Source organism: Protomyctophum bolini (genome assembly GCF_963924005.1).
Source record: "Protomyctophum bolini genome assembly, chromosome: 23".
Lineage (NCBI taxonomy): Eukaryota > Metazoa > Chordata > Actinopteri > Myctophiformes > Myctophidae > Protomyctophum > Protomyctophum bolini.
Window position 1 is genome coordinate 18,104,545 of NC_137884.1, and position 144,179 is coordinate 18,248,723.

At 42.1% G+C, this 144,179-nt stretch overlaps 3 protein-coding genes across 6 annotated transcripts in view; all 3 read right to left on the reverse strand.

Annotated features, from left to right (window-relative positions):
- Window positions 1–16,039: 16,039 nt before the first annotated feature.
- kcnc2 (potassium voltage-gated channel, Shaw-related subfamily, member 2) lies at window positions 16,040–82,256 on the reverse strand. Of its 2 annotated transcripts, none has more exons than XM_080757348.1 (5): window positions 81,324–82,256; window positions 26,507–27,461; window positions 24,702–24,881; window positions 17,831–17,927; window positions 16,040–16,818 (listed from the first exon to the last, which is right to left on the reverse strand). In XM_080757348.1, the coding sequence occupies exons 1-4, from the start codon at window positions 81,891–81,893 to the stop codon at window positions 17,866–17,868; spliced, it is 1,767 nt and encodes a 588-aa protein (XP_080613474.1). In that variant the 5' UTR covers window positions 81,894–82,256; the 3' UTR covers window positions 16,040–16,818; window positions 17,831–17,865. The 2 variants fall into 2 exon arrangements, with proteins under 2 accessions (XP_080613474.1, XP_080613473.1); XM_080757347.1 differs by having other exon boundaries at window positions 17,831–17,956.
- A 38,144-nt stretch (window positions 82,257–120,400) lies between these two features.
- Window positions 120,401–126,937, reverse strand: echdc3 (enoyl CoA hydratase domain containing 3). Its single transcript, XM_080757385.1, has 6 exons — window positions 126,677–126,937; window positions 126,126–126,247; window positions 125,340–125,437; window positions 124,205–124,405; window positions 121,914–122,092; window positions 120,401–121,425 (listed from the first exon to the last, which is right to left on the reverse strand). The coding sequence occupies exons 1-6, from the start codon at window positions 126,814–126,816 to the stop codon at window positions 121,272–121,274; spliced, it is 894 nt and encodes a 297-aa protein (XP_080613511.1). The 5' UTR covers window positions 126,817–126,937; the 3' UTR covers window positions 120,401–121,271.
- Window positions 126,938–128,512: 1,575 nt separating this feature from the next.
- Window positions 128,513–144,179, reverse strand: part of usp6nl (USP6 N-terminal like) — an 86,911-nt gene continuing 71,244 nt past the window's right edge. For all 3 annotated transcript variants that reach the window (XM_080756895.1, XM_080756893.1, XM_080756894.1), the window contains 7 exons: window positions 140,284–140,332; window positions 139,465–139,585; window positions 137,922–138,016; window positions 137,049–137,114; window positions 135,752–135,851; window positions 134,747–134,899; window positions 128,513–132,675 (listed from right to left, as the gene is read on the reverse strand). In XM_080756895.1, coding sequence (XP_080613021.1) covers window positions 131,003–132,675; window positions 134,747–134,899; window positions 135,752–135,851; window positions 137,049–137,114; window positions 137,922–138,016; window positions 139,465–139,585; window positions 140,284–140,332 — 2,257 coding nt within the window. In that variant the 3' untranslated portion in view covers window positions 128,513–131,002. The remainder of the gene's footprint in view (window positions 132,676–134,746; window positions 134,900–135,751; window positions 135,852–137,048; window positions 137,115–137,921; window positions 138,017–139,464; window positions 139,586–140,283; window positions 140,333–144,179) is intronic.

The window sequence follows — 144,179 nt, forward strand, 5'->3', positions numbered from 1 at the left end:
TAGATGTTTGCCAGAAAACATTGTGCCAGATGGCTTCCTCCTGAAGCAGAACATGCCCATATGGCAATCCATGGTAATGATTCCCATTAGGCTTTGCAGGGAGAGAAAAAAGGTTACACACTTGATCATGAGCGTTGCCCACAACATATTATCTCCACAGAGAATCAATGCAGGAGACATTCAGACATAAGTGATGCTCATGAGGTTTATGGCACGGCTGGAATGGGTGATGACAAGATGGCCTTTAGTCATTAAAGGGCACTTGGGTGGCCAGGCCCAGGGGTAAACTGTCCACTACCGCAAAGTCTAGGGGTTTGACTGAATCCACTCCGGTTTGGTTTGTCTAAGCATCTATACGAACACAATTGGCCCGTGTTCAAGGGAGGGAAGCTGGCAACAAGGAGGGTGCTGTTATTCGCGGTGTGAGTGACTTCTACAGGCTGGTGTGGCGCCAGGGAATGTTGTGTTGTTGATCTGGAGGAGTAGAGCGGTGGTGCTACATCCTCCCGGTGGGGGCTCCTCACTGGCAGGTGACAGAGAGAGAGAGAGAGAGACTACTACTACAGTGGCATTATAACTTAAGACATGACAAATGACATTTCCCTCTATGATGCTTTCAAGTGACAAAGAACAGAAGAAGGATGCTGTGTTCCTTCGGCTTTGACCTGACGGATCAGTTCTTTGAACATCAGATCCATCATTTGAGGACAGTAGTAAATGCTGCATTCTCTGCAGTCTATGTGTGCATATCCCTGGAGCGAGGTTTGAATTGAACCGTGTATGGCCATGTATGACTCCAAATTACATTTGTCCCCAATGTAATTTGATTGGTTCGGGCTACGTCTGTTCCATTAGACCGAGATTATCCCATTCTGGGCAGGAACTCCTTTTGGTGTTTTTTATACTTTAGCTTTGGAAAAATAGCAGATCTACAAGCTCATAGTGCGGCACCGAGTGCCCCGCTACGAGCTTGTAGGTCTGCTATTTTTGAAATATCGTGAAAATGCGGCACAAATCTTTGAATATATATTCTTTCAGAACATTTTTAATTCAAATCTTTGCTTGAGGGGTTCCTGGAATAACATATTTTCAGATGGGGGTCGGCGGCCAATTACATGATGATTACATCATTTTTAGGGGGTCCTTGACATGAAATATTGACCACCACTGATACAGATTTTTTTTTTTTTATTTCGACGTCAGGCCGAAATGGGTTATGCAAGCAGAGAAGCATCGTGAAGTGAGCCTGTCTTCTTCTCCTGTTGTTCCAGGTTGTTCCTTCCTTCTTCAAATAGCCGATGGCCGTCGTCATTCCAAATGCACTTTTGTCTTGTTGTATGTTCGCCATTAAATGTAAATGTGAATTCCTCTTACAAGGTTCTGCCTGGGTTTTAGTGCTCCCTGCCTTCCAGAAATAGCTCCTCGTACCCAGTGGTGCACATGGAGGACAGTGCTGCGCTTCAGTTGAGACATCATTTTTACTTTAATTGAAATTGAATGTTTCAATTTCTTTGTGCTTTATACTTCTGCTCCTTTACATCTCACAGGGGGTACGGACTTTAGTTCCCGGCATGCTATCGTTCCGACAGTCATTAGACCGACAACGTGACCCCAAACCCCTAACCCCCTAACCCCTAACCTAACCGCAAGCAGCACGGTGCAACGCATGTCGGACCATTGCATGTTTGGGAGGGTGATTTCCTCACGTCTGACCTTTTGGTGTGTTCAAGGTTCAAGGTTGTAGGCTACTTTATTGTTCCATCTTGTGTACATAAGAGTAAAACTTATTTTAGTTTTGGCTTCCCTTACAGACAATGCAGCAGCATAGATAGCATATAACATTCAAAATCAACAAAAACACAGCAAGCTCAGCAGACAAGAATAAAGAGTGCAAGAAAGATCAATCAGAGTGTAACAATAATAGTAATTAGTAACTGTATGTACAGTACATGTGCATGTTTTCCTGTAGTAGCAAAGTTAGGTAAACTTTATGTGAACAGCTTCACAGTAGGTTATGTTCCGTATATACAACACAATTTAGTTTAAGAAAGTGCAATTTGAGGTTATGTTCCGTATATACAGCACATTTAGTTTAGAAGGGTGCAAAAAAGGTTAATGATGGTGCAAGAGGAGGGCAAGGGGTGGGGGCTAGCGTTATCCTCTGCCCGGTTTGGCTCTGGTTCTTATCAGTCCGTTCATGTATCTGATTGTTCGGGGGGGGGGGGAAGATGCATGCTTTTTTTGCAGTCGGTTTCCAGTGGCTTTGAGACGGCAAAAACGTTTTCCATGTAGCAGCATCTCAAACAGCCTGCGGTTGGGATCTGCGTGTGTACATCCCCCTCACGGGGAAAATATGGTGCATGCATGCAGGGTGGAGAGGTGTGTGGGGTACTTTCAGGACAGAAGGGGGGTGTGAAGGGGGGGGGGGGGGGGGGGGTGGTATCTCTCATCTACTACTACACCATTCCTTTGTGGCGTGGCGTGTGGGCAGTGGGCACATTCATCCATTCCGGCTGAATTCTGGAACAGACGTTGAAGTATTTACACGGGACGGGGCCTGTCAGAATGACAGAGATGCTAAATACACCAGCTAAGCTACAGCAGTGGTTCCCAAAGAGGGGTCCTTAATGAGGGAGTTCCCCAGGGGGTCCCCAGCCAAATGTTAATTAGGAACCAAATCGACCCTTATGGGTCTGTAACTCAGAGAGTGTACAGGTCCATTTGGTTCCATTTTTAACACTCAGAGTTACGTGAAGTTTGTTTTTACAATATAAATTGGGATAGGAATGCAATTAAATGGGGGGGCGGGGGGGGGGCTGTAGGCTAATTCAGGTAAAACTGGGGGTCCATGAAATGAAATGGGTTGAGACTCACTGCTAGAGCCGTATAAATCTTCTCTTATGGAGGTCCCTGGCATGTATTTTCAAACGGGGGGTCTACAGGCTAATGAGTATCATTATGGGGGTCCTTGACTTGAACCACTGTGCTCCAGTACTGCTTGCATTTTAAAACTCAATCTTTATCTTACTTACTGGCCATTCGGTTATTTTATTTAAGCAGTATTTGGGGGAGATCACCAAGATCACCTAAGGTGTGAAGATAATACCAAAATGTGCGATACTTTATTAAGGCCAGGGTCGTGCAGAGAGTGTTAGAGGGGCAGGGGCTGAAATCCTGTAAGAGGGCACTTTTGGACAAAAATAGCTGATCTACAAGCTCTCAACGCTAGTGGAGATGCAGGTGTAACGACATGGATTTCTAAGCAAATTTGTTCAACGCAAAATACTGTGTTCAAGTTCAGGAGACTTCAGGGGGGGAAAAAAAGCAATTATCCTGAATGCTGCCTTGCCGGCATGGCATGGAAAGGAAAGGAGTGGTATTTGCATTTCTTTCACCATGTAGTAAATGCTGCATTCATGGTCTGGAGAGGGCAGTTGTTTTACAGACGGGTAAAAGGGCAGGGGCTGAAGCCCCCTTTGATGTCTATGTGTGCACGTCCCTGATTACGGCGCCTGCACTGTCGAGGGTTGCCGGGCAACAGATGGACACGGAGGCCAATTGCAAGGCAAAAAAAGTGGTGGCTCAAAGAAAGAGCAAAGCATGTGTTTATGAAGACTTTGGTATAAATGTGTCAACAATAAAAACACAAACCTTTGCTGCTATCAGTAATTTAATTTGGCTTTAAATATATGTATATATCGTGTTTGTGGTAGAACACCAGTAGACGTGGGTTCAAGAGCTTCTTACAAATATATAGCCTATTATACAAACAGAAACGTGTCCTTGGAGAAGAAGCTGTGCTTCAGCAGAAGACCGTGTGCTGACATGTGCCTTCTTTTCATTCTTTAGGAGAAAGGAGTGAAGTGAAAGTCCTTTCACTCTTTTTTTGTTTTTGCTGCTATAGCTGTTAGCATAATTGTAGTTAACTTTGAGCAACATTCAATGTCATTTCCGGTTAGGCGGTAATCCAAAGTGTTCCCCCTCCATTTTAATGGATGGGATCAAAAATCTTAAAACGTGAATAACTCTTAATCTAAATCAATGAAGATTGTGTTTTTGACGTCTCATCGCGGTCCCGTCGCTCGTCGCATTAGAAGTAATCATTGCCGATCATCCAAAGGGTCTTTTGGCTACATGGTATTTATATCTAGCACTATCCAAGATGGTTCCAAATGACGCTGGGCTCCCCCCCTGCAGCTCCATAGTAACACGCATTAGCACACACTGTTTGCCTGTCGCCAGAGACGTTTACGTGTCGGGAGCGACGCGGTACCACGTCACAAATGACATCCGAACTTTGGATCCACTCACAACGCGTAGTGTTGCGACGCCCTGTGAGCCTAACGTAGGCAGCTATTAACGGCCAAGACATTTGGTGCATGTAGACGAGAGGGAAAGAATACATTATCGCATTATCAGATTCAGATCACAAGATGTCATCCAACGCTTCATAGTTTGGTGAAATGTATAGTATAGGCTACAAGCTGTCACTGCTTTGTCCACAGCGAATAGGCCACTTTCCTCATTGAAGGGTGTTTTCACTGAAGTGACAAAGTCATTCTCCAAAGAAAAGGTTTTCCACGACTGTCCTCATAGAGAGGTGTTTTCACTGAAGCCATTCTCCAAAGAAAAGGTTTTCCACGACTGTCCTCATAGAGGGGTGTTTTCACTGAAGCCATTCTCCAAAGAAAAGGTTTTCCACGACTGTCCTCATAGAGAGGTGTTTTCACTGAAGCCATTCTCCAAAGAAAAGGTTTTCCACGACTGTCCTCATAGAGAGGTGTTTTCACTGAAGCCATTCTCCAAAGAAAAGGTTTTCCACGACTGTCCTCATAGAGAGGTGTTTTCACTGAAGCCATTCTCCAAAGAAAAGGTTTTCCACGACTGTCCTCATAGAGAGGTGTTTTCACTGAAGCCATTCTCCAAAGAAAAGGTTTTCCACGACTGTCCTCATAGAGGGGTGTTTTCACTGAAGCCATTCTCCAAAGAAAAGGTTTTCCACGACTGTCCTCATAGAGGGGTGTTTTCACTGAAGCCATTCTCCAAAGAAAAGGTTTTCCACGACTGTCCTCATAGAGGGGTGTTTTCACTGAAGCCATTCTCCAAAGAAAAGGTTTTCCACGACTGTCCTCATAGAGGGGTGTTTTCACTGAAGCCATTCTCCAAAGAAAAGGTTTTCCACGACTGTCCTCATAGAGGGGTGTTTTCACTGAAGCCATTCTCCAAAGAAAAGGTTTTCCACGTCTCGAGGCCATTTCTGTTGAACTAGACCCCGGCGGTCTCTGCCACTTAATTACACATTAATCAACTGATAAGCCTAATGAATCCTGGCTCTCAGAGCAGGTGAAAGGGGCATAATGAAGGTAATTGCCTTTTCCAGATCTGTCCCTTTGAGTTCACACTGACTGACTGGAGTCACTGGACCTAATTCAGATGCTCGAAGAACAAGGGCTAAAAGCCACTCTGCACGGTCGAAAATGAAATTCTCATATTTACACGGCGGAATATGTGGTTCACGAGGCACGGAACGAGGACAAGTGATTTGACTTTAAATATTAAAGAGCCTTAGTTTTCCCCCCTTCCGTGAATCCTGGCCTCAACTTTTACACATGCAGCCCCAAAACACCAAGACAACCGGTGTAAAAGGCCGGTGTAAAAACAAATCTGCCAATTCTGTCAACAATATTTGACCTATACTACCGTGACACTGCTGTTCGTTTCATCAATACTATATGGATGTTGAAGCTGATTAACTCAATGTTAAATTCAGAGTATGTGGGGGGGGGGGGGGTCATTTTGTCCACATCAAATTTCTACTCGTTCGATTAGATTTTTCAAGTTGTGATGATTCCTGGCTCTGTGGGGGGTATTTATATGCAAATATCCTGGCCAATGGCATTGTAAGACTAAACAATAGGACCCAATGAGGATTTAGAGGTGAAAAAATAACATAAAAACTAATTATTTAAACTCTTTTCTTTATAAAAATCTAATTGTTGCTAAAAAAAGCATCGCTGGGTCTTACAGGGTTAACTCCTTCAGGCACATTGCCCGATCAGTTCCACTCAGTCAGGTCATAATTGAAACGCATGGATCAATGCCTTTTTGATGTACGGAATTGAGAGCAAAATGGATAGGCATGTGCAATGAGCACCTACACGGCAGGCGTAACAACAGTCAGTGATTGTATGTATAATATGCACCAAATTAATAGGACTGGCATTTTTTATATGGTAATCTCTGCATTTAATATTGTAAAAACAAGAATGAAAGGAATATCATTAACTGTCGGGTGAAGCAAAGCGCTGTCTCCGTTAGGCATCTCTCTCCCTTTCTTTCCCATCTTTTGTAACGTGTATGTTTCTCTGTCACAACCTCGCGGCCGTTGTTTTTGTTAGTTTTCCAAACCAACGTTCCTTTGTTGGTTAAATCGCTGTGTTTTGTTGTGGCTTTCCTGCTCTCCAGTTAGCTCAGAACATTAGCTGCGGTTGTCTGCCGCTCAGGCTGCAGAGTGTGCTCTGGGTGCAGAGGGTTCTGCGGTGCGCGTCCCATAGGAGGCAGCCAATCATGACTATGTCGCTACAACGCGAGTGGCGCAGACTCTTATTGGCTTAGGGGGGCAGCCAAATGAGCCAATCATGACTAGGTTGCTAATAAAAACGGGCCTTAGCATTAAAGCATTAAGATCCAAAAGATAAATGGCTGGAAAGAACATATTTAAATAGAAATTATAGTATTTTTGCACAAAGGATCCTCCTCCTCCTCCTCCTCCATTGGTTTTCCTTTTTAAAACTTTACTTTACTTTTCTATTGCAGTAATATTGTATCTAAATAATGAATTGACAATATGGACTTTTACAGGTATTTTTTCTGTACACTACAGATGCCTATACAATACCATTTACAGTACAATCTCTCAGGCTTCTCGTGTTTTTGTGCCCGCGACCAAAATGCTTTACATTTCACTAATCACTAAGCCGTTGTTGATTTCTGAACATGTCACATCATTGCGGAGGCCTAGATTAGCAGCAATTATGAATCTAACGACTGTCATTAGCCACGCAAAGCGCACACACCCCCCCCCCCCCCGTTATAACACATTAGCTGATTGAGTGTCACTGTCGCTGGTGGGTGAATGTCGTGGAAGACCACCCAGATGTAACTGTAGCCTCCAGGGAAATGGTCACAGAGCAGGGCTATTTAACCTTGACGTGGGAAAGATTCTACAAATGTCTTTTCTGTTTTCTGAAAAACCCTATGTTTCTATGTCAGTCGTTCTCAAACATTTTCATGTCAAGAACCCCCAAGATTATTATGTATTTGGCCGCCGACCCCCATCTGAAAATATGTTGTTCCAGGGACCCCCCCCCCAGAAGCAAAGATTTGAGTTAAAAACTTCTACACTCTGAAAGAATACATATTCAAAGATTTGCGCCACATTTTCACGGTTTTTCAATGAATAGCAGACCTACAAGCTCGTAGTATAACAATGCTTGAAAGACCAAAAGGGGTTCCCGCCCAAAATGGGTTAAAAGAGGGAATTGCTAACCCTTTAAATCTTTACATGGCTGCATTAACAACCCATTTGGACATGCGAGAGTGGACTGGGGAGAAGTGAACTTACGAGAGAGAGAGAGAGAGAACGTTGTTGTGGATTATGGCTTGGTAATTCAAAGCTATACTGTGCGTGAAATCACAGGTACTTCGCTGTCGGTAAGACATACTAGAAATCATTAATAAAAAACATTCCGATTTCACTTGAGATAATCTACAGTAGGATAGTACAGTATGTATGTACGTACTGTAGGTGTCATGTCATGAAGGTTCATTACGGTCACTTAGGGCAGTGGTTCCCAAAGTGGGGTCCGGGGTCCTTGAGGGAGTTCCAGGGGGTCCCCAGCTAAATGATAGTTTGGTTCCATTTGTACACTCTCAGAGTTAAATTAACATTGATTTTACGATATAAATTGCGGGTCTCAGAGATAGAAATTCCATCAAATGGGGGTCCGTAGTAGCCCGACTCCAGCCCTGAATCGCTATGCGATCGCAAAATAATATGTTCTGGCGATTCAGAATAATGAGTGTCAGGCTATGTCCGTAGTCTAATGCATGTCAAACTGGGGGTCCTTGAAAGTAAACGGGTTGAGAATCACTGCTTTCTATGCAGTGTCAGTATCTATTACTTATTTTGTTCTCTCTCTCTCTCTCTCTCTCTCTCTCTCTCTCTCGCTCTGTTATTACACATTATGGTACAATATCTGTGACTCAGTGCTTGGTGTTGGAAGAGACCCAAAGAGCTGCCTGTCTATGAGGGAGCAGCAGAGTTGACACCCTCTATAAGCGATGATGTTTGACTACAGTGGAAACTGGAGTGCAGTGTTGCCTGGCACGTGAAGATCAATACCACCACAGTTGGTTTACATTCATGCCTTCAAGCCCTCCTTTTAGTGGAACTGCCAGTCGTGTAACTGGTCCAATAGGTTGAATTAAACGTGCTGCTCTGATGGACAGACTTTCCATAATGAAGAGATAGATTACACATGACTTTGAGTCATGGACCGGTACAGCTATACCTTAATAAAGCTGACACGTGCACGTTGAGGCTCAGCAGCCACAGTAGAAGTGCTAATCCTTGTGATTGTCTGAAAGAATATACTGTATATTCAAAGATTTGTGCCGCATTTTCACGATTTTTCAAAAATAGCAGACCTACAAGCTCGTGGTGCGCTATGAGCTTGTAGAAAAGTATAACATAATGCTTAGTTAAAACACCAAAAGGGGTTCCCGCCCGCGCCCAGAATGGGTTTTTAAATAGTGGCTATACAAGCTCACAATGCGGCAAATGGCATATTGTGAGCTTTTAGATCTGCTTTTTCCCCCCTTGCTATATTTAAAAAATATATAGAAATAAAAATAGAATTGAACATTTTTGAAAATCGACAGTCTCCCAAGGGTTCATACTTAGCATTATTAGCCACGTCCTTTTTTCCCCCTCCACACCAAATCTCTTCCCCCGAAAGTTCCCCGATACAAGCTCACGTCACGTCGTGTTTTGCGAGACGTTGTGAGATTGCGGTTGTTTAATGTTAAGTTAAATATACAGTATGATAGTCTGTAAATGTGGTGCCCTGGGGTGGGATTTGTGGCAATGTTGTTTTTGGCAGCAAATTTTGATTTTAGTTTTAGTCATAGTCTCTTCAATAGCTTTCATTTAGTTTCAGTCACATTTTAGTCACCTGGAATGTTGTAGTGTTAGTTTAGTTTTTGTCGTCTAAATATCATAAGCTTTTAGTCGACTAAAATGTATTTTGGTGGGCCTTGATGCCTTCGTAATGACTGTTTTTACACGTGCTGAAAATAGCCTATTCAAGCTCACAACGCGTCGCACTGCTTGTAGATCTGCTATTTTCAGCATGCAACCAATTAAGTGTAAAATGACTTATACTGGATCTCTTGTCCACTAGTCCCTTCCCAACATTTTAGTCTAGTTTTTATTTGTTGACGAAATTGTCAGTATTATTTAGTCTTAGTTTTAGTCATCAAAGCTTAGTTTTAGTTTAGTTTCCATTTAGTTTTCGTCAGTGAAAAAAGGCAGTCGACGAACATTTTTCGTTTTAGTTGACAAAAACAACACTGATTTGTGGTAGTGCCCAGGGCCCTCCTCACCCCTAAGTCAATGTTTACAACACGACACTGATAATGAGAAAAACAGACTTTAATGACGCTTTGGATTAAACAATGGGACTTCATTGAATGCCCATGACCCAGGCAGGCACCAGGAGTATTTCACCTCATTTCGCTGAGTCGTGCTGCGTGTCTTTGGCACAGGGACATGCAGAGAGTTTTAGAGAAGCAGGGGCTGAAATCCCGTAAGAGGGCACTTCGGACAAAAAAATAGCTGATCTACAAGCTCACAACGCGTTGCGCTGCGACGTGTTGAGAGCTTGTAGATCATCTATTTTCGGGGCACAACCCAGCACTCTTTAGCTAGTGGAGATGCAGGGTATACGTGAGAGAGAGATGGGTGGGGGTCCTGGGGTATACGTGAGAGAGAGAGAGGGGTGGGGGTCCTGGGGTATACGTGAGAGAGAGAGGGGTGGGGGTCCTGGGGTATACGTGCTGGATGCAGAGTCAGATTAAGATTGATGTGTAGCTTCACAGAAACGCCATTATAGGAGCCACCATGAAGGATGGCAGCTTAATTGCCTGTTACATCATTGAGCTATCACGCAGGGGCGGGAAAGGTATTCAAATGTCTTTACGCAAGTAAGTACTCTGTCACAAATAAAAGTCCATAATTAAAAATGTGCTTGAGCAAAAGCACAAAAAGTATTGCTATCAAAATGTACTTAGTGTACCAGAAGTAGAAAGTACTCATTGTGCAGAATGCAACGTTTGAAATACTCTTGAAATACTAGTAAATGTACTTTTAGTTACTTTGCACCACTGTTATTATGAATAGCCTTTAGCCCGTCTCGGAGGGCGAAGGCTGAAATTAATGTTACAAATATATTATTCCATCTTCCAAGTGTGCACCCATTTGAGCCATTTTTAATAAATAGCTAAAAAAATCAAGAAAGAAAGAAAAGAAAAAGTATCATTTCTGCGATTACAGGCTTTAGTTTATTAGACATACTATTGGTCCGACTGTCATGATCAAAGATGGCAAAAGCAAACATATTTTTTTTTACTCCTACTCCCTACAGTACAGACTCCCAATCACACAGACAAGATCGTCAATTATGTGGCGCTCTGTCTGCAGACATAATGGCCGTGTTTTGTTTACCTCTGCTGTGACCTTCAAAAAGACACATCACATATTACTCCTGGACGGTGGAAAACATCCACGGTAACAAGCTGTTTAGGGCAGCCATTCTCACACACAACTAATCCTGCTGCGCATTTTCAGAAAGTGCACTTCGTTTGGCAGGTGTGAAGGCTCATTCGAATCCTAATGCGCATCAAAGAACCGCATTCTACTCCGAGCAAAAACGGGGGTTTCGCTTCGCTTCCATTGCATACTGGCGTGTGCTCCCCCACTTTTGACTCTAACAAGAAATATACCTACATTTTGTTTCAAAAGGAAACTCACTCAAGGCAGCAATAGTCAGAAAGGAAATTATAGGCCTATTCATTTTTTGTATTTTCGGACTGACAAATCAGTTTTTTTTTACTTTATAAATTATACATTTTGTTCACATGGGGGTCCACGGCCACATACAGATAATTCTTAGGGTTCCTTGACGTGAAAAAAGGTTGACCACCACTGACACAGAAACATGTTTTTTTTTTCAGAGAACTGTCATGATTTTGAAGACATTTCGTAGAATCGTCCTCACGTCTAAATGGGCTAATATAATACAGCTTGTCTTTTTTATACAGCACTTATTGTGTGCTCACCGCTCACTCGGCACACGCTGCTATGGTGCTGTTGGCCTTGTGCATTTCAATGGGGGGCTCCGTGTCAAACAAATGAGCGTGAGTCAGAGTGGCGCGTTTGCGTGGCTCTCTGGAGAGTGTGTGTGTGTGTGTACAGTGTGTGTGTGTACAGTTTGTGTGTGTGTACAGTTACAGTACCTGAAACAAAGCCGGGAAACTGCAGGCTCGGTTTCCTGACTCACTCACTCTCTCTGCCCTCGCCAACTGTATCCGCCGATCTCATTACACGGCACTTATGGGGAATTAAATGCCACGCTGTTGTCGACGGCTTCGGGGGTCCATGATGGACCTGCTTTCATTCATCCTGTACACAGACAGTACATGATGATACTGCACTTCATGGCAGCAGCAGTGTTGTTTTTGGCATTTAGATTTTTAGTTTTAGTCATAGTCTCGTCTTGAATAGTTTTCATTTAGTTTTAGTCACATTTTAGTCACCTGAAATGTCTTAGTGTTAGTCTAGTCTAACGCTCATTGCCTTTATTACTATTTTGGAAAACAAAGAAAAAACATTTTTGAATTTCTTCAATTTAAAAATGTTTTTAAAATTAGTACAGTGTACAGTAACAGGTCACATGGTTCCCAGAGGCTCCTCCCACTTTGAAAGTGTCACTTTGCGGCCCCACCCACCATCTGACCTACAAGCTCATAGCGCGTCACTTCGTGCTATTTTTGGAAAAAAAAACTAAAACCTGTACATTTGTGCAAATCTTCAATTTATTTAGATCTCTCTTGTTAAAGCACACATTTTTTTTTAACGCAAATCTTTCCTTCTGGCGGTCCCTGGAACAACATATTTTGAGTTGGTGGAATGGCAGCCCAAATACAATCCTTTTGGGAGGTCCTTGACATGAGAAGTTTGAGCACCACTGACATATTTATTATTTATTGCATTTTTGAACAGGGACAAACGCTTCGGCTATCTGAAACGTTTGTCCCTGTTCAAAAATGCAATAAATATTTTGAACTGAAGTCTTGGTGTGTGCGACCCACTACCGTTATTTTGACATGTTTTGAACGGGTAGTGCCACCTACAGTCAGAGCACAGTGGTCACATGAAGAGCACCACTGACATAGCAGCATGTTTTTCACAAAAATAATGTGTAGAATCGGCCTTGGGTCTTATGGTGGATCAGGTGATGCACACGGCCGCGCGTGCACACACACACACACACACACACACACACACACACACACACACACACTTACCATGCTTATGCACACACGCCAGTGTTAACGATGGAGTTGATTCCGATGCGATGTAACTCAACATCGTGGTGAGTTTGGGATTCAGATGCTGGCACCATGTATACAGCATCTGGAGGGGGGGCTACTGGAAGGGGGGGGGGGTGGAGCTACTCTCTCTCTCTCTCTCTATAGCACACCTCCAGCTGTTTACCATCTCCTTGGCACGTCTGCGCGGCTTGTTTCCATGGCGACGGGAGTAAAGATAGTTGGGACGTCTGGGAGATATACAGTGCATAGCAGAGCAGAGCGCGCGCCACGCTGATTATTACCCAACGTGAGCTGAAGAATGAACAGGCAGCACATAGATGTGGGGGGGGGGGGGGGGGGGGGGGGGTGCAGCACATACGTGTGTGTGTGTGTGGGGGGGGTTACGTCGGAGCAGTGTTGTTTTTGTCGACTAAAACTAAGACTAATAATGTTTTTTGTCGACTACCCTTTTTTCACTGATAAACTAAATGGAAACTAAGCTATGATGACTAAAACTTAAGCCTGCTCGACTCGCCTGACCTGGATTCTGTTTAGCTTTTTCTTTTTTACGCTTGCGTTGTTGCGCCCCTCTCGAGAAGACCTGTAGCAGACCTGTCGTTGATCCAGACCTGTAGCAGACCTGTCGTTGATCCAGACCTGTAGCAGACCTGTCGTTGATCCAGACCTGTAGCAGACCTGTCGTTGATCCAGACCTGTAGCAGACCTGTCGTTGATCCAGACCTGTAGCAGACCTGTCGTTGATCCAGACCTGTAGCAGACCTGTCGTTGATCCAGACCTGTAGCAGACCTGTCGTTGATCCAGACCTGTAGCAGACCTGTCATTGATCCAGGCAACAACGCCTGCGTTCCACGCTTCCCGTTTTAAAGGCCCTTTAGGCAGAGTGACGTCAGAGGCCCACCGGGCCCGCCAGCGCCACGTGCTGTGAGATCTGCTTGTAGATCTGCTTTTTTCAGCATGCAACCAATTATAAAATGACTTATACTGTCCACTAGTCCCTTCCTAACATTTTAGTTTGTTGACGAAATTGTCAGTATATTTAGTCTTAGTTTTAGTCGTCATAGCTTAGTTTTCATGTAGTTTCCATTTAGTTTTCGTCAGTGGAAAAAGTTAGTCGATAATGTAATAATTATGTGGCAGATCTTTGATAATTGTTCTTTGTTCGGAGAGAAATACGTCACACACCATCACTGTCACAGAAAGTAAAGAAAGCATCAGAGTTTTTAAAGATAAATAGTTTATGTGATTCTGTCACATAGCATTTACTGTAACTCTATACACATTTGTGTTATACAGCCTCTTTCTTTTCATTATTTTCTTTACAATTTGACATGTTTTTTTTTTTCTTTGTTTTTTTTTCTTCATGCATGCACTTTTAAGAAAGCCAACAAAAAGCCTCCACGAACACAGACTTCAAACTAGAATCTTCCTCACAGTAATAAAACATAGAAAACATGGAGTTTTGGATGAAAAAGGCTGACAGAATGAGCACAGGATGGATGAGCACAGCATTGGACTACTAACGAGACCGTGACTTGTACAAAGGACCCAAGCGCTATTACTCTACAATAAGACACAGAAATATGTGTTCCGGATCCCCCCCCCACATTGACATTTTTTAGCCAGCATAAAGATATGCCTTGGGGACCCCCATAAGAGAAGATTTGCACGGTTCTAGCAATGATTCTCGACCCGTTTAATTTCAAGGACCCCCAGTTAGTCTACAGAACCCTATTTAATGGCATTTCTATCTCTGGGACCCCCAATTTATATTGTAAAATCAATGTTAATTTAACTCTGAGAGTGTGCAAATGGAACCAAATGGACCCGTTATAGGGTCCCATTTGGTTCCATTTGTACGCAGGTCGATACTTAGCAGACAGCCAACCACAGGTCATGGGTGCAGATCGCAACCTAACATAATAGTCCTGTGCCAATGATCCCCGACCATCTCGCCTTGCCATCGGGCTCAGAGGTGGCGTTATATTTATTTACAGCTATATATCTCGACTTGTGCCGGTTTCTTTTAATCGTTGAAATCACAGTGTGGATCGGTGCGTTTCGTTTTCTTGTGGCGCTTTATTGCAGATCTGAACTGTTGGGTGTTATGAGGATGACCCAACACTGTCTCACCCCCAAAAGTCATATTGTGACCTGCAGTCTCGAGTGGCCAGACTCTGTTGCCTCTCGCAGTTTTCAAACACTCCCGTCATACAGTCTGGAGCAACGGAAGCTCTGATCACGAGTAAAATATAAATGCTTCCGTCATACAGTCTGGAGCAACGGAAGCTCTGATCATGAGTAAAATATAAATGCTTCCGTCATACAGTCTGGAGCAACGGAAGCTCTGATCATGAGTAAAATATAAATGCTTCCGTCATACAGTCTAGAGCAACGGAAGCTCTGATCATGAGTAAAATATAAAGTGGAAGTGGAGCCTCCTCCCCTCTTCCGTTTCGTCTTTACAGTCGCGCAAATTTATCCTAATATAAATTGAAATCATCTAAGCATTATGGCTTGTTGCTTAGCAGAAATGGAAATATATATTTTTTAATGTAAATACATTTCAAAATATATTTCCGTGAACGGAATTGGCAGCTTCCTTACTCGGATTAGTAGTTCCAGACTCTATATACACTTTAGCATTCGGAGATTGTGGGATAATTGTCTGGCTACGCGAGACTAATTGTGACCTATTGACCAAACGTATTGACTATTGAAGGGTCAGAAACTCACAAATCTCACAATATGCCTTTTCGGGACTGCCGCACTCAAGGACTGTTAGAATGTCAGAGCCGCGCGTCTCAAGCAGACTCGAACCAATGAGCTTTAGGAGATTGAGTCACCATGCCGAACGTCACAAAGTCCGCTTGAGCTGACTCAATCATATTTGCCCCCATATTTGCCCCCAAAATCATATTTTGACTTCTTTTTGTGACTATTGTTGACGTTTGGTCAAAATTGTACCAAAATGTGATGCGACTGCGTTGTTATGTCAGTGGTTCGTGGTTCTCACACTTTTAAATCCCCTGGAACCCATATATATATATATATATATAACCCTGAGTAGTGTACAAATGCATACATTTTTACACCCTTGGAGTTACAGACCTGTAAGTGGGCCATTGATCCCCTCAAAGAACCCTGAGGGTGCCTGGATGGACCCCACTTTGAGAACCACTGGTGCATGTGATTGCTAGCGCGTCGTGCCCAGGATAAAACGGGGTGGGGGGCAGCTAGTGGGGAGGGGGGGATGGAAGTGTCTCGAAGAGAGACGGTATACATTATGCTTGTCCCTGGCCTTCCCCCCCCGCTGCATGTGGCAGGTTTTACTCTGGAGGTTGAAGTATACAAACATTTAGACACACACACTACGGAGTGATTAATCCACTGAAGGTTCCTACAGGGGACACAACGAAAGCAAAGACCGTGATGATGTCACATTTATTCAGCTTTAACTCACATTAGTCTCTCTATACTGTATATTATATACTGTACTGTATGTAGATTTTCATATAGGAAATTTACACTCCTTTTTATTTTTTTTAGAACACAAAGTGCCTCAACTGATACATCTTAATACACTTATTGCGAGGAGGGATACCATAGCGAGAAGAAAGTGATTGACATGTTGGGTGTCACGGCACGGGGGCGTGCACGTTAGCAAACCCCACAGCCTTGTTATAGCGCCTCCGGACTCCCCAGGACAGATGAGTGCACGGCGAGCCTCTCGGGCTCCACGTACCGTTTTTGATCTGCTTATTTACACGTACAGCATCTATTCAGAAGCCTCTTTTGAAGGACTTCGTCTGTTTTTCCATTCTCTTTTTTTTCTTCTTCTTTCCTTTCGCCCCCAACGGGTGGCAGTTTCAAGTTCATCTCAAGTCCAATTATAGGAAGAAAAACAAAGGCAAATGCTTATCAAAGTCCAACCGATTCTCCCGAATCTCCTTTGATCAGTGAGTTTGTCTTGTGCACTCGCCGAGTCGCGGAGTGGGAGGCTTGTCGGTCTGCTTGATCGGTGTGTCCGTCCCGGCTGTCGTTGCAATGTCCTGAGGGTCGCGAACCCAGGGTGGCGTTGGATCTCTCCACACACGTTTCAGTAACTCCTCCTCGCGCTGTCAACACGTCTTATTCCATCATCACTATAAAAACATGAAAATGAATTGTCAGGACAGAAGATGTTTAAACAGGTGTCACATCTCTAGATATCTCTAGATATACTGAGTGTCATTCTGCAAGAAGCTGATGAATATGCACAGGAGCTGTATTCTCATATGCATCTGCAACATTGATGTAATGTAAACAGGAATTAAGTACAAATGTATGACATTCTTTGAATGCATATACAGTATGTGACCGTTTCTGACCGAGGCTAAGTCATTGATATTTTTTGTGAAAGCAGGGAATCATAGCTTCAACTTGACATACCGGTATATTGTTTGTTCAGTTTGACCCACCAGTTTTGGCTTATAGAGTAATGTCTTGCAGAAAACAGCGAGTTGAGAAAACAGGCTTGAAAGGTTCACTTCTGTGGACAACTAGACAACTCACCCTTTAAAATGAGATATGGCATGGGTATGTACGCCCAGCAGAAAAAAAAGTCATTTGGAAAATAAAACATCAAACGGGCATAACTTTTTTTGTTGTCCTAGAAACACTACACAGTGTAAATGCAGGCTCTTTTAAATGGCCTCCAACACAAACACTAAACATTTTATCAACTCAGTTAATTTTTTTCCTGGAAGCAGACAAGTCAAGCTTTCTCTGAAGGTCTTTCGTTGTCGCACAGTCACAACATAGAATTTCAAAAGGGCCGCATCAGTTTTTAATGGGGATTGGACTTGAGGGGTATTCTCAACGATCAGAGAGTATCCACTGAGAATGAATGAAGGGGGGAGGGGGGTGTAGGATTATTAGATTCGTATTGGATTTGTGCAACGGCATAGAGAAATATCTGCCTTATATTGTGTCATTAGACTGATATTTTTTATTTGCCTCATAAAAAGTATTGAATTACTCCCTTTGCATGCACGCAAGCACGCGTATATACACACACGTATACACACACACACACACACACACACACACACACACACACACACACACACACACACACACACACACAATCGGACCAACATGGTGTGGAGGAATTACCTTTTTTCACCATGGCGGTGCTGTCCCTCAATCCATTATGTCAGAACGCTGCTCTCTGCTTGTGTGAAACCAGTAAAGACAACCTCTTTGCAGTTATCTGTGAAACAACCAGCAGAGACAACCTCTCTGCAGTTATCTGTGAGTGAACGACCAGAGACACTTAAAGCACTCCGCAACATGGCAACAGGGGGGGGGGGGGGGGGGATATAGGTTTATTTGAAAACGGCATTAGACAAACATGCGGAGAGAAAGCATCAAAGCAAAACCCTGTTTGTGTTCCGTGCTTAATCATGTTAATGTGTAGTTGTCTCTGTGGATGTTGGGCAAAGCCGACGGAACGATGCAGACACAACACACAAGAGCAAATACATGCAACAACTAATGTCCCTGATTATCATAAGATAATATTTTTTGCATTATAACAACAAAATCTGCATTGGTCCATTTCCACACCATTTGCCCTACTGTATGTATGTATATATGTACGTGTCGTGCACCGCCAGCGAGCCAAAAGCAGCGCCGGTCATTAGCAGAGCGTGCCAATCAAGCCGCGCGGCGTGCCGTAAACACAGATGAGAGCTATAATGGAAAACGTGACCTCATTAGCATGCTAGGACGCGGCGCCATTTGTTGTGCCGAGAGGAAAGGGTGTAAATGAAGCAGGCAGGCGGGCGGAAACAAAGGCCAGCCATGGGCCTGTGCCAACAGGTAAGCAGGCAGTCGATAAGGACCCCATCATGTTAAATGCATGAGCCAATGGGCGCAGCGGGCGCCTGGCCCTGCCTGATGCCGCCACCGACCATAGAGAGATAGTGGAGACAGAGAGGAGGCTGGATGGCTGCCCACGCCCCAAATAGACACTGCCGCTGGCTCGGAGCCCTCGCTGCCTTGAAAGAGGGCCTCCATGCTTTGTTTTAGAAACGCCTTTAGAATCTGAGAACGGCGCATTGTCATCATAGTCCACTTGCCAGAATGTGAACCCAGACCCAAATTTTTACTACCCTGAAGTTTTATGTTAGAAATGTCGAGTATGTACCCCCTACACGGTACAGTTGCACCGCTCACTTCACACAGGTGTGATTTCACTTTATTTTAGCGCTGGCTCACATTGTACCGCGATGCAAGCTTGTACATCTGCTATTTTTGAAAAACCTTGAGACAACAGAATGGGACAACTACTGATTTAGAAGGCCTTTGTAGAATCAATCGGACTCAGGTCTTCATGCGTTAACCCATTTAGACCTGAGACCCCCCCCCCCCAGTAGATTTGAGTTAAAAACGTTCCCTTTGAAATAATCTATATTCAAAGATTTGCATCACATTTTCACGATTTTTTAAAAATAGCTAAAGGATAACATATAATGCTTAAAACACCACAAGGGGTTTCGGTCGTGGATGGGTTAAGTAATTTGGCTGGGTATCCCCCCCCCCCCCCCCCCCTGTCCTGATGGTTGTCAGATGAAGCCCAGGAGAGCAGCACGCGGCGTGCTCATCATATCGCTATAATAACCTTGTATCTGTGGAATTGATCATGAATGAATAAATTGCCTTCAGTGTCACGGTCACCACGCAAAAATGTCTGCTTTAATTCGTTTAGACCTGAGGACGCTTCTACAAATGCCTTCCAAATCCTGACAGTTTTCTGAAAAACCCCATGTTTCTGCAGTATGTCAGTCGTTCTCAAACATTTTCATGTCAAGGACCCCCAAAATATATCTCTATTTGGCCACGGACCCCCATCTGAAAATATGTTGTTCCAGGGAGGGAGGGACCCCCCCAGAAGCTCAAGATTTGAGAGAATATATATTCAAAGATTTGTGCCACATTTTCACGATAAAAAAAAAAAAAAGCAGATCTACAAGCTCGTAGCGCGCCACCGAGTGCCGAGCTATGAGTTTGTAGATCTGCTATTTTTCAACACCTAAAGCATAACATAACACTTAAAACACCAAAAGGGGATCCCGTCCAGGTTGGATTAATTCAGTGATTAGATTGCTTCCCCGCATTGCAGAATGGCACTTGCGGTGCAACTAACTGTGATCATTTCCCCTGCTGTATAGCTTGGATAGAGGAGCCACTCTGAGGCCTGGGGTAAAGCCATTAAAGAAGCAGGGCATTCAGGTTTCTTTCTGGAGAGGTGGTTCACTTCTGACATGAAGGCAATTAACCAGGGTTTGGTTTGTGATTCCCACGACATCCATGTCTGGAGAGACGGCAGAGATGAAGCGGAGTTATAGTTAAGCCTCCATTACTCTGCTTTAGAGCATCTACATTCTATTATTTCAGAAAAAAGGACTTTAATACAAAATAAGTTCCGAGTTTCTGATGAGAAATGTTAAAGGTAAAGTCAGTGATTTCACTTAATTCAAATATCACTTATTTTTTTTGTTTTGTTGTGATAATCCTCCCTACTATAGAGTGTGCTGACCATCTATTTAGGGTTAAGCCACTTGTTCCCCGTCTTTGTTGCGCACATCCTACAAACAAACAAACAATGAAACTTATTTAATAATTTTGTTAAAGGTGATATAGGCAAGTTTTCAGCCAAAAATCAACATATTTATCTATCTATATTTGTGGCCTTATTCCCTCTATCTTCCCCTATATTTTGATGCTGAGCTGCTGCCCTGTAGACATACACTCTCCCTTTGTCTCCCTCTATGTGTTTGTATCTGTTTATATCCACTGTTGTTTATGTCGCGGGACGGAAGCGTCGTGTTGGGAGGAGGGTCTGTGTGGGGGGTGACGCGGAGTCTTAGCCAATTGCAGCGCGAGGCTGTGACTGTGTAAGATATGGGGATATGGGGATAATATTATACTTGCAATTTGCAAGTATAATATTATCCCCATATCTTAGTTTCACCATTGTTCATGTGAAATAGTATGTTTATGATGTAATATGTAAGCCTGTTGAAATTATGAGAATCGCTATGTATAGCGCATGGTTTGGTGGTCCGGCCGGCTTGAAGCTTGCATTCAACCCGTGCTCGCCAACGGTGACAAGCCGTCGCTGATCATCATAGCGATGAATAACCGTGGACAAAGTAGTTCACATGAACGATGCTGTAGTGGCTGGGGCATTTGAGGGGCAATATGTTTTATATGCACGATTACAAATGAAAGATAATTGAATTGAGAGCCAGTGAGTCTGCTCCACTACTTCCTACTTCCTCATTTGCGGGACTCGTCGTGTCAGTCTTGTGATATTGTGATTACGCTACAGTTACCCTTAAAAAAACATGTCAACTCAATGTCATTGTTGTAACTATGATATCGATAGAAATTCATAATTTTTTAATGTCATATTTAGCCATACGAGCGCAATATCCATAGCGTCCCTCCCAGCAGCAACAACAACCCCATAGCCTGAAGTGACCTGGCTCAGCCAATAGAATGACGGGGGGAGGGGGGTGGAGCTAGATTTTAATTTGTTTGGAAACACTCGATCAATTCTGTGTACAAACACTGAAAACTTGCCTATATCACCTTTAATCAGTCTAATAAACATGACAAAAAATACTAAACTAAAGCTATAAGGACCTGGCTTAAAATAGCTGTTATTTGTGCAACTCCAGCTTGTCTCAGTCCAGGCTGCATGAACAGTGCTCGAGCGCTCGGTTTCTGCCCCCTCTATATCCTAACTCTTCTATTAGATGGCTCTGGGGCAGCCCTACCCGCTCTCCTGTCATGAGTTGAGCGTGCCAATCCTAGTTTAGACTACTTAATACGATAATACCATTGCATATTACCACGGATATAAAGTTTACAACGTTAACCCCATCATCAGCATGCCTGTGTTGGCCAAAAATAGCCGACCTACAAGCTCACAACGTGCCATGGACGGAAGACAGCAGTACAGTGTTGTTTTTGTCGACTAAAACTAAGACGAAAAATGTTCGTCGACTACCTTTTTTCACTGACAAAAACTAAATGAAAACTAAGCTATGACTAAAACTAAGCTAAAGGTATTGACAATTTGACAACAGATAGAAAGTAGACAACATTTTTAGGAAGGGACTAGTGGACAAGAGATCCAAGTCATTTTACCACACTTGGTCGCACTGCGACGGTGTTGTGAGCTTGCAGATCGGCTATTTTCAGCAAGAGTAAACTCTGTCATTACAACGGCATCAAGGCCAGCCAACAAAACATTTTAGTCGACAAAAATCGTCGGAATTCACGTCTGCTTCTCTAAAGACTACTAGGGGTTTGAAGTGGCTTTAAGTGAATTTGCACCTTATTAATGTTTGATCCAAATATACTGTAGAAGCAGCTGTAGACATTTATAAACAGTGATTTTTGTATTTATTTTTTATTTTTATTGTTTCAGCACCATGGATTTGTTAGTTTATTTTTCTCTCTGAAGTGGGCCTTCGAACAACGAGAATTAGTTTGGGGGATAATGGACTAATAGGCTTTCGGTCCAATGGGACATTATCTTTTCAGAATATCAGGGTTTTAGAATAGACCAATGGCATTGCACTGCACTGTGAGGCGTTGGGCTGTCGGACCAATGGCATTGAGGCGTTGGGCTGTCAGACCAATGGCATTACGCGTTGTGCAAATCTCATCGGCTTGCCCTAAATGCGTGATGGCATTTGGCTTTAGTCAACAAGCTGGGCAGGCCATTCCTGTTCCTAGTTTGACCTTTTCACAGCTGCAAGACCACTTTTGGTCTTGCAAGTGGATAATACAATGATTGGAGTATATTTATTTCATCCAGAATAATCTAATCAATTCATTTTTATATCGGCAGTGGCTTAACTTGAGAAGTGACAATAAAGCAAGCCTATTGGCTTGACAACCTGACACAATCCTAGTGACAACCCATAGATTTTGTGCGTTGGCTATTAAAAAATAGCAGATCTACAAGCTTCCGGCTCGTCACTTTGTGCGATCTTGCACATCTACTGTTTTTAATTTTTTTATAAAATAATCTTGAAAGTGTCAGAACTGGCATCTGTAGAAATCGGCATCAGGTTGTTGTTGTTTTTTTTAATTAAATAAGAGACCTTTCAAGATGGAGCTGGATCCAGGCGTATGAATAATGAATAGCAATTTAATAAACATATGGCAATTACTGAACACCACCAGCATGCAAATCATCACATCAACAGCGTTGGAGGCAGACCCATGTCTGAATGTCTGAATCGTCTCACATCAACTGAATAACGACATTCAGCTCATGTGTCCCAATAACTTTCAACCTCCATGGTGTTCCTACAGCGCGGCGCCGCTTGGAAAAAAACCCCTACCTAATCACGTCTACGTTTTTCATTCAAATTGATTTGAATTAACACATTTTTTTGTGTGCATGAAATATCGTTCAAAAACATCGGCAACCGATGGAATCTCGAATATTGCCAAATCGGTTGGGCTCTAAAACAGTATTCTGAACAAAGATCGTTAAAACATCATTAAGTCTTTGCTATTGGTTTGAGCAGAGAAACAGAGGTGGGATTATAGGAGCTTCCAGCTTGTTTATGTGATAAAGTCTTGGATAACATGAGGTTTGATCAATGAGTCTGTTCAATTTGGTTCCTTTTTTTTTGCACTTTTAGAGTTACACACCTGTAATGTTATTGTCCAACTCGTAATTTTGACAAAGCATGTTCCACCACAAGCCGTCATGTCGATGACCCACGGATAACGATAACGGAACATTGTAGCTTGCATAATACCGCATGCCATTAATGCTGCACCAGTGGTTCCAAATGTGGGGTCAGGGGACCCCCAGGGGTCCTTGAGAGAGTTTCAGGGGGCCCCCAGCTAAATGATAATTAGGAACCAAATGGCCCCTTTTTATGGGTCTTTAAGTTAAATTAACTTTGATTTTACAATATACAGTGGGGTCCCAGAGATAGAACTGTCATAAATGGGGGTCTGTAGACTAATTCTGGTCAAACCTGAGGGTCCTTGTAATGAAAATGGGTGAAAATCATTGCCAGAGCCGTAAAAATCTTCTCTTATGGGGGTTCCTTGGCATTTATTTTCTAATGGGGGGTACGCGGGGCTAATGAGTGTCAATTTGGGGGTCCTTCAAAGCAAACAAAAAGGTAGGAGAGGAGCGCACACCAAAAGTAGGGAGGTGCTGAGCACGGGAGACAAACAGGTCGCACAGCCTCGAATAGTCATGATGCCAAAAATACTTTTTATTGGGTTACCAAAATAGAAAGGTAACCCAATGAAAAGTTTTTTTTTTTGCATCGTGACTATGAGCTGTGCGACCTCTCCTTTAAATTTTTACAATTTGGGGGTCCATGACATGTAAAAGTTTGGGAACCACTGCTATATACTGCAGTGGTTCCCAAACCTTTTCATGTCAAGGACCCCCAAATTGACCACGGACCCCCATTAGAAAAGACATGTCAGGGACCCCCATAAGAGAAGACTTTTATGGCTCTAGCAGTGTTTCTCAACCCGTTTAATTTTCAAGCACCCCGAGTTTGACATGCATTAGTCTACAGACGCCCGTTTAATGGCATTTCTATCTCAGGGACCCCAATTTAACTCTGAGAGTGTACAAATGGAACCAAACGGACCACTTATGAGTCCATTTGGTTCCTAACTATCATTTAGCTGGGGACGCCCTGGAACTCCCTCAACCCATTCTGTTGTGCTTTAGCTATTGAAAAATAACAGATCTAAAAGCTCATAGCTCATAGCTTTGACCATAGCTCATAGCGAGCTTGTAGGTCTGCTATTTTTGAAAAATCGAAGAACGACTGACATAGAAACATAGCTTTTTCAGAAAACTGTCAGGACATTTTTAGAATCTGATCTCAGGTCAGAATGGTTTAAGGACCCCCTGGGGGTTCCTTTGGGAACCACTGCTATATATCCGTCCTGAGGGGAGGAGGATACGGTATACCTGTTTTGCGGATGCCCCCCCCGCCGCCGTCAGCGGGGCAGTTGTAGTCGCTGGCGGCCAGCAGGAAGCAGGTGCCGGCGCTCCGGCGGTCCTCGTGCTCCCTGGAGCGCCGCATGGGGACCGTCTCCTCTGGCGACGTGCTCAGGTCACTCCCGCCGTCGCTGCCCTCCGCCGACGGAACTGTACACGGGAGACACACGTCTATTGGTCGACAGGGTGGGTGTGTGTGTGTGTGTGTGTGTGTGTGTGTGTGTGTGTGTGTGTGTGTGTGTGTGTGTGTGCGTGTGCGCGCGCTTTCCTTTAGTGCGTGCATGACCAAATTAGTAGACTAGATTTACAGTTGATTTTGACCCAAAAATTGATGGTGTCGTAATGCCTGATTTACACTTAGGTTGCATGCTGATCTTAAAAAGATCTGCTATTGTCATAGTGAGTGCGTGCGTGCGTGCGTGCGTGCGTGCGTGCGTGCGTGCGTGCGTGCGTGCGTGGGCGCTGAGATGAATATTGAGGTTCAGGGGGATCAAAGTCGGGAGAAAGATCAAACAGAATCCTTCAGATAAAGCACAGAAATGTCACCAGTGTGCAGAATAAAAGGTTATTGTAGGTCACAGAAGAATGCCAATCGAGGAATCACAAATACGGGGCGATGGAAAGATGTTCAGCGTGTCGTGTTAGACGTGTCAAGAGATTTTGGAGGCTAAATATGATTGTTGATAATTATGACACCACTACCGCATGTGGATGTATTGTGGATACGTAGCACAACGTTTCGTATTTTGACCATTTCTGACCGAGGCTAAGTCATTGATTTTTTATTTTTATTTTATTATTTTTCATGTCATAATTATGAAAGCAGGGAATCATAGCTTCAAATTGACATTGGTTGTTCAGTTTGACAGTTTTGGAGCCTTTTTTTTTTAATCGGCCTCAGGTCCAAAAGGGTTAATAGCTTTTGGGAATGAATTCCCAGTTCAACTTGTGGCTTCACGTATAAGGGACTGCACTGATCTAAAACTACATGCAGGGCATTGTATTTCAAATGACCCCCGTGGAAATATCACAACCTGGCAACCAAGATGAATGAATCTGTTCTCGCACTGCATTTGTGACGTGAATAAATATACCGTATAAAACGGAGGGGGGAGACAAAAAGGTTTTGACATCTAATAAATAACTTGAGAGTCGGGTACAGGTACACCCCAGACCGCTCACACACTCCAATACAAGGAATTTCCGCATTATAATTCAAAGAAAGTAAAGAACGCATGAGGTCGACACTCATTTCCATCAATATCAGAAGACATGTCGCAGTGAGTTACTGACATGAGCCTAGAGGGGGAAAAAATAGCCACTTACGGTTTAAACAACAAATGAACAATCACTGCTGAAAAACAACAAAAACGGAGGGGGGGCAAGGCAAGCGCCTCCCAGGCACAAACCAGCATTCTTATCTAAATCAAAATATTCCACGCCGCGGTCACTCTAATCTCTCCCTCCCTCATCTTTTCACGTCTCCTTTTCTCATCACCGTGGCAACCATGCAGGGAGAAAAGGCCGTGAGGCAATTGTGGCGCTCAATCTTTCATGGGGAAGCCTCTAAGGTGCTATAGGCAATCGAGGATGTGGATGTGGGGGGTAGGGGGGGGTTCTACTCCCAGAGGGGGGAATCCGTCAAATGGCCAATGTTTCCCACCTGAAATTAGATCCCCTATGGATTTCCGTCGGCTCATAAATAAATTCCCTGCCGCTGTAATGCACCTCTTAATAGTTCTCTCCCTGCATGCCGAGGCGAGGCGCTCTCTCACCTGAGCGGTTCCTGCACACGTGGTCACCTTGCGTGCTGTTGCAGGTGGCGTTGAGCTCGGCCTTCATGCCGCAGACGACGGGCGAGCCTCCCTGTGCCGCCGCCGCCGCCCCCTGGGGGATGTGCTTCTTCCTCTTCTTGGGCAGCTTCTGCTTGGCCATCGCCAGCGAGTAGTACATCCCAAAGTTGTTGACGATGACGGGCACCGGCATGGCGATGGTGAGCACGCCGGCCAGCGCGCACAGCGCCCCCACCAGCATGCCCGACCACGTCTGCGGGTACATGTCGCCGTAGCCCAGCGTGGTCATGGTGACCACGGCCCACCAGAAGCCGATGGGGATGTTCTTGAACATGGTGTGGTGGCTGGCCGTGGGGTCGTTGGGGCTGGCGCCCAGCCGCTCGGCGTAGTAGATCATGGTGGCGAAGATGAGCACGCCCAGCGCCAGGAAGATGATGAGCAGCAGGAACTCGTTGGTGGAGGCGCGCAGCGTGTGGCCCAGCACGCGCAGGCCCACGAAGTGGCGCGTCAGCTTGAAGATGCGCAGGATGCGCACAAAGCGCACCACGCGCAGGAACCCCAGGACGTCCTTGGCGGCCTTGGAGGAGAGGCCGCTGAGGCCCACCTCCAGGTAGAACGGGAGGATGGCCACAAAGTCGATGATGTTTAGCAGGCTCTTCACGAACTCCAGCTTGTCCGGGCTGAAGACCACGCGCGCCAGGAACTCCAGCGTGAACCAGAAGACGCACACGCCCTCCACGTAGGTGAGCGCCGGGTCCGTCTCCATCTCGTACTGCACGGTCGTCGTCGTCGCGTCGGACGACTGGCTGTCGTTGCCGCCGCCGCTCGTCACGTCCGTCTTGTTGACGATGGTGATGGTGTTGAACGCCTCGTGCGTCTCCAGGCAGAAGGTGGTGATGGAGACCAAGATGAAGAACAGGGAGGCAAAGGCCACGAACTGCAGAGGAGAGGAGAGGAGAGGAGAGGAGAGGAGAGGAGAGGAGAGGAGAGGAGAGGAGAGGAGAGGAGAGGAGAGGAGAGGAGAGGAGAGGAGAGAATACATTATGAATCTGAAGTCTGGCATTGTGGGGACTAACATGCTACTCCATTGCTTTATTCCTTTGAACAGATTCCAGAGAGAGAAAGCAATCAATTAGCAAAAGCAACAAATGAAAACACTCTTTCCCCGTGCTCCTCGTGGGAACGCGGCTGAAGGGATTCTAGATGCAATGCCGTGTCATTTACTGCTATTGGTAAGTGGGGCGGCAGAGGGAATTGGTACATAAGAGGGTGGCGGAACCAAATAACCACAAGACCGACCAACGTTGTGGAGGAGGGAGGCAGTTTTTTTTAGAATCTTTCTTTGTGTTTTGTAAATACTAGTAATACTTCAAATATTTATATAGCAGCATCAAAACAATTACATTTTTGAATACTGTACATACTGTACACATTTTGTTTCGTTTTGACATATTCAGAGATTAAATTGACACAAACTGCAGACACACAACAAAAAGCTAAACTAAATTCTGACCCTACATGTGCTGCCTGTCTGCTATGAACCGTTGTTTGGCACTGGGAGGAGAGAGAGAGAGAGAGAAAGAGAGAGGTCACCTTTGGAAGTTTTCCCCTAGCCTGTCTCTCCCGTGTCGACAACTAAACATATGGCTGACAACAGGACATGGCACCACACTGCTGTCAGAGAACCTAGTCTAGTCTAACTCTAAACATGGCTGACAACAGGACATGGCACCACACTGCTGTCAGAGAACCTCTAAACATGGCTGACAACACGACATGGCAACCACACTGCTGTCAGAGAACCTCTAGTCTAAACATGGCTGACAACACGACATAGCAACCACACTGCTGTCAGAGAACCTCTAGTCTAAACATAGCTGACAACAGGACATGGCAACCACACTGCTGTCCAGTGTTGTTATCGTCGACTAAAAATAAGACGAAAAATGTTCATCGACTACCTTTTTCTACCTTTTTCCACTGATGAATTTCGTCACGTCAACAAATAAAAAACTAGACTAAAATGTTAGCGACTAGTGGACAAGAGAGTATAAGTAATTTTAAACTTGGTTGCATGCTGAAAATAGCCGATCTACAAGCTCACAATGCGTTGTGCGTTGTGAGCTTGTATGCTTGTATGTTTGTGTGCTTGTGCTTGTGTATATGTGTGTGTGTGTGGGTCCTAATATTATTAGGACCCGCTGTCTCTTCACCACAAGTAGAAGCCGTTATTTTCAGACACCCCTACCCCCCTGTCCCCCCGTCCCCCTCCCCTGCAATCCACCCCTTTCTCTCAGAACAACAGTCTCCAGCAATGGCAACACCTTTGTGATATAAGATATTTCAGAAACATTCCTATGACGATCCCCAAATAACACAACGCGGTAATATTTTGAGGGTATAATTATAACCCCCGACTATTGTTCAAACTGTTTCAGACGTGCCCCGAAATTATTTCAGTCACTTCATCTTGTCGTCTTTCCTCCCTCGGCGCATCCACTTTTTTTCTCCCCGCTCTGCCCACTGAGGTCTCTCTCTAGGATTCGTTTCACACGCGCCACCCTGGCTTTGTTTCACACGGCATGACTCATGCCGTCTCAAAATATCAACCGTGCCACTACGTATATGGGTCACCCTGTTTGGAAGGGACTGACTGACCGCATGTGTGCATCCACACAGCGGCCACACTGTATATCTCTGCTGTCGGGAGGAAACCTCATAACTCCAAAAGGTTCATTTTTTTCAGGAAATTAAGAAAACCTTATATATTTTCAAAACAAAGCAATACTGCCTCATCAAAGTTGGTGTTGTGACTTTATATATTGTCAATTACTTCCATGAGAGGGGAAGTGGTGGTGGAGTTAGTTGCTTTAGTAGACATTTTGAGGGTCCAATGGAGTTAAAAACATTTACCACTCCCCCCCGGTTGGGCTAAATTACATACATGTAAATAAATGTATACAGTATAGGCTTAACCCCAAAAATGACTTAATTTATATCAATTACACACAGGCCTTGAATTCATGGAGAATGAACCCCAATGGAAACAAGCCATATAGTGCTTTCTTGGGTCTAAATCCTTTGTCAATAATAGTAGGTAGGCTATAACATTACCACTAAAGGCTTATGATTATTATTATTTATTTATGTTTAACTTATTATTTTATTTTCCTCCTCACGTGTGCTTTGCCTTTGCTTGTAAGTGTTCATGCTGTAGTTGTACTTATACTGTTGCATATCTGTATTTTGTGCGAAAGTGCATTTATGGCTTTTGAGTTAAAACAGTTCATGATGCAGTGGTTAAAAAATCCTAAGCAAAGTTGATTGCACGCAAACTTTATGGTCATATGATGTCCGCCCTGCCCCCTACCATGTGTCATATGCACGGCTGTCTGTATTTATGTCCACAACTCCCCACCCCAGCACTTCCACTTGCTACATCCTGAGTCAAAGACAGCCTGTGTGTGTGTGTGTGTGTGTGTGTACAGATTTACACTGACTATTTTAGTCATGGTTGTTTCCCTGCAACCTGTGGTCGCTTCTCGAACCTTAAGGCGTCTTACTGGTTCATTTATGTGCGTGTGTGTGTTTCCTTTTTTGAAATGCACTCTCCAACTGTTCCTCGTCTGACGTTGGTGTGTATATAATATCAGTGTGAGTTGTAAACACTGTCTGATGAAAACAATATTTCAAGTGTCAACAGTTGTTTCTTTCCTTCCACCCACCTCACCTCTCTCTCTCTCTCTCTCTCTCTCTCTCTCTCTCTCTCTCTCTCCCCATGCACAATGTCAAACTATTACTAACATTGGCATCCTATATAAGGCAAGATTTAAAAAATGTCATTATGCTATAGGACCCATTGGTTCTAGCAGTGATTTTCAACCATTTTCAATTCAAGGACCCCTACAAATTGAACAAATGGAACAAAAATGGACCCGCCTAACGGGTCCATTTGGTTCCATTTGTAGACCCATACGGGTTAATTTGGTTCCTAACTATCATTTAGCTCCCCCAAGGACCCCTAGGGGTCCCCGGACCCCACTTTGGCAACCCCAGCTTTACACCACAGTCATAACAGCAGCTGCTGTCTTGTGCTGAGGTGTGATGGTCTCATATAGCCGACAACACGCTCACACACACACACACACACACACACACACACACACACACACACACACACACACACACACACACACACACACACGTCGCTCACACAGGAGTTCACACCTGCAGGGTGGATTATCTCCCCAGCCGACACTAACCCGAAACTCTGACTAGAAATCCGTCTGGGTTTTTGGAGATCGTAATGTCTTTTCCTGGTTTCACTTACAGGACCACTTTTCAACCTATCTTCATATAATTGGTCCTCACTAATAATCATGATAAAATAGCTGTGGGCAGTTCAGAAACCAGTCTGTCTCATAGGAGGGCTGTGGGCAGTTCAGAAACCAGTCTGTCTCATAGGAGGGCTGTGTGCAGTTCAGAAACCAGTCTGTCTCATAGGAGGGCTGTGGGCAGTTCAGAAACCAGTCTGTGTCTCATAGGAGGGCTGTGGGCAGTTCAGAAACCAGTCTGTCTCATAGGAGGGCTGTGTGCAGTTCAGAAACCAGTCTGTCTCATAGGAGGGCTGTGGGCAGTTCAGAAACCAGTCTGTCTCATAGTAGGGCTGTGGGCAGTTCAGAAACCAGTCTGTGTCTCATAGGAGGGCTGTGGGCAGTTCAGAAACCAGTCTGTGTCTCATAGGAGGGCTGTGGGCAGTTCAGAAACCAGTCTGTGTCTCATAGGAGGGCTGTGGGCAGTTCAGAAACCAGTCTGTCTCATAGGAGGGCTGTGGGCAGTTCAGAAACCTGTCTGAATACGACGATGCACTGTACCTTCTAGGGATGGGAATTATCGATTAATGCATTAATAGTTAATTGATAAGCACCGTTTAATTATTTCTTTGGGGAATCTTAATTTCCCTCAATGACTAACATATATGATATACAGAAAGAATACAAAAGGCACATTATATTCCTTAATCAAATAGTTATTTGAACATTTGAGATACGATTAATTCAATTTGATATTAACTGTTAAGTTTAACCGACTAATTTCTTGACGGCAATTAATCGATTTTAACGAGTAAAAGCTGCCGTATCTGCGCAGCACTCGAGCTGCTATTTTGAAAGAAATCCCGGCGCTGATTGTGTTAACACATACCTACAGTAGTACCTTCACTATCACATTGGATCATTTCTTCACAGAGGAAACGCCGCTCGCTGAAATACAATTTTCACTTTCACACTTTCAGCAGTTGTCACTTTGCTGACTGACTGACTGACTGACGCGATGTGTCAAACCTGGGGTGTCATCCTGCTTGGTGTTATAGAGGCAGTTTGTGAATCTTCAGTTGTTAGGGTTAAAATTAACCTCATGTGTTCCATGATTCTTCATTAGCAACATCTTCATATACCCGAAAACCTCACCAGCTGCTTCTGCTAAAGGCGTTAGCTGCCGTCCCATGAAGAAACTATCACGTGAAGCCAGATAGATAGATAGATAGATAGATAGATAGATAGATAGATAGATCTAACACGGCAGTATCTCCTGTGGAAAACACTGTGTGCGTGCGTGTGTGTGTGCGTGCGTGCGTGCGTGCGTGTGTGCGAGAGAGAGAACACTAGTACTTTAAACCATTTTGACCTGGGAACGATTCTACAAATGTCTTCTAAATCATGACAGTCGTTCTCAAACATTTTCATGCCAAGGACCCCCAAAAATATATGAAATATGTTGTTCCAGGGACCTCCCCCAGAAGCAAAGATTTGAGTTAAAAACGTTAGTTCTGAAAGAATATATTCAAAGATTTGAGGGACATTTTCACGCCTTTTCAAAAATAGCAGACCTACATGCTCGTAGTGCGGCACTCAGTGCCGTGCTATGAGCTTGTAGATCTGCTATTTTTCAATAGCTATACTATAACATAATCCTTAAAACACCAACAGGGGTTCCCGCCCAGAATGGATTAAGCTATATCAGTATGCTATATCTTGATGCATTAAACTAAAATTTACCATTGCATTGGTATAAATGGACGCTCTCGGATTTCAATGGGTACGTCGTGCTGTAGGATGTGTGCAGATTGGAAGAGGCTGAGGATTCATCCTTCTGAGGATGTGTGCAGATTGGAAGAGGCTGAGGATTCATCCTTCTGAGGATGTGTGCAGATTGGAGGAGGACTGAGGATTCATCCTTCTGAGGATGTGTGCAGATTGGAGGAGGACTGAGGATTCGTCCTCCTGAGGATGTGTGCAGATTGGAAGAGGCTGAGGATTCATCCTTCTGAGGATGTGTGCAGATTGGAGGAAGACTGAGGATTCGTTCGCCTTTACCTCGTCTCCCATGTCGACAACTCGGCACGGCTTAAGCCTTAAGTGATGATGAATTATTCAAATTATAAGAACGCCTGGAATTTTGTGATAGTGCTATTTTTAGCCCCGGTGGCAGCTGGTTGGTTGCCAAAAGCTATGGGTTTAGTCAAAGGGTTTCCCAAGCGAGGCCGGCTGTCACGTCACGACACGGCAGCATGTATAATGAGGGTGGGAAAGAGGGCTGAGTGAGAGCGGGTAGGGAGACGGGGAGAGGGGTGTGTGTGTGTGTGTGTGTCTCTGTGTGTGTGTGTGTGTGTGTGTGTGTGTGTGACAGCACATCTTGCTGTCATGTGGAAGCAGTGCTGGAAAAAAAGCACTCATGTTTTACTTAAAGGACCACTTCACCACTTTTTGACCTGTCTTCATATAATTGGTCCTCACTACCGGTAATAATCATGATAAAAAAGCAAAAAAGAATTCTACTCAGTCTGTGTCTCATAGGAGGGCCGTGGGCAGTACAGAAAACAGTCCACCAGTGACCTCATCGTTACGTTCTTTTTTAAAGATAAAAGAAAAACGATATTTAAAAAACAACAATTTTTTGATTTTTATTATCGTGAGAACGATGGCTTCCATTTTCGCATTGCAACTTTTCAGGACTAGAAAGCCTGCCATTTGTATTAGCTTGGATTCCCCATCGATGATGATGTCACTGGTGGACGGGTTTCTGAACTGCCCACAGCCAGCCCCTGGTATTTTATCATGAACATTAGTGATGATGTCACTGGTGGATGGGTTTCTGAACTGCCCACAGCCAGCCCCTGGTATTTTATCATGAACATTAGTGATGATGTCACTGGTGGACGGGTTTCTGAACTGCCCACAGCCAGCCCCTGGTATTTTATCATGAACATTAGTGATGATGTCACTGGTGGACGGGTTTCTGAACTGCCCACAGCCAGCCCCTGGTATTTTATCATGAACATTAGTGATGATGCCACTGGTGGACGGGTTTCTGAACTGCCCACAGCCAGCCCCTGGTATTTTATCATGAACATTAATTAGGGAGGACCAATTATATGAAGACAGGTTGAAACGTGGTGAAGTGGCATGGTCTGCTCAGGACTCCGGAATTCAAAGTTTACTTGAGTAAAAGTACTGGCATCAAAATGTACTAAAAATGTACTATACTTTCTACCAAAAGTATAGTACAGTAGTTATGCAGGATGTTCCTTTTCATGTTTTCAAATGCATACAAATAGTTTTGAAAATAGAAGATCTACAAGCTCACAATGCGTCGCAACGTGACGCATTGTGAGCTTGTAGATATGCTATTTTCAAATGGCTGAAATGCATATAGGGCTGATTTGATCTGGTTAATGTATCTTTTTAAAATAATAATAATAATCTAAATCTACAAGGTAACAGAGTAGTGGAGTAAAATAGCAGAGATTAGGAGAGGGAAACCCCTTCCCTGCCAAAGAACACACCCGTTAATCTTTCCCTCCCATGTCTCAGATTTTTCCATCTCCCTCTCTCTCTCTCTCTCTCTCTCTCTCTCTGTCTCTCTTCCTCCACACTTGCGATTCACCATCTTGTGCTGTCAAAAAGGGAGAGAGAGAAGGAAAAAAAAACCAAGGCGCCGTTACCATGGCGCCAGCTGATCAAGGGAGGAGTGCAGCCCTCCTCGTGACAAAAACATCCTTTTGTTTGGGGCGGTTCATATTGTACTGTATAGATCCATTCAATAGTCCATTCCTCTCATCTCTCCTGTATATGCTCTTCCTTATCTCATTTTAACCTGAGGACCATTCTACAAAAAAAAAAGTCTACAATCTCGTAGCTCTATTCGCTTGTAGATCTGCTATTTTTCAATAGCTAAAAGTATGACATAATGGAAGTTAAAACACCAAAAGGGGTTCCCGTCCTGAATAGGTTATATACAGGACTTATTCTCAGCACTGCTGTCCTCATAGGCACTGTGCTAATCCATATATATATATATATATATATATATATATATATATATATATATATTCAAGCGTTGTCTCTGTAGGATATGGATATAAGATGAAAGAAGTACATTATTTTGACAGCTTAATTACAGTATGCATGCGCTATGTCAGTGTTGAAGTAGCAACTGTACACATCATAATGTTGATTTAACTACTACTCTAATTTTAGAACCGGGAACGGAATGTGACGAGACTTGCAAATAGACTCCATGTCTGTCTCTGGGCGCACATTTATTTATTTCTATCCCACACTTTTGTAACCCCTTTTTTCACCCTGGGGAGAGCAACAGACTGAGCTCATGCTTCCTTCTATGCATGAGGAGTACAAGCTGCTTAATTCTTTTCACCTGACAGGGGAGAGTTTCCCCGGCCAGAAGTATAGCGAGTGGAAGGAACACGATATTCCGACCAGTTCCTTTCCCTTCCATCAGGCGCCCCGGCTGGCCAGGGGGAGGTAGTTTAGAGACCAGGATTACTACATGTTTTTTGTGAGGGTGCCAACCCTAGGGGACACGGGTAGAACATGTGAGGGTACCTACTCTAGGGGACACGGGGAGAATATGTGAGGGTACCTACTCTTTTTTTTTAAATAATATTTGTTTTATTTGGAAAGTGCAATACAATACAGTAGCATTTTTACATATGACACAAGAGCAGTTCCCAAGATTTCTTCTTTTTTTTTTTTTTACCCCTCTTCCCTCCCTCATCCCCCCTCCATGTGGCACCATCTCCAATGTCTCTGTAGTCCACACTCAAACAGGGACAGACAAGGCAATATCACTTCAGGTTGTACATTTCAGGAGGACAAAAATAAAAGAGTGGGCGGAAAAAGACAGACAAAAAAACAACAACCGAAAAAGAAAAAAAAAACGAAAGTATATACATTTATGCTGAGGGGGACAAAAACAATATAGCTTTGGTCTTCGACCACGAGAGGAGGAGAGGTGTCTTATACATTTTATACAATCATACAGCAGGCAATGCACCAGTGAGATCACACGAAGTCCGCTCTCAGGGGGGCAATGTGCACTATCCAGTTGTTCCAAATTTGGTAGAAATTGTCTAATCTAGTTCTTAACATGTATGTTAATTTTTCCATTTTGAAGATATCTAGGACTATTCCATGCCAATCGTCCATTGTGGGTGTGATTGGGGATAGCCATCTTCTTGTTATTGACTTTTTGCTGGCTGCCAAGAGCACCTGCAGTAGCTTTGTGTATCTCGACTGGTTAAGACATTCAATGTGGCCCAGGTACAGGGTTGTGAAGTTGAAAGGTATTGGAGTATTAAATACTGAGCACAGTGATTTGTGAATATTGTTCCAAAACACCCCCAATTTGGGGCACCCCCAGAAAATGTGCAAGTGGTTGGCTTTCTTTGCCCCACACTGCCTCCAGCACAGCCTATCGTCCCCTTTGTATTTTTCCTGGTATGGGGTCTTAAAATATCTAATAATATTTTTCCAACAGTGCTCTCTCCAGTCCATAGAACAAGTTGAGGTAGACTGGAACTCCTAGATCCCTCCCCATACTTCCTCTGAGAGTTCAATTCCTGCATCCCTCTCCCATCTCTCTTTGATGTACAACGTGCTTTCATTCTTAGCATCTGAAATGGCGCCATATAACTCAGAGATGGACTTACTTGGCTCCACTGTGAGAGCTGACTTTAATATGAAAAAGAACTCTGATTCAACTGCAGAAAACTCTTTGAATTTACATTCTTGATTGATATAGTGCCGCACCTGGAGATATCTGCAAAAGTCAGCCTGTTCCAAACCATGTTTGACTTGTATTGATCTGAAACTATCGATTTCACTTCTTTGTATAAATGACATGTAAGTTGTGACTCCTTTCTCTATCCATGACTTAAATCTAATGTCGCCTCTATTTGGGGCAAAGTCTGTGTTGAAGGCACACCATCTGAAAAGTTTCAACATTTTTTTTAAACCACATGACCTCACAACCTTTTGCCACACATTTAACGTATGGTTTATCCATGGATTATTGATCCTCTCTAATCGGTCCGCCAAACCCTTGTCACCTATTGCAGCCTGCAGAGGGAAGTCAGCAACTAGACCAAGCTCCAACTCCTTCCATCTCGCTTTATACCCCCTGTTACTCCAGTATAACAGAGGAGTTATCTGGGCTGCATAATAGTAATTTCTTAAACAGGGAAGAGCCATGCCCCCTTTGTCCTTTCTCAGTTGTAGGGTGCTATATTTAATTCTTGGTTTCTTCCCTTGCCATATGAACCTAGAAATCCATTTATCCCATTCTCTGAATTGTTTATCGTCCACTTCTACTGGGAGATTTCTAAAGATGTAAAGTAAACGGGGAAGAATGTTCATCTTGACTGAACTTATTCTTGAGTTTAGGCTTAGGAAGGGGATTAGGTTCCATCTATGTAAATCAGATTTAATTTTCGAGGGTACCTACTCTAGGGGACACGGGGAGAACATGTGAGGGTACCTACTCTAGGGGACACGGGGAGAACATGTGAGGGTACCTACCTACTCTAGGGGACACGGGGAGAACATGTGAGGGTACCTACTCTAGGGGACACGGGGAGAACATGTGAGGGTACCTACTCTAGGGGACACGGGGAGAACATGTGAGGGTACCTACTCTAGGGGACACGGGGAGAACATGTGAGGGTACCTACTCTAGGGGACACGGAGAGAACATGTGAGGGTACCTACTCTAGGGGACACGGGGAGAACATGTGAGGGTACCTACCCTAGGGGACACGGGGAGAACATGTGAGGGTACCTACTCTAGGGGACACGGGGAGAACATGTGAGGGTACCTACTCTAGGGGACACGGGGAGAACATGTGAGGGTACCTACCGTAGGGGACACGGGGAGAACATCTGGGGACACGGGGAGAACATACAGTGACGTCACGCCATGGAAGCTAAAATAAGATAAATATAATAGTATTCATTCTGAATGAATACTATTTTAACATTTCTCGTGTTGTGTGAATGAAACAGGTGACTGGTGGTCTTCCCCGCATTGTCAACCAGAAAAGTAATCTTCTGCATGGGCCTGCAGCCCTCGATAGCTGGTCCAGAAAATATGCCAATGAAAGCACGCCAGTGACATGTAATTAGCAGCTCTGTGCGTATCCAGCTTCGCAGCTGTCCCTCCCTGTGTCAGACCGGTTTCCTTGTGTATGTGAAAGAGGGGGAGGAGGGGGGGGCAGAGAGAGAGAAGATTCTCCTGTCATTAAGTAGATGATCAACATCCCTCCCTGGTGTGTTGTCAGTATCGTGGCAGAGGAAATGGGGCGGGGGGTGTGGGGGTTGCTTTGAAGAGACACAGCACCACGCAGTGACAGACACCAAAGCACATTTGGACTTCTATCTCCCCATGGGTCTCTATTTTCGTCTGTATAGCTTTGCGACCGATGATCTGAGTGTGTGTGCGCGCGTGCATCGTGTGTGTGTTTGTTTGTATGTGGGCAGAAGTGTTTGCGTATACGCTTTGTGGTGTCGTTGTGTCTGCATCTGGTACATTCACACTTACAGTCATTATTATTATCTGCGGGGGTCCGCTATGTGTCAGTTTCAGCGCAGTAGTTTAGGTATAGGAACCAAAATTCTCTAAGGCGGAACTATTGTGTTCTGAGTCGTTCGTTTCCCGCCCGGACATATTTGCGGCGAGCACATACGTCAGCCAATGAGAAAACTAAACTAGACTACTAGAGGACCAGAGTTAGAGAGTGGCCTATATGGGCTATCCCATTGAGACAAAGCGGGATGCTATGGGCTATAGTTCCAAACATTGGAACTACCCCATTGAGACAAAGCGGGATGCTATGGGCTATAGTTCCAAACATTGGAACTACCCCATTGAGACAAAGCGGGCGCCTATATGGGCTATAGTTCCAAACATTGGAACTACCCCATTGAGACAAAGCGGGCGCCTATATGGGCTATAGTTCCAAACATTGGAACTACCCCATTGAGACAAAGCGGGGTGCTGTGGGCTATAGTTCCAAACATTGGAACTATCCCATTGAGATAGAATGTTACAATGGGAGTCAACGCTACTGTCGCCACTCTCATACTAGATTACTCTGTAGAGGACTGGCTTGCACATCATGATAGACTCAGCTTGCTCGCGCGCATGCATGCTTCCGGTGCCAGCCGCATACCACAGCCACTCGACGATGCGTGCCCACTGAGCACATGGAACACTGCATGGGCAGTTCAAATACATCATCCTAACTAAGTAAAGCTACACTTGGCACGTGCTTAAGTGTACACTAAACGCTTGGGATAAAAGCCCTATATATAAAAGCACCATTTTAACATTTTATTTATTTAAACCTGATTAAAAACAGTAACTCCATCTGCCAACTTACCCTACTGCATACTGTATGAGGGCTGGGGCTGCGGAGAGTTTGGATTTACACGCCCATTAACTTGTGTGTGTGTGTGTGTGTGTGTGTGTGTGTGGGCTGTGGAACCCTGAATCCCGACTAAATGTCCATTTTAAGTGATCATTCATGCAGAAACAGCATGACACAGAAACAGGCCAATTAGCCTAACCGACAACCAATCATGTCACAACCTACAGTAAGGCAGAGAGAAAAGCCTGGTCACAGCCTTGAGACAGAGAAAAGCCTGGTCACAACCTAAGACATACGTAGAGAAAAACCTGGTCAAAACCTAAGACAGAGAGAAAAGCCTGGTTACAGGCTCACAACCTAAGACAGAGAGAAAAGCCTGGTCACAACCTAAGGCAGAGAGAAAAGCCTGGTCACAACCTAAGACAGAGAGAAAAGCCTGGTCACTACCTAATACAGAGAGAAAAGCCTGGTCACAACCTAAGACAGAGAGAAAAGCCTGGTCACTACCTAATACAGAGAGAAAAGCCTGGTCACAACCTAAGACAGAGAGAAAAGCCTGGTCACTACCTAATACAGAGAGAAAAGCCTGGTCACAACCTAAGACAGAGAGAAAAGCCTGGTCACAACCTAATACAGAGAGAAAAGCCTGGTCACAACCTAAGACAGAGAGAAAAGCCTGGTCAAAACCTAAGACAGAGAGTGCATAGCCGTCGTGTCGGGCCGGAACATCCGCCAGATGTATTTCCCCCGGATACAGATATGTTTCGACCAATCGTAACTCTGAGTGTGTAACACATGGAACCATATGGACCCTAACAGGTCTGTAACTCTGAGGGCTTGTACACTTTTAGAGTTATGTTATTGTATTTCTATAGGAGACGTTATGTCCACAAACCAGCTCTGACAGTGTGATCAAACAGGTTCCAGAAACGGTTCCAACTGTGATGGAACCGATTCTGGTTCCTAAATGTTGGATTCCGGTTCCAACAGTTCCATCATGAGAAATTGCAGAACAAATAAGCCAGTACTGACCAATTCCCATGACCTACTTACTTACTTGTTTATCCAGTAAACAACGCCATTTAGAAAGACATTGGAAATGAATTAGATATTGAATAGAGTAGACGACACAGCTTCCTAAATGTCACGCTGTCTGTGTGCCGTCCCCAGGCCTACATTCTAAAAAGCACATCAATTCCGACAGAGTGCTTCAAGCTCACGTTCAAACTAGGAAAAAAGGACATAAAAAAGGGTGAGGGTCTTTCTCACCGATGCTGCAAAACAGAGCTGCGCATGCACTGATGTCAGTGTGATGGACTACTTCTGTGTTCTTTGTTTTAAAGAAGTTACTTATAGTTGAACTTGGCAAACAGATTCTGTGAAAGCACACTTCCTGTCATCATGTTACTGATGAGTTCATTAGAGAGAGGAACAGATAAGAGTGAGGGTGTGGGGTTTGTCTGTGTGAGCGTGCCTGTGCGTGAGTGCATGTGCGTATGTGTTTTACACACTGGGACGTGTCGCTCACACACACACTCACACACACACACACACACACACACACACACACACACACACACACACACACACACACACACACACACTCAGTGTGTAAGTATGTGTGTCCCAGAGTGTAAAAAAAATGTATGTCAGTATGTAGGCCTTTTACTGCTGTGATTAAAAGCCTAGTTGGCAGGCATTTGCTCATCCCTCCCAAGACTTCCTGAATTCATGAATATATTATGGTTATTTAAAAGAAACAAACATCCCATTATGTGGAGAGTCTGAACACAAAGAGAAAGAAGACCCAGTGTGGTTACAATGATGTCTTGGACGCACACGCATGCACGCACACACACACACACACACACACACACACACACACACACACACACACACACACACACACACATCCTCAATCATCTCGCTACAAAGAAACACGTTCTGTCTTCACTGTTATTTGTCACGTTGCTGTATGTGTAAATGATGAGTTGTCTGCTTTAATCCATTTAGACCTGACGTCGATTCTACAAAATGACAGTTTTCTGAAAAACCCATGTTTCTATGTCAGTGGTGCTCAACCTTTTTCATGTCAAGGACCCCCAGAATTATATGCAATTGTCTGCGGACCCCTGTCTGAACATGTGTTGTTTTCCAGGGACCCCCCCCCAGAAGCAAAGATTTGAGTTAAAAACGTCTGCTTTAATCCATTTAGACCTGACGTCGATTCTACAAAATGTCAAAATGACAGTTTTCTGAAAAACCCATGTTTCTATGTCAGTGGTGCTCAACCTTTTTCATGTCAAGGACCCCCAGAATTATATGCAATTGTCTGCGGACCCCTGTCTGAACATGTGTTGTTCCAGGGACCCCCCCCCAGAAGCAAAGATTTGAGTTAAAAACGTCCACTCTGAAAGAATATATATTCGCACCACATTTTCACGATTAAAAAAAGAATAGCAGATCTACAAGCCCATAGCGCGGCACTCGGTGCCACTCTATGAGCTTGTAGATCTGCTATTTTCCAATAGCTAAAGTTAGTAAAGTATAACATAATGCTTCCTATGCAATCCTACATTACTAGCCAAAAATATTTCAATTTCATTATGCGTTAAAATAATGGCTTGTAAGGAACAAGGATGCATCTAATCAAATAAATGATGGGTGTGTTAGATTTGGGTGTGCCCACTGCCCAGACTAGAGCCATTCGTGTTCTAAAATTGCAATAAAACAATAGTCATTGACTTAATGTAATGCGCCCATTTTTAATTTAATTGTCTGCAGCTGTGTTGCTTACATCATGCTACAAGGTAATTATTAAAGAGGGAGTGCCACAATTTTTGTATTTTTCCAGTTTTTCATGTGTCTATGAGGTGACAGTACTCCATTACCCTGGAGTCGTTTTTATGTGCAATGGTGTATTAACTTTGTATTTAGGGTATCTTCGGGCCAATGAAACAGTAATATAGTGACATCACACTATCAGCCCCTCCCCTAACCTCTCCCCCTTTATCATACAACTACAGCTGTGGGTGCGGCTTCAGTTCAGGTGGATCACCACCCACGGTGCGCGGGTCCCTCCGGAAGTGTGCCCCAGAGTTCGATGGTGCAGGTGCATGAACTGGTGGGCGTGCCCACATAAAAACAACATTTTAACAAATACTTTTTGGAAAAAATTATACCTCCTTATATAACAATAAGACTTGATGATCATGTTTTTCGTAGACGAATGGTAGGGAGATCTGACTTAAGGGCAGTCCCCAAGCGTGGCATTGGTCCGTTAGTCCAACCATTGCTAACACTATCGCAAACCCTAACCTCACAGGAAGCCACGGGTGATTTGTAACCTCCAGCGCGGGTGATTTGTAACCCGCAGCATGGGTGATTTGTAACCTCCAGCGCGGGTGATTTGTAACCTCCAGCGCGGGTGATTTGTAACCCGCAGCATGGGTGATTTGTAACCTCCAGCATGGGTGATTTGTAACCTCCAGCATGGGTGATCTGTAACCCGCAGCATGGGTGATTTGTAACCTCCAGCATTGGTGATTTGTAACCTCCAGCATGAGTGATTTGTAACCTCCAGCTCAGGTGATTTGTAAACCGCAGCATGGGTGATCTGTAACCCGCAGCATGGGTGATTTGTAACCTCCAGGATGGGTGATTTGTAACCTCCAGCATGGGTGATTTGTAACCCACCGCATGGGTGATTTGTAACCTCCAGCATGGGTGATCTGTAACCCGCAGCATGGGTGATTTGTAACCTCCAGCATGGGTGATTTGTAACCCACCGCATGGGTGATTTGTAACCTCCAGCATGGGTGATTTGTAACCTCCAGCATGGGTGATTTGTAACCTCCAGCATGGGTGATTTGTAACCTCCAGCATGGGTGATTTGTAACCTCCAGCATGGGTGATTTGTAACCTCCAGCATGGGTGATTTGTAACCTCCAGCATGGGTGATCTGTAACCTCCAGCATGGGTGATTTGTAACCCGCAGTACGGGTGATCTGTAACCCGCAGCACGGGTCTGACTAACGGCATCAGATGAATGCCCTAAAGAGTGTCACACAAAAGTAGTGAAAATAGCTCATCTATGTCGCGATGCTACGTGTTGTGAGCTTGTAGATCGGGTATTATCACCGCTTTAAAATGTTTTTAAAATGATAATAAAAAACAGTTTTGGACATACAAGGTTTCCGTCCGACATCGAGGAAGATGTTGATTTCCAGCTCTGTTGACTGATTCTGTCTGTTCACTGATTATCACAGCTGATCATGATTAATCCCGTTAAGTCTTTGGGGCTGTGGCTCTCGTTCGGTGAGAGAGAGAGAGCATACAGAGTAGAATACATCGCTGTTGCTATGGTGACGTGGAATGTGAAAGTGGCCGCAGAGGAACGCCGGCGAGCGAGGACGAGACCCGGCCCGGCGTCACAATGCCAGAAGTGATTATCTGCTGTGCTGTGGCTGCATGGCAGGTGTAGTGGCACATGGCAGGTGTATTGAACCCTATGCATGGCAGGTGTAGTGGCACATGGCAGGTGTATTGAACCCTATGCATGGCAGGTGTAGTGGCACATGGCAGGTGTATTGAACCCTATGCATGGCAGGTGTAGTGGCACATGGCAGGTGTATTGAACCCTATGCATGGCAGGTGTAGTGGCACATGGCAGGTGTATTGAACCCTATGCATGGCAGATGTAGTGAAACATATGCATGGCAGGTATAAAGTGGCACAAATCGTCTGGACCAGGTGATTTGGGCCAAATTTGAGGTCAATCGTTCACTTTTTTCCATCAAAGCATGAAACTTTGTACACTTTGGGAACTGTCATGTCCTGAACAATTTTGTGAAACCACCACCTCAACAGTGTATGGTGTTGTACTGTGTACGGCATGATTGTAAACATTGACCAGACCTTTTTAAGCTTTAAAATCCAGTTTAAAAAAATAAATAAAAAATGTTTCTATGTCAGTGGTTCTCAAACTACTGTCAAGGACCCCAAAAACTATATACATTTTGCCGCTGACCCCCCATCTGAAAATATGTTGTTCCAGGGACCCCCCAGAAGCAAACATTTGAGTTAAAAACGTTCACTCTGAAAGAATATATATTCAAAGATTTGCACCACATTTTCACGATTTAAGAAAAATGGCAGATCTACAAGCTTGTGAGCCTGTAGATCTGCTATTTTCCAATAGCTAAAGTATAACACAAAAGGGATTCCCGCCCAGAATGGGTTAAAACAGGTTCCTATTCTTTGTAATCAGATTTGATTCAGGAAATATGGTGCAAAATACATCATGTGTACATGGTTATAGCGGAAAGCAAAATGTTTTTTCTTTTTTCTGACAGCTCGATTTCTGTAAAGGGTCGAGGTCCCAAATTGTACAAGCTAGTGTATCCAGGTGTCATGCTTTTGTTCACGTAATCTTCTGGACTATCCTGGATCGACTTTCGAGTGACCTTATCGAAAAGGATTTCATTCAAAACCGAAACGTTGCCTACATAAAGAGTTCGTATTGCAAGTGCAGACAGTGTGCGGGTCTTTGTGCATGTTTTCTGAATACATTGAGCCCTGCCTACGCACTCGTCTCGTCTCAGAGCATATCAGCTGTGCATAAGACTTTGTTAACTATCGTTCATCATTTCGAAAAGGAACGATTTAATGTTTCACACACTCCTATCCACACTTGAGTAGCTTCCCCCTCTCTCTCTGATGTCCGATATAACTCCCAAGGACATGCGGTATATGCGCACAAGCACGCACGCCACGAGCACAGGTGGTAACAAGCCTGCTATAGAAACCTGAAAATGGACGTATGTGCTCCGCGTTGGCCCGGGATATGGATGGATATATGGGCCTGTACAGCCCCCGGGGCTAAATGTGAAATACCTTATTCTCACACCAGGATATTTCCCGTATCAGAAGGAAATAGAGCAATCACTTTGTCTCCGCCCACGGGGAGTCGTGTCAAATATAATTGGCCCGGTAATGAATTATTACCTATCGCACGTACGCGTTACAACGTCGTATCGACAAGGACATATACAGCGCTGTATGTCTGGGGGGGGGGGGGGGGGGGGGATATATAGCTACACATTATCCCATTTAGAACTATGTCAGTCGTTTTCTCAAACTATGTCATGTCAAGGACCCCTAAAAATTAATAAATGTAAAGATGTTGTTCCAGGGACAACCCCCCCACCCAGAAGCAAAGATTTGAGTTTAAAAACATTCGCTCTGAAAGAATATATATTCAAAGATTTGCACCACCTTTTCACGATTTTTCAAAAATAGCACACCTACAAGCTAGTGCCGCGCTACGAGCTTGTAGATCTGGTATTTTTCAATAGCTAAAGTATAACATAATGCTTTAAAACACTAAAAGGGGTTCCCGCCCAGAATGGGTTATAAATACATGTGTTCTGTCATGAGACAACGAGGAGTGTGTGAATGCCATCAGGAACGTCGTTGACGTTGACAATGTTACACATGTTACCAAAATATCATCTCTTATGGTGACACTATAGTGTATCGCACTGAGCTAAGTATTGTGTGTGTGTGTGTGTGTGTGTGTGTGTGTGTGCATGCGCGTGTCATTGAATATTAATGTCTGGCATTGTGCATGCATTTGGATAGCTCTGTGATCTGTCTACAAGACATTTACAACAATCACTTTGTCTACAAATAGCCTAATGCGAGTGAATAAATAACTCAAGCTATTCCTGTTTGTTCTATTCTAAAACCCTAGCTGTCAATGGTGCAGGGAATTAAAATAGAATCAAAATCAATGACAGTGTTTTTTAAATGGCTCCAGGAATTGCCGCTTTTTCGGAGTCACTGGGTCTTCAAAGGGGATCAAACAACTACGGCGTTGTCATAAAATCTATTTATGGTACAACTCTGTCTGAATTATTAATGTCATGGTGAGTGTTGTGGTTCAGATATATCACTTACACTAACTGGAGATGACAGCGTTGTGTTGGGGAAGTTGAATTGATTTAGGCGACAAATAAAACAAATCAGACCAGATTGTAAAATTGGCAGAATGGAGTCTTTGACGTAAAAGAGGGAAAATGCAGGAAAATCAATACATTGTCACCAGTGTTGTTTTCGTCGACTAAAGCTAAGACGAAAAATGTTCGTCGACTACCTTTTTCCACTGATGAAAACTAAATGAAAACTAAGCTATGATGACTAAAACTAAATAGCCTATATTGACAATTTCGTCAACAAATAAAAACTAGACTCAAATATTAGGAATGGACTAGTGGATGAGATCCAGTATATGTCCTTTTACACTTGGTTGCATGCTGAAAATAGCAGATCTACAAGCTCACAACACGTCGCAGCGTGACGCCATCAAGGCCCACCAAAATATTTTAGTCGACTAAATCACCTGTAGATTTAGTCGACTAAAATCTTATGATATATTGTCGACTAAAACTAGACTAACACTAACACATTCCAGGTGACTAAAATGTGACTGAAACTAAATTAAAACTATTCAAGAGACTATGACTAAAACTAAAATAAAAAATTGCTGCCAAAAACAACACTGATTGTCAGTGACCACAAAATTGAGGACTGACATGAATGGCATTTAGATCTTACTGTTGACCATTCATCCCTGAATAAACCAGATTGTTTTTTTATCCAACATCGGTTTGATTGTTTCTGCTTCTCAACAACATCCATCCACACACTTGTGACATAAATTAATAAAAAGATTATTGAAAGAACAGAGCGTTTCACACTCCACTTTACCCTCCCCAGTGACACTTAACATAAAAAAGGTCTTCTAAATCCTATTCTCTAAAAACCCTATGTTTTCTATGTCAGTGGTGCTCAACCTTTTCCATGTCAAGGACCCCCAGAATTATCTGTAATTGGCCGCGGACCCCCCCCCCCCCCCCCCTCCCCAAGTACAGATTTGAGTTTCAAACGTTCGCTGTGAAAGAATATATATTCAAAGATTTGCGCCACATTTTCACAATGTAAAAAAAGCTTGTAGATCTGCTATTTTTCAAAACACCAAGATATCAACAAAATCTTCGACAAGAAAGTTCTATCAAAGAACAATAATGTCGTAATGATCATATTGTCGTTCTATAGCATCCTGATACTACATGAAATACTCTCTGGTGATTAACACCCTTAATGGGAAATGATAACAGTTACGAGAGAGAGAGAGAGAGAGAGAGAGAGAGAGAATTATGTCTAACTACTCATCCATCCATGGTACGTAAATGTCGTTAAATAATAACGATAAGATGGACAAAGGCTCTTATCTTCCATGTACATTTAGCTAAATCACACGTTATTGCAGTGTGGAAAATCCTTCATGGTTCATTAAGTTCCCATTATTAAACATTATATACTAAGGTACTCGTCCGATGTCGTCCTAGGCGATATTTAATCACATTTATAGCTCGCCCGATTGTCGTCCTTAGCAGGGAAACTGAAGACCTGAGGTCGATTTCAAATGCCTTCTAAATCAGTAGATCTCACACGTTCATTTTTTATGTCAAACCAACGTGGTTAGGGATGGGTTAGTATAAATGGGGCCAGTCAAACCAACACGGTTAGGGATGGGTTAGTATAAATGGGGCCAGCGGGTCGGAATAATGGGTAGTTCGGGATGACGACATGGATGGCACTGACTTACACGGCCCTGGGCTCGGCAACCCAGCCAGGAGGAGATAAATGTGAGCTCAGAGGGAGCACATTATTTTCTAGTAGTGTATGGTAATACGTTGAAATTAAACATTATTCTAATGAAGCTCTGACATTATACTCTGGATAAAGCTTCAGTTAACCCATTTAGACCAGATTCTACAAATGCCTTCTAAATCCTGTTGAAAAACCTTATGTTTCTATGGCAGTCGTTCTCAAACTATTTCATTTCAAGGACCAAAGCCAAAGATTTGCGCCACATTTTCACGATTTTCATAGTGTGTCACTCGGTGTCGCGCTAGGAGCTTGTAGATCTGCAATTTTTCAACAGCTAAAGTATAACATAATGCTTAAAAAACACCAAAAGGGCTTCCCGCCTTGAGTGGTTTAAAACCGCAGAACCGATTCAATCTGAGTGCAGCAAATTAGTATGCTCGCTCAACCCCGGCAATCAGCATATGCTACCAGGCAACCCGCACAGCACAAACTGACAGGGGAGCAGTCTGCTGTTCCCTGCTGCCAGACATCCACAGACATGTTTAGACACACACGCACGCACGCACGCACGCATGCACGCCTTGTGCTGAAACATACGAGATGAATCCCCATGCAACTAGATGTGAATGCTAATGCTTCGAAACAGCCAACAGAAGACTTGAGGATTATTACACTTGATTAGACACTACACTGCACACCTTTGCACCGTGTCCTCTCCTGACCCTCTCTTATAACTCTTAACCACTTAAGCCACGCGTGTATACTTATTTGTACCAGTAAGACGCCCTGAGGGCGACTACACAAATACTGACAGCCAATCTAAATCATACTGTAGATCTGCCATTTTTGCTATTTATATGAGAAGAGGAGAGGAACCTTGAGAAAACTTGCTAGGCTAACTTGAATTATTGTCTTTTAATTCACAGCAAAAATGTCCGCTCTGGCTCGCAAAGAATGTACAACTTACGAACCTTAAGATGACAAGTTTGACCACCAGGCATCTAGCCTAGTACAAGCAAGTAAGTAAGTACATTTTATTTATGAAGCACTTTTCAAAACAACAGTTACAAAGTGCTGTACAACAAAGTAAAAAACAATCAATTAAAAGCGACAAATCACAGCTCAAAATACAAACGAAATAGATATGTTTTCAGTGACTTCTTAAAAATGTCAACAGACTCTGCATTCTTTATAAAAAGGGGGAGGGCATTCCACAGTGTGGGAGCAGCTACGGCAAATGCCCGGTCGCCCTTGGTTACCCGTTTAGTCGCCGGAATTTTCAGTAGGCCCTTGTCTGAGGACCGGAGTGATCTTGTATTTTGTTTTGGAAGCAGAAGGTCTGAGATGTAGGGTGGGGCCAGCCCATGTAACGCCTTATAAGTTGTTAAAATGATTTTGAAATTGATTCTGGATTTAATGGGTAACCAGTGAAGTGAAGCGACACAACACCAAAATAATGTAATCTTTAAATTTAATCACTGATGTCCTATTTTATACTTTGTGCTACGACATCGTTCTGTGAAAACGTCCTGATTTAGAGGCTTACAATGCACTGCATCGCATCGCGAGCTTAATATTTTGGTATTTTCACAAATTTAATAGAAATAAAATAAATATAATAATTTACCAGCCCCCTAAAGGGCGAGGTCGCACTGAAACAACAGAGCTTCTTAATACGGCACAGTTGAGAAGTAGGAGTTAAACTCTTAATCTGGTGTCATCAGTGAGGTCAGATAGAGTTGCTGGCCGGCTCCATATACAGTATGCAGATCTAGTATGTCAAACCATGTATGGCTATCCAGGGTTTGATGAGGTCAGTGTGATCTTAACTTGTGATCTTCATATATGGAGAGCCAGGTGATGATAGTCAGCTACACATTATGGAGATCCATGTGTTGTACCAACTTGGTTCATTTGGAAGTGACTCGCATCGCGGCAACCACACTGCTTATCATGAGACTGTCACAATAAATGGTGCATTCATATAGCGCCTTTATCCAAGGCGCTTTACAGAGATTGTGCATTACATTCACACATGCATTTACAGATGGCGGAGGAAACCTTGCAAGGCACCAACCTGCACATCGGGACCAATTAGGGCTTCAGAGTCTTGCTCAAGGACACTTCGACACTAACTCTAGGGGAGCCCACAGGGATCGAACCTGGAACCTTGCGGTTCCCATCCGGTCATTCTTACCTCTTGAGCCACTGCCGCCCCACAATATGGCCACATTAATTGACATTCCCATATTTAGGCTTAATATGGATGACATCAGAAATCCAGGTTTTCATAGTAACTGCGAACTACGGTCGCAATTATTTTGACTGCCCAAAATAGGGGCGTCAGGTTGGACGTGATTACATTTATGTCTATTATGGTCGACGTGACCACACCGTCCGTACAGCATAACACCACTATTATCATTGTGAGAACAAATCGCAGATATTAGAGAGATCTTCACAGAGGCATTATTTGAACGCTGCTGAGGCATAATTTATAGATGAATCCGCCTACCAGAGTCCAAGTGGAGCAGTCAGCCTTCTTCCATGAGAGACAGACACTGAGGGGTGAGCAGACGCCTGTCTTCACCTCTTCAGAAACCTATTACTGGTGTCAGACCGCACTGATTTAAAAGGTGCTTTGTCTAACGTTACACTCACACATAGTGGGAGTGGGAGAAGAAGGGAATTTGATCTTGGTGCTGTGAGGCAAAATGGGTAGCCTATATGTACCATTGTGTGCCATTTTGTTATCGCCGAGCCAGAGTGCGATGAGCAGTGGAGAGTACAAGGTTGTTTTGGACGGTTCGTTAACACATTCAAGCCTGACCTCGATTTATTAATTTTTTTTCTAAATCATGACAATTTTCTGAAAAATTTGAGGCACATTTTAACGATTTTTCAAAAATAGCAGACCTACAAGTTCATAGCGCGACACTCTGTGGCGCACTATGAGCTCGTAGATCTGCTATTTTTCAATAGCTAAATTATAACATCATGTATGCGACCACCAAAAGGGGTTCCCGCTCAAAATGGTTTAACACATTATTGTGTGATGTGACAAACTGAGAGAATGAAGACTTGGAAAAAGTATGTATTTTAATTTTAACCCATTCAGGACGGGAACCCCTTTTGGTGTTTCAAGCATTATGTTATGCTTTAGCTGTTGAAAAACAGCAGATCTACAAGCTCACATAGCGAGCTTGTAGATCTGCTATTTTTGAAAAGTCGTGAAAATGTGGCGCAAATCTTTTTTAACGTTTTTAACTCAAATATTTGCTTCTGGGGTGTCCCTGGAACAACATATTTTCAGATGGGGGTCTGCGGCCAATTACATATAATTCTGGGGCTCCTTGACATGAAATAGTTTGAGAACCACTGACATAGAAACATACGTTTTTCATAATGGCTGATTTTACACTTGCTAAAAATAGCCGGTCTACAAGCTCACGACGCTAAATACTGGATCTCTTGTCCACAAGTCCCTTCCTAACATTTTAGTCTAGTTTGTATTTGTTGACAAAATCGACAGTATATTTAGTCATAGTTTTAGTCACCATAGCTATAGTTTTCATGTAGTTTCCATTTAGTTTTCGTCAGTGATAAAAGGTAGTCGACGGACATTTTTCGTCATAGTTTTAGTCGACGAAAACGACACTGCCGCCACTGACTCTCTGAATTCTCACATTACCCCCAACAACTTCTTCCGGGATTCTACCCCCGTCCCCCCTCTCTCTCTCTCTGTCTGGGTATCACCTTCTGTATTGGAAGCACACCGTCACATGCATGCCCACACCGTCTAACTGAGGTCAGTGATCCAAAGCAAGGCTACTGTCTGACATCAATCCCTCCCCAGACAGACTCTCCAGAGTTTGTAGTGTCCAAAACAACTCTTTACAGTCTCAACCGTCTCAAGGTCATTGGTCATGATTAGAGAGAAGGGGAGGAGGGAGGGGGTGGTGGTGGGAAGGGAGACATATATATATATAGAGAGAGAGAGGGGGAGAGAGAGGGGGGGAGGAAGAAGGGTGACAGAGAGAGAAGGGATCAGCATTCAGCATAGATAGTCTAGGTAATTTTCCAATCTTGTTTTTGGCATAATATGTTTTCTAGGGGTATTATGGTGTGCTGAATCCACATCTGCTGTATGCCAAGCTCAAAAATGGTTGCTATAAGCCCTCAAAATGGACCATTTAAAGATGGCGGCCACCACTATGCTGAAACATAATAAAACACATTATGTTTGACTAGACAAGGAAAATGGACTGAAATGTCCTCTTTTATGTTTTCATGTATGGGGAATACAATGAAATATTCTGATTTGAAATCAAGTGTGAGGAAACTGCTTAAAGTTAATTTTCTATGAGACCGGAGACGAGCGTTTTTACGTGAGCGTGGTCCCGTGAATTTGTTGCGCGCGTGCTCGTTAGTGCACACGCCCGCGACACACCAGACCTGCTTCCATTTTGGTAGTCCGTTTGTGCACTCTTCAGAGTCAAATGGCGGCCTTATGGCGCCATCATAAGTCATACTGGGGAACATATATCGCGTATACATAACGGTGATGGATGGACTATATATACTGTATACTAGTGTACGGACAGTATGACTGAATGATGACCACCAGTGAGGCTGTCTGCTGCTGGATGCTATGCCCCACTGTCCCGCCCCGGGGTCATTCTGGGATAGCATACAATACAATAATGGAGCAGAGGCTCCGCTCAAAAAAAAATAAAAAATTGCCGCTTAACTAACCGGTTAATCGATCGATAAGGTTTTCAAATATCAATTCATGAATGATCATTTGCTTTGTATCCTATATATATATATATATATATATACCGTATATGACCACCTGTTGACTTTGTTTTATGCCTGTTTGGCATTGAGTCTGTACCATAATATAATCTCCCTTTGAAGGGAAGACATTCACACTGTTTTTAATCGGGAACCCCATTTGGTGTTTTAAGTTATACTTTGTCTCAAATCTTTGAATATATATTATTTCAGACCGAACGTTTTTAATGCAAATATTTGCTTCTGGGGGGGGGGGGCATCCCTGGAACAACATATTTTCAGGTGGGGGTCGGCGGCCAATTACATGTAGTCTTTGGTGTCCTTGACATGAATAACTTTGAGAACCACTGACATAAACATAGAGTTTTCAGAAAACTGTCAGGATTTAGAATCGTCCTCCGGTCTAAATGGTTTAATGAAGCAACACGGAGCATTGCACTCTGACCATAATGTTCCTGCCACTGTACCAGCATTGGTCCTTGATTGAGTTTTTATTCTGCTGTTTGTTACACTGTGCCAAGCGTACTGTACAGTATATACCCCACGCCTCTCCATGTCTCTGTTTAAAGGACAACTTTAGTTTTTTTTCAACCAAGGTTCATGTTTTAGGTTGTTATTAGAGAAAGTAAAAGATGAGTGTTAATTTTTTTTATTTTTGCTGCTTTTATAATTTGCTGCTTTCTTTAGTTTTAGGGATTTTAGCTCTTTTTGACAGGGGGGCGGAGGCATTCAAGCATGGGGCTAAATATGTATTTTTTTACAAAATATTATGGCGATTTATTTTATTATTATTTACTATAGTCCTACTAAACCCCAGGAAATTACATCTGGCCACAGAAGATAACAGGATGTACTGAATGTGAAGGAGGCCTACTGGGGGAAGCCACACTGTGTGTCATAGGCTCAATATGCAGTTTGACACATTCAGTAGATCTCGTGATCTTTTGTGGCCAGATGTAATTTATTGGGGTCTAGTTTCCCTTGTCCTTCCTTGGTAGCGCTGTTGTTTTGGTAGCGCTGTTGTTTTGGTAGCGCTGTTGTTTTGGTAGCGGTGTTGTTTTGGTAGTGCTGTTGTTTTGGTAGCGCTGTTGTTTTGGTAGCGGTGTTGTTTTGGTAGTGCTGTTGTTTTGGTAGTGCTGTTGTTTTGGTAGCGCTGTTGTTTTGGTAGTGCTGTTGTTTTGGTAGTGCTGTTGTTTTGGTAGTGCTGTTGTTTTGGTAGCGCTGTTGTTTTGGTAGCGCTGTTGTTTTGGTAGCGCTGTTGTTTTGGTAGTGCTGTTGTTTTGGTAGTGCTGTTGTTTTGGTAGTGCTGTTGTTTTGGTAGCGCTGTTGTTTTGGTAGCGCTGTTGTTTTGGTAGTGCTGTTGTTTTGGTAGTGCTGTTGTTTTGGTAGCGCTGTTGTTTTGGTAGCGCTGTTGTTTTGGTAGCGCTGTTGTTTTGGTAGCGCTGTTGTTTTGGTAGCGCTGTTGTTTTGGTAGCGCTGTTGTTTTGGTAGCGCTGTTGTTTTGGTAGCGCTGTTGTTTTGGTAGCGCTGTTGTTTTGGTAGCGCTGTTGTTTTGGTAGTGCTGTTGTTTTGGTAGCGCTGTTGTTTTGGTAGCGCTGTTGTTTTGGTAGTGCTGTTGTTAGGGTAGTGCTGTTGTTTTGGTAGCGCTGTTGTTTTGGTAGTGCTGTTGTTTTGGTGCGATGTCGTGTTCTTCTTAGTAGAACACCTAATGAATTGAGTTCACGTGCAAGATGTCCGCCACGGGAGCTTCTCTCTAGACACAGTCCATTTGTCACTGCATGGGGCAGAGGGGGAGTTAGTGAGCTTCGAAAGACACAAATAGCTTTTGGTTTGGTAGTCTATACTCTCTGCCAGGTCATCTCGACCCAATCTGGGGCCGGGTCGCCATGGGCGAGGAGGCCCTCTGTCTTCACCTGTCATAACATCATGGCTCCGAGGCGGCGTTGAACGGACCCCAAACACAAAGACATTAATATCCCGCTCCCTCCAGCAGCACCTCAGAGTCTTGTACAGCATTCTGTACATAAAGTGCCTTCAACTCCTTTAGTGAATGTGGTGCCATAAAGGATGATGTTTGAATATCAACGCTCCACTGAATTCCACTGTGTTTCTGTCTCGGGCCTGTAGATGTGACTTTCAACAGAAACAAAGGAGCTTGAAGGCTGAGCTTTGATGAACTAAAGCGCTGCTCAACTGGATGTCATTGCAAAAAGTGACACTGCTGTCCTTTTGTGTAGAATTGTAGATGGTGGAACGTACAGTACAGTACAGTACAGTACAGTACAGTACAGTACAGTACAGTACAGTACAGTACAGTACAGTACAGTCCCGTCCCAGAAGGATTTTAAATAAATTTCGGGGGGCGGCTGTGGCTCAGGAGGTAGAGCAGGTCGTCCAATGATCCATGGATCGGCAGTTTGAATTAATGAAGTATTGCCATGGAAATTGAAGTCAGTTGTAAACGGTGTTAACTTGCAGCAGTTGGTAATCATATTATTTAGACACTTTCTGCCAAACAGATTGAGAGAGAGGATAGAAAAGGAAAGAGGAAAATAATTGAGATTCAAAGAATGAAATGTGCGTCCAAAAGTATTTTAGGATGAATTAGAAATGTACCCGGATTCTATTGTTCTATACGTATGATACGTATAGAACAATAGATTCTATTGTTCTATATGTATGATACGTATAGAACAATAGAATCCGGGTACAGGTATATGTCTCAGTCAATACTGTGATTCTATTGTTCTACGTATGTCTCAGTGCTGTTCCTGTGATAATGACCAATTATATCATTTTGATCTTGACTTTGATTGTGTGACTTGTGAGCATGACCCTTTGGAGCAAAAATAATTACCCCTTTCTGTTATTCATAAAATAGTACAGAGAGAGAGGGAGAGAGAAAGAGAGGGGGAGGGAGAGAGACGAGAGGGAGAGAGAGAGAGTGTCCTAAAGCCTGTTGATCTACCAGACCACCTCTAATGACATCAAGGTTGTTTTCTAAGCCTATAAGAATATCCCGACTATGAGAGAAAGGTCGTGAATGTGTTTGTGGTCAAATTAAGTCACAAATGAAAGTGCAGAGGAGAGCGCCCTCGCTCTGTGCACATCCCTGGGGTTTTCCTACTCGCATGCCTCAACGATCACCTGTGTTTCCCCACAGGCGAGTCCCTCTGCTCTGCCCTGCTCGCCACAGCCCAGAGGGTGAGTACTGAGAACGCATGCACACACACACGCACACTTGGCCTGTGTCCAATATCCTCTGGGCCAGACATATTCATCGTTCCCATTCCCAGTGGCAAACATTATTCTTTTATTACCTGGAGATGGGGTCCACTAGCTGCCCCGAATGCAAATATTGATCCCACTGATGGGTAATGATCTATCTATGGCCTGCAGGCTTTTTTTTATTGTTACTTTCTCAACCTATTCCTCTTGATTTATGGAAGATACTTCGCTAGGGTTGTCTTGTCGTTGCCATATATTTATGAGTCTGACTTGGCCCTGCTTCAGAGCTGTGATGGGAAAACATTCCACCACCGAGCCGGCGAGAATCACCTGCTTTGCTTTTCGGCTAACATTTTGAGTGCAGCTAAACTTGCACCATCCCTTTGCAATATAGCTATTGATTTAATCGCCTTGCTTTCACATCGTAGGTTTGTTTTTGCAACAGTTGGTCAAACTTGTACTCAATAGTCGCAGCCCTGTTTGTATGTAACGCGACGCTCAAGTAAATGGTGAGGCAGAGAGGTGTTGGCAGTGGAGATGCTGTTAGGTAGGCCTTACAGGGATGAGATCAGGGTGCACATTCGCAGAATGAGTAGCACACTTTGCCTAAGAGGCGGGGAAGAATACACAAATCCCCGAAGACATTTGATGGCACGACCGTCCTTAGATACAATGTCTGTTGACAGACAGGCTAATTCAAGCACACTGCGTGCGCTGAATAAAATGTAATGTTCCGTCTTTTGATTCATATCCGTTCCTGGTGTCAGAGCGGGATTATTTGATAGGGCGGAGATCTCTGTCTTGGCCGCTCAGAGTGTTAAGTACAGTTATATGGCGCAAATCTTTGAATATATATTCTTTCAGAGAGAGAACGTTTTTAACTCAAATCTGTGCTTCTGGGGGTCCTTGATATGAAAAAGGTTGAGTACCACTGACATAGAAACATAGGATTTTCCGAAAACTTTTAGGATTCAGAATACATTTTTTAAGAATCGTCCTCGGGTCTAAATGGGTTAAGTAAGTATACTTAGTTACGTTATACCACTGCTCATCATCATCATCAGTCCACTCCGCTGGGCGCCAACACAGCTGTCGATGCGACAACACAGACGGGATTAGCCGTGTGAGGTCATGGACTCCGCGAGGTGACGAATGTTGTCACGCCGAGCGCCAACTCGACAGTGACACGCCGCCGCGTAACCGTATAGGAGCGTCGGGTCCAGCACACGCACGCGGCGTCTTGCCAGCACTGTGGGAATCACCGGAACGGAGCCGCTCCGCCAGTAATCACCTCTATTTGTAGGCGTTGTAAGACCACGGCTCATAAAATGTGACCTTAATGCCGCGGCTCTAATGTTTCCCATCACTGCCAGAGGAGCCCTCTATTCTCATCTTTGACACTTTTACGAGTCCCTCCTGATGTGTGGCGTGCTGCGCACGTGTGTGCGCTTGCGTGTGTGTCTCAGATGGGAGAGAGCATGCACGGCCAAAGCCGAGTGAAGGAATCACAAAAGAGTTAGTTAACTTGTACAGTATAAGTGATGTGTGCATAAGTACTGTACGTTTGGGACAAAGGAAGGAGTGAAGGAACTGACGTGTGTCAGAGGAGGGTCCTGAAAGAGTTGCTAAAACACAGCAGTGGGAGGACGGAGAGATGCATAAAGCATGTTCCCTTCAGGGCCAATCGGGTCTCTGGGTCGTGTTCTCTTGCATTATAGAAACGTTCACATTGCTCTGTGCTGTTGTACTACTTTAGACGATAAACTTTAAGAAATGCTCCCAGAATAGGTCCTTTTTATATACACACACACACACACACGCACGTGCGCACGCACGCGAGCACGAACGCATACACGTGTTCACAGTCACACACACACACACACACACACACACACACACACACACACACACACAGGATACCAGACTTGCTGTCAGACCAGGTGGTGGCCCACAGCACCCCAGGGATGTGTGCTGAGCCCTCTCCTCTTCTCTACTCCCTGTACAACACGCATGACTGCACAGCCACACGACTCCCAACACCATGGTCAAGTAATATATATATATATATTCCCTGTCTGAGGCTGTGTTAGGGCCCCGGGGGGCCCCCCTGGGCAGTTCCCTGTCCGAGGCTTCTCTTGAGTGGCTTTATACACGTCGAGACCCTGTAGACAGGTCTATAAATTTGCAGCTTTGGCTTTCCCTCTTGATACTTTGCCCTTAGAAACCATCGGGGTCTCTATATTTAGTATCTTAAAGCCCGGAGAAATGGTTGGCAGTCTCTTTCAAGAACAAATTCCTCCGTGATGTTCCGACTCCTAATGGAACCTTTGCTGTACTCACGTCCTGGAGATAATCAGGTTTGGGTTCAGCGTAGAGGCCGAGCTATATGATTACAGTCGCTGCTAATGTGCCCTGCGCTCTTCCACACATCCAGTGTTGTTTTTGGCAGCAAATTTCTATTTTAGTTTTAGTCGTAGTCTCTTGAATAGTTTTCTTTTAGTTTCAGTCACATTTTAGTCACCTGGAATGCTTTAGTGTTAGTCTAGTTTTAGTGGACTAAATATCATACGATTTTAGTCGACTAAATCTACAGTTGATTTTGTCGACAGGCAGGCAGGCCTTGATGCCGTCGTAATGACTGTTTTACACTATTTTCAGCATGCAACCAAGTGTAAAGTGAAATACTGGATCTCTTGTCCACTATATTTAGTCATAGTTTTCGTCATCATGGCTTAGTTTTTATGTATTTGTCAGTGAAAAAGGGTAGTCAACTAAATGTTTTCGTCTCAGTTTTAGTCGACGAAAACAACACTGGGTTCAGCGTGTAGAAGCGGAGCTACAGTATGATTACAGTTACTGCTAACGTGTCCCTTGCGCTCTTCCACACATCAAACCCACAACAAATCAGATCCATCATTCTTCGTGCCACTGGTGATGGTGTGTGTGTGTTTGTGTGCGTGTGCGTGTGCGTGTGCGCGTGCATGTGCGTGTGCGTGCGTGCGTGTGTGTGTCAGACATTTGACAGGTCAGAGCAGATATGGATCAAAGACACTGACTCACTTCAGCCAAAGGGCTCTGACGCAAACAATTAGGATGACACTGATGTCTTCTACTGCGTTCCTGATGAATGTTTCTCAGAATGCCTGTTTGTGTACTGCAAGGGGAATATAATTAGAATTGATGGTGGTTTTTCTGTGATGTGTGCGTGGCAGTGCTTCGGTGGTAGTTTGCAAATGGCTTTTTATATTGATTACACAATTCCATTGCTTGCCGTAAGACTCCTCATGGCTGAGAGGAGTGTGTGTGTGTGTGTGTGTGTGTGTGTGTGTGCGTGCGTGCGCGCTGCATGCTTGATTGGGTGGGTGGGGGGGGGACGGGGGGGGGGACGGTGACGTTAATATCATTACATCATGTGATCATGAGCTCACACGTCCAGATCAGGAGCCATACAGATGGCACGAACACAGGGCTTCTCCAGTATCACAGCTCCCCTGTGGCCTACGCTACGCTACTACACTACACTACGCTACACTGTGCTACACTAGAGCACCAGAGCCATCTAATAGAAGAGTTAGGATATTGAGGGGGCAGAAAACTGAGCGCTCGAGCACTGTTCATGCAGCCTGAACTGAGACAAGCTGGAGTTGGAAATACATTGTTTTCAACGAGGGCGGCGCAAATAAGAGCTATTTTAAACATGTGTGCAACATGACAACTGTTTTAATGTATTGTACAGTAACAACTAAAGTCTCTTTAATGTTTATGTTGTACTATTACTACAAAACAATCTAAAATAAAGGGATGTAAGATCATTACAGCTGGGCTGTTGCCCTGAGTCCAATGCATTTCTGCCTAATTCCGGTCCAGGACTTGTCCCAGTTGGTTGTCCCCATTCTCAGAGCTGCCATTGCCAACACACGGGCACCGGTCTCGAGGACGGACGTCCCACAGGTGTACTCAAGAATGTCGCAGGAGCGCAAAGCACCGACAAACCGCTTGGGCCAGACGTACTGTAGAAACGGGATGACTGGAAGCGAGGACGGAGGGCTCGTCTGAGGACGTGGACCTAGACTAGAGAGAGCTGTGTACACAACGGTTACTTGACAGTATGTTGGAGCGTGGTCGTGCTTGCACACGGCTGTGTAAACACCACAACGACTGACCTCTGTTCTCCCTTCCTTGTCTGGCCTTTTAAGAGCCGTTCGTTCATATTCACGGGTTACTTGTGGTCACAGAATAAACCACAACATTGTATTCTTGGGAAACAAGTTAAGTGGTCGCAGGCTAGCGATGCACACTAACCTTGTTGAGGGTCATGTTAAATTGTTGGGCCGTGGTTTACGGAATATAAGGTCACTGCAGGACTAATCAAGTCTCGAAAGAGTGAGCAATTATAGGAGATGAAATAAAGATAGCGGTAAAGATGGAGAGGTTTCTCTCCTCTCTCGTGCGTGCGTGCAAGAGGGAGCGAGGCGGACCCTTCTCCTCAACTACAATAGCACATCCTTCAGCGCTGTGCTTAACCCATTCTGGACGGGAACGCCTTTTGGTGTTTTAACCATTATTATGCTATACTTTAGCTCAAACCCACAGCAGATCTATTTTAGAAAAATCTTAAAAATGAGTCGCAAATCTTTGAATATATATATTATTTCACAGCGAACATTTTCAACTCAAATCTTTGCTTCTGGGAACAATATATTTTCAGATGGGGGTCAGCGGCCACTTGCATATATTTTCGGGGCATGAAAATGTTTGAGAACGACTGATATGGAAACATTCTGAAAACATGTTTTTCAGAAATGAAGGAATTTGTAGAATCGGTCTAAATGGGCTAAGAGACTGTTAGAAGAGAGAGAGAGAGAGAGAGAGAGAGAGAGAGAGAGAGAAAGCATGGCTCGAGGCGGAGAGCTTAGAAAGGAGTGTATCGCATAATTGCCTGTGTCTGGAGGACAGGCCAGGTGTACGAGGGTGCTCGAGAAAAGAGGGTTATATTTACATGCCGGGTTGCAAGTCCAAAGTAGACACGCCGTGGCATTTAAATCTGACACGGCTGGCAGCCTGGGAGAAACATGGCAGGTCTCACGCTGTGCGTGATGCTTTCTCCCCCCCCGTGAAGTGCATGCATAGTGGAGGATATTATTGTATGGCTTCGAGGAGTCGCCATACGCCAGTGGTTCTCAACGTGGTGGGAATGACCAGTGTTGTTTGTCAGCAAATTTAGATTTTTAGTTTTAGTCATGGGGTCTTCAGTTTTTATTTAGTTTTAGTCGCATTTTAGTCTCTGGGTCGTGTGTTTTAGTGTTAGTCTAGTTTTAGTCGACTAAATATCATAAGATTTTAGTCGACTAAAATGTATTTTAGTGGGCCTTGATGCCATCGTAATGACTGTTTTTACACTTACACTGTTTTTACACTTGCATGCTGAAAATAAACGATCTACAAGCTCACAACGCGTCGCAGGACGACGCGTTGTGAGCTTGTAGATCTGCTATTTTCAGCATGCAACCAAGTGTAAAATGAATGACTTATACTGGATCTCTTGTCCACTAGTCCCTTCCTAACATTTTAGTCTAGTTTTTATTTGTTGACGAAATTGTCAGTCTATTTAGTCTTAGTTTTAGTCATCATAGCTTAGTTTTCATTTAGTTTCCATTTAGTTTTCGTCAGTGAAAAAAGGTAGTCGACGAACGGCTGAATGCCGTGGGGGCAAATGGAGCTTCTTTGTACTCACATTTTTCTTTTTACTGAAGTAAAAGTATCAATACTGCAATCTGATTAGAAATACTCTGTTACAAGTACAGTGCAAGTCCAGAATTCCAAATTGAGTAAAAACATCAAAATGTATATAATCACCAAAAGTAAAAGTACTCATTATGCAGAATTTCAAATGTTTTCAAATGTAAATTAATGACGCATTGTGAGCTTGTAGATTGGCTATTTTCAAATGGCAGAAATGGACGGTTACTGTATGTTTTGTAAAATAATCAAAATCTACAAAGTAACTAGTAACTAAAGCTTTCAAATTAATGTAGTGGATGATTAAAAGTACAATATTTGGATCTGAGATGATTGTAGTGGAGTAGAAGAACTTAAGTACAGCACTTTAGTGAATGTTTTCTTTTCCTGCTTTTCTTTCTGCTGAGAGGACTGTGGAGGTTTGGCTCATCTCCACAGCTGAACCCGTTGTTTAATCCGAAGCCGCTTTAATAAGCGTGCAAAGTTCTGTGTCTGAACGGCAGCCGTTTGAACATCGTCCCCTGGTGCAAAACAGCATTCTTTGGCTTCCGCGGCCGTGATGACTGACTGACACTGGAGCAAGGCTTTAGTCTAGTCTGTAGAAGGACTGACACTGGAGCAAGGCTTTAGTCTAGTCTGTAGAAGGACTGACACTGGAGCAAGGCTTTAGTCTATTCTGTAGAAGGACTGACACTGGAGCAAGGCTTTAGTCTAGTCTGTAGAAGGACTGACACTGGAGCAAGGCTTTAGTCTAGTCTGTAGAAGGACTGACACTGGAGCAAGGCTTTAGTCTATTCTGTAGAAGGACTGACACTGGAGCAAGGCTTTAGTCTATTCTGTAGAAGGACTGACACTGGAGCAAGGCTTTAGTCTAGTCTGTAGAAGGACTGACACTGGAGCAAGGCTTTAGTCTAGTCTGTAGAAGGACTGACACTGGAGCAAGGCTTTAGTCTAGTCTGTAGAAGGACTGACACTGGAGCAAGGCTTTAGTCTAGTCTGTAGAAGGACTGACACTGGAGCAAGGCTTTAGTCTAGTCTGTAGAAGGACTGACACTGGAGCAAGGCTTTAGTCTAGTCTGTAGAAGGACTGACACTGGAGCAAGGCTTTAGTCTAGTCTGTAGAAGGACTGACACTGGAGCAAGGCTTTAGTCTAGTCTGTAGAAGGGACTGACACTGGAGCAAGTCTAGTCTGTAGAAGGAGTTCTGCTCGCATTTCTGCTGCCGCCAGCTGCTCACCTCACATCAAGACAGAGTTTGTTCAAATGACAAAAAGTGTTGCAGTTAATTTAACTCAGAAAAGTGTTGGAACCAAACCACTAAGGCTCATTCATAGTCTGGATTTTCGGTGGTGAGGTGACCACCGCTCCGGTGGTGAGCTGACCACCAGAGCTGAAAAAACATTGAGCGGTCAGCGGTGGTGAGTAAAAACAGAGAGAAGGGCTGGAGCGGTGGCGGTGGTTTGCTCTTCACCGCGGCTCAGTGACGTCATGTTGTAGTTCGGTGTTCACCTCACCATCGAAAATCCAGACCATGTATGAGCCTTTAGCCAGGGTGTGTAACTCACGGTAGTCTCCTCCTTTTTTTTTTAAAGCTTAAATATTGGACATGGTTTCCACTCGACAGTGACAATAATATCATGAAGGTTCTGTGCAGATGGAATCCACTTACAGTACAAGTACAGCAGTGAAAGTTGGCATACGCACGCATTTTTGTTTGCTAAAACTCAGGTCAATTTAAAACCCTCCTTTCTCGTCGGCGCACGCAGCAGTGCTAATGTGAGAGAGCTCGACCACATGCCCAGAGGTATATTATAGCAGCCTGCACGCATACGCATACAGTTGCACGCATCTGACTCTAGATGAAGTTTCTCGCATGCAAAAGAATATCTTTCCTTCGCACACCAGAGAGTGAGAGAAACTGACTGGGTCTTAGGGCTAACAGCAGCATGCCGCTGAGAGGCTTGCACTCCAGTGGCATTCAAATCAAGCTCTTAAAATGGCTTCTTAGCCTGCAGTAGCGGCAGTGTTGCCAGGTTTTGCGAGAGAAACGAGGAGCAGAAAAACAAGCAAACAGAAGTGACTACTATAGGCTACATGAGCCCTTTGAACCTATATACAGTATGCATTGGCTATTTTTCCTACGAACTACAAGCTCACAACGCATTGCGATATTTTTGAAACCTTTTAACAACACAGATCTTGTTTTCCAGATGGGGTCCTTGACATGAAACAGTTTGAGAACCACTGGTTTAAACAACATTACACAGCAAGCCCAAAATAAGCCACTACACTTTAAAAACAAGCCCAAAAAACCGCAACCACCAATATTTTCTAGCAACTTTAGAGAAATACAAGCCCAAAGTCGCTTCTAATAAGGGGACATGGCAACCCTGGGTATACAATGAGCCCGACCAAACCAGCTCCCCTTGTGGTAACCCAGTGAACTCTCACAGAGCTGTAGAACAGTGATAGACGAGTGGTGTGCTCCTGAATAAAAATTATTCAAGCAATTTGTCTGAATTCGGTATAGACGACTCGTACACCGTGAGATATGAGTTGTGAATTTCATTTGCCATTTGGTTCATTTTGGTCTGTTTTTAAGTGAACACAGTTTCCTGTTGAGAAAGCTATTGAGAAAACCTTTCTCACAGTACAGTCTTAGAACCCTGTAACACCCAGCGTTGCAATAATACAACATATTTTAATTAATTAATACTTTTTTCTGTTCTTTTTTCACCTAAACGTCATTGATGTTCATTGCAATGAAATTGACCTTTAACCCTGATAAAAGAAAGTAAAATAACTGTAATGTATGTTTTTTTGTGATCATTAGAATGTCTAGAACATTTATTTATTATTGTGAAAAATATCCCCCAAATGTAAATTATAAATGTATTATTATTTACTAGCCCTTACCCGTTGTGAGATATTTGCGCCCCCCCCCCCCCCCTTGTGGCCGTGGGGGGTACTGCGCCCAGGTGCGTTTGTAATTGACTAATACATTCATTAATAATCATTAATGTGTCATGCTTCGTTACGCCCTCCATATTCATATGGTCAATGCCTGTGTGAAAAGTGGGGGTGATTGGTGCAGGCAGTAAGGAGCTACGGCAGTCACAGTGACACACAGACACACACTCAGACATTGTTAGAATTATAGTATGATGATTATAAATGTGCATAACATTTGCAAAAAGTAGAAATATATCATCCGGGTCTTACAGGGCTAGAGCAGGTGCGTAGAGGCAAGTGCACATCAATAATGACATAGAAAAATACGCCTGCAACTGTTTAAACCATGTTATTCGAGTTTTGAGTTAGAAACGTTCGCTAGTCTGAAAGAATATATATTCAAAGTTTTGCTCCACTTTTTCAAAGGGGTTCCCGTACTGAATCGGCTAAACCAAATAACAAATTCACTCAAAACAGGCAGTTCTGATTCTGAAATCCTTTTAAATTTTTTATTTATTTTACTTGAAACATTATTTTAATTATTTCTTTATTGCTGTATTGATACTTTTATTTATTTTTTAAGTACTTTTTCCACCACTGCCCAAGGGTAAAATTAGTTACTACAGCCATTTGTTTTTCAGAAATCCAGTTAGAAACAAATAAGTGGTGCAAATATAGCCTCAGGAACCAAAAGTTCCCGAGCCATGTGGCCCAAAGGTCAGGAGTTTGTAGCGTGAGGCATCTTGATGACTACATGATGCCAGTAGTCGTAGGGACATACGTGCATTTACCTGAAATTCACACTTTCCTACTAGGCTGAGGAATATATCCCACCCTTTTCACATTGGCCTGTTATAGCGCCACCAACAGGTGGATTTGTGCAAAACACATTTTTGGAACAAAATGCCTCAAATCATCCAATTGCCATCCAAGGCGTAAGAAGAAATGTCACCCTTTTCACATTGGCCTATTATAGCGCCACCTAGCCGCAATTTGCAACTCTAGATTGTTTTATAACGGGGTGAATCTAGAGTTGCAATACCCTCCATTGACTCCCCACTCATCCAAATTGCTTTGCGATCTGCTTGTATTAAACGACGTTGCCAACATTGCAGCTATAGGCCAAGCTTGAATTATCCTCTTTCTATCTGCCAAGCTTTTGTTTAATAAAAATCCACTGTAGACATGTTATGAGCTACTTTCTGTCAAGACATTCTATGCAGGTGATTAAGTGTTGGAGTTTGGAAGCACTCGTCGTAAGTCACTGAACGGCCCTGCGTACCTCCTGCATTATGTGCAAATCGAATTTGCACATAATGCAGGAGGCAGCAGCGCAACCCGTTAATAAAACGAGTACTTCCAAACTGCAAAAAGAATCACCTGCAGAGGATGTCTTGACAGAAAGTAGCTCATAACACGTGGATTTTTATGAAACAAAAACTTGGCAGATTGAAAAAGGATAATTCAAGCTTGGCCTAGAGCTGCAATGTTGGTGAGTTTAACGTTGTTTAATACAAGCAGATCGCAAACGCAAATTGGATGAATGGGGAGTCAATGGAGGGTATTGCAACTCTAGATTCATCCCATTATAAAAATAAAAATAAATCTAGAGTTGCAAATTGTGGCTAAGCGCCACCAGGAGGCCACATCCTGACCTGCCCTGGTGGAGACCTGTGCCCTGAGGGGCACTTTTTCTAGTTATAGTTGAAGTGGATCCCGACCCACAGGTTGAGAACAACTGGCATAGTAGACAGACTCACACATAACTGTATCCTGCTCATTTCCATGTGGTCCTGTTGGCATGTTTACTTTGGAACATGTTATGTATACATACTGTATGTTTGTGTACAGACAGTCTGCAGCCTTAGGATGCAACCGCCCCTACACTGTTGTTTTTGGCAGCAAATTTCTATTTTAGTTTTAGTCATAGTCTCTTGAAGTTTTCACTTAGTTTTAGTCACATTTTAGTCACCTGGAATGTATTAGTGTTTTAGTGGACTAAATACATATCGTACGATTTTAGTCGACTAAATCTACAGCCGTCGTAATGGCAGATTTTATACTTGCTGAAAATATTTTCTATATTTCTTTTTCTATTTAAAGCATGCAACTAATTGTAAAATGACTTATACTGGATCTCTTGTCCACTAGTAGTCCCTTCCTAACATTTTAGTCTAGTTTGTATTTGTCGACGAAATTGTCAATATATTTTGTCTTAGTTTGAGTTATAGCTATAATTGCATTCTGCATTATAGCTTAGTTTTCATTTAGTTTCCATTTCGTTTTCGTCAGTGAAAAAAGGTAGTCGGCGAACATTTTTCGTCTATAGTTTTATTCGACGAAAACAACACACCTGAGTCATGTGACTCCATCATATAGGTCACGGAAACAAGCCCAAAAAAGAAGCGTCGAGTCCACATGAGCACTTTAATAGACGTAATGTACTACTGTAAACATTATAAAACTAACCTAAAGCTCACACGATGTGACGCGTTGTGTCCTTGTAGATCTGCTATCTTAGATATATTATATATTGAAATAAAAAGTGGAAGATTTCCGGTACGGGCACTCCCTGACACAAAACATTATCTGATGGGGGTTAGTGGACAAATATTAATTCATATGTCCATGACATGAAAACATCTGAGCCCAAATAAGCAACTACTACACTTTAGAGTTTGGAAACAAAACTTGCAACTACCAATTTTTACAAGCACTTTTACAGAAAATGAAGCCCCAAAGACCTAAGACATCTCGATGCGTTTCCCAGAAGACAAACATCGTTGTCCTCCTCACCCTTCAGCCTGACCTGCTTCTGGAAAATATGGCCTCGTTCACGGCCGACCAAGTAAGGGAATTGTCCCGACAACACGACACCCAAGAGATTTACCCTGCACCGTCTCACTACGTGTTAATTATCCCCAACAGGGCTCGGGGAAAAACAAACACACAAGGATAGGATAAGCAAAAAGATCACGTTATCATCAGGTATACTGGCGGGAACTATCTAGATAATCACATCAGTGATGGAAAACCCACGGCCTCCCTCACATATAACAGGACATTATAATGCGTGAGGGGCCCATTTATCTTTCATTTTTATTATGTTCATTTTATTTGAATGAAACATCCCCTTAACTCTGAGGGTTTACAAATGTAACCAAAAATGGACCCTAAACCTGATTTATTCTTCATCGTACATTTCAACAGTGTCATATAGTGGAAATATACAACTCACAACACGTCATAATTTATCCACTTCCACTAGGCCAGGCCCTTTATGGGAACTTTCACCTATAACAACATGCCCAAAACAGGGATGCCAGGGTTAATCCTCTAGTCATTTATATTAAGTATCTTGTTCCTATAAATCTCGCTCAAATCTAATGCAATAACTTGGGCACTATTCTAGCCGAGACTGCAGAAAGATGTATTAACACGATGTCTTTACTGTGAAAGTGCAAGCGAGCAACTTGATAGGATATGGAGGTGTAGAAGGCTTGCAATTTAAATATGTCCCAGGAGTTTAGTCATGCCAGGGCATTCCTGCCTGATACAAGGCCAACATTCAGCCAAGGCCATTTGAATAATAATAAATCATATTCCAGGCATAACTGCTGGCTTCCCTCTTTGGGAATATCCAGGCATTTCCCCAGAAGGGGGTTCTCTACTCGGGGAGAAAATGATGAAGTGTAATTTGCATGATGTCATATGTGATGCCCACAGTTGACATATTCTGCAATTTGCCCATTAATGTAAATTGAGGTTGAGCCTATACGTGACAGTGTTACGATTGAGTGTGTTAAGCACGAAAGCGGCATACTCAAATGTCAAGAACACTTGACTGTTTTTATACTGTATACTGATAAGGCAGCACTTCACAGTGCATTATAAGCTTGGTGTGATATTAAGATATTATTTCAATATTTAACCTTTATTTAACCAGTAAAAATACATTTACATAAACACTCTTTTGCAAATGGGAACTGACCAAGAGGCAGAAACAAAATTACACTTCAATGCTACATAGTACAAATTTCACAACAGCCAAATAATACATCCATGACATACCGTACCTCAAGAAACCTATACAAAATATACAACAAATCTCCAATAATGGCACACTAACAGTAACCGGGCGCGACTATAGAGCTTCACAGTCCCGCCCCCTTTCATGACTACGCCAGGCCCAGGAAATAATTCCCAAAGCATTTTTCCCATGGACATTTTAAAAAGTATTTATTTAAAGACATTTTAAGCGTCGTACAAAGCCAACTCAAGTTGTGACAAATCATGACAAGTAACAAACACAATATTTTTGACCAAACAAATAATTACAAAGAAGAAAAACAACAAAAAAGGTGTTTTTCATAAAGACCTGCCAGTTTTTTTTCAGACCACAGACATAATAGGCCCTCAGCTTGACTGATTGGCCTTCCAGGAATTCAGACCCTGCCAATCAGTCAAGCTGAGGGCCTAGAACCAGGGTCTCCTCCTCAGACAGAGTTCGGGCCACTCAATATGTTCTTTTAAGTTCTCTGAAACCGTAGGTCATCCTCACTTACCATTCGGCAGGTCGCCCCTACAGCTGTTGTTGTTGTTTTTTCCTTCCCACAATTGAGATTTTGATAACAATGATGTGCTGTGCTATGATTTCAACCACACTTTCATATCAAACGACAATCAATTCTTTGGTGACCGTGCTTGTGCTCAAGTTCACAGAGCTGTCGAGCCGACCGCCAGGCAGCCTTTTAGGAACAAAGTAAGTCGATCTCCCCCCGAAGAGAAGTCAGAACAGATACTCCTCCTTCTGCCATAAGCCTCTTAACCTGTTCTTTTACAATTAGAGGTCTATCTTTGTTCCAGCAAATCCCTGATGGTACATAATAAGGAGCGAAAAGCACCCGAGCATTAATGTTTACTTTCTGTCCTTGGGTAGAGCGTGGGGGGGGGGGGGGGGGGGGGAGGAGAGGCAGGATCCAGTGGAGGATTACTAATAGGACAGACAGAGCTGGGAACACAGACTGTAGTCTGACAGGCAGGATTGTAGGGTGGCAGACAGTCAATTTACTCTCAGTAAATGGTGCATTTATATAGCACCTTTGTCCAAGGCGCTTTACATAGATTGTGCATTACATAATAATAATAATAAAACTTTATTTATATAGCACTTTTTAAAACAAAGTTACAAAGTGCTTTGAACAGTCAGACATCAATAATAACAGAATACATCATATATGCAGAAGAAAAGAAAAACAGTAGAAAATGCAAAATAACAAACACAGATAAAAGATCAGGGAGATGCAAAGGCAATTATATAAAATTGGGTCTTTAGGAGGGTTTTAAAATGAGTTAGAGACTGGGTTAGCCTCAGTTCCTCTGGTAGGCTATTCCAGAGCCTTGGGACCTTTACCACAAAAGCCTGATCCCCTTCGGAGTCTTGCTCAAGGACACAGGCCCACAGGGATCGAACTGGCAACCTTGTGGTTACCATCCAGCCACTCTAACCCTGAGCCACCGCCGCTCCAGTTCAATGATGCGTGTTGTTCTGTGTCTCAAGGTGGACCACAATGGAAACAAGCTTTGGCATTTTTTCTAAATAGTGACATTGTTGTGATTTTTTAAAAACTATACCAATTCTATTCTATAATCAATTCATATATTGGCTGTGCAAGGCTACAGTACAGTATATACTCAAATGGCATGTTACACTGAGGTCTACGGCAGGGTCCTTTATGTCTGACGACGAATGCATGCCTGTTAAGTTTAGCTTTAGTTTAGTTTTTTGTCTGTAACTGAACCATTCAGTTTGTGCCAGAGGGTGGAGACAGCTCACTGACCCTTTTTCCACGAGCCAAAGCCCTTGGGAGGTTTCCATTACTGACTAGTCGATACGGGGCTGGTTAGACCTACATTAGCATTCATCATTGTTATCTCTATAGGAGACCTTTGATAGGTATTAAGCAGGCCATGACAGAACATGTAAATCATCTCAGGGTTTTTTGGAACGCCGTCAGACTTTACTCACGGAAACATCTGGATGGAAGGGTGTACTTATAATTCATCACGATGGCCCTGAATCAATACGAGACATGAGATAGTAGTTTCTTTGATCGTAAAATCGTAAAAACGCTTTCCTTTTCTGTGTCGCTTCATCTAACAATGTGCCATTTCACCCCCGTTATGCGTCCGTCGCTCCGTTTTCCCCCCTCTCTCTATTTTTATGCTTTTCAGGGTGTGTTGAATTGGCGCCACGGCTCGTCTAATTGGGTCACGCTCACACAGACACGGCCGCATGAAACAGCGGGCGCCGCTTCTAAACCTCCGCTCTTTTGAACCAATGGAAATGATCCGCGAGCAGAGTTGAAAGCCAGGAGTTCAGTCGGCAGGACAACCAAACACACAATTAGCACCTGACAAAGTTATGAGAGGCGGAAAATGGAAACTATAGCCGGGCTCCAGACCATCAACACTCAACTCTCATACATTTTACAAGCTTCAATAGGAACCGCTGCCTTCAGATGCATGTTGTTTTTGGCAGCACATTTTAGTCTTTTGAATAGCTTTCATTTAGTTGTAGTCACATTTTATTCACCTGGAATGTTTTAGTGTTTAGTCTAGTTTTAGACGACTAAATGTCATAAGATTTTAGTCGACTAAATCTACAGGTGATTTAGTCGGCTAAAATGTGTTTTGGCGGGCCTTGATGCCGTCGTAATGACTAATGATTTTACACTTGCTGAAAATAGCCGATCTACAAGCTCACAACGCCTCCTGTGTGAGCTTGTAGATCTGCTATTCTCAGCATGTAACCAAGTGTAAAATGACTTATACTGTCATTGTCCACTAGTCCCCTCCTAACATTTTAGTCTAGTTTGTATTTGTTGACAAAATTGTCACTATATTTAGTCTTAGTTTTAGTCATCATAGCTTAGTTTTCATCTAGTTTCCATTTCGTTTTTTTCTCAGTGAAACATTTTTCGTCTTAGTTTTAGTCGACACTGGAGCACGCCACCCCTGGTTACCAGAATATGACATGACAACTCAATGTCCATCCGTGCACACGTCGTTCATAGCGGCCTCCCTCGGCTCGTTGCTGCCATGACATATCCAGCTCTGGGAACTAAATCCATTACCAAATTAACAAAAATGTCAAGTTGTCTAATAACATGTACTAAAAGTTTGAAATTCAACTCCCGTGGGAAATTTGACTTATTAGCATAATATGTGACCATACCATTGACATCCTATATAAGGCAAAAACAAAGTCAAAATTGCATCATTCTTTAAGTAATGTGACATATGAAACTAGGGGGTTTTGCACAAAAAACACTCCTTGGGAGGAAAACAGCCATAGCCGTCATCACAAATGTGATGAGGTGGATATGGCCGAATTTAGCCCAATGAGTTTTTTGTGCAAAACTAATGCTTGGAATGGATTCAGCATCATGAAAACCCCCTAGTTTCATACGTCACATGCTACTTAAATAATTATGAAATTTGGACATGTTTTGCCTTATATAGGATGTTAATGGTATGGGCACATATTGCTAATAACTAAAATTTCCCCCGGGAGTTGAATTTCAAACTTTTAGTACATTGGTGAAGACATTTCTTGGTAATGATGTAGTTCCCAGATTGGTCAAATACCTGATAAAATGCCCTTACTATGAAGGATCTATTCACATAAAGATTGGCCAGTGTGTGTGTGCCACGTTCTGAATGAGATTGGTTGAAGCTGAAAATGTGCTTTGACTTTTGATTGATTGATAAGTATTAAGTATTTATTAACAGTTTGTAGAATTACAGTACATTTTCTAGCACAACTCAATAGAAAAACCGTTAACTGTGAGTGGACGACCCAATAAAGCATTACACTAGCTGACTTGTTTACACGAGGGTCCACCTTGTTCAATTCATCAAAACATTTAGAGACATACAAATAGAACAGAACAGGAATTGATCATAAAGGAGGTAAAAAGGGAAAAGAAACATAATACAGTGAGGGGAAAAAGGGATTCAGATCATGATTGAATGCACCTGTAACAGGCACTGATAACATTTTCAGGTTAACTCAACCTATCTCACCACTTCACCACAGGTCCATATTCAGCTTAACTCAACCTATCTCACCACTTCACCACAGGTCCATATTCAGCTTAATTCAACCTATCTCACCACTTCACCACAGGTCCATATTCAGCTTAATTCAACCTATCTCACCACTTCACCACAGGTCTATATTCAGCTTAATTCAACCTATCTCGCCACTTCACCACAGGTCCATATTCAGCTTAACTCAACCTATCTCGCCACTTCACCACAGGTCCATTCAGCTTAACTCAACCTATCTCGCCACTTCACCACAGATCCATATTCAGCTTAACTCAACCTATCTCACCACTTCACCACAGGTCCATATTCAGCTTAATTCAACCTATCTCGCCACTTCACCACAGGTCCATTCAGCTTAACTCAACCTATCTCGCCACTTCACCACAGATCCATATTCAGCTTAACTCAACCTATCTCACCACTTCACCACAGGTCCATATTCAGCTTAATTCAACCTATCTCACCACTTCACCACAGGTCCATATTCAGCTTAACTCAACCTATCTCGCCACTTCACCACAGGTCCATATTCAGCTTAATTCAACCTATCTCACCACTTCACCACAGGTCCATATTCAGCTTAACTCAACCTATCTCGCCACTTCACCACAGGTCCATATTCAGCTTAATTCAACCTATCTCACCACTTCACCACAGGTCCATATTCAGCTTAACTCAACCTATCTCGCCACTTCACCACAGGTCCATATTCAGCTTAATTCAACCTATCTCACCACTTCACCACAGGTCCATATTCAGCTTAACTCAACCTATCTCGCCACTTCACCACAGGTCCATATTCAGCTTAACTCAACCTATCTCACCACTTCACCACAGGTCCATATTCAGCTTAACTCAACCTATCTCGCCACTTCACCACAGGTCCATATTCAGCTTAATTCAACCTATCTCGCCACTTCACCACAGGTCCATATTCAGCTTAACTCAACCTATCTCACCACTTCACCACAGGTCCATATTCAGCTTAACTCAACCTATCTCGCCACTTCACCACAGGTCCATATTCAGCTTTATTCAACCTATCTCGCCACTTCACCACAGGTCCATATTCAGCTTTATTCAACCTATCTCGCCACTTCACCACAGGTCCATATTCAGCTTAACTCAACCTATCTCACCACTTCACCACAGATCCATATTCAGCTTAACTCAACCTATCTCGCCACTTCACCACAGGTCCATATTCAGCTTTATTCAACCTATCTCGCCACTTCACCACAGGTCCATATTCAGCTTTATTCAACCTATCTCGCCACTTCACCACAGGTCCATATTCAGCTTAATTCAACCTATCTCACCACTTCACCACAGGTCCATATTCAGCTTAACTCAACCTATCTCGCCACTTCACCACAGGTCCATATTCAGCTTAATTCAACCTATCTCACCACTTCACCACAGGTCCATATTCAGCTTAACTCAACCTATCTCGCCACTTCACCACAGGTCCATATTCAGCTTAATTCAACCTATCTCACCACTTCACCACAGGTCCATATTCAGCTTAACTCAACCTATCTCGCCACTTCACCACAGGTCCATATTCAGCTTAATTCAACCTATCTCGCCACTTCACCACAGGTCCATATTCAGCTTAACTCAACCTATCTCACCACTTCACCACAGGTCCATATTCAGCTTAACTCAACCTATCTCGCCACTTCACCACAGGTCCATATTCAGCTTTATTCAACCTATCTCGCCACTTCACCACAGGTCCATATTCAGCTTTATTCAACCTATCTCGCCACTTCACCACAGGTCCATATTCAGCTTAACTCAACCTATCTCACCACTTCACCACAGATCCATATTCAGCTTAACTCAACCTATCTCGCCACTTCACCACAGGTCCATATTCAGCTTAACTCAACCTATCTCGCCACTTCACCACAGGTCCATATTCAGCTTAACTCAACCTATCTCACCACTTCACCACAGGTCCATATTCAGCTTAACTCAACCTATCTCACCACTTCACCACAGGTCCATATTCAGCTTAACTCAACCTATCTCGCCACTTCACCACAGGTCCATATTCAGCTTAACTCAACCTATCTCGCCACTTCACCACAGGTCCATATTCAGCTTAACTCAACCTATCTCGCCACTGTACTACAGGTCCAGAAAATACCAAGTCGGTCGCCATGCCCCGTTCGCTACACTGTTGACTGCATCTCAAACAGGTGTCTGTTTCTCCCAAAATTACACATTACATACTGTATAATCACCAATCAGACTAGTGTACAGGAGATGTATTGAATGTACTGTACTGTACAAGATACCATGTGCGTAGTTGGCACCTGCCGTACCCTAGCCTAGGGGGTCCGAATATGTTCACCTGCCGTACCCTAGCCTAGGGCGTCCGAATATGTTCACCTGCCGTACCCTAGCCTAGGGCGTCCGAATATGTTCACCTGCCGTACCCTAGCCTAGGGCGTCCGAATATGTTCGTAGATGGCAGAAAAATAATTAACCTCCTGCAGCATACACTGTACCATCTCATCCCTCTCTCTCTCTCAGTGTTGGGTTTCAATGAACGGATCAAAATGAATCATCTCTGATTTATTAATTACATTTTAATGTTTGAGCACCAGTGCTGTGCAAACGGTGCTCGAGAATAGAGCCATTTCAATAAATCCATTGTCCTTGGGATGTGCTCGGTCTGTCAGACTGAATGGCTAAGCATCAATTATTCAGCGTTCGACCCAGACAAACGACATTTCTATGAGCGCTAAATCGCTAATGTAGCTCTAGCGCACGTCACGGGCTCACGGCCCTTCTTGACAGTCCGAGGGCATCTCATTGGAGGAGGAGGACAGCACGCCTCCGACATGCATGCCATCGCTTCCATAACCCATTTAGACCTGTGGTCTATTCTACAAATGTCTCCTAAATCAGGAGTCAACAGTTTTCTTGAAAAGCCCTATATGTTTCTATGTCAGTCGTTCTCATACATTTTCATGTCAAGGACCCCCAAAAGTGTATGTATTTGGCCACCGACCCCACCGTCTGAAAATATGTAGTTCCAGGGACCCCCCAGAAGCAATGATTTGAGTTAAAAAACGTTTGCTCTGAAAGGATATATATTCAAAGATTTGCACTACATTTTCACAATTTTTCAAAAATAGCAGACCTACAAGCTCGTAGATCTGCTATTTTTCAATAGCTAAAGCATAACATAATGCTTAAAACACCAAAAGGGGTCCCCGCCCAAAATGGGATAAATAGACAAAGAGATGCACATATGATCCCAACCCCACGGTCAATAATTATAATTATGGGGCAGTAATTTGGGAGAGTATTTCCCTGGTGAAGTCTTCTGACATCAAAGACCAAAACCTGACACTGGCTGGATTCTTTTTTCTTCATTTCATTTCATTCCAACTTCAGCAGCACACAATGCAGTTTCCATTAGTCACAGTTCATCATCAATGCAAAAGAAAAACTCTCACCCAAGTAACTGAACAACCTACGAGTCAGATGGGTTTTGTGGGAAAGACCTTTGTACATGGATTTCTTGCATTTCTTGAAAGGTATACTGCTGTTATGGAGAATCATACATGCACTTTTTTTGTCACATCATGCTCAAAAAATGCATCATTCATACTCAAATGCATAATCATGCTGGCTGGTAGCAAATTCCATAGCAAATGTCTACCAACAATCCATCACTCTCCTCTAAATGTCAAAAGGTCTTCGTCACACATTGGTTTCCTTTTCTATAGCATTCAGCAGATTGTGGAATAGTTGTCTGTCTACGCGAGGCTATCCTCTTGGCCAAAGCAATCTGCATCACAGTCCACGAGAGGAGCGTAGGAACATGATTGACGCGTTATATTAATGTGACTGGCAGAGGCTCCAAACAGGCCCAGCGGCATGCCATGCCATCACCGCCCACGCACGCCGGCGCAGGCCGCCATATTTGCCCTGTTCTCCCCTGCCCACCGTCAGGTCTGCTGCTGCTGTTTACACGTCACACTTTATTTACTCAACGAGACCTCGCGGTCTGTTTCCACCAGATCAGCTGCTGTGGCCGCCTGACCGCGACGTCAGCCCGCCGTCGCTATCGAATACGCTCCTAAACGAGGACTACACAGGGAAAGTGACGTGTCCATCTATTGAATACGCTCCTAAACGAGGACTCCACAGGGAAAGTGACGTGTCCACCTATTGAATACGCTCCTAAACGAGGACTCCACAGGGAAAGTGACGTGTCCACCTATCGAATACGCTCCTAAACGAGGACTACACAGGGAAAGTGACGTGTCCACCTATTGAATACGCTCCTAAACGAGGACTCCACAGGGAAAGTGACGTGTCCACCTATCGAATACGCTCCTAAACGAGGACTACACAGGGAAAGTGACGTGTCCACCTATCGAATACGCTCCTAAACGAGGACTACACAGGGAAAGTGACGTGTCCACCTATTGAATACGCTCCTAAACGAGGACTACACAGGGAAAGTGACGTGTCCACCTATTGAATACGCTCCAACCAGGACTCGGACTGCCCACCTCTAGCCCAGCGTCATTCATTTGTAGGACGGGTATCCTCGTCATACGGATCCAACGTGTTAAAGACGCACTTTAAATGACATGCAGGAAACAGGAAGCAGGGGATGTTTGTGTTAGCGATGCTTCAACACCCTTGTGTTTTGCAGCGGTGGAAAAAGTACTATGCGTGTTTTACTTAAGTGAAAGTATCAATACCATAATGTAGAAACACTCTGTTACAAGTGAAAGTCCGGAATTCAAAATGTACTAGAAAAGTAGAAATAGAAAGTAGTCATTATGCAGAATGTTCAATTTCACAAGGTTTCAACAAGTTTGAAAATATCACATCTACAAGCTCACAATGCGTCGTATTTCAAATGGCCGAAATGTATGTTTTGTAATAATAATTAAAATCTAAAAGTAACTACTGTGGTAACTAAGTTTTCAAATAATTGTAGTGGAGTAAAAATACAACATTTGGATGTAGTGGAGTAGAAGCAATACAAAAACAATACCTAAAATTTTTACTCAAGTACAGTACTTTACGCCACTGGAATTTTGTTGCCACGTATGTCATCATTTGCCGTCCATCGTACGAGCTAGGTACAGCGGTGCCCAAAAGGTAGATCAATGGTCCCCAAACTTCTTCATGTCAAGGACCCCCAAATTGACATTCATTGTCCCGTGGACCCCCGTTTGAAAAGATATGCCAGGGACCCCCCATAAGAGAAGATGTTTACGCAGTGATTTTAAACCCGTTTAATTTCAAGGACCTCCAGTTTGACTTCATTATAGTCTACGGAACCCCCCCCCCCCCCCCCCCAGGGTTACCGGGCAAAAAGGCTATGCACGGTGGAGCAGATTCCTCGAATCAATCGGTTTCATGGACTGCTCTCTCAATGGAAACGGTGCTGTGTGGCGTGATGAGCGATGAGGTTACTATGACAACAGGCAGGCTGAGCGAGCGAGTGAGCGTGCAGCCTGGCTTTGGGTATCGTCAGGCGGGCGGCAAGGCAAGGCACCCAGACGCTGTGGGTTTTTTAACCTCTTAAGTGGCGGAAAGCGAGCTGCAGTCTGGGATGAGATCACGGGAAAGCGGGGAGGGAGGAGTACAGAGTTCATGGGCATGATGGGGGGTATTATCTCAGTTACAGGTGCAAACATGGTGGGAGAAAAAAGGTGGTGGTGGTTATTTATTTTGTATTTTTTTACCATCCCAATCCAGCAAGGGCCAACTACAAAGACACGAGAGAGAGAGAGAGAGAGAGAGAGAGAGAGAGAGAGAGAGATTAACATAGGAGAACAGAACACACACACATCAAACGCACGCGCGCACGCACGCATGCAAGAACACGCACACACACACACACACACACACACCATCCTTTCAAACACACTGTGTGCATGTGGGTAGAATGATATTGAGACCGTCAGGAATAATAAACAGAAAACAGCGTGGAGGAAACAAACAGAGACAGCATGAGGAACAACTGAAGGAATCACATTCATGTCGTACACGTTCAGAACGGGGACAGAGTAGACGTGCTTTTTTGTTTCATGTCAAACTTATTTTTTAGCTTATTAACCTTGACGTATTTGTACTACTTGAGTGTTTCCAATTTCCAATAACTTTAATTCTACTCCACTATACATTTCGGATCCAAATATTGTTCTTTTCCTTCACTATTACTTTGTAGATTTGCATTATTAGTACAAAACTTCAACTTATTCCACTTCAGCCCTTTATAGATTTCGGTCATTTGAAAATTCGCAAAAGATTTGTATACATTTAAAAACTTTAAATGGGACATTCTGCATAGTGAGTACATTCTGCTTTTGCTGCTTTAAGTGCATTTTGATACCAATAGTTTAGTACTTTTATTTACACTCAAGCAGTATTTGATGCTTTTACTTTAAGTAAAACAGTGGAGTACTTTTTCCACCTCTGGTGACGGGTGCCAGATGCAGAGTTTGTAAGAAGACTCACTAAGCACTTACATTTGAACCCTGGTCCAAACTCATACCTTTCCTCTTAGACGATAATTAAATCCACATTACTTATTCTTTCATGCTTCATCGGGGGGAGGATTAGTGCCCCTAAGGGCCTGTGTTAGGACATGCAATCATCGCTCTGTCACACTGTGTTAAGCCTGACTTATAGTTGTGTGGCGGTTATCCGCCGAGAATACCAGATCTACAAGCTCCATCCATAGCCCCACCATAGAGGTGCATGGTGGGGCCCACCTCTTCCAAGGCAATTATAGAAATAGGCAGGAGTGGAGTGTCACATACAGTATAAAAAAAACATAAACACAGTCTAGAGAAGGGTCTAGCAAACGGGCGGTGGGAGACAAATATTAGGAGCTAAGGACCTGCTCTGTCCTCTGACACAATACCTGTATCTGAATATGGGCAAGTGCATGCGCTAACAATTAATCATTGAGTTAAAACATTTTGTTTGTCAAGAGTATGTCAACTGGATGGATCAGGAAGTATTCGTCAACGTCGTCACTGGAACAACGTATTTTCAAGTGGGGGACGGCAACCAATTACATATATTTTTGGGTGTCCTTGACATGAAAATGTTTTGAGAACGACTGACATGGAAACATGGGTTTAAAAAACTGTCAGGATTTAGATGTAATTTGTAGAATCGTCCTCGGGTCTAAATGGGTTCAAATGTAGACCGTTCAAATAATGTTATATATTGTTATCTTCAATTGTCTATAGTTTCTCCTTCCACTTTCAACCCTCTTAGCCAAACCCTATACATTGCTCAGGAATCTGAACTCAACTGTTGATGCAGAACAACTGCTTGAACTGAGTTTGTACACTGAGCTGAGCAGAGAGTAATAAATAATCTGAAAGCTGGTGCACATGCAGTGGCACCCAACGCAGGAAAACAAGTTAGTTATCAAAAATGCAATCAATGTATTTTAGAAGCTATAATACAATCCTACATGGTTCTACTCAACATAATGCTTGTGTGTGAAACCCTTGTCAATGCTGTAATGCTCCATCCAGAAAGACTATTTGATGTGACATACAGCCTATTTGTGTCAATAACTGCAGGTTACAGTCAGAACATGACGTTATATTCGGCAACCCCTTCCGAGATGTCTGTCTGCCAACAAGACTATGGCTATTTACTCACTGCCTATATTCTCCAAAACTATCCATTAGCCATATATATACTGTACAATAGTAACAGTGCCTCTCAGCTGTTGCTCAGTAGGAACAGGGCATGGAAAGGGTCTCTCTCCCCCAATGCTGTGCATGTGATTATGTCCATTTATGTCCAATGAGTTTTTCTGTCCGTTGTTTATTTTTACATTTTGCACTATGCTGCTGTAACGTATCAATTTCCCTGTGGGGATAATAAAGTACTTCTCATCTCAAGTCAAAGATAATATATGCATCGATAGGCTTTTAATTGCTGAAAACAAAGCATCGCCTTTATTCAAACGGGGACAAATAAGGCTATAGGCTACTATAGATTGTTCAAGGTCATCAGTGGTTGGCAACGTTTACTTGGGCTATACAGTATGTTGATTATTCTCAGCATAAAAATCAATATAGCCTACATGAACATACAGTCAACCTGCCACCCGCTGACAATGAAGAGGATTCACAATGTTTAAAGAGACCACATGTGACCTATATTACATCGATAGTCTGTTAAGTGACAAGTTGACAAAGCTATAATAAAGTTCTATAAGCTTATTGTGTAGGCTATTACAATTTGAGAATTCACTGGGGGCGCATGTAAAAAGATAACAATATTCAGTGTGCGTTACGTTTACACAAAACAAATGCTGCCACAATTAAGGGACGAAATAAACTGACATTACGCACGCCATGAAAACAAGTGACACAACATATGTGCATGTGTTGGATCAGTGCGCAAGTTTTGTCACAAAGTGTATGCATACCGTAGGCCTGGCTATATGGAGCTAAAGTTAATATTTGTTTAACAGTTTGGAAACGGGGCGTATACTGCACAGTGCTTTAAACGGCCGTGCGCTGCGCTGCGCTTTGTCTGTCTTACCCGGGCCGCTCTGGAAGAATATGGATCCTCGAAGAGGTTCCAGATCACCGGCCGCCACTTCCTCCAGAGTCCGCCGGCGGTGCCGTCGGCCGCCATGTCCTCCATGCCCAGCCTCTTGGCCAGCTCGTCGTCCTCATCTCCGGCGTTGTTGCTGTCGCAGTTCAGCTCGAACACGTCCAGTGCCTCCTCCGCGTCGCGGTGCTGGCGGTAGGACATCCAGCAGCAGGGCTCCACGTCCGTCTCGTCGATGCCCCAGAAGGACAGCTCCTCCTCGAACAGCGGTCCGCACACATCGGCCGGGCAGTGCAGCTTGCCCGTGCGGTAGTAGTTGAGCACATAGGCGAACACTCCCGGGTGCCGGTCGAAGAAGTATTCGTTGGTGCGCGCGTTGTACTCGATGAAGCCGGGGACCTGTTGCAGCCGGTCCAGCACGGACTCGAGGTCCGCCGCGTCGGAGGCGAGCAGGGCCAGGCGGGTCCCCGGCAGGGTCTTGAGGGTGCTCTTGTACGTCTCGTGCCGCGTCCCCCCAACGTTGAGGATTATCCTCTCGTTGTCGTCAAACTTGCCCATCGCTCCGTCACAGACATGACTTCTTGACAAAGGGAGGTAGATGCAGTCCAGAGTTTTAGGCGCGCTGACACACACATGCACACACAAGGTCTATTTAAAATTAAAATGATGATCCTCCCCAACAATAAGCACTTGGATTTTATCCGTAGTATCCTGCAGTTTGTGGTGAAGGTGTGTGTTGGCAGACTGAAGTCGGGTCACTGACTAACTGGGTCCCACCGCCACGCTGACGCTCCCAACACTTCCTCGGCTCTTTGTACGAATCATTTCAAGCAATCAACCTCACCTCACTGCCTCTCTCTCACACACAAACACACACGCACACACACACACTCACTCACTCACTCACATACATACACACACTCGCACACACACACACACACACACACACACACACACACACACCGCGCTCTGTTGCGCTCCAAACAGCCAGCGTGCGCTGCGCTCGCGCGCCTCGGGAGTCCCTCCCTGCCCTCTCCTCTCCACGCCGCCGCGCACCGCGGCGCGCACGGACAGGTGAAGAAGTGAAGTCACATGGAGAGAACAGAGAGAACAGACAGTCAGTCATCCAATCCAACTCATGCCGTGCGGTCACCGAATCACCGATCAGTTCCCACTTCGCTTGTTGTGCCCATTTTTGACCTCGTCATCACGAATTATGTTGTGAATGATATACCCTATAAGCAACGAATTATTTCTGGTTAGCCATGTGTGTGAGATGCGCGTCTTGACTGTGAAAACGTCCTGTTTTTTACGGACACACCCTCTGTGTGCACAGCTCTGTGTCCGACTGTCTGTGGCTCTGAGCAGTGAGTTGTAGCCTACACTATAACCAGAGCAGTGTTGTTTTTGGCAGCACATTTTGATTTTAGTTTTAGTCATAGTCTCTTCAATAGTTGTAATTTAGTTTTAGTAACATTTTAGTCACCTGGAATGTCTATTATGTCTAATGTCTAGTTTTAGTGACTAAATATAAGCTCACAGCTTGTAGATCTGCAATTTTCAGCATGCAACCAAGTGTAAAATGACTTATACTGGAGCTCTTGTCCACTACTCCCTTCCTAACATTTTAGTCTAGTTTTTATTTGTTGACGAAATTTATATATTTAGTCTAGTGAAACTAGTCGTCAGTGAAAAAAGGTAGTTGACGAACATATTTCGTCTTAGTTTTAGTCGACGAAATCAACACTGAACCAGAGTATATAGTGGTCTGCAGGCAATTTAACTCCCCTATTTTGCAGTAGCTTGTTGGTAGTACTATAGGATAAATCCATAGTTTCTCTACAGTACTTGAGTATTATGTTACTTTACAATTACACCACTGGGCAAATGAGGGAGCTGTCCTTTCAGCACCGTAATCGACTACGGCTGCCTGCTATAGATTCATAACTATAACTCGCCTTAATCACGTGGTGATTATGTGAAAATAATAAGGTATAACATATACTCTTCTCAAATAAGGCACAGGCCAACTATCCCAACTGGAACACACTTCATTGGTTTCTCATTTTCTTAAAAAGCTGAGCATACTATAGGAACCTTGCTATTTATGGGGCCATAGTTTGAGATAATAATATGTGACGACGACAGGCCCAGGAAATAATTCCCCATACATTTTTCCCAAAGACGTTTCAAAAAGTATTTATTTAAAGACAAAGCCAACTCGGATCATGACAAATCATGACAACAATATTTTGGGCCGAACAAAGAAAATAATGTTAGTAATTAGGCTATTTGTTCGGCCCAAAATATTGTGTTTGTTGTCATGATTTGTCACGGTCCGAGTTGGCTTTATTCGAGGCTTACAGATCTTTAAATAAATACTTTTTTTGAAATGTCTATGGGGGAAAATGCATGGGGAACTAAAAAAAGTTTCACAGGTCTCCACCAGGGCAGGTCAGGTTGTGGCCTCCTGGTGGCGCTATAATAGGCCAATGTGAAAAGGGTGACATTTCTTCTTACGCCTTGGCTGGCAATGAGTGATTTCCAACGAGCGCTTCCAAACTCCAACACTCCTTGCTGCTCAATGTTTTGCCACTCAGTCTAGATGAGGGGGGTGTGTCCTGATGGGAAAATCAAGCATGTGCATACTCGCTATTGGGGACTTGGCTCCAACACACAGAGGGCCAACATGGTCTTTGCCTATAAACAGGCATCCTTGTGCTGACCGTGGATTGATACGTGGACCAAAACCATAAACAGTCAGGCTATATTTTTCCTCACTCCTCTCCCTATATAGCCGCCCGTGTCACAAAAAAATAGAGCAGCCAGATTGCTGATCTTTATCTGGGACAGGAGGGTTAAAAAAAGGGGCATTTGGCAAAGCATATACACAGAGGTCCTTGGCCAGTTCATTTTCCCAGCTGTGTGTGTAAACATTAAGATGGACCCCCAGGGGGATGTAGGCTAGACGAGCAACCTTGATTAATTCAAATTGAATGTGAGAAAGTATGTGGTCAAGGACAATAGGCATGCAGTTCTTCCTCTGTGATTTATAGCCTGCATGGCTTGGGATAGTTAACCACTGAAACCCTATATATATACTTTGTTGGCCAAGGTCACTCAGGGCTCTTTCCCTCTTCTTTTCCCTCTCTATACCAAATCCTATTTAGCTGAAAATAGCTGATACACAAGCTCACAAAAAAGAAAAGAAGCATGTAACCTTTTGTTTTTTTTACTTGAATATTACATTGTTGAGTAGAAATGAGATACACGGGCTGTTGTGTTTGAAAACCTGTAAAAGATGTATACATAGGCCTACTGTATTTATATTATATATTATATTTTTAAAGGTAGTGTAGACAAGTTTCCAGCCAAAAATTTTAATATATATGAATGTATTTTGTTGGCCTTTTTTCCCCTCTATCTTTCCCTTTATTCTGATGCTGAGGTGTTCTCCTGCAACAGCACACTCTCCCTTTGCCCCCCTCTGGCTGAATGCACTGTTTATATCCACTACAGTTTACTACTCGGGACGTCGGAGGGGATTTAAACTTTTAGCCAATTGCAGCGCAAGGCTGTGACTGTGTTCAACCCAGGGGGGCAGTCAGACAGATATTTTGTGAAGCCACTAAGGAAATGAAAGTTCATATAATGGCCTGTTGTGGCGCTGTCATTGGGCTCAAAAAAACCCATAGCCCCATAGAAGTCCATGTATTTGGGCCCAACTTCACCTAGACTGTATTACCTTAATAAACATGGTCATGAATACTTTTTGCGTCCAGTCACTAGTTTAAAGTCTCATTTCTAATGTCATAATATTCTTTTTGGAAAATTATGGTCCCATTTATAAAAAAAATGACCATAAAGTCGCGCATGTTCTGAGGGGCGTGGCTACCGTTACAGTCTATGAACGGGATCCCCCACCCACTCGAGTCAAAATATAAACCAACAAAGAAGAAGGGGGGAAGTCCCGCCTCGTTGTCTGGGCCAGCCAATGGGCCAGCTGGGCCCAAACGGATCTAGAAAGATGGCGACTTCCAGTGCAAAGACTGACAGGCTTCATTTTATGTTCATGTTAGACCCGCGGAACGCCGGCTTGAAGCATGCATTCAACTCGTGGTCGCCAACGGTGACAAGCCGTCGCGGATCATCATATCGATTTTTCTTCATTGCAATGAATAACCGTGAACAAAGTAGTTCACATGAACGATGCTGTAGTGGCTGGGGCATTTGAGTGGAAATATGTTTTATATGCGTGATTACAAATAAAAGAGAATTTAATTGAGAGCCAGTGAGTCTCCTCCACTACTTCCTATTTCCTCATTTGCGGGACTCGTCGTGTCAGTCTTGTGATATTGTGATTACGCTACAGTTACCCTTAAAAAAACATGTCAACTCAATGTCATTGTTGTAACTATGATATCGATAGAAATTCATAATTCTTTAATGTCATATTTAGCCATACGAGCGCAATATCCATAGCGTCCCTCCCAGCAGCAACAACAACCCCATAGCCTGAAGTGACCTGGCTCAGCCAATAGAATGACGGGGGGGAGGGGGGTGGAGCTAGATTTTAATTTGTTTGGAAACACTCAATCACTTCTGTGTACAAACACTGGAAACTTGTGGTTAAATAACCTTTATTTACCTACCTAATGTATCTTACTTTGTAGTATTGTTCTGTGCTTTTCTGTCTGCAGTTGAGTCCCTACACCTCCGTGTCCACACTGTGAAAACTGTGAGGTGACCACCCTCCGGTGGTGAGCTGACGTTGAGCGGTGGTGAGTAAAAACAGAGAGAAGGGCTGGGGGCGGTGGCGGTGGTTTGCTCTTCACCGCGGCTCGTGATATCATGTTGTAGTTCGGTGGTCACCTCACCACCGAAAATCCAGACTATGAATGAGCCTTATCAGTTCTGATATGTTCCATTGCATTCCACTGCAGTTCAGTTTGTCCTCCCAGATGAATGATGGCCATGATGCAATGATGATCATGGTGGCATACAATTGCAATCAAACTGTGGCACAGCGCTGGTTCCTGTTGGGTGGATGATGAAAGCTTGTAATGTGATACAGTTTACCATTTTGTGTTTCTCATTATTAGCACTTAGCAGGGGTGAAAGAGATTACCTTCATTGTTGTCACAAGCTTCTATATGCATAGTTTTCGTATTCTCTTGTTTACAATCACAGTACATCATAAAACACAATTATCCAGTCATGGGGTTGTGGATGGAATTAGGTTGGTGTCCCAGAAGATGGATACTGAGCTGATTAAATGCTGCTCTCCTAGTTCTAATTAAGCGTGCTCAGAAAGAAATGTGATGAATCCCAGTTATTTTCCTCCACTGTGACACATTCATTAATATACTTTGTCTAACGGTAAGATATGATTAAACAGTTAATTTCATGAAGTGTTCAGAGTGTTCAAGAAAAAGAAAAACACATGATGGTATTAAGTCTGTCTCAAGAAAGATCCACACAGTACAGTACCTGTGGCAGTTTCATCATAAAAAAAAGAACAAATATTTAAATAAAACCCATAAAATCGAATGTGAAAGCAATTGTATGATCCTAAATGTATCCACTCTTAGTACTATAAGCTTTCCCCCCTGAAACCTTACATAGCATTTTTATGAATTTGGCCCCTAGATGCACAGTAAAACATAATCCTCAATGTCAATACATCAAAGTTCAGGTATCCAGATATCCATGGTTCAATTTGTACAGGTCTTATCATTAAACAAATAGTAATCTAACAAGCATACTATTCATTGCATCATGATGTGTTGTAAGCTTGTAGAGGCCTTTATTGTGATATTGTGAAACATAAAATCAAAAACATATTTTTTGACAGAATTAACGTTCAGGTCATATTGATATTTTAAGTGAGGGTCACTTTACCAACCCTTATCATCTTACTGTACATCATCGCGATATCATAACAACATCATATATGCCAATTTGCTGTCCATTGTCAATGTATAGGAAAAGACAAACATTAAACCTGTATATAGGAGGGGCTAGCACCCATCAAAAACAAAGAAAAGGACACTGTCGGAAACTTACCAAAAATGTTGCTCTTTAAATCGATATTTCGGTTCATCAGGATAGACAGTTTTCATAAAGCCTCCACATACTGTACACCGTGGAGACCATTGTCTGTCCTGAATAAGGTCTAGCGACCGAAACGTCAATTTAATAAAGAGCAACATTTTTGCCAAGTTTTGCCGACAGTGTGCGTGTCCTTTTCTTTGTTTTTCAAAAATACCCTTCATCGACGCTCACTCAGAGAATACAATTCTGCATTTGGAGACCTCAAAACTAAATACTTTATAGAGCAGTATTTTGGTGATTGATTGTATGGAGTTTTACACCTAAATGAGACCTATTGATTAATACACTGTATGAAAATGGAATGAGTATAGAATATCATTCTGGATGGATATTCTCTTTCTGTTGCATAATTAATGCCTTCCCATGTCACAGCAAATGTGTTAAATGCCTTCACATATCCAGTACAAGCTGGTGATGGGGGTAACATCATATGCTCTCAAAGTGTTGTGTGGAAATAGTCATAAATAGCATAGTTGGCTGCAATGACTGTGACCAACGAGACACCCACATTGAGCTTCAATAACCCATTCTGACCTGAGATCAGATTCATACGAGGTTTCCACTGGACACACACTGGTCTGATGAACCCATTCTGACCTGAGATCAGATTCTAAAAATGTCAGTCGTTGTTCGAATTTTTCAAAAATAGCAGACCTACAAGCTCGTATCGCGCCACTCGGTGGCGCGATATGAGCTTGTAGATCTGCTATTTTTCAATAGGTAAAGCATAACATGATGCTAACACCAAAATGGGTGCCCGGTCAGAATGGGATAAGGAGCATAACTGAAAAGAAAAGCATCAAAAGATGCCCATTATTTTCATCAATGGTATGTACAGTAAGTGCTGGATAAACGGAATCCAATGACATTATAGGGCAATGGTTTTCAACCCTTTTCATATCAAGGCCCATTGCGCACAAGATCGGTATCGGCCAATCATGCGAAAAACAATCGGTGATCGGGATCGGTCCCCAAAAAACTGATCGGAGCATCGATCCCTATTGCTAATTCAACACGTTGAATTGGGATTTTACTGTAGGAACAAAGGGAGTCTACCAACGCGGCCTCAAGCCTGGAACTGCTGGTCCGGTGCTTCACAGGGACAAGGACACATTGCAGAAGGAGGAGAGGACACTGGAACAGACATTTAAAGCCTTTTATTAGGTGCTAGTATACAGAACGACTAACGTAACACTTCGACCTATGCGGTCTTCATCAGAGTCATGAGGGATTTTCCTGTGTGTGAAGAAGAGACTGCGTGCTGATGTGATGTCATCTTGGGAACGTGACACATTTTATGAACATATTTATGAGTCATGGGCATTTTCCTTTGCTCAACTCAACTGGGTCACCCCGGGTTCTGTGACAGCCGTGAGTCAGCGCCGCGGTGCCTGTTCAAGACAAACCAAACCATGCCCTCTGGAAGGTGTCATTGTTGATGCTATCTGTTGGTGATGTCCCTACCCCCCACCTCCACCACCTCTGTTGGTGATACATGCCCCTACCCACCCCCACCTCCACCACCTCTGTTGGTGATACATGCCCCTACCCACCCCCACCTCCACCACCTCTGTTGGTGATACATGCCCCTACCCACCCCCACCTCCACCACCTCTGTTGGTGATACATGCCCCTACCCACCTCCACCCCCACCTCCACCACATCTGTTGGTGATACATGCCCCTACCCACCTCCACCTCCACCACCTCTCTGTTGGTGATACTACTGTGTACCCCTACCCACCCCCACCTCCACCTCCACCACCTCTGTTGGTGATACTACTGTGTACCCCCTGCCCACCTCCACCCCCACCATCAATTTGGCACCGGCAGCCCTTCATATGAAAATGTTTGAGAACCACTAGTGAGGGAAAGAGTAGTAGGCAGGCATGCAAAATGCAAGCTCTTTCTTCCCAAAAGTTCAAATTACGCCCCCCCCGTGTGTAAGTAATTGAGACGAGTGTGCTGTTGCCCATCTTTTAATGTCTCCCAGATTAGCTCTGCTTACTTAGCGACAGGCTCACAAGCAACTCACAGACACATTTAGCCTTCAGTTAGGTTCTCTGCTTGTGTGATCGGATCCCGAGGGGGAAAGCAATGCTGAACAATGCATTGCACGTCATTTCTGACAGAGTGTGACACATTCGGTCTCATTTGGTAACATTTCCATGAGATGGTTTAAGTTGTGGATGATGATCAATCAGTCAATAAAGACGGAATGTTCAGACATCATGACACACAAATCAATGTTCTACTGCGTTTCTTTGATAAAACCTGTGAAAACTGTCATTATGTTGTGCAACAATTCCTACTGTTGTACACATCTTTTCAACCCTGGTTCTGTTTGATCCATTGGAAATAAGAAACAGCGTGTTGTATCTAAGCAACAAGATGGTTGCCAGGTGACAGACACAGAGGTCTTGCGAACAGAAACTGTGCACAAGTGACAATTGTACATGAAGAAGACATCCTTGCTGATTCCTCGGCCGTGCACCTTCCATCCAGCTCACATGTTCCCTTTGTTGTCTCACCTCATTCATAAATGCAATATACAGGATGTTTACGTGTGATGATGACGCACGCTTCTTAAATAGCAAAAGTAATATATATATAAAGTGTAAAAGTGAATCTTGAAAACCTGGTCATTGACTAGTGTATTGCAATGCAGGCAGGGGTGGACTGGCCACAGGACGTACCAGGCATATGCCCGGTGGGCCGACCCTCAGGTGCGCCGGTCTGGGCCAAATGTTAAATGAGTTGTTAGTTAGTTAGTTGTTAGTTATGGTGGCGTTAAGGGCTTGTATTTCAACTATTTGTATGGGCCTCGACCCGAAAAGCCAGTAGAGTATCTGCACGCTGGTTGTGGTGGGCCAGGCTGGGCCAAATTCCGCGAAAATGTCTGGGCCGAATTATTGTCTCAGTCCAGCCCTGAATGCATGCCGTGGCAATTCATCAGAGCGGATGTATCCGTGAGCATCTATATAGGAAATAAAACGGCCATTAGTAGTGGGATTATCAAACACAGCACTGGCAGAATGCTATGTCTTTCATGTGGGGAACATGTAGTCGCGGGCCGAGGCCTACTGAGATAATGAGCATTTTCTCCAAAGCTTCCCGGACATTATGTAGTGAGATTATCAAACAACTGGCAGAATGCCAGGTCTTTAATGTGGAACACATGGTACGGAAATAATGAGTACTTTGAAAGTGTTTTGCTTTTCTCTGTCACCATGCGCAGGGCATGGTGACAGTATGCGCCTAAACATTACAATTACATTGTACATTATATTGTCTTCTGTCAGAAAAGCTTTAGCCGATCACTGGAAGCTAGAACAACTGGCAAAGGATGGAACAAATATATATTCACTACTTTTTCTGTCATATATCTTGCGTTATGGTATTGTGTGAGTGTGATGTGTATTGAGCTAAACCATGGGTGTAAGGGGTTAACGTGCTGTGTATTGTTTCGGTGTTTTGGTGATTGATGTCACCAGCAATAAGAGTGTTCCTGAAATGTCGTTGTCATGACTACTGCTAGGCATCACATTACGTTCAGCAAGAAGCACGTTTCAGATTTGGATCTTATACAGATCTTATACAGTACTCCTGGCCCATGGAGAGGATTTGAATGTCAAATCCTTAAAATGCTTATGAGCATGCTTATTAGTGTGAAAAAAATGACAAAAAAAAAAAATGACAACATGAAAAAAACGATGGGTTATAGCCCATGTTTTTTGAAATTTTGAAAAAAAAAAAGTTATCCTCGTTTCTCATCATTTTGGACCATGGGCTATAGCCCATATGGTACGGCATACTATAGCACGCCGTTTTTCATCATTTTTGACGATTTGACAAAAATTACAAAATGAAATGTTCCGTTCGAGAGGACCGGCGACCCTCGAATTTAAACAGCCACGAAAGGAGTTGTTATTTAGGGCTGTGTCGACCAATTTGGTGTGACGTGATCGGCTCCAGCTTGAGCAGGCATACTCTGCTGTAAAGAAATACAGGGCCATGGCAGTTGCACTGATTGTTTGTGGGTCTGCGTCCCACTTGGAGTTCACTAGTTTTCACAGGATGTTATTGTGGGTGTTGACCGTGGCTTTTGTGTTCTCCAGGTGTTCTTTTTTGGAGAGTTTGTGATGCTCAGTTCTTTTTTTGCATACTATAGCACGCCGTTTTTCATCATTTTTGACGATTTGACAAAAATGACAAAATGAAAAAAACGATGGGTTATAGCCCATGTTTTTTGAAATTTTGAAAAAAAAGTTATCCTCGTTTCTCATCATTTTGGACCATGGGCTATAGCCCATATGGTACGGCATACTATAGCACGCCGTTTTTCATCATTTTTGACGATTTGACAAAAATGAAAAAAACGATGGGTTATAGCCCATGTTTTTTGAAATTTTGAAGAAAAGAAATTATCCTCGTTTCTCATCATTTTGGACCATGGGCTATAGCCCATATGGTACGGCATACTATAGCACGCCGTTTTTCATCATTTTTGATGATTTGACAAAAATGACAAAATGAAAAAAACGATGGGTTATATCCCATGTTTTTTTAAATTTTGAAAAAAAAAGTTAGCCTCGTTTCTCATCATTTTGGACCGTGGGCTATAGCCCATATCGTACGGCATACTATAGCGCGCAGTTTTTCATCATTTTTGAAGATTTGAAAAAAATGACGAAATGACAAAAACGATGGGTTATAGCCCATGTTTTTTGAAATTTTGAAAAAAAAAGTTAGCCTCGTTTCACATCATTTTGGACCGTGGGCTATAGCCCATATCGTACGGCATACTATAGCGCGCCGTTTTTCATCATTTTTGAGGATTTGAAAAAAATGACGAAATGACAAAAACGATGGGTTATAGCCCATGTTTTTTGAAATTTTGGGGAAAAAAGTTAGCCTCGTTTCTCATCATTTTGGACCGTGGGCTATAGCCCATATCGTACGGCATACTATAGCGCGCAGTTTTTCATCATTTTTGAAGATTTGAAAAAAATGACGAAATGACAAAAACGATGGGTTATAGCCCATGTTTTTTGAAATTTTGAAAAAAAAAGTTAGCCTCGTTTCACATAACTCACGTAACTCGGTGGCGCGCTAAGAGCTTGTAGGTCTACTATTTAAAAAAAAATCGAAGAACGACTGACATATAGAAGACATTTTTTTAGAATCTGATCTCAGGTCAGAATGGAAAACTGTCAGGATGTAGAAGACATTTTTTTTAATAGTATGCCGTACGATATGGGCTATAGCCCACGGTCCAAAATGATGAGAAACGAGGCTAACTTTTTTTTTCAAAATTTCAAAAAACATGGGCTATAACCCATCGTTTTTGTCATTTTGTCATTTTTTTCAAATCTTCAAAAATGATGAAAAACGGCGCGCTATAGTATGCCGTACGATATGGGCTATAGCCCACGGTCCAAAATGATGTGAAACGAGGCTAACTTTTTTTCCCAAAATTTCAAAAAACATGGGCTATAACCCATCGTTTTTGTCATTTCGTCATTTTTTTCAAATCTTCAAAAATGATGAAAAACTGCGCGCTATAGTATGCCGTACGATATGGGCTATAGCCCACGGTCCAAAATGATGAGAAACGAGGCTAACTTTTTTTTCCAAAATTTCAAAAAACATGGGCTATAACCCATCGTTTTTGTCATTTCGTCATTTTTTTTAAATCCTCAAAAATGATGAAAAACGGCGCGCTATAGTATGCCGTACGATATGGGCTATAGCCCACGGTCCAAAATGATGTGAAACGAGGCTAACTTTTTTTTTCAAAATTTCAAAAAACATGGGCTATAACCCATCGTTTTTGTCATTTCGTCATTTTTTTCAAATCTTCAAAAATGATGAAAAACTGCGCGCTATAGTATGCCATACGATATGGGCTATAGCCCACGGTCCAAAATGATGAGAAACGAGGCTAACTTTTTTTTCCAAAATTTCAAAAAACATGGGCTATAACCCATCGTTTTTGTCATTTCGTCATTTTTTTAAAATCCTCAAAAATGATGAAAAACGGCGCGCTATAGTATGCCGTACGATATGGGCTATAGCCCACGGTCCAAAATGATGTGAAACGAGGCTAACTTTTTTTTCCAAAATTTCAAAAAACATGGGCTATAACCCATCGTTTTTGTCATTTCGTCATTTTTTTCAAATCTTCAAAAATGATGAAAAACTGCGCGCTATAGTATGCCATACGATATGGGCTATAGCCCACGGTCCAAAATGATGAGAAACGAGGCTAACTTTTTTTCCCAAAATTTCAAAAAACATGGGCTATAACCCATCGTTTTTGTCATTTCGTCATTTTTTTTCAAATCTTCAAAAATGATGAAAAACTGCGCGTTATGGTATGCCGTACGATATGGGCTATAGCCCACGGTCCAAAATGATGTGAAACGAGGCTAACTTTTTTTTCCAAAATTTCAAAAAACATGGGCTATAACCCATCGTTTTTGTCATTTCGTCATTTTTTTCAAATCTTCAAAAATGATGAAAAACGGCGCGCTATAGTATGCCGTACGATATGGGCTATAGCCCACGGTCCAAAATGATGAGAAACGAGGCTAACTTTTTTTCCCAAAATTTCAAAAAACATGGGCTATAACCCATCGTTTTTGTCATTTCGTCATTTTTTTCAAATCCTCAAAAATGATGAAAAACTGCGCGCTATGGTATGCCGTACGATATGGGCTATAGCCCACGGTCCAAAATGATGAGAAACGAGGCTAACTTTTTTTTTCAAAATTTCAAAAAACATGGGCTATAACCCATCGTTTTTGTCATTTCGTCATTTTTTTCAAATCCTCAAAAATGATGAAAAACGGCGCGCTATAGTATGCCGTACGATATGGGCTATAGCCCACGGTCCAAAATGATGTGAAACGAGGCTAACTTTTTTTTTCAAAATTTCAAAAAACATGGGCTATAACCCATCGTTTTTGTCATTTCGTCATTTTTTTCAAATCTTCAAAAATGATGAAAAACTGCGCGCTATAGTATGCCGTACGATATGGGCTATAGCCCACGGTCCAAAATGATGAGAAACGAGGCTAACTTTTTTTCCCAAAATTTCAAAAAACATGGGCTATAACCCATCGTTTTTGTCATTTCGTCATTTTTTTCAAATCTTCAAAAATGATGAAAAACTGCGCGCTATAGTATGCCGTACGATATGGGCTATAGCCCACGGTCCAAAATGATGAGAAACGAGGCTAACTTTTTTTTCCAAAATTTCAAAAAACATGGGCTATAACCCATCGTTTTTGTCATTTCGTCATTTTTTAAAAATCCTCAAAAATGATGAAAAACGGCGCGCTATAGTATGCCGTACGATATGGGCTATAGCCCACGGTCCAAAATGATGTGAAACGAGGCTAACTTTTTTTTTCAAAATTTCAAAAAACATGGGCTATAACCCATCGTTTTTGTCATTTCGTCATTTTTTTCAAATCTTCAAAAATGATGAAAAACTGCGCGCTATAGTATGCCATACGATATGGGCTATAGCCCACGGTCCAAAATGATGAGAAACGAGGCTAACTTTTTTTCCCAAAATTTCAAAAAACATGGGCTATAACCCATCGTTTTTGTCATTTCGTCATTTTTTTTCAAATCTTCAAAAATGATGAAAAACTGCGCGTTATGGTATGCCGTACGATATGGGCTATAGCCCACGGTCCAAAATTATGTGAAACGAGGCTAACTTTTTTTTTCAAAATTTCAAAAAACATGGGCTATAACCCATCGTTTTTGTCATTTCGTAATTTTTTTCAAATCTTCAAAAATGATGAAAAACGGCGCGCTATAGTATGCCGTACGATATGGGCTATAGCCCACGGTCCAAAATGATGAGAAACGAGGCTAACTTTTTTTCCCAAAATTTCAAAAAACATGGGCTATAACCCATCGTTTTTGTCATTTCGTCATTTTTTTCAAATCCTCAAAAATGATGAAAAACGGCGCGCTATAGTATGCCGTACGATATGGGCTATAGCCCACGGTCCAAAATGATGTGAAACGAGGCTAACTTTTCTTTTCAAAATTTCAAAAAACATGGGCTATAACCCATCGTTTTTGTCATTTCGTCATTTTTTTCAAATCTTCAAAAATGATGAAAAACTGCGCGTTATGGTATGCCGTACGATATGGGCTATAGCCCACGGTCCAAAATGATGTGAAACGAGGCTAACTTTTTTTTCCAAAATTTCAAAAAACATGGGCTATAACCCATTGTTTTTGTCATTTCGTCATTTTTTTCAAATCTTCAAAAATGATGAAAAACGGCGCGCTATAGTATGCCGTACGATATGGGCTATAGCCCACGGTCCAAAATGATGAGAAACGAGGCTAACTTTTTTTCCCAAAATTTCAAAAAACATGGGCTATAACCCATCGTTTTTGTCATTTCGTCATTTTTTTCAAATCCTCAAAAATGATGAAAAACTGCGCGCTATGGTATGCCGTACGATATGGGCTATAGCCCACGGTCCAAAATGATGAGAAACGAGGCTAACTTTTTTTTTCAAAATTTCAAAAAACATGGGCTATAACCCATCGTTTTTGTCATTTCGTCATTTTTTTCAAATCCTCAAAAATGATGAAAAACGGCGCGCTATAGTATGCCGTACGATATGGGCTATAGCCCACGGTCCAAAATGATGTGAAACGAGGCTAACTTTTTTTTTCAAAATTTCAAAAAACATGGGCTATAACCCATCGTTTTTGTCATTTCGTCATTTTTTTCAAATCTTCAAAAATGATGAAAAACTGCGCGCTATAGTATGCCGTACGATATGGGCTATAGCCCACGGTCCAAAATGATGAGAAACGAGGCTAACTTTTTTTTTCAAAATTTCAAAAAACATGGGCTATAACCCATCGTTTTTGTCATTTCGTCATTTTTTTCAAATCCTCAAAAATGATGAAAAACGGCGCGCTATAGTATGCCGTACGATATGGGCTATAGCCCACGGTCCAAAATGATGTGAAACGAGGCTAACTTTTTTTTTCAAAATTTCAAAAAACATGGGCTATAACCCATCGTTTTTGTCATTTCGTCATTTTTTTCAAATCTTCGAAAATGATGAAAAACTGTGCGCTATAGTATGCCATACGATATGGGCTATAGCCCACGGTCCAAAATGATGAGAAACGAGGCTAACTTTTTTTCCCAAAATTTCAAAAAACATGGGCTATAACCCATCGTTTTTGTCATTTCGTCATTTTTTTCAAATCTTCAAAAATGATGAAAAACTGCGCGCTATAGTATGCCGTACGATATGGGCTATAGCCCACGGTCCAAAATGATGAGAAACGAGGCTAACTTTTTTTTCCAAAATTTCAAAAAACATGGGCTATAACCCATCGTTTTTGTCATTTCGTCATTTTTTAAAAATCCTCAAAAATGATGAAAAACGGCGCGCTATAGTATGCCGTACGATATGGGCTATAGCCCACGGTCCAAAATGATGTGAAACGAGGCTAACTTTTTTTTTCAAAATTTCAAAAAACATGGGCTATAACCCATCGTTTTTGTCATTTCGTCATTTTTTTCAAATCTTCAAAAATGATGAAAAACTGCGCGCTATAGTATGCCATACGATATGGGCTATAGCCCACGGTCCAAAATGATGAGAAACGAGGCTAACTTTTTTTCCCAAAATTTCAAAAAACATGGGCTATAACCCATCGTTTTTGTCATTTCGTCATTTTTTTTCAAATCTTCAAAAATGATGAAAAACTGCGCGTTATGGTATGCCGTACGATATGGGCTATAGCCCACGGTCCAAAATGATGTGAAACGAGGCTAACTTTTTTTTTCAAAATTTCAAAAAACATGGGCTATAACCCATCGTTTTTGTCATTTCGTAATTTTTTTCAAATCTTCAAAAATGATGAAAAACGGCGCGCTATAGTATGCCGTACGATATGGGCTATAGCCCACGGTCCAAAATGATGAGAAACGAGGCTAACTTTTTTTCCCAAAATTTCAAAAAACATGGGCTATAACCCATCGTTTTTGTCATTTCGTCATTTTTTTCAAATCCTCAAAAATGATGAAAAACGGCGCGCTATAGTATGCCGTACGATATGGGCTATAGCCCACGGTCCAAAATGATGTGAAACGAGGCTAACTTTTCTTTTCAAAATTTCAAAAAACATGGGCTATAACCCATCGTTTTTGTCATTTCGTCATTTTTTTCAAATCTTCAAAAATGATGAAAAACTGCGCGCTATAGTATGCCGTACGATATGGGCTATAGCCCACGGTCCAAAATGATGAGAAACGAGGCTAACTTTTTTTTTCAAAATTTCAAAAAACATGGGCTATAACCCATCGTTTTTGTCATTTCGTCATTTTTTTCAAATCCTCAAAAATGATGAAAAACGGCGCGCTATAGTATGCCGTACGATATGGGCTATAGCCCACGGTCCAAAATGATGTGAAACGAGGCTAACTTTTTTTTTCAAAATTTCAAAAAACATGGGCTATAACCCATCGTTTTTGTCATTTCGTCATTTTTTTCAAATCTTCAAAAATGATGAAAAACTGCGCGTTATGGTATGCCGTACGATATGGGCTATAGCCCACGGTCCAAAATGATGTGAAACGAGGCTAACTTTTTTTTTCAAAATTTCAAAAAACATGGGCTATAACCCATCGTTTTTGTCATTTCGTAATTTTTTTCAAATCTTCAAAAATGATGAAAAACGGCGCGCTATAGTATGCCGTACGATATGGGCTATAGCCCACGGTCCAAAATGATGAGAAACGAGGCTAACTTTTTTTCCCAAAATTTCAAAAAACATGGGCTATAACCCATCGTTTTTGTCATTTCGTCATTTTTTTCAAATCCTCAAAAATGATGAAAAACGGCGCGCTATAGTATGCCGTACGATATGGGCTATAGCCCACGGTCCAAAATGATGTGAAACGAGGCTAACTTTTCTTTTCAAAATTTCAAAAAACATGGGCTATAACCCATCGTTTTTGTCATTTCGTCATTTTTTTCAAATCTTCAAAAATGATGAAAAACTGCGCGCTATAGTATGCCGTACGATATGGGCTATAGCCCACGGTCCAAAATGATGAGAAACGAGGCTAACTTTTTTTTTCAAAATTTCAAAAAACATGGGCTATAACCCATCGTTTTTGTCATTTCGTCATTTTTTTCAAATCCTCAAAAATGATGAAAAACGGCGCGCTATAGTATGCCGTACGATATGGGCTATAGCCCACGGTCCAAAATGATGTGAAACGAGGCTAACTTTTTTTTTCAAAATTTCAAAAAACATGGGCTATAACCCATCGTTTTTGTCATTTCGTCATTTTTTTCAAATCTTCAAAAATGATGAAAAACGGCGCGCTATAGTATGCCGTACGATATGGGCTATATAGCCCACGGTCCAAAATGATGAGAAACGAGGCTAACTTTTTTTCCCAAAATTTCAAAAAACATGGGCTATAACCCATCGTTTTTGTCATTTCGTCATTTTTTTCAAATCCTCAAAAATGATGAAAAACTGCGCGCTATGGTATGCCGTACGATATGGGCTATAGCCCACGGTCCAAAATGATGTGAAACGAGGCTAACTTTTTTTTTCAAAATTTCAAAAAACATGGGCTATAACCCATCGTTTTTGTCATTTCGTCATTTTTTTCAAATCTTCAAAAATGATGAAAAACGGCGCGCTATAGTATGCCGTACGATATGGGCTATAGCCCACGGTCCAAAATGATGAGAAACGAGGCTAACTTTTTTTCCCAAAATTTCAAAAAACATGGGCTATAACCCATCGTTTTTGTCATTTCGTCATTTTTTTCAAATCCTCAAAAATGATGAAAAACTGCGCGCTATGGTATGCCGTACGATATGGGCTATAGCCCACGGTCCAAAATGATGTGAAACGAGGCTAACTTTTTTTTTTCAAAATTTCAAAAAACATGGGCTATAACCCATCGTTTTTGTCATTTCGTCATTTTTTTCAAATCTTCAAAAATGATGAAAAACGGCGCGCTATACTATGCCGTACGATATGGGCTATAGCCCACGGTCCAAAATGATGAGAAACGAGGCTAACTTTTTTTCCCAAAATTTTAAAAAACATGGGCTATAACCCATCGTTTTTGTCATTTCGTCATTTTTTTCAAATCCTCAAAAATGAGGAAAAACGGCGCGCTATAGTATGCCGTACGATATGGGCTATAGCCCACGGTCCAAAATGATGAGAAACGAGGCTACGAGCTTGTAGATCTGCTGTTTTTCAATAGAGCGCCGCAGTCCCGCCCCCTTTCAGAAAAGCGAGTGGCCCAGGAAGTGGAAGCCCCATGCATTCTCCCATCGGCACTTTTAATATAATTTATTTAAAGACGGTTACGCCGCGGACAAAGCCAATTCGGATCGTGACGAATCATGACAATGAACACAATATTTTGGGCCGATCAAATAATTTATAAGACGAAAAATAAAACAAATAGTGTTGTCTCCTGACTTTCTTTCTGAATACACAAAAGCTAAGGCACTGGTACTGGTACTTCTGGTTTACCGGAACGGGGTTCAACTCCCTGCAGTGCCCTACTCAATGTGTTGTATTTACCGGAAAGGATGGGAAACATTATCAAATTGCGGAGTGTTTGCGGAAATGGTAATTGCAGAAATTGCGGAAATGGTAATTGTGGATATTGCGTAATTGCGGAAATTGCGGAAATTGCGGAATTGCGGAAATGGAAATTGCGGAAATTGCGGAAATGGAAATTGCGGAAATGGTAATTGCGGAAATTGCGGAAATGGTAATTGCGGATATTGCGGAAATGGTAATTGCGGAAATTGCGGAATTGCGGAAATGGTAATTGCGGAAATTGCGGAATTGCGGAAATGGTAATTGCGGAAATTGCGGAATTGCGGAAATGGTAATTGCGGAAATTGCGGAATTGCAGAAATGGTAATTTTGGAAATTGCGGAAATTGCGGAATTGCGGAAATTGCGGAAATTGCGAAAATTGCAGAAATGGTAATTGCGGAAATTGCGGAATTGCGGAAATGTTAATTGCGGAAATTGCGGAAATGGTAATTGCGGAAATTGCGGAATTGCGGAAATGGTAATTGCGGAAATTGCGGAATTGCGGAAATTGCGGAAATTGCGGAATTGCGGAATTGCGGAAATTTCCGCAATTTCCATTTTCCGCAATTCTTATGACACCACCCCCCCCCCATATATATTGCGACCCCGCACCCCTCGATCCTCCCCCATGCTCACCTCCCTCCCACATATTTATAGAAACATAATAAAGCAGCAAATGTATACTTAATTTTGTTTCTTTATTAGGAAAAAAAAAGGTTACAATGAAATAATTTAGGCACATAGAAAAAATATGTAAACAACCAAGTTTAGAATACAAGTGGTTGATTTTTATGTCATTTTGCTGAGAATGCACTTTAAGACCACTCTTTGAGAACCACTGGCTTCTAAAATCTATAAAACAGTAAAACACCAACTTTCCTGAAACCACCAGAACATGTTGGATAAGATTGTGTCCACATTTCCACAGTTTTCTGAAAAACCTATGTTGTAGCTTGTAGATTTGCTATTTTAGAAAAATCGTGAAAATGTGGCCCAAACACAGTGAACGTTTTAACTAAAATCTGCAAGGACTTAGAAGACATTTTGTGGAATCAGTTCTCAAGTTTAATTTCTATAAAACACAAAGTCTATTCTGTGTGGAGTTAGTTATGTAGGCCCAGTAATGTTGCAATAACAGTTACACAGCAATAAACAGAACACACAATCGAGATTCACCTTTTGAGCAAGAAATAGTGCAGCATACATTCAAGAGTCCATTTGGAAACCCCTATAGCGGTGGGTTTGAACCCTTTTCATGCCAAAGTTATTAAGAATTTGAGCCACGGACCACCGTTTGATGAGCTGCCTGCCGTGCCTGTCCGTTTCCTTCCTTTATGAAGCCTGACTGGTGGTGGCCGCCAGCAGAAGTTCCAAAATGCACCCTGTCCAACGTCTCCGGCTCTCAGACCCCAGGTCCCTGTCACTGAAGTCCAAGATCCCGTGGTTTTAGCCACTTTAACCATTATTTAAAAAGCTGTAAGCTGTTGAAAACGAGTTTGCTAATTTTGAAACATCGTGAAAATGTGGCACAAATCTGTAAATATATATTATTTTGCAGCAAACGTTTTAACTAAAATCTGTGAGGATTTAGAAGACATATCAGTTCTCAAGTTTAAGTGCTTAAGTCTTTAAAACACCAATTCTCTTCTGAGTGGAGTCAGGAGTTTCTGAGCGTAGCAATGTGTGTATGTCCCCGTGTCTGTATGTCCGAGCACGGAAAGCTGGGTGCGTTCCTTGAGGTCTGGATGTTGCGTATAGTAGAGGGTCAGGGAAACCCGACTGGTGGTAGAGCAGAGGTTGCATTTGAAGTCGATAGGTCTTCCTCCAGCGAAAGTTCGTCTGAAATCACAGAATTAATTAAATAAATTATTTTCACCTTAATCATTTCTCTGGCTTAACATGACTTAACAGTTGCCCTGTGGGTAAAACCCAGCCATTTTCTAATTTCTATTCCTGTGCTAAAATGTGACATGTGACAAAATGTGAAAATGTTCTTACCATTTTTATTATCCATCACCATCATCTCCACGTGACCTCCTCATCTGTAATTTGAACAAAATAAAATACAAAATTGATATGGATTGCATTTGTATAGGGCTCACAACACGTGAGCTTGTAGATCGACTATTTTCACCATGCAACAAAGTGTAAATTCAGGCATTCTGAAATAGGCCTACCTACCATCACTGCTGTGAAATGTGGGATAACGTTTTGATGGCTGTGAGAACCACTGCCTTAACCTATTTAGACCTGAGGACGCATCTGTGTCGCCTCATAGGTTTTAAACATTATTTTAAAAGCTGTTAGCTGTTGAAAAATAGCAGATCTACAAGCTCATCTCCCTTCTACACCTCAGTCATTTAAAATGTCATGATGGTAACAAATTAACAAATGGTACACAGTTACACATTTCAAACTTTAGGCAAGAGAGCTTGTAGATCGGCTATTTTCAGCAGGATCCAAAGGCCAATATATACAGAAGTTACACAAAATATATGGCTTAACCTTGTTATGTAGCTTCTGTTGTTGTTGTTGCCATGATGTAACTGGAGTAGAAACCAGGTCAGGGTGGTAGAGAACGCAGGGTTCCAGTCCTGAGAAGTTTAGAGACAGGAAAAGACAAAGATACAAAATTGAAATTTGTTTTCAGTAAAAAACGTTCAGTTGTTTCAAAAAGTAATTACTTAATTCAGTGGTTCCCACCAAATAACTGTTCAGACAGAATTGTAAAAAAATCTAGAGTTGCAAATTGCGGCTACACAATACAGAGCAATTTAATTTAGGTAACCAAATGGACTCCAATAGTAGATCTTTACACTCTCAATAGTTTAATTGTTAAGCATCTGCTTAATTTCCCAAAAAACAGAATGTAGAAGATTGCTTTTAATCCTTTGTTTGTACCATGTTGATGTTTTGTATGTATTACTGTAGGAGAGCGGTTAGTGACTGTGCCTTATTAACATTAGTGGTAGTCCGTGGCTCAAAAATGTCCCTTATAAAGTTACTTGTTGTGTTTATATATGTTACTACTACTATATAAAACCGTGATCCAGTAGCCGAGTCGATAGTTTCTGAACATTGGGGCCCGGGTTCTACTCCCAGTGGAGTTTGTTTTGTTTTGTTTTGTTTGTGCATTCGGCTACTGGAACACGGTTTTACACGGTAGTACGAACATAATATATAAACATTTGACAAAAATGACAAAATGAAAAAAACGATGGGTTATAGCCCATGTTTTTTGAAATTTTGAAAAAAAAAGTTATCCTCGTTTCTCATCATTTTGGACCATGGGCTATAGCCCATATGGTACGGCATACTATAGCACGCCGTTTTTCATCATTTTTGAGGATTTGACAAAAATGACAAAATGAAAAAAACGATGGGTTATAGCCCATGTTTTTTTTAATTTTGAAAAAAAAAGTTATCCTCGTTTCTCATCATTTTGGACCATGGGCTATAGCCCATATGGTACGGCATACTATAGAACGCCATTTTTCATCATTTTTGACGATTTGACAAAAATGAAAAAAAACGATGGGTTATAGCCCATGTTTTTTGAAATTTTGAAAAAAAAAATTATCCTCGTTTCTCATCATTTTGGACCATGGGCTATACTCATAGGTTTTAAACATTATTTTAAAAGCTGTTAGTTGTTGAAAAATAGCAGATCTACAAGCTCATCTCCCTTCTACACCTCAGTCATTTAAAATGTCATGATGGTAACAAATTAACAAATGGTACACAGTTACACATTTCAAACTTTAGGCAAGAGAGCTTGTAGATCGGCTATTTTCAGCAGGATCCAAAGGCCAATATATACAGAAGTTACACAAAATATATGGCTTAACCTTGTTATGTAGCTGCTGTTGTTGTTGTTGCCATGATGTAACTGGAGTAGAAACCAGGTCAGGGTGGTAGAGAACGCAGGGTTCCAGTCCTGAGAAGTTTAGAGACAGGAAAAGACAAAGATACAAAATTGAAATTTGTTTTCAGTAAAAAACGTTCAGTTGTTTCAAAAAGTAATTACTTAATTCAGTGGTTCCCACCAAATAACTGTTCAGACAGAATTGTAAAAAAATCTAGAGTTGCAAATTGCGGCTACACAATACAGAGCAACTTAATTTAGGTAACCAAATGGACTCCAATAGTAGATCTTTACACTCAATAGTTTAATTGTTAAGCATCTGCTTAATTTCCCAAAAAACAGAATGTAGAAGATTGCTTTTAATCCTTTGTTTGTACCATGTTGATGTTTTGTATGTATTACTGTAGGAGAGCGGTTAGTGACTGTGCCTTATTAACATTAGTGGTAGTCCGTGGCTCAAAAATGTCCCTTATAAAGTTACTTGTTGTGTTTATATATGTTACTACTACTATATAAAACCGTGATCCAGTAGCCGAGTCGATAGTTTCTGAACATTGGGGCCCGGGTTCTACTCCCAGTGGAGTTTGTTTTGTTTTGTTTGTGCATTTGGCTACTGGAACACGGTTTTACACGGTAGTACGAACATAATATATAAACATTTGACAAAAATGACAAAATGAAAAAAACGATGGGTTATAGCCCATGTTTTTTGAAATTTTGAAAAAAAAAAGTTATCCTCGTTTCTCATCATTTTGGACCATGGGCTATAGCCCATATGGTACGGCATACTATAGCACGCCGTTTTTCATCATTTTTGAGGATTTGACAAAAATTACAAAATGAAAAAAACGATGGGTTATAGCCCATGTTTTTTGAAATTTTGAAAAAAATGGTTATCCTCGTTTCTCATCATTTTGGACCATGGGCTATAGCCCATATGGTACGGCATACTATAGCACGCCGTTTTTCATCATTTTTGACGATTTGACAAAAATGACAAAATGAAAAAAACGATGGGTTACAGCCCATGTTTTTTGAAATTTTGAAAAAAAAAATTATCCTCGTTTCTCATCATTTTGGACCATGGGCTATAGCCCATATGGTACGGCATACTATAGCACGCCGTTTTTCATCATTTTTGATGATTTGACAAAAATGACAAAATGAAAAAAACGATGGGTTATAGCCCATGTTTTTTGAAATTATGAAAAAAAAAGTTATCCTCGTTTCTCATTATTTTGGACCATGGGCTATAGCCCATATGGTACGGCATACTATAGCACGCCGTTTTTCATCATTTTTGAGGATTTGACAAAAATTACAAAATGAAAAAAACGATGGGTTATAGCCCATGTTTTTTGAAATTTTGAAAAAAAAAGTTATCCTCGTTTCTCATCATTTTGGACCATGGGCTATAGCCCATATGGTACGGCATACTATAGCACGCCGTTTTTCATCATTTTTGACGATTTGACAAAAATGACAAAATGAAAAAAACGATGGGTTATAGCCCATGTTTTTTTTAATTTTGAAAAAAAAAGTTATCCTCGTTTCTCATCATTTTGGACCATGGGCTATAGCCCATATGGTACGGCATACTATAGAACGCCGTTTTTCATCATTTTTGACGATTTGACAAAAATGAAAAAAAACGATGGGTTATAGCCCATGTTTTTTGAAATTTTGAAAAAAAAAATTATCCTCGTTTCTCATCATTTTGGACCATGGGCTATACTCATAGGTTTTAAACATTATTTTAAAAGCTGTTAGTTGTTGAAAAATAGCAGATCTACAAGCTCATCTCCCTTCTACACCTCAGTCATTTAAAATGTCATGATGGTAACAAATTAACAAATGGTACACAGTTACACATTTCAAACTTTAGGCAAGAGAGCTTGTAGATCGGCTATTTTCAGCAGGATCCAAAGGCCAATATATACAGAAGTTACACAAAATATATGGCTTAACCTTGTTATGTAGCTGCTGTTGTTGTTGTTGCCATGATGTAACTGGAGTAGAAACCAGGTCAGGGTGGTAGAGAACGCAGGGTTCCAGTCCTGAGAAGTTTAGAGACAGGAAAAGACAAAGATACAAAATTGAAATTTGTTTTCAGTAAAAAACGTTCAGTTGTTTCAAAAAGTAATTACTTAATTCAGTGGTTCCCACCAAATAACTGTTCAGACAGAATTGTAAAAAAATCTAGAGTTGCAAATTGCGGCTACACAATACAGAGCAATTTAATTTAGGTAACCAAATGGACTCCAATAGTAGATCTTTACACTCAATAGTTTAATTGTTAAGCATCTGCTTAATTTCCCAAAAAACAGAATGTAGAAGATTGCTTTTAATCCTTTGTTTGTACCATGTTGATGTTTTGTATGTATTACTGTAGGAGAGCGGTTAGTGACTGTGCCTTATTAACATTAGTGGTAGTCCGTGGCTCAAAAATGTCCCTTATAAAGTTACTTGTTGTGTTTATATATGTTACTACTACTATATAAAACCGTGATCCAGTAGCCGAGTCGATAGTTTCTGAACATTGGGGCCCGGGTTCTACTCCCAGTGGAGTTTGTTTTGTTTTGTTTTGTTTGTGCATTCGGCTACTGGAACACGGTTTTACACGGTAGTACGAACATAATATATAAACATTTGACAAAAATGACAAAATGAAAAAAACGATGGGTTATAGCCCATGTTTTTTTTAATTTTGAAAAAAAAAGTTATCCTCGTTTCTCATCATTTTGGACCATGGGCTATAGCCCATATGGTACGGCATACTATAGAACGCCGTTTTTCATCATTTTTGACGATTTGACAAAAATGAAAAAAAAACGATGGGTTATAGCCCATGTTTTTTGAAATTTTGGAAAAAAAAATTATCCTCGTTTCTCATCATTTTGGACCATGGGCTATACTCATAGGTTTTAAACATTATTTTAAAAGCTGTTAGTTGTTGAAAAATAGCAGATCTACAAGCTCATCTCCCTTCTACACCTCAGTCATTTAAAATGTCATGATGGTAACAAATTAACAAATGGTACACAGTTACACATTTCAAACTTTAGGCAAGAGAGCTTGTAGATCGGCTATTTTCAGCAGGATCCAAAGGCCAATATATACAGAAGTTACACAAAATATATGGCTTAACCTTGTTATGTAGCTGCTGTTGTTGTTGTTGCCATGATGTAACTGGAGTAGAAACCAGGTCAGGGTGGTAGAGAACGCAGGGTTCCAGTCCTGAGAAGTTTAGAGACAGGAAAAGACAAAGATACAAAATTGAAATTTGTTTTCAGTAAAAAACGTTCAGTTGTTTCAAAAAGTAATTACTTAATTCAGTGGTTCCCACCAAATAACTGTTCAGACAGAATTGTAAAAAAATCTAGAGTTGCAAATTGCGGCTACACAATACAGAGCAATTTAATTTAGGTAACCAAATGGACTCCAATAGTAGATCTTTAAACTCTCAATAGTTTAATTGTTAAGAATCTGCTTAATTTCCCAAAAAACAGAATGTAGAAGATTGCTTTTAATCCTTTGTTTGTACCATGTTGATGTTTTGTATGTATTACTGTAGGAGAGCGGTTAGTGACTGTGCCTTATTAACATTAGTGGTAGTCCGTGGCTCAAAAATGTCCCTTATAAAGTTACTTGTTGTGTTTATATATGTTACTACTACTATATAAAACCGTGATCCAGTAGCCGAGTCGATAGTTTCTGAACATTGGGGCCCGGGTTCTACTCCCAGTGGAGTTTGTTTTGTTTTGTTTTGTTTGTGCATTCGGCTACTGGAACACGGTTTTACACGGTAGTACGAACATAATATATAAACATTTGACAAAAATGACAAAATGAAAAAAACGATGGGTTATAGCCCATGTTTTTTGAAATTTTGGAAAAAAAAAGTTATCCTCGTTTCTCATCATTTTGGACCATGGGCTATAGCCCATATGGTACGGCATACTATAGCACGCCGTTTTTCATCATTTTTGAGGATTTGACAAAAATTACAAAATGAAAAAAACGATGGGTTATAGCCCATGTTTTTTGAAATTTTGAAAAAAAAGGTTATCCTCGTTTCTCATCATTTTGGACCATGGGCTATAGCCCATATGGTACGGCATACTATAGAACGCCGTTTTTCATCATTTTTGACGATTTGACAAAAATGAAAAAAAACGATGGGTTATAGCCCATGTTTTTTGAAATTTTGAAAAAAAAAATTATCCTCGTTTCTCATCATTTTGGACCATGGGCTATACTCATAGGTTTTAAACATTATTTTAAAAGCTGTTAGTTGTTGAAAAATAGCAGATCTACAAGCTCATCTCCCTTCTACACCTCAGTCATTTAAAATGTCATGATGGTAACAAATTAACAAATGGTACACAGTTACACATTTCAAACTTTAGGCAAGAGAGCTTGTAGATCGGCTATTTTCAGCAGGATCCAAAGGCCAATATATACAGAAGTTACACAAAATATATGGCTTAACCTTGTTATGTAGCTGCTGTTGTTGTTGTTGCCATGATGTAACTGGAGTAGAAACCAGGTCAGGGTGGTAGAGAACGCAGGGTTCCAGTCCTGAGAAGTTTAGAGACAGGAAAAGACAAAGATACAAAATTGAAATTTGTTTTCAGTAAAAAACGTTCAGTTGTTTCAAAAAGTAATTACTTAATTCAGTGGTTCCCACCAAATAACTGTTCAGACAGAATTGTAAAAAAATCTAGAGTTGCAAATTGCGGCTACACAATACAGAGCAATTTAATTTAGGTAACCAAATGGACTCCAATAGTAGATCTTTACACTCAATAGTTTAATTGTTAAGCATCTGCTTAATTTCCCAAAAAACAGAATGTAGAAGATTGCTTTTAATCCTTTGTTTGTACCATGTTGATGTTTTGTATGTATTACTGTAGGAGAGCGGTTAGTGACTGTGCCTTATTAACATTAGTGGTAGTCCGTGGCTCAAAAATGTCCCTTATAAAGTTACTTGTTGTGTTTATATATGTTACTACTACTATATAAAACCGTGATCCAGTAGCCGAGTCGATAGTTTCTGAACATTGGGGCCCGGGTTCTACTCCCAGTGGAGTTTGTTTTGTTTTGTTTTGTTTGTGCATTCGGCTACTGGAACACGGTTTTACACGGTAGTACGAACATAATATATAAACATTTGACAAAAATGACAAAATGAAAAAAACGATGGGTTATAGCCCATGTTTTTTTTAATTTTGAAAAAAAAAGTTATCCTCGTTTCTCATCATTTTGGACCATGGGCTATAGCCCATATGGTACGGCATACTATAGAACGCCGTTTTTCATCATTTTTGACGATTTGACAAAAATGAAAAAAAAACGATGGGTTATAGCCCATGTTTTTTGAAATTTTGGAAAAAAAAATTATCCTCGTTTCTCATCATTTTGGACCATGGGCTATACTCATAGGTTTTAAACATTATTTTAAAAGCTGTTAGTTGTTGAAAAATAGCAGATCTACAAGCTCATCTCCCTTCTACACCTCAGTCATTTAAAATGTCATGATGGTAACAAATTAACAAATGGTACACAGTTACACATTTCAAACTTTAGGCAAGAGAGCTTGTAGATCGGCTATTTTCAGCAGGATCCAAAGGCCAATATATACAGAAGTTACACAAAATATATGGCTTAACCTTGTTATGTAGCTGCTGTTGTTGTTGTTGCCATGATGTAACTGGAGTAGAAACCAGGTCAGGGTGGTAGAGAACGCAGGGTTCCAGTCCTGAGAAGTTTAGAGACAGGAAAAGACAAAGATACAAAATTGAAATTTGTTTTCAGTAAAAAACGTTCAGTTGTTTCAAAAAGTAATTACTTAATTCAGTGGTTCCCACCAAATAACTGTTCAGACAGAATTGTAAAAAAATCTAGAGTTGCAAATTGCGGCTACACAATACAGAGCAATTTAATTTAGGTAACCAAATGGACTCCAATAGTAGATCTTTAAACTCTCAATAGTTTAATTGTTAAGAATCTGCTTAATTTCCCAAAAAACAGAATGTAGAAGATTGCTTTTAATCCTTTGTTTGTACCATGTTGATGTTTTGTATGTATTACTGTAGGAGAGCGGTTAGTGACTGTGCCTTATTAACATTAGTGGTAGTCCGTGGCTCAAAAATGTCCCTTATAAAGTTACTTGTTGTGTTTATATATGTTACTACTACTATATAAAACCGTGATCCAGTAGCCGAGTCGATAGTTTCTGAACATTGGGGCCCGGGTTCTACTCCCAGTGGAGTTTGTTTTGTTTTGTTTTGTTTGTGCATTCGGCTACTGGAACACGGTTTTACACGGTAGTACGAACATAATATATAAACATTTGACAAAAATGACAAAATGAAAAAAACGATGGGTTATAGCCCATGTTTTTTGAAATTTTGAAAAAAAAAAGTTATCCTCGTTTCTCATCATTTTGGACCATGGGCTATAGCCCATATGGTACGGCATACTATAGCACGCCGTTTTTCATCATTTTTGAGGATTTGACAAAAATGACAAAATGAAAAAAACGATGGGTTATAGCCCATGTTTTTTGAAATTTTGAAAAAAAAGGTTATCCTCGTTTCTCATCATTTTGGACCATGGGCTATAGCCCATATGGTACGGCATACTATAGCACGCCGTTTTTCATCATTTTTGACGATTTGACAAAAATGACAAAATGAAAAAAACGATGGGTTACAGCCCATGTTTTTTGAAATTTTGGAAAAAAAAAGTTATCCTCGTTTCTCATCATTTTGGACCATGGGCTATAGCCCATATGGTACGGCATACTATAGCACGCCGTTTTTCATCATTTTTGATGATTTGACAAAAATGACAAAATGAAAAAAACGATGGGTTATAGCCCATGTTTTTTGAAATTTTGAAAAAAAAAGTTATCCTCGTTTCTCATTATTTTGGACCATGGGCTATAGCCCATATGGTACGGCATACTATAGCACGCCGTTTTTCATCATTTTTGAGGATTTGACAAAAATTACAAAATGAAAAAAACGATGGGTTATAGCCCATGTTTTTTGAAATTTTGAAAAAAAAAGTTATCCTCGTTTCTCATCATTTTGGACCATGGGCTATAGCCCATATGGTACGGCATACTATAGCACGCCGTTTTTCATCATTTTTGACGATTTGACAAAAATGACAAAATGAAAAAAACGATGGGTTATAGCCCATGTTTTTTTAAATTTTGAAAAAAAAAGTTATCCTCGTTTCTCATCATTTTGGACCATGGGCTATAGCCCATATGGTACGGCATACTATAGAACGCCGTTTTTCATCATTTTTGACGATTTGACAAAAATGAAAAAAAAAAACGATGGGTTATAGCCCATGTTTTTTGAAATTTTGAAAAAAAAGTTATCCTCGTTTCTCATCATTTTGGACCATGGGCTATAGCCCATATGGTACGGCATACTATAGCACGCCGTTTTTCATCATTTTTGATGATTTGACAAAAATGACAAAATGAAAAAAACGATGGGTTATAGCCCATGTTTTTTGAAATTTTGAAAAAAAAAGTTATCCTCGTTTCTCATTATTTTGGACCATGGGCTATAGCCCATATGGTACGGCATACTATAGCACGCCGTTTTTCATCATTTTTGAGGATTTGACAAAAATTACAAAATGAAAAAAACGATGGGTTATAGCCCATGTTTTTTGAAATTTTGAAAAAAAAAGTTATCCTCGTTTCTCATCATTTTGGACCATGGGCTATAGCCCATATGGTACGGCATACTATAGCACGCCGTTTTTCATCATTTTTGACGATTTGACAAAAATGACAAAATGAAAAAAACGATGGGTTATAGCCCATGTTTTTTTAAATTTTGAAAAAAAAAGTTATCCTCGTTTCTCATCATTTTGGACCATGGGCTATAGCCCATATGGTACGGCATACTATAGAACGCCGTTTTTCATCATTTTTGACGATTTGACAAAAATGAAAAAAAAAAACGATGGGTTATAGCCCATGTTTTTTGAAATTTTGAAAAAAAAATTATCCTCGTTTCTCATCATTTTGGACCATGGGCTATAGCCCATATGGTACGGCATACTATAGCATGCCGTTTTTCATCATTTTTGACGATTTGACAAAAATGACAAAATGAAAAAAACGATGGGTTATAGCCCATGTTTTTTGAAATTTTGGAAAAAAAAGTTATCCTCGTTTCTCATCATTTTGGACCATGGGCTATAGCCCATATGGTACGGCATACTATAGCACGCCGTTTTTCATCATTTTTGACGATTTGACAAAAATGAAAAAAACGATGGGTTATAGCCCATGTTTTTTGAAATTTTGGAAAAAAACATTATCCTCGTTTCTCATCATTTTGGACCATGGGCTATAGCCCATATGGTACGGCATACTATAGCACGCCGTTTTTCATCATTTTTGATGATTTGACAAAAATGACAAAATGAAAAAAACGATGGGTTATAGCCCATGTTTTTTGAAATTTTGAAAAAAAAAGTTATCCTCGTTTCTCATCATTTTGGACCATGGGCTATAGCCCATATGGTACGGCATACTATAGCACGCCGTTTTTCATCATTTTTGACGATTTGACAAAAATGACAAAATGAAAAAAACGATGGGTTACAGCCCATGTTTTTTGAAATTTTGAAAAAAAAAGTTATCCTCATTTCTCATCATTTTGGACCATGGGCTATAACCCATATGGTACGGCATACTATAGCACGCCGTTTTTCATCATTTTTGATGATTTGACAAAAATGACAAAATGAAAAAAACGATGGGTTATAGCCCATGTTTTTTTAAATTTTGAAAAAAAAAGTTATCCTCGTTTCTCATTATTTTGGACCATGGGCTATAGCCCATATGGTACGGCATACTATAGCACGCCGTTTTTCATCATTTTTGAGGATTTGACAAAAATTACAAAATGAAAAAAACGATGGGTTATAGCCCATGTTTTTTGAAATTTTGAAAAAAAAAGTTATCCTCGTTTCTCATCATTTTGGACCATGGGCTATAGCCCATATGGTACGGCATACTATAGCACGCCGTTTTTCATCATTTTTGACGATTTGACAAAAATGACAAAATGAAAAAGACGATGGGTTATAGCCCATGTTTTTTTAAATTTTGAAAAAAAAAGTTATCCTCGTTTCTCATCATTTTGGACCATGGGCTATAGCCCATATGGTACGGCATACTATTGCACGCCGTTTTTCATCATTTTTGACGATTTGACAAAAATGAAAAAACGATGGGTTATAGCCCATGTTTTTTGAAATTTTGAAAAAAAAATTATCCTCGTTTCTCATCATTTTGGACTATGGGCTATAGCCCATATGGTACGGCATACTATAGCATGCCGTTTTTCATCATTTTTGACGATTTGACAAAAATGACTAAATTAAAAAAATGATGGGTTATAGCCCATGTTTTTTGAAATTTTGGAAAAAAAGTTATCCTCGTTTCTCATCATTTTGGACCATGGGCTATAGCCCATATGGTACGGCATACTATTGCACGCCGTTTTTCATCATTTTTGACGATTTGACAAAAATGAAAAAAACGATGGGTTATAGCCCATGTTTTTTGAAATTTTGGGGAAAAAAATTATCCTCGTTTCTCATCATTTTGGACCATGGGCTATAGCCCATATGGTACGGCATACTATAGCACGCCGTTTTTCATCATTTTTGATGATTTGACAAAAATGACAAAATGAAAAAAACGATGGGTTATAGCCCATGTTTTTTGAAATTTTGGAAAAAAAAGTTATCCTCGTTTCTCATCATTTTGGACCATGGGCTATAGCCCATATGGTACGGCATACTATAGCACGCCGTTTTTCATCATTTTTGAGGATTTGACAAAAATTACAAAATGAAAAAAAAGATGGGTTATAGCCCGTGTTTTTTGAAATTTTGGAAAAAAAAGTTATCCTCGTTTCTCATCATTTTGGACCATGGGCTATAGCCCATATGGTACGGCATACTATAGCATGCCGTTTTTCATCATTTTTGACGATTTGACAAAAATGACTAAATTAAAAAAATGATGGGTTATAGCCCATGTTTTTTGAAATTTTGGAAAAAAAGTTATCCTCGTTTCTCATCATTTTGGACCATGGGCTATAGCCCATATGGTACGGCATACTATTGCACGCCGTTTTTCATCATTTTTGACGATTTGACAAAAATGAAAAAACGATGGGTTATAGCCCATGTTTTTTGAAATTTTGGGGAAAAAAATTATCCTCGTTTCTCATCATTTTGGACCATGGGCTATAGCCCATATGGTACGGCATACTATAGCACGCCGTTTTTCATCATTTTTGATGATTTGACAAAAATGACAAAATGAAAAAAACGATGGGTTATAGCCCATGTTTTTTGAAATTTTGGAAAAAAAAGTTATCCTCGTTTCTCATCATTTTGGACCATGGGCTATAGCCCATATGGTACGGCATACTATAGCACGCCGTTTTTCATCATTTTTGAGGATTTGACAAAAATTACAAAATGAAAAAAAAGATGGGTTATAGCCCGTGTTTTTTGAAATTTTGGAAAAAAAAGTTATCCTCGTTTCTCATCATTTTGGACCATGGGCTATAGCCCATATGGTACGGCATACTATAGCACGCCGTTTTTCATCATTTTTGACGATTTGACAAAAATGACAAAATGAAAAAAACGATGGGTTATATCCCATGTTTTTTGAAATTTTGAAAAAAAAATTATCCTCGTTTCTCATCATTTTGGACCATGGGCTATACTCATAGGTTTTAAACATTATTTTAAAAGCTGTTAGTTGTTGAAAAATAGCAGATCTACAAGCTCATCTCCCTTCTACACCTCAGTCATTTAAAATGTCATGATGGTAACAAATTAACAAATGGTACACAGTTACACATTTCAAACTTTAGGCAAGAGAGCTTGTAGATCGGCTATTTTCAGCAGGATCCAAAGGCCAATATATACAGAAGTTACACAAAATATATGGCTTAACCTTGTTATGTAGCTGCTGTTGTTGTTGTTGCCATGATGTAACTGGAGTAGAAACCAGGTCAGGGTGGTAGAGAACGCAGGGTTCCAGTCCTGAGAAGTTTAGAGACAGGAAAAGACAAAGATACAAAATTGAAATTTGTTTTCAGTAAAAAACGTTCAGTTGTTTCAAAAAGTAATTACTTAATTCAGTGGTTCCCACCAAACTGTTCAGACAGAATTGTAAAAAAAAATCTAGAGTTGCAAATTGCGGCTACACAATACAGAGCAATTTAATTTAGGTAACCAAATGGACTCCAATAGTAGATCTTTACACTCTCAATAGTTTAATTGTTAAGCATCTGCTTAATTTCCCAAAAAACAGAATGTAGAAGATTGCTTTTAATCCTTTGTTTGTACCATGTTGATGTTTTGTATGTATTACTGTAGGAGAGCGGTTAGTGACTGTGCCTTATTAACATTAGTGGTAGTCCGTGGCTCAAAAATGTCCCTTATAAAGTTACTTGTTGTGTTTATATATGTTACTACTACTATATAAAACCGTGATCCAGTAGCCGAGTCGATAGTTTCTGAACATTGGGGCCCGGGTTCTACTCCCAGTGGAGTTTGTTTTGTTTTGTTTTGTTTGTGCATTCGGCTACTGGAACACGGTTTTACACAGTAGTACGAACATAATATATAAACATCACAACAAGTAACATCATAAGTGATAACAGATGTTTGAACAACAACAACAACGTTAAGTATTAAATAACATTTCATTGTTTACCTGATGGCTGCTGCGGAGTCGGACACGACGACGACGGACATGTAGACATGTAAACAAACACTGATCAATCATCAAACCAGTCTCCACGCGTCTCTTCCGTATTTAAGGGCGGCGTCACTTCCTTCCGGTGTGAGGCCTACGTTACATCCGGGTCCCGTCCGCTTCTCATTCTGAACGCGTGAATCTTTTTTTCTTTTCTTTTTTACAATAACGTTATTTTTCAGAAAGGAAGCGATTGAGGGTTAAAATGGGTCTTAATGCTTCCAACTCGAGTAGAATTATTAATGTAAACTTGTAAACATGTAAACTGTGTTCAATTAATTGCCTCTTCTGATAGATTAAACAGCAGTTATACTTATTATTGAGACTCAGAGAGCATGTTGACATGAATAGCAATAGTTATAGCATATCTGTGTTATAATTAATGGGTTTGATTGATTGATTAAATTAATATTGTATTAAAAATGTAGAACAGTACAAGTACCGTAAAAACAAAATAATTCACATGCAAGTATAAAGGCATGGTATTGCAGAGGCAAAAAAGCACTATAGGTACTTACTGCATGTTGTACCATATTATACTTTTGAGTAACGTTTGCACTTACATTGCACGTCTTACCTTTTTATACATTTGAGTAATGTATGCACTTATAGTACCATTTTGTACTTTTGAGTGATGTTTGCACGTTTGTAGTTTTTGCATGTTTTGCATAATGTTTACTATAGGCCTATGTGTGACCATCTGTACGTGTTAATACAGCAAACATTATTCAAAGTAAATTGATCAAATCTGTGACTACTAAACTATTAAAGTAGCTTCTCAGTCCACCTTAAGACAAATTATGATGTTTAAAAACAAATAGCCTATTGTAGGGATTTGGAAACTTTTAAATTAGCGTTTTATTTCTGATTGTGATGATCATTCTTTTGCAGTGATTTTTTCTTCTTCTGTGTAATAGTGAATGAGAAACACCGTAAGCAAACTGTATGCCTTTTTCTTTCCATTGAAAGTATGTACACTGTTATATTAGCAATGATTATTATTATTATTTTTACTTCAAAGCCTATAGTCTGTATTATTTTATTCTTTTATAACTTTGATGCTATGGAGAGGGCCACTATATTTCCACAATCACTCCAGAGGGGCCACATTGCATATAGCCTATACTGTCGTGGCAAAAATAGCCGATCTACAAGCTCAACCTGTTTTGACCCCTGAGTCGCATTGCGATGCATTGCAGGCTTGTAGATCAGCTATTTAAAAAAAAGATCTGTATATTATACATGTCAAAACTTTAAATGAGACATACAGCATTTATGTACTTTTATGCACATTTTGAATTCCTTTTACTTTTACATAAAGGCACTTTTACTTTTACTTACAAAGTACTTTTTCCACCACTGGCCATGATACTGACTTCAGCAGCCTAGGCATGTGGTCTGCTGCCCTCTAGTGTTGGTCCACAGAACTCACACTAAACTTGTGTCGGTGTAAACGTGTCTTGTGTTCCCCATAGCATTATAATGTTAACATTATATTTTCATTAATGTTTTCTCTCTCTCTCTCTCTCTCTCTCTCTCAGCTACCCAGCAAGACACAGCCAGCGGACAGCAATCAACAGCATCAGCCTCCACCTCTAGGTTTACTTTTTGTTCTTTTATGTTTAAACTTCATTAACACTATTTTGTTTGATATAGGACTGTGTTGAACCTGACAATATTGAGGGCTTCCAAGCAGTCCAGAACTTTGCAGCGTTCTTTATACTCCAATTAAAAGACAACGATGCCCTGTCCAGAGGAGGTGGACAAAGTCTGTAGCCTATATGGGAGTGTTTGTCAGAATATGACAAAAAAGGTGCAAAGTTCCCAGAAACTCAAAGGGAGTTTCAGGACTACAGGCGTAGTTAGGCGTATACAAAACGGTGCGTACAGTTACAGTAGGCTACTATGTTATGTTGAACAAGAATGACAATGTTGCATCGTGCTATTATATAATTTCTTGTACTAGCACTTGTCGTATAATTTCTATAAATGAACTAGCAAAATAAGGTGCTATTCCCAACAAAAGGCTCTCTCTCAAAGTCTCAGACAGAAAACATTTACAATTCACACCTGAATTCCAAGGCCATTGTTTTAAACCCTTTGAAGCTCGGTTCCCTGCGGTGGAGAGCTGGAATGTTCCATTTTTGTAGGCAACCAGTTGGTTACTGATTTACACTGAGTGAAAATATTCCACAGTTAAACGTAAATAATGCTTTTCAACAAGCTCAGTATAGAATAGACTATAACTATTAATAGTAAGTGCAATTTATACTGATTGAAAAATGTACTATGAGACTATCAGATTATAATTTGCTCTATTGGGTTAAAACTGTTTTAATCACCTCTTAAATTTAATCTGTTCAGGTTCATTCTTAGTTTCCGTTTAATCATTGCTTAGATATTAACTATGTTCATAAGTGTGTTTAGGGTTTCATCTGTTTCTGTTAACTATGTATTCATTAGATATGCCCTTCATCACTTTGTGTATAAAGTTAGGGCTCCGGTAAAACAGTAAGAAGCTTTTGTTTCCTGGTCCCGCCTCTCTCTAACCGGTAGTAACCAGACCTCAGATCTCATTGGTCAAAAGTCAGGAAACGCCTGGTTCATGTCCGGTGAGGAGGCGGGACTCCAGAATAGATATAGACGGAGGAGCAGTGTTGATCGGGGCTTTTTGGATCCGGTTCTCGTCATTGGTCAACAAGAGGGCTGTGTGTTCCCCGTCCAGAAAGTCCGAAGAGGTGTTCTCTCTGTTTATTGTTTTTTCCGTGGCGGACTTGCTTTACTGCAAATAAAGTCGTCTTCTTCCAAAACCATCTGAGCTATTCTGAGTGTTTTCCTGTACGCCGTTACGCTGTGAAAGCGGGAGAAATTTACCTCACACTAATGTTGCTCAATATACCTTGATTTCGCAGGTCCTTTGCAGGGCCTATAGTGAGGCAACAAATGACTTTCCTAGCTATTTTCTGTGTAGTAATATAAATCGCAGTGTGGGGAAGGACATGATAAAAGGCCTGTGAAAAGGGATACCTCAAGGAAGCTATTTAAAGATTTTAGGAGGTTGCGACTTACATATTACACTTGCATTACACAAAAAAATGATACTATCAATATTTTCAGGTACAAGTAACGACAAGATAGACTGGACAGGAGTGTGCTGGAACAAGGGCAACAAACCCAGTTGTGAGACCAGAGAGCCTGCCTCCTGTAGTTCAGAGGAAAGACCATGTATGCGACCAGTGCTGTGGAAAATCCACGTGCTTTTGCTCTCCCCCCTGACACGACAGGGACCCCCTGACACTACAGGGACCCCCCTGACACTACAGGGACCCCCCTGACACTACAGGGACAGCCCTGTGGAAAAGGAGAAAGGGGTCAATGGCACCATGTGCCATGCAGTGTTAGGCCACCTTTCCTTGCAGCCCTTGAGGACACTATCCCGACACCCACAACAGCTGTCCAACCTCAACCACGTGTGCAGCGACCTCTCTTGCCAGCTCAACCTCTCCTCTATCCCACCCAGTTTCTGGTTCAGGTATAGCTGGTCCAAATAAGAGCTGCAGCTTCCACAACATATGTGCCTCATACAATCTTAGTTGCTCCACAATCTCTACTCTCTGCCTCCCAACCCCCCGTTCCTGTGGCTATCTCCCAAACTCTCCTTCCGGTGGCTATCTCCCAAACTCTCCTTCTGGTGGCTATCTGGGTACCCAGGCTAGGGTCCTGCTAGCCTGGGTACCCAGGCTAGGGTACCCTGGCTAGCGGGACCCTGCAACCCACAATAACTATTGGTAGGCCTATACTGCCAGGCCACAGCCACCACAACTCTGGCTGAATGGAAGGCTGAACTTCAAGCTGCAAAAAAGGACAATGATGTGATGACACCGCCGGCCACAATGTCCAAATACAGGGTTACTTTCAGCACAATGTTTCTTCTCAGGACATGTTCATGAATCAATTCCACAAAATATCTGTTACAGACAAAAGAGTACTAGACCAAGTAACTCCTCCAGGTGCTCCTCTGAGTACTAGACCAAGTAACTCCTCCAGGTGCTCCTCTGAGTACTAGACCAAAAAAGTTGTGTGCAGCCCTGACTATATTATATTTCCACACTCACTCCAGAGGGCCACTATATTTCCACACTCACTCCAAAGGGCCACTATATTTCCACACTCACACCAGAGGGCCACTATATTATATTTCCACACTCACTCCAGAGGGCCACTATATTTCCACACTCACTCCAGAGGGCCACTATATTTCCACACTCACTCCAGAGGGCCACTATATTTCCATACTCACTCCAGAGGGCCACTATATTTCCACACTCACTCCAGAGGGCCACTATATTATATTTCCGCACTCACTCCAGAGGACCACTATATCATATTTCCACACTCACTCCAGAGGACCACTATATTATATTTCCACACTCACTCCAGAGGGCCATATTGCATGTATTACTGTCATGGCAAAAAAAAGAGCTTGTAGATCAGCTATTTTGGCTATATTTGAATTGAAATCCTGATTTTTTTTTTTCTCTTTGGAATCCTGAAAAATATTTTCTTAGTTGCCTTAGTTTTAGTTTTATAATTTACAGGTCCAAATCACAGTGTGTCTTTCTTGCCTACAATTTCCAGATTGAAAATACTTGAGACAAAATATTCTATTGTCCATGAACCCATTTTGGGCGGGAACCCTTTTGGTGATTTAAGCATTATGTTATGAAAAATAGCAGATCTACAAGCTCATAGTGCGGCACCGAGTGCCGTGCTACGAGCTTGTGGGTCTGCTATTTTTTTTTAATCGTGAAAATGTGGCGCAAATCTTTGAATATAATATTCCAGGATGAACGTTTTTAACTCAAATCTTCCCTGAAACAACATAGCCGCCATACTTCCGCGTAGCGGAGCCGTCCTGAAAACAGTCATTGCTTAAAGTCCCTATTACCAGTAAGACGCGCAAACGCGGGAAGCGAACGCAGCTCGTACATATTTGGGTTTTTTAAAGATTTATTTTTAAGTTATTTTTTTTTTAAGTTAAGTTATTTTTAAGTTAAGTTTTTAACTTAGCCATAACCATATAAGGAGTCCCCAAAGCAGCTATACGTCCAAATATGGAGTGTGTTGCATCAATCACAAACAAATCACTCAGCTCCATATATGGGCACAAAGGGGGGACACACGGACACACACACAGACAGACAGACATGATCTGCTAGGTTTCATAGTAAGTGCTCACTGCGTTCGCAATTAAATAAGACTCTTCCTACTGAGAGTGCGGATTTTATTCTCTTTATATGTTCTCTTTGAATCTGCACCCAGCACACACCTGAACCTTTAAAAGACTGTCTGAGTTGAGCGAGCCTTTTCCCTTGAAGTGAATTATTAAATTATCTAACATTAACAAAATATTACTTCAGAAAACAGCCAGGATAAGCTCCAAAGAACTAGTCCATCCAGGCCAGTAGCCATGGATCAGTCGTGAGCCTTCTCTGGTTTGTGACTCCACACAGGTTTGCGTTTCTCTATGAATGCCCGGATACCTTCCTGGCCGTCTGTGAGAGCTAGGTTGTCCACCATGACTTTAGAGGCCGTGGCGTACGCGGCATCTCGTCCTTGAGCCATTTGTCTGATGGGCAAGAGCACATTGTCAGAACATTAAACTAACAACACCTGCTTTAGGTATATCACTGATCATAGACAAAAACATTAAACTAACAACAGCTGCTTTAGGTATATCACTGATCAGAACATTAAACTAACAACAGCTGCTTTAGGTATATCACTGATCAGAACATTAAACTAACAACACCTGCTTTAGGTATATCACTGATCATAGACAAAAACATTAAACTAACAACACCTGCTTTAGGTATATCACTGATCAGAACATTAAACTAACAACAGCTGCTTTAGGTATATCACTGATCAGAACATTAAACTAACAACAGCTGCTTTAGGTATATCACTGATCATAGACAGAACATTAAACTAACAACAGCTGCTTTAGGTATATCACTGATCATAGACAGAACATTAAACTAACAACAGCTGCTTTAGGTATATCACTGATCATAGACAAAAACAGCTCCTTATTCCAAACCAGAGCTCTCGCACCTTTGGAAAGTAGCTTTCCCAAGCGCTACAACAGGTCGGCTGGCCTGACACACGCGCTGGGCGATCGCTAACGTCTCCTCCTCCAGACGTTCCTCTGGCACAACCTTACTAACCAGGCCATGCAGCAAAGCATCGTGGGCTGAAATCGGTCTTCCAGTGAACAGCATCTCCATTGCAACCTGGAACAATTGACATTCATGAGTTATGTGACAAATGTCGAACTTCACAGTACGTCTAACTGCAATTGTAACAATATGATTATGTTTTTTCCACACAGACCTATTGAGAACAGAACAGAACACCAGAACAGCCGAGATGACATGTTGACATGGTGTAAGCAGCAAAAACGTTCTTTTACCGTACATTCCGAGCGTATGAGAGACTGAAACGGCAATGGACTGGCGGTTACAGGGTGGAGTTTATCAGAGCTCTTCCAAGAGTGATGCCATCAATGACAGCTCTTTCCTGAGCTGCAATGTACAGTATGTTCAGGTGAATGTTCAGGTACTGTACAGCAGTGGTTCCCAAAGTGGGGTCCGGGGACCCCTAGGGGTCCTTGAGGAAGTTCCAGGGGGTCCCCAGCTAAATGATAAGTTTGGAACCAAATGGACCCTAACAAGTCCATTCCACACTGTCAGAGTTAAATTAACGTTGATTTTACAATACAAATCGGGGTCTCAGGGATAGAACCAATGCTGTACAGGGCTTGACCTTAACGTTTTGAGGCACTTGTCCTTTGCACAAGTACATTTCCCATTCACTTGTCCGGGCACAAAAGTCACTTGTCCAGAGCACGAGCACACTCATTTTAAATCAACTAGCCTAACTGTAAGTTGGTTTTGGTGAATACATGTTTGTAATACCAGTAAGACGCGCAAACGCGGGAAGCGATCGCAGCTCGTACATATTTGGGTTTTTTTAAGATTTATTTTTAAGTTATAATTTTTTTAAGTTAAGTTATTTTTAAGTTAAGTTTTTAACTTAGCCATAACCAAGGAGTCCCCAAAGCAGCTATACGTCCAAATATGGAGTGTGTTGCATAAATCACAAACAAATCACTCAGCTCCATATATGGGCACAAAGGTGGGACACACACACACACACACACAGACAGACACACAGACAGACAGACAGACAGACAGACAGACAGACAGACAGACAGACAGACAGACAGACAGACAGACAGACAGACAGACAGACAGACAGACAGACAGACAGACAGACAGACAGACAGACAGACAGACAGACAGACAGACAGACAGACAGACACACACACACACACACACACACACACACACACACACGATCTGCTAGGTCTCATAGTAAGTGCTCACTGCGTTCGCAATCACTGCGTTCGCAACAATATTAGATGAATATTCTCAGTTTACAAGTTAATAGAGAATGTCTGTGATCTTACATACATTTCATGTATTACAAACAAATACACAGCCATAAATTGGTCCTATCCGCACATGGTTACTATACTGACCTCATCGGCATTTAAACTTGTAGCACTCACCCATTAATTCATTTCTAAGACCTAATTGCTAGGATCTGGAGTCGTTTTGGGGACTAGTTTTGTATTAATTTGAAAGTTCTGGCAGAAAACATGTATTTAGTCAAATATCTAGACTTTTCCATGAGCTATACACAGGCGACATTCTCTCCGGTGAAGGACCTGGGGCCCAGAATGAGTGCAGGACTGAACATATCAAAACTTCCTTTAGGGAGCACAAATGTATGGGGGACACAATATAGGTTGTGTAATCACTTACCCCACACCAAGCGCAACACAGACGCCTGTCAATTGTGTGCCCCATACGTTTGTGCTTTCCAAACATCAACTGTTCCCAAAGGATGTTTTTATATTTTCAGTCCAGCATTTCTACCTGGAAAAGTGGGAATATTTCACTTAAACACACGTTTTCTGTCAGAACATTCAAATGAATATTAAACATCTGACTCCAAATCTTCAGAATTAATTACTGTGCGAGTACGCACACAGTGCTACAATTTTAAATGCTGACATGGTCAGTCTGCTAACCGTGCGCGGATAGGACTGATCTATGGCTGTGTGTTTGGAATACATAAAATGTATGTAAGACATTCTAGCGCTATTACAATATTGGAAAGATGATATTAGGAAAGACAATGTTGTTGGCTGCTAGGAACGCCACAGGAAAATGTGAAACCGAGAGTCACTTGTACAACGGACAATTCAAATGTTAATGCACTTGTCCGGAAAGATTACTTGTCCCGGACAAGCCTTAATGTCAAGCCCTGCTGTATACCTTCCTTGGCACAGCTCTTCCGATGGCTACGGCTGGCGTGGAGCAGAACAGACCCACATTCACGCCCGGGGTGGCAAAGGTGGACTTCTCTGTCACCACAGCAATGTCACAGCTGGCTACTAGCTGGCAACCTGCCGCCGTGGCTACGCCGTTCACCATCGCTATGACAGGCACGGGTATGTCTTGTATGAGGGTCATGACCTGAAAAACAGGGGGAGGGGGGGTTAACTTACTGCAGTGGTTAACATAGAGGGACATTGAGGTTGCAGCAGCTGTAGGGAAAGCTTGGCCACAATTTGCAACACTAGATTTATTTTTATGATGGCGTGATTATTTGTGTTGGAGTTTGGAAGCGCTTGTCGAAGTAACTGAAAGGCCCTGCGTACCACCTGTTTCGAATTTTCGCATAATGGGGGAGGCAGCAGCACGACCCGTTAATACAAACGAGCGCTATCAACACTTTAGTAGAAAACATTATCAAGGCATGGAATTTCTTTGCATTACATGTCTACGGTGGATGTTTATGAAACAAACGTTTTGCAGTTTGAAAGAGGATAATTCAAGCTTTCCCTACAGCTGCAATGTTGGTGAGTTTAACATTGTTTCATACAAGCAGATCGGAAATGCAATTTGGATCAATGGAATGTCAATAGGGGGTATTGCAACTCTGGATTCATCCCATTATTAAAGAAAAAAAAGTGTTGCATTTTGCTGCAAATTTGCGGCTAGGGAAAGCTTGAATTATCCCCTTTCAAACTGCAAAGCGTTTGTTTCATAAACATCCACCATAGAAATGTTATGAGCTACTTTCTGTCAAGAAATTCCATGCTGTGGTCATGCTTCTGCCTCCCGCATAATGTGAAAATTTCAAACAGGTGCTTCGCAGGGTCGACAGAATGTAGCTCATAACATGTCTACGGTGGATTTTTATGAAACAGACAATTTTCAGTTTGAAATAGTATAATTCAATTACAACTGCAATGTTGGTGAGTTTAATGTCGTTTAATACAAACAGATCTGAAATGCAATTTGGATCAATTGGATCATATCAATGGAGGGTATTGCAACTCTAGATGCATTCCATTATAAGAAAGAAAAATCTAGTGTTGCAAATTGCGGCTACAGAGAGACTAACCTGTGAACAGGCCTGAAACACCTGTGTGTGGTATTCTCTACCCTGTGCTGAGGTCAGCTCCTTCAGGTCATGTCCAGACGAAAACACTGATCCCTTTGCTATGACACATGGATTCAAATGTTGGTTAGCGTCCATCTATTCTTGACCCCACCACACACACAATTTACTAGCAGTCAAAATGGCTGTCAAGTCATGTGAATATGATCGCAATAACAACCCCTGCTGAAGTATCGCTGATCATAGACAAAACCGTTAACTATAGTCTGGCAGCCGACAGGCTTCTTTTGTTTAAAGCGGGAAATTTGGTATAGGGCAGGCCCTAGTCTTTTTTTATTGGCCTAAAATATTGTCTATATACATACATTCATGAATCCACTTGTTGACCGGCTGTTAGTATTGGGCAATATTTTTTATAGGGGTTTCTTGTGACCCTAGCATTAGCCATTAGCCATCCTATGACCCGTCCACCTCGGCAGCCGGACTTACATTATTCAAAAACAGAGCTCGCACCTTTGGAAAGTAGCTACGGACTGCTGCAATTCGAAACTGGCCCCGTAAAATCTGAATACCCCCCACCCCTTTCCCCTCACCGTTTCCCCCAGTTTACCTCCTTTTATGTGTTTCCTGTTTTGATTATATAGAATTGTAAACAAATGTAATGCTTTATGGTGTCGTCCACAATTAACAGTTTTTGTATTGAATTGTGCTTGAAATGTAATGTAATTCTCCAAACTGTTAATACATACCGGTACTTCAATCAAGCAAGCTTATATTTCCATACCTTACCTGATATGATTATGACCCTTAGGTCATTGCTGTCAACATCGTTTATAATGTTCTCTGTTAGGGATTGTAACATGGACAAGGACAGGGCATTCCTCTTTCGTGGATTATTGAGTATGATTCTCCTGGTAAGAGAAGAAATCATTTTTATTGTTATGAAGTTTAGTTGTACAAACGACATCGTAAAACTTGAGAAATGTAGAATATAATTGTCAAATACAATCTAATCTGTGAATATTAATAATAATAATAATAATAAACTTTATTTATAAAGCGCTTTTCGAAAATAATGTTTACAAAGTGCTTTACAGTGTCAAAGGATATACCAACAACAATCAAATGAAATGCATAAAATAACAGTAGGCTATAAGACAATAATAGAACCAAAGAAGATAATGATGCGGAAGACTAATCAATCAAGCCCAAGTCGCCATGCAATAATTCTTATGAAACAAACAGTCAGTACACAAGTGTACACTACATGTTAGATGTTACTGTGCAGACACGTGCTGAGGAGGAGCACTATGACACAAAGCCATTAAAACATGTTCGACCTTATTCCATTGTGTTGCTGGCTGACAGTGAGCGGCTCCGTCTGAGCTTGTTGTGTGCATAATAAACGTGCCCCAGACAAACGTGTCAGATTGCTCAGTTGAACGAGGCCGGACGACGCTCTGCACAGGTTTCGTGCCATTTTGTTTGTCCTCCTGTCTTGTCTTGTAGTTAGTAGTGTCAGTCAGTGTGCAACCTGCTTCTGAGTCTGACTGTGTACTGTGAAGTGTAAACTACTAGTGTAATGTGTAAACCGTGGACTTTGGATCAAGTCACGTGACATGTAGAGAACACTTCCGGGTTGTACACGCCAAATTCCAACACCCAAAATCTCGTCCACTCGCTCTGTGGCTCACTACATGGAGCCCGTGGAGGTGTTTAAATAAGTGGCCTAAATACAGCTAGGTTGAACTATGCTAATAAACAAACCACAATTATTTACGTTCGGACATTAATGACACTGACATTAAGTGAATGTGATGTCATGTCAACACGATTGTAACATATTTCAGCAGGTCACCAATTTCACCGTAACACCGCCCTTGCTGGAGTGACCATAGAGAGAGAGTGAGCGACTCAGCGAGTGGCCGAGATTTGGGGTATCGTTGGAAACCAGCTTGTGGTAAATGCCATAGGGTAAACGCCTACCTGAGAAGCCTTAGGCCTATCACAATAGCATGTTTTCTCACTTATTTTCTCAGTCACTTTCCAGTCCATTGTAGACGAATGAATACTTAATAACCCCTAGGATGTAAATAACTACATTGAACAAAAACGGGTACGATTGTGCGAACCTATTATTTTGTAAATGCATACGGACATACGGTTAATTTACAACCCAGTTAGAACTATGGTACAACCGTACAGTAGACATATTCTTGGACACTAGATGGAGCTATAGCTTCAGCTCAGCAGCCTGTGCGTGCATACATTTGTGTGGATCAGACGTGCTGCAAAATTGCAACGTAAACAATAAACGAATAAAGATATTGGCCTACACGGAATTTGTATTACTATTTTAGGCCAAAAATAGGCTACTATTTTCAAACATATTGGACACCTGATTGATCGGTCGTGATAGATTCAAATCTTCAATTTACATTAAAATTAAAACTCTATAGTGTGTGAGTGTGTGTGCGTGTGCCTGCAGTGCACAGGTTTAGCTACTTTTTACATTGCATTTCTTTTTTGTGAAATATGTGGGAGTGGATTGTGTTCTACATTGTGTGCGTGATCATGTCATCTTTCTATGTCGTTTTTCATGGTTTTCAATTTAGAGTCATAGGCCTATGCTCTCCTTCTAAAAAATAATATTCTGCAAAAGTGAAACTTTCATATATTCTCAATTCAATATCTAAAACCTTTTTTGTTTATGACATAGGCCTAGAGCTGAAAATCAAACAATCCTATCAGACCAAAAAAAAAAAAACAATGTTTGTTTAATCCAGAAATGTCGACCAGATGAAAAGTATATGAATGTATGCAGTCAATATCTGGGCTACTTCTGAACCAATTATTTCATCAATGGGGCGTGGCATGGATGTACCCAAATATGCTGACCATTTGTGATGACGGCTATGGCCGTTTTTAGCCCAAGGAGTGTTTTTCGTGCAAAACTAATGCTTGGAATGGATTCAGAATCATGAAATCCCCCTAGTTTGACACGTCACATGCTACTTAAAACATAATGAAATTTAGAACATTTTGCCTTATAGCCTATTGGTTGTTGCTGGTACCCCAACTTTCAGCAGCTGTCAAAAATTCCCTTAGGGTGGTTGAATAGAAACCAATGTGGGATATGTTAGTAGACACATTTACAAACACATTGGTGAAGAAAATTCTTGGTAAGAAATTTATTCCCAGATTTGACATTATTCTGATAATATTCCCTGACTATCAGTGTTTACAGGAATGTACAATCTGGAGCATGTTCATACTGTAGCTACACATTACATCAGTCAATTTGGCACCGTCGGGAGAGATAAGTGTTGGGAGCTCCACAAACAAAACAAAACAATTGTTCCCAGTCAGCAAAATTGTCTGGGAACAATTGTTTCTTGAGCGAAAAAATTGTATTTAGCAATATCTAGTTTTGTGATATAGGACCCTGATTACAACTGATGTCTTGTAATATCAGTTTAGCATAGTTTAGGACAATGAAAATGAACTTTTCTGTGGTATTAACGTAATATTACGGCATTGTATGCTTGTTTTTCTTTTGTCATAGGTTTAGTACTGTTATTTATGCACCGTTGGTATTTATATGCATTATGGAGAATCCCCCCAACCTAGTTTTTCACAACGCATGTACATCTGTGTGACAAACATCTTGGGCTCGATTCACTACGCTGTTTACATCCATATTATTGGTGTAAAGGAATTCTCAGTGAATTTAGCGGAGAGTCACTCTTTCTCAAGTCTGCTCGGAAGCAGACTTACATGGGACCAAAGCTTTCTGTACAGTATGTCATTAGAATGCCTTATTCTAGACTACTAATGTGGGAAGTTTGTAAAAGTCCTTTACACCCAAAATAAACAGCCTTAGTGAATTGGTCCCCTTGAATCTTGAATAGATGCACGGATTCATTTACACCCCAAGTCGTTTTATTAGGCAAAGTATCCGAATGGATTGAAATTAGTCATTTAACATAACAAAAAATAACTTGTAATGGAATGTGAATGTACGGAACAGTACGGCAATACTGTTTGAGAAAGATAGAAACTTTATCAAAACAAGCAGAAAAATAATGGAATGTAGCTAAAGGTGTGATTGCAGTACTGTGTATTTAATTAAGACTTCAGTGGAAGTGGCAATACTGAACGGTCAGTATAACTGCGATAAGAGAAGTGAACTCAATATTGATGCACGGTATTGAAACACTAGTTTAAACTAGGGATGTTATCGTTAATTGTTAATCGCCGTTAATTAGTCTGATAAACTTAACAGTTAATAACTAATCGTAATTAATCGAAAATGATGCGGTTCTATCATTGGGTGGTTTTCTATGGATGTAATGCCGTCTGCGTGAGCGTGTGGCCGAGGAGCGCACATACAAAGATGCCATTGCCTGGCCCGGCCTGTATCGTCAATGGTCAAATAAATATTTGATTAAGGAATATTAATATGCCTTTTTTTTATTATTTCTGTATATCAGCAAAATGTAGATTTGTATGTTAGACATTGAGGGAAATTAAGATTCTCAGATTTTTTTTTTTACTGCGCTTGTCAACTAACCGGTTAATCGATCGATAAGCTTATCAAAACTTAATTAACTATTAATGCATTAATCGATAATTCACATCCCTAGTTTAAACCCTTCTCTGGCTGTGGACCAACTACTGCATGTGCTGAAAACTCACTGGTGCACGAATAGTATAAAATGTGTCTTGGTTTTTCAGTCTGTCGGAGGAAACCGGATTTGAAAACCATCGAATGAAACCCAAAAAGTATTTCACAAGTCCTCACTAGGTGGCACACACAAGTCCTTGAGTCTACAGTCAGGAATGGAGATTCAGTAAAATAATTACACTGGCCTCAGGTACAAACACACATACAGTACACACACTATGTAATGTACTTCATGGGGTAAAGAAAAATGAATTGCACATAAAAAAATAAAAATAAAATAAAAATCACTGAAACTACTCTCAATGGAAAAACAATCCCCAATTTCCAAAAAAACCGACTCTCTACAATGGAGTTATAACTTACAGTGCTTCAGTTGTCACCATTTCTAATTAAATTATTTCCTCTCTTTGAAAAATAAGATATTCATGAGCATGAGGGAAAAAATAACAACCTCTAATGTAGATATTTGGAATTAACATAAGATACAAAAATAAAGATGGAATAAAGAAAACAAATCACTGAGTTTGTTTGCAGGAGAATCACCGGCCTGCTATTGATAAAGTCAAATATTTGCTGTACATTTCAGACTCTAAATTGTGTGTGTATGTGTGTGTGTATATATTTACACATCTGTGTACACACATATATACACACACACACACATGCATTATATATATATATATATATATACTGTATAATGATTTTACATCCAAAAATAAAATAAAATCTTCAGTCAGTATTTTTCTTTTAAAGTGATCAGTATAAACGTCAGAAGCTGGTGTGTCCTGCAACGTCACGATGCATTCAGACAGTCAGAAGGTCAGTATTTCACACGTAAAGCACAAGGAAACAAAAGGAAACAGAACCAAAACAAGGCTCCTAACAACGCTAGGACTACTGCTTTGCCTTTGCCACAGTGTCAGTGACTACCAGTCAGTATTTTCAGTGTCTCTTCACGCCTCCGTTGCCGTCTCTCTCATCAGAGCAACATAGACTCCTGCATGGCGAACGCCTCCTGTGCATGTCTGTAGTGTGGTCCTCCAAACAGCTGGGCCGTCTGGAGCTGCTGCTGCCTTATGACGGGCTGCTGCTCCTGTGTCCTGTGGTGAAGCAGGCGCTCGGGATCCGAGGGGAAAGTGAACTCTTGGACGGGAGACATCTGGGCCTTCTGGAAGCTGGGCGACCGGGGAACCCCCCCTGCTGCAGGGGAGCGAGGTGGCAACTCGCCCTCCAGAGCCCAAGGCTGTCCGTCGGGGGCTCGCAGCGCTGGCCCCTCCAGAGCCCACGGCTGTTCGTCAGGGGTCCGTCGCCGCGCTGGCCCCTCCACTGGCACGTAGTTCTGCCTGTGCCCCCCCTCATACCTGTAGTCTGCCTGAGGGTAGACCTGCGTGGCAGAGGCGGTGAGTCGAGTGGGCTGTCGCAAGTACACGGGGGTCGTTGTGCTGCTGCCGGGGCTTTCCAGCTGTAGGACGCGATCCAGGCCAGGCCCTGCGGGGTTCCGGAGTTCATGGGCGGTGATCAGCGGCTGCCTGCGGTAGGTGGCGAACGAGTTGTTCACGAGGGCCTTTTCTGGGGAGAGGCTGTTGGGATGGCGCTCAGTGGTGGCGTACGCCCTGTCCCCATATGAGACACCCGACGACGGAGGTGGAACTCGGGAGGGCGGGGCGTAGTGTCTCTCCTCTCCTCTGTGCTCCAGACTTACACTGTAGTTGGGATGGTACAGAGGCATCACGGTGGGCCCGCCGGGGGAGTACTGCTGGGGAGGGGTGTGGTACTGCCCATGGACGCTGGGGTAGGTGGGATGGAGCCCCGCTGGACTGTTCAGGGACAGTGGAGGAGGGACAGCCTGCTTGGGAAACCGAGGCCCCGTCGCCACGGAGACCAGGCTCCCCGCCAGGCTGGGCGTGCGGCTCGGGCTGAGCTGCCGGAGGGACGGCGGCGGCGTGCTGAACGAGGTCTCGCTGCCGCGAGGGGTCCTCATCCTGGAGGGCGGTCTCTCCAGCTCCAGGACCTCAAAGTCCTGCTCGGGCAGTCCCGGCACGTTGTCGTACTGGGACGCGTTGGAGCCGCGGTCAGAGCCGGGCACGAAGCCCCTGGACCGGGGCCGCCGGTGGGGCAGCGCGGACTCGTCTGGGCCGGAGCCGGCCGGCGAGGCGCTTCGGCTCAGCTGGGTCTCGCGCGCCGCCGCCGCCTTGACCGCCTCCAGCTTGGTGTCAGAGGGCTTGACCCAGCGCGGCGTGATGTCCCTCCGGGAGCTGGAGGCCGCGTTGGAGTTGTGGTTAGCGGTGGCGTGGCTCTGAGACCTCGCTCCTCCTTCCGCCTGCGCGGGAGGAGCGGGCCCCGGGGACGGAGTCGCCACCCTCTCGGGAGTCGCGATCGACGCCGAAGGCTGCTTCCGGGGGTCGGCGCCGATCTCCCCCGACCCTCTGGAGCGAGCGTCCTTCTTCTTCAGCTTGTCCAGGGAGTCCCTGCGCGCCCGACTCGGGGGCCGGCTGCCATCTCGCTGGCGCTGTTCCGGCAGGGGGCTCAGGTCCCTCGGAGGCTCGGCCGGCTGAGCGTGACTCTGACCGTTGGCCACGTGATTCACCGCCACGGCTGCCGGCTCAGGAGGTAGCTGGCCAAGCGGCTTCTTGGGAAGCTCTTCCTCTTTACCTGTTCCGGGGGAAACAGAGGACAGCGTTTAGTGGGACAAAGACGTAGAAACTATAGAAAAGATTAATATGCTGTGGAGCGTTTTTTGTTTTTGTGTCACATCAGATGAGAATTCACAACAGGTACATGGAATCATGCAACACCACTGCCATAGGGAGGTAGAACATAAAGGAGAATTACATTCATGACCACAGAATCACATTTCCACAGGCGAGGAAATTAGGACATAAACAAAAAACGGAAAATTGTGTTTAATATTAGTTCCTAGCTCGCTGGCATTGCTCAATTACGTGCTACTGAAATGAGCAGCCTCTGAAGTTAAAAGTCTCACTCTAGTCTATTCCATCAAACCGTCTTTCATACAGAAATACCTCTTGATTAATAAAATGTAGTTATACCGTGCCCCTTAAATATAACCATTCCAAAACTTGACAAGACAAATAATGCATATGTGATTCCAAAAAATCTGTAAATATGTATTTACCCCACTCACTCCAATTTACTGTATTACAAAATGATATACAGTTGACAAAAAAACATGTACAATACGCAGACAGGAGGTGACAGTACTGGATGTGTTGAGGAGACTGTAAGGGAAAGAGTGTTCTATGATCACCATGGTGACGTGACGCCAGCCCGAGGACACACAGCAGCTGGAGGAAAAGGAAGTGGTGTGGGTGTGACCCCGGAAGTCAACTTATTGGCACTAAGTCCACAAACTAAAATGTCTGCCCATTTTGGTCTGTAGTAGGGGTTGGGTACAGGACGCCATGTTCACCCATCGAGAACCAAAGTGCCCAACTACGAGACCCGTAGACGGCTACTAATTTGTCGGCTCTAAATAATTCAGATTAACAAACGTGACGACATGGTAAAGCGGGGGGGGGAAATAAATGCCAGCAGATTCAGTGGCGTCTGGCTTTTGTGGCAGCAGATGGTTAAAAAGATGGGCCTCTAGGAGCCTCCAGTGTTGTAAAAAGTGGCTCATTATCTTGTCAGTGAACAGGCAGAGAATATTGCTCTCTACCGTCATGGCTTCTGTCAGGTTCTGAACAATAGAAATGCTTCAACTCTGGAACACGTGTCAGATATATAGTGTAGACATGTGTAGTAATAAAGGTGACTATTGTCCGACAACTATTCAACGATTTTGCTTTGCGTTTTTTTGAGCATGTGAGCAAAAAGAGACCAGACCAGACAAAAAGAAAGAACGTAAAGAGGGAAGCCAACCATCGCAAGACTTCATGTAAGAAATAAAGCAGCGCAACTGAACTTATAGTTCAAACGTCAGCAGGAAGAAATAACTACTATCAGAGAACTATTTCAGTGACAAAACCCCAGTGCTGTTGGACAGACAGGCGGACAGACAGACGGACTGAGGGACAAGATGGATAACAAGATGGAGAGAGGGAAGACCAGTCAGGATTTGCCCACCGGTTACTGTTGTAGGAGGGGATGTGGGCATCGCTCACAGACACACTTTTGAAGGCTGACATCGTTTGAAAAAAGAGGGAGAGATAGGAAATTAAGCAAGAGACAGAGAGAGAGCAAGTCATCAGATCTGATATTACTAACGTAACTACGAACGGCACAAAGCAATAGCAAGAAAGTCTGTGTGCCCCCTACTGTGCTGTATGTGGCAGTGCACGTGGATGAATGCAAGTCAAGTGTTACCTTCTCTTGTCCTGTGTGACGAATTACAGTATTAGACTAACGTTTGGTTGTGACAACATAGCCTACTGCGTCGAGAGGGCTTTAAGAAACTAGTCGACTATTCAACTAGTCGACTAGTAAATCCACTAGTTGACCTTGTTGGTACTAGTTGACTAGTTAATAGGCCTCAACATCAGCTAAATGTCACCAATGTACACAGTTTTTAAATGTACAAAACATGTTTTTTTGTTTTACATAATAGGTAGGCTTGGTTAAACAACTAGACGACTAGTAAACTAAGCAACTAGTCAACTAGTAAAAATCACTAGAAGTGAAAGCCCTAAGTCGTGTGTGTGTGCGTGCGCGTGTGTGTGTGTGTTAGTGTCGCGTGCGTGCGTGCGACAACAAAGGTCTGTACCTGGAGCAGCTAGCTCCAGCTTGGCCCTCCGGAGCTCCACCATTGACTGCTGTAACTGCTCGATCACAAAATCATCCTCCAGGAAGAAGTTTTTAGACAAAGAGACCTGCAGAAACTCTACCAGGTCCTCCATAGACAACTTCAACAGGTGCTCTGTAAAAACCACACACACACACACACACACACACACACACACACATGCACACGCACACGCACACTTAATACGTGCGGCCAAGAATTGTGACAGTTGGCCAAATTTTGACATTGATTTACATAGATATTTGTTGCGCTATCTAAGAAACTTAATGTCGGTAAATGGCTTGAGGCAAGACCTCAAATGCTGATTGATGATTTGCATCCTACAAGTTATGCACGACCATGTGTAAAATATCAATTCACCTTATTGACCTTGGACCATCCAATGACACAGTCAGATATGTAGCTAGAGATTTAATCTAGGACATTTCATGGAGTTGTGATATTATGGTGACTGTAAGTGTATCACGTCATTGCGGACAGAGTGACACACTGTTCATTATGCTGACAGCACATAAGACACACAGCTAGCTTCATTATAATAAATTTGCAGATCAACTAATAGAGGCTCTCAAACTTTTTCATGTCAAGGACCCCCCATTTGAAAACATATGCCAGGGAGTCCCTGGCCCAACAGTGATTTTCAACCATTTAGGACCCCCAGATTTACATGCGTTAGGCTACGGACCCCTATTTAATGGCACTTCTATCTCTGGGATCCCAATTTATATTGTAAAACCAATGTTAATTTAAGAGTGTACAAATGAGTGTACAAATGAGAGTTACAGACCCACGAGGGTCCATTTGGAACTTCCTAACTATCCATTTAGCCGGATACCCCCTGGAAGTTCCTCAAGGACCCCTGGGGGTCCTCGCCCCGGACCCCACTTTGAGAACCACTGAACAAATACAATAGCCACAGTACTTGAGTGGCAATGAAAGAGGTTCTTGGTGAGGGAGATGTCTTACTCTTGTGCAGTTTGAGGACCGTGTAGGACATGGCGGTCAGCACTCTCTCTCCCTCCAAGATGTAAATATCCCAGATCCTAAGGGTCAGCGTGAAGGGCGTCTGACAGAGAAGAAAGAAAGACAAGCAAAGAGAGAAAAGTCATTGTATCAAATCTCTTAAAGTGTCATTTATATCGTCGCTGTTAACCCTAACCCAGAAACCAGGTGTCTCCATTATTTCAAAAATTGAACCAGTGAAAAGTATTATTATTATTTACTACAGTCCTACTAGACCCCAAGAAATTACATCTGGCCACAAAAGAAATCATAGGATCTACTGAATGTGAAGGGGGAGGTGACAACCTCACATATTGAGCCTACGACACACAGACAGTATGTGTTTACTGTTTGAGACCAAAGACAAATTTCCACACGTGGACAATAAATTAAACTAACTAACTAACTAACTAACTAACATGGCAGCCCCCCTAGTATCTCCCTCCATCTCCCTCCATTTTGTGGCCAGATGTAATTTAAGTCTAGTACTGTAGTAAATAATAAAAATAATCGCCATACATTTGTGTAAAAAAAAGAAATTTAGCCCCATGTTCGAATGCCTCCGCCCCCCCCCCCCCCCCCCCTGTCAATAATCGCTAAAATCTCTAAAACGAAAGAAAGCAGCAAATGAAAAAACACTTTCTTTTAAAACACATAAAACACATCCTTTACTTTCTCTAATAACAACCTATAACATGAACCTTGGTTGAAAAAAACTAAACTTGTACGGAAATGGTGGACATTTTATTTTGACGTTTTAGCTTTAAACGCTGGCTCTGAAGTTTCTGAACCAATCAGAGCGTCGCATCCCTCCAGGCACGTGGATTTAGTTTGTAAACAAAGTGACGGAGACATGAGGACAAGTCAGCGGATTATTTCTAACCTATGCACAACCTATACATATTTTAGCGTGATGATTACGTTTAAAACAAGTTATACACTGTCTGGATGTTGAATGAGATTAAAAACAGAGTAGTTATTTAATCAAAACCAGCGGTGTGGAGGAGGAGAAGAAGCATGGCAAACAAACTGGTGAGCTTCATTTTTATTGGCTTTTATTGATGTGTATCTCTACACGTCATCACGCAGCACGTTTCCGTTTTCAGGAAGTAATAATAGTAAAAATATGTTTATGGACTTTTGATATGAAAACACACAAAAATTAGAATTTGACCATTTCTATGGCATCCATTGTTAGGTATGCCCATATGATGACCACGGATATGGTCTAAAAGTGTGAAAAACGTATTTTGTTACTCACTCTGTCCAGAAAGCACTGGAAGAACCACTTCATTGTGTACAGACTGGTGAACACCTCCTGGTTGTCCTGCAGTAACACACACAGTAGTATAGTTTAAGAACCAGTTTAACCCATTTTGGACTGAGGTCGATTAAAAAAAAGGCTTCTAAATCCTAAAAAAAAAAATCAGAAAAACACATGTTTCTATGTCAGTGGTGCTCAACCTTTTTCATGTCAAGGACCCCCAGAATTATCTCTATTGGGCCACGGACCCCCATCTCAAAATAATAGTTCCATGGACCCCCGAGAAGCCAATATTTTAGTTAAAAATGTTCACTCGGAAATATATATTGAAAGATTTGCACCACATTTTTACGACTTAAAAAAAATTGCAGACCTACAAGCTCGTAGCGCGACACCGAGTGGAGCGCTACGAGCTTGTAGGTCTGCTATTTTTCAATAGCTAAAGCATGACATAATGCTATGAACACCAATAGGGGTTCCCGCCCGGAATTAATTAAGAACCAGAGCGAAACCGGGCAAAGGAAAACGCTAAAAGTACTGAAAACTGTAAATACTCCAGTAAAATAAAAAACACCTCAACATTTTACTTAGTACAGTAAATGTACTGTTCTTCTGTATAATAAGAGCTGTGTGTAGTAGACACTTCTCTCTCTTACCTATACTGTACGTAAGCCTGCTTTAATCTGTACATCAAAGGCTGCTGCCAGCACACCATTCAGAGCTCCAATGCTAGTAGGCTTAGGACTGTCATGCACCTCGGTTGTGTATGCAGTGTGTGTGTGTGTGTGTGTGTGTGTGTGTGTGTGTGTGTGTGTGTGTGTGTGTGTGTGTGTGTGTGTGTGTCACTGTGCGTGCGTGCGTTGCCCTCACCAGGTGTTGCTTTAGTTTCGGCATCATCTTCTTAAGGATACGGTCGTGGTGCTCCTGGAATCGCATCAGCTTCGGAAAGCCAGGGATGAAAAACCCTGTCGGACAAGAGGAGCGGGATGGAGAGAGAGAGAGAGAGAGAGAGAGAGGATGAGGAGGAGGTGCAGGTGTAGGAATGTGGGCGTGTGAGGTGCTTTAGGAAACGAGGTAAACGCTGCCAGCTGAGATCCCACAGCATTATCAATGTGAAAGTCTGCATCAGCTGCAATCAATTTAATGATCCATGTCTACGACTACGACCCTCCCGAGTTTATGTCCAATCTCTTTCCAGACTCCCAGTACTCTTAGGGCCTTGAAGCAATAATACGCTCTTGAAATGTGTACATTTATATCTGAGAGTGTGTACTGTACAGTATGTGTGTAGTTTGTACAGTACACAGTTGTTGTGGGTGCCAGGTATAGAGGGTATGTGCATGCATAAAGTCAGTGAGTTTAAAGTCGTTTAATGCAATCAGATCGGACCTTTCTGTTTGGATGTATGGGCTGTCAAGGCCAGAAAGTAGATTTTTGCCACTCAGTAGGCGTTCTCACATAACTTCCGGGTACGATGAGGATGATGTCACGTAGTATAATGGTTTGTTCCAGTCTAATATAATGATGATATATTATTGATACTAGGGATAACGTTTTGTTGCTCCCGATCTGAGCATTTGAAAATGGCATGATCAGCCCCGATCGGGTCGGGACAACCCTACTTGAAATAGCCATCTTACCCATGCTTCAAACGAGCATGACAGCACACCTAATCAATATATCTCGCAGAGCAGACTTGCATAAAGTTTCGTTTTGAGAGAGAAATGTCCCGCAATATGAACACATTTTGATATGTTCTATTGTGATGGCAACTGTATAATCACAAAATTACCCTCTCGAGGGTGTGTGGAACCGTTATTATTATTCTCGTGCAATATTGCTTCAATGGAGAAGAGGACGAGCGAGCAGGGGAGTCATACTTTTGCGACAGCTTTGACGGCGATGTTGTATGATCGCTATTTTAAACTGTTTAGTTGCCACTGTCTATTTAACTCTCAATTTAGGCATTTAGCAGACGCTCTTAATCCAGAGCGACTTACATTAAGCAAGAACAAAAAACATGGCAATACATCATGTACATAAAAAATTGTTATCATGAATCATACGTAAGCTAAGAAGAACGTAACTTGTGAAGTTGTGTATTCCACAATACATCTATACGGGAACCCCTTTTGGTGTTGGCAATATGTTATGCTTTAGCTATTGAAAAATAGCAGATCTACAAGCTCATAGCGCGCCACCGAGTGGCGCGCTACGAGCTTGTAGGTCTGCTATTTTTGAAAAATCGAAGAACGACTGACATAGAAACATAGCTTTTTCAGAAAACTGTCAGGATGTAGAATTTTTTTATCTGATCACAGGTCAGAATGGGTTAAGTGCCTTCTGCATACTTGTTTGTCTTAGGCCATGGATGGTGTGTTCTGATACTGTGTGTGCGTGTGTGTGCGCATACCATGCATGGCGTGCCTCTGTCCAGACAGTAGTTTGACCAGTGCCCAGAATGCATCCTCCTCATTCATGTAGATCAGTAACAGAGCCGTTATCTGACTCATGCCCTGGCAGTATCCCACCTCCTACACACACACACACACACACACACACACACACACACACACACACACACACACACACAAACAACATATTTTCAGATGGGGGTCGGCGCCCCGTATCCATATGAGTGAAACGGCCTGGAGGATATATTTACTTTTTAAACAGTTCTTATATGAGATCTAAAATTACAATGCAAATAAAAAGTACATGAACCCGTGGACGTAGCGCCCTCTACCGATATTGTGGCTTGTGCGTCGGGGAAACCAACCGCCTGAAAGAAACCACTGTAGATGTGCTACTTTGTACTGTATCACAATATACACTTTTTTTTAAATCACATGCTCTACCATACAGATTGGTCCAAATCGAATTCCTTCAGTCCGAGACTGAAAGAATTTCCTGGAACAAAAGCGAATGGACGTGCGCTACAGACAGACTATAGTGGTGTCCAAGTTTCTTGTTGAAAAAACGTGTCTGTTTTCTAGACATAGCACAATAAAGTAAAAAGAACAACAAAGAATTTAACGAAACCAATAAACAAGGCAAAAACTCAAAACATAGGCATGTAAAATAGTAAACTAGAGGCAGAATCACAAAAACACAGGTATGTAAAAAATAAGTCAGGTAAGAACTACATGTGAAAAATAAATACGGAATAAATGTGTCTTTAGCTTTCTCTTAAAGGAGTCTACTGACGTGCGTGCGTGCGTGAATGACGCACCGTATTGTACATGGAGTAGGCGGTGAGGACGTGGAACAGGGCCTGCTGCCTATAAACACAAAACACACATGACTCTCATCACAACAGCTCTTCTAAACACACATGACTCTCATCTCAACAGCTCTTTAAACACACATGACTCATCACAACAGCTCTTCTAAACACACATGACTCTCATCACAACAGCTCTTCTAAACACACATGACTCTCATCTCAACAGCTCTTTAAACACACATGACTCATCACAACAGCTCTTCTAAACACACATGACTCTCATCACAACAGCTCTTCTAAACACACATGACTCTCATCACAACAGCTCTTCTAAACACACATGACTCTCATCACAACAGCTCTTCTAAACACACATGACTCTCATCACAACAGCTCTTCTAAACACACATGACTCTCATCACAACAGCTCTTCTAAACACACATGACTCTCATCACAACAGCTCTTCTAAACACACATGACTCTCATCACAACAGCTCTTCTTCGCACCATGATGATGATGACTGTAAAGGCCGTGTTTTCCATCCAGCTGTTGTGGAGTTGTTTGAGTTAACGGCTGGAGCGTCTTATTACGGCAGATTTATACCTGGATATATGGATGCACACCCCGGTGTCGCATTCTGAAGAATAGCAGATCTACAAGCTCACGTGTACTAATGCGATGCGTTACTTGTGAGCCATTGTTGGCAGGTCATGAGACACAACTCGTGTACAGTTAATCAAACTATGAATTTGATTAAAAATCCAAGCACAGTAGATCAGTGGTTCCCAAAGTGGTGTCTGGGGACCCCCAGGGGTCCTTGAGCGAGTTCCAGGGGGTCCCCAGCTAAATTATAGTTTGTAACCAAATGGACCCTTATGGGTCTGTAACTTTGAGAGTGTACAAAATGGACTCCATTTGTACACTCTCAGAGTTAAATTAACATTGGATTTACAATATTCATTGGGACCTCAGAGATAGAAATGCCATCAAATGGGGGTCCGTAGACTAATGCACGTCAAACTGGGGGGGGGTCCTTGAAATTTAATGGGTTATGGGGGTCCCGGGTAACCTGACGCTGCCAGATGAGGGCGGTATTGCGGAAACATATTCCCCAACACAACACTCATCTGGGATCTCTGACGGAGTTGAGCCCTGAGTCAGATCTGCTTCGTACCGAACCAATCAGCGTGAGCTAAAGGCGGGATGCGGATGTGACGGTATATAGACACGTCGATATGATTGGTTGTGTTTGCACGCCCACACGGTGATAGACAGACGCTCCCATCCAATCATCTACCATGTATCTTGAAAAAAAGGAACAGCCCCGTCATCGAATTTGCTTCCGCGATCCCAGATCCAAATAAACTGTGAAACAAATTTGTGTAGCAAGCTTTTTGGATCTGGCAGCGTCAGGTTAGGTCCCGGGCATATCTCTTCAAATGGGGGTCCGCAGGCTAATTAGTGTACATTTGGGGGTCCTTGGCATGAAAACGTGTGGGAACCACTGCAGTACAGTAGATGAGCTGCAGTACCAATGGGGTTCCATTGGCCTCGAAGCCAAGTTCAGGCTGGTCCGATGAGTCTCTAACCCGACTCCGCCAGCTGGTGGCAGCAGTGAGTCCCTCCTCCTGCTCCGATCTGGTCCCTCTCGGGGCAGAGACGATGCACTCCGGACAAATGCTGACCGGAGCGATATCCGGCCGTATATGCGGCCGCTGGAGGCGGGATCAACGCGAGACTGGTGACATATTGTAGCCGTTGCCACAGCGCAAATGTAAACGCAACCTAACGGGACTACAACTCGAAATTATTATTATGGCGATATCAGATTTTTGTCCCTGCATCGTTTCGGCTAGAGAGAGACCAGATCAAGGTGAACTCAATACTGCCGCAATCTGGCGGAGTCAGGTTAGTGAGTCTCAGGAGGAGTCAGACTATAGTAGAAGGAAGAAGGCGCTGGAGCAAATTACGTGACAACGTTTCCATGCCAAAAAGGCATAGCAGCGGTGGCCATTTTCTGGTTCCAGACACGCATTCCTTCCCCAAATATGTATAAAAATGTATTGGGTCTGGAACGATGGAACCGCTGCTGCTTTTCTTAGAATTGGACGGAATGATTTAGATCAAGAGTTATTAACGTTTTAAGATTTTCGATCTCGTCGGCTAAAATGGGGGGGGGGGGGGGGGGGACGACGACGACGTCCCACCGGAAAATAGCATTGAATGTTGCGCAACAGGCGCTCCCAGCCTGTGTGGCGCGATGCGATCGGTTTTGTCATATCAATTATCTCCGTCCTTTTGATCAATCTCCGTCCTGCAGCTAATTGACAGGGCGGAGAACTCCGTCCTTGACGCTCAGGGTGTTAAAGGTATTTTCAGTGATTTCACTCAAAAAACCTTAGGTTTCGTTTTTGGCTAGGTGGCAAAGCCTTTCATCCAATCAGGATAGAGAGCCAAAAACGAAACCTAAGGTTTTTTGACCCCCAGGGGTTAACTGGGGACAGGGAGGAACTCCTTATATAGTCAGCACACTCTATAGTAGAGAGGATTATCACAACAAAACAAAAAAAGAAGTGATATTTGAATTAAGTGAAATCACTGAATATACCTTTAAGCTGCGAAAAGTATTGATGATCGGTGCGTGCTGCGCGTACACCTGGCAACCTGGTGTATTGACATCGAAACATCACATACTTTTTTTGCCTGCACCACGTGATTAAAAAAACGGCTCTAAATGAGTTTGCTCCAGTGCCTTCTTCCTCTCTACATACTGTATGAGTGTTGGAATACGGCCCACTGGGTCATTTCAGTGGTGTGAAACAGGACATTAGAAGAGCAAATACAACCGCCTTGGTTCCCATTTTTTCATGGATGTCAGAAGTCAAAGCACAGAGAAGTGGAAACATGCTCTCTCTCAGTTCCACACTATGAAACGTCAGCGGACCAGTAGCACTGGACAACCAATTACGCATTGTGGCATTTTTTTAACTCTGTGTTCTCCTGCTTTTGTGTGTGTGTGTGTGTGTGTGTGTGTGTGTGTGTGTGTGTGTGTGCTGTGTTTATAGTGTTGCGGTTGCTTTCGGCCGTGAACGGATTGTGACGTTTCGCAGTACAGTGTCTAAAAAATATCATGTAAAAGATTAGAAGACTTCACTCATTCGTCGTATATTGGTTCAGTGAATGTATCCACAATACATTCACTATACCGACATGCAGTGAATGCACAGTGCATACTGGTGCAGTGAATGTATCCACACTACATTCACTATACCGCTAATACAGTGAATGCACAGTGCATAATGGTGCAGTGAATGTATCCACAATGCATTCACTATACCGACATGCAGTGAATGCACAGTGCATACTGGTGCAGTGAATGTATCCACACTACATTCACTATACCGCTAATGCAGTGAATGCACAGTGCATAATGGTGCAGTGAATGTATCCACAATGCATTCACTATACCGACATGCAGTGAATGCACAGTGCATAATGGTGCAGTGAATGTATCCACAATGCATTCACTATACCGCTAATGCAGTGAATGCACAGTGCATAATGGTGCAGTGAATGTATCCACAATGCATTCACTATACCGACATGCAGTGAATGCACAGTGCATACTGGTGCAGTGAATGTATCCACAATGCATTCACTATACCGCTAATACAGTGAATGCACAGTGCATGTATCCACAATACATTCACTATACCGACATGCAGTGAATGCACAGTGCATACTGGTGCAGTGAATGTATCCACAATGCATTCACTATACCGATAATACAGTGAATGCACAGTGCATACTGGTGCAGTGAATGTATCCACAATACATTCACTATACCGACATGCAGTGAATGCACAATGCATACTGGTGCAGTGAATGTATCCACAATAC

Excerpts from the sequence above, each read along its gene's own strand:
- echdc3 (XM_080757385.1), bottom strand. The coding sequence starts at position 126,816 with ATGGCACGAAACCTGTGCAGAGCGTCGTCCGGCCTCGTTCAACTGAGC. Across the intron at positions 126,248-126,676 it reads CAGCAACACAATGGAATAAG|GAGAATCATACTCAATAATC; the intron begins GTCGAACATGTT and ends TTCTCTTACCAG. Across the intron at positions 124,406-125,339 it reads TGTTTCAGGCCTGTTCACAG|GTCATGACCCTCATACAAGA; the intron begins GTTAGTCTCTCT and ends CCTGTTTTTCAG.
- kcnc2 (XM_080757347.1), bottom strand. The coding sequence starts at position 81,893 with ATGGGCAAGTTTGACGACAACGAGAGGATAATCCTCAACGTTGGGGGG. Across the intron at positions 27,462-81,323 it reads ATTCTTCCAGAGCGGCCCGG|TTCGTGGCCTTTGCCTCCCT; the intron begins GTAAGACAGACA and ends TCTCCTCTGCAG. Across the intron at positions 17,957-24,701 it reads GGGGGGCATCCGCAAAACAG|AGAGGTTGTCTCTGCTGGTT; the intron begins GTATACCGTATC and ends AGATAACTGCAG.